This window comes from Bufo bufo, chromosome 4, assembly GCF_905171765.1.
Source record: "Bufo bufo chromosome 4, aBufBuf1.1, whole genome shotgun sequence".
NCBI lineage: Eukaryota > Metazoa > Chordata > Amphibia > Anura > Bufonidae > Bufo > Bufo bufo.
In genome coordinates, this window is record NC_053392.1 from 44,637,723 (window position 1) to 44,781,901 (window position 144,179).

The following is a 144,179-nucleotide window of genomic DNA, read 5'->3' on the forward strand; positions in this document are numbered from 1 at the left end:
TCTACTGTACATTTCTCCTCCCCACACCATAATCCCAGGAGTAGGATCGGTGTGACGTTCCCTTGTGAAGGCCTCTTCAGTACATTATTGACGCGGTCTCCACACCAATCTCCGGCTATCATTGTGACCGAGACAAAAGTAAGACTCATCGCAGAAGAAGTTAGACCCCCATTATCGCTGTGCAGCATCATGGCCTTTGAGAATGGTGGGGTCAGGTCAGTGGGACACATGTAGCTGAACTTCTAGCTCGTAGCCCAATGTCTTCTGATGGTTTGTGTAGACACTTTTTTGCCATCAGAGACTTAAGATACACCTACAGTAGAACAGACCCCTCTTGAACTCTTTTAGTAAGTTCAACAATAAATCTAAAATTGTCATCAAAATGTGTAAATCTATTGAAAACCCAGTTGTCAACAGAAAAAAAAAATTACAAAAATCTATAACTGAAAATGCTCAGGAAAAATTGCCATGAATTCAACCGTAAACCAATACTTTTTAAAATAAGGGCATTATTTTTTTATTATTGGTCATTAACCCCTAAAGGAGATGTCCAGGATTGTTTTGTAAAATGTTTCACCCCAGCGTGGAACACCTGTGGAGAAATTCACACTCACCTGTTCCTCGACGCTCTGTTCCAGCTCCCTGCCTCTCTTCGTTGGTCTTACAGTGCTCATCTGTCAACTTCCGTATGGACGGGGTCAGGTGCCTCACTTAAGAGGACATGACACCACTGAGGACATTGGCTCCAGCCGAAGAACAAAGTGTGGACTGGTTGGGTTTCACTTCAAGTTGATAGCTCACTGGCGCAAATTCATAAACCGAAGGATGTGGATGAAAATGTTTTTATTGCCAATATTCACAATGACAACGTGTTTCGGGGTACATAGGACCCCATTATCAAGTACATACAAGCGGATGGAGCATGAAATTCATGTACTAGTTATCTACATAGTTACGGATAAATATATATATATATATATATATATATATATAAATGACTGCATGAATTGGCGATAAATGCATAAATAAATACCAAATATCATATATATGAAAATAAATACGGGAATAAAAAGCATATTTCCATATCTGGTATAAATATCAGAGTAAAAGGGCATATTTCCATTTCTGGTGACAAATCAATACATACAACTGAGGAATGTGATGGAAACATTTTACCTAAATGGGAGCAGAACATACGTGACCAGATGGGACTATTGTAGAGTACAGAGGCAACTGGACAGTGGAAGGAGGTATTCCTCGGCTCCTTGAGCCCCCCTGGAGCTTTTCATTGACCATCTAGTAGAATTAATGCTACACCATTATCTACACATACTCCAGTCCAGCGATTCTGGACATTTTACGTTCCCAACAATTTATTTCCTCCCTTACTGTTTTACTTTATTGTGGCATTTTATCATTTTTTTAGACTTGATATAATAGGGTTTCCTGCACTCCAAAATGCGTTGTCATTGTGAATATTACCAATAAAAATATTTTCATTCACATCCTTCAGGTCGTGAATTTGCACCAGTGAGCTATCATCTTGAAGTGGAACCCAACCAGTCCACGCTTTGTTCTTCAGCTGCACTCCTTCACTCCCGTGGTGGGTTGGCATATACCCTGGAGTCCAAGATAGCATCAACCACCTGCCAGTTCACCACAAACACTTATTGGAGTTGTCCATATCTTGCACAACACAAATAGGTTAGCACGACTAACATACCCCTCAAAGGTCAAAGGGATACATCTGTACTTATTTACTCTATGAGCAACCTTTTGCCATGTCTCTTGCTATTGGCTCAAGCCGGCGCACGTGATCACCTTCATAACTAAGTTGTCAGACAAGGACTTGAAAACCATCAAAGAGAAGCAGGGAGCCAGATCGGAGAGGCAGGGAGCAAGTAAGTATGGATTACTCTACAGGTATTTCAGACTCTGGTGCAAATAAAAAAATATATACTGGACAATCCATTTAAGGAACAAGGTATTTTAACAAGAACCAACCAGTTTTTATTTTTTTGGCCATCCATATGCTTTATGAATCCTTTTTATAACAAATAGAGCTTTACTTTTATATGATTTTTACATAAATATTATAAAATCGCAAAGAACGTTTTTGGGGAAAAGAGACTCTTTTCCTGTTGCCGTATGACACAAATAATTGTGACAAGTAGTTTGTGTTGGAAAAGACATTTTGATGTTTCTGTTTATTTGCATAGGGTTAATTCAAGGGTTATACAGGGAGTGCAGAATTATTAGGCAAGTTGTATTTTTGAGGATTAATTTTATTATTGAACAACAACCATGTTCTCAATGAACCCAAAAAACTCATTAATATCAAAGCTGAATATTTTTGGAAGTAGTTTTTAGTTTGTTTTTAGTTTTAGCTATTTTAGGGGGATATCTGTGTGTGCAGGTGACTATTACTGTGCATAATTATTAGGCAACTTAACAAAAAACAAATATATACCCATTTCAATTATTTATTTTTACCAGTGAAACCAATATAACATCTCAACATTCACAAATATACATTTCTGACATTCAAAAACCAAACAAATACAAATCAGTGACCAATATAGCCACCTTTCTTTGCAAGGACACTCAAAAGCCTGCCATCCATGGATTCTGTCAGTGTTTTGATCTGTTCACCATCAACATTGCGTGCAGCAGCAACCACAGCCTCCCAGACACTGTTCAGAGAGGTGTACTGTTTTCCCTCCTTGTAAATCTCACATTTGATGATGGACCACAGGTTCTCAATGGGGTTCAGATCAGGTGAACAAGGAGGCCATGTCATTAGATTTTCTTCTTTTATACCCTTTCTTGCCAGCCACGCTGTGGAGTACTTGGACGCGTGTGATGGAGCATTGTCCTGCATGAAAATCATGTTTTTCTTGAAGGATGCAGACTTCTTCCTGTACCACTGCTTGAAGAAGGTGTCTTCCAGAAACTGGCAGTAGGACTGGGAGTTGAGCTTGACTCCATCCTCAACCCGAAAAGGCCCCACAAGCTCATCTTTGATGATACCAGCCCAAACCAGTACTCCACCTCCACCTTGCTGGCGTCTGAGTCGGACTGGAGCTCTCTGCCCTTTACCAATCCAGCCACGGGCCCATCCATCTGGCCCATCAAGACTCACTCTCATTTCATCAGTCCATAAAACCTTAGAAAAATCAGTCTTGAGATATTTCTTGGCCCAGTCTTGACGTTTCAGCTTGTGTGTCTTGTTCAGTGGTGGTCGTCTTTCAGCCTTTCTTACCTTGGCCATGTCTCTGAGTATTGCACACCTTGTGCTTTTGGGCACTCCAGTGATGTTGCAGCTCTGAAATATGGCCAAACTGGTGGCAAGTGGCATCTTGGCAGCTGCACGCTTGACTTTTCTCAGTCCATGGGCAGTTATTTTGCGCCTTGGTTTTTCCACACGCTTCTTGCGACCCTGTTGACTATTTTGAATGAAACGCTTGATTGTTCGATGATCACGCTTCAGAAGCTTTGCATCCCTCTGCAAGATATCTCACTATTTTTGACTTTTCTGAGCCTGTCAAGTCCTTCTTTTGACCCATTTTGCCAAAGGAAAGGAAGTTGCCTAATAATTATGCACACCTAATATAGGGTGTTGATGTCATTAGACCACACCCCTTCTCATTACAGAGATGCACATCACCTAATATGCTTAATTGGTAGTAGGCTTTCGAGCCTATACAGCTTGGAGTGTGGTCAAAATACTCATTTGCCTAATAATTCTGCACTCCCTGTATAGTAATAGGTTACCAGTAGGATATGAGTAAGGGTCTGACCTCTGGGGCCACCAAGAATCCTGAGAACTATGGGTTTCCCAACTTATAAAGAAATGGCTAATCAGTAGGATATACGTTAGTTACTTAGTACAGTTGAAAAAAGACCATTATGTTCAACCAAGAGATTGGTGGGGATAGGAATTAAGGGAAGGGGAGTGAGAAACCAGATAAACACCATTTCATAAGCATAAATATTATATAAATTTAAGAATTCATCTAAGCCCTTTTTTAAAATTGTCCACGGTTCTTGCTGTGACCACGTCTGGAGGAAGTCTATTCCACAGATTCACAGTTCTTACAGTAAAGAAGCTTTGACGCCTCCGGAGACTGAACTATTTCTTCACCAGTCGGAGGCAGTACCCCCTTGTCTTTTAAGTGCATTTTATGTGGAACAGTTTTTCACCATATTTTTTTGTGCAGCCCATTTATATATTTGTATAGGTTAATCATGTCCCACCTTAGACATCTCTTTTCAAGACTAAATAAATTCAATTATTTTAATCTTTCTTCATAACTAAGACCCTCCATGCCCCTTATCAGTTTAGTCGCTCTCCTCTGTACTTTTTCCAGCTGCAGTGCGTCCTATGGACTGGTGCCTAGAACTGGACTGCATATTCCAGATAAGGCCGCACCAACGCTTTCTAAAGTGGTAATATTACATCCCTGCCCCACGAGTCCATGCCTTGTTTAATGCTTGACAATATCCTGGTGGCCTTAGATGCAGCTGAGGGATATTGTATGCTGTTATTTAATCTACGATCTACAAGGACACCCAAATCCTTCTCTATAAGTGACTCTCCCAGTGTTACAAGCCCATATGAAGCACGGAGATTATTACTATCAAGATGCATAACTTTATATTTATCTACAGTACATTGAACCTCATTTTCCAAGTTGATGCCCAATCACTCAGAGTGTTCAAGTCAGCTTGTAGTTTATGGACATCTTCCATAGAATGCACAGTACCACATAACTTGGTGTTATTTTCAAAAATAGACACAGTACTACTACTTCCATCCTCTATATCAATAATAAGTAAATTAAGTAATAGAGAACCCAGCACTGAACCATTCAGAATAAGAATAATTGACCAAAACTCTCTGGACACAGTCCTTCGGATAGTTTTCAATCCAATTAGACCTTATTTTACCTAACACTACATTCACAGCTGCCCCTCTGTCCAGGCTTCTACTCACCTACTCATAAAAACAGATCAGGTTAGTCTGACAACTTCTGTCCTTGGTAAACCCATGCTGGCTATCACTTAGGATATTATTTACAGTCACATACGCCTTTATATAGTCTGTTAAGAGTCCTTCAAACATTTGAATATGGGCACCACATTTGCGTTGTGCCAGTCACTTAGCACTATACCAGTACCTAGAGAATCTCTAAATATTACAAACAGGGGCACAGCAATGACTGAACTGAACTCTTTAAGAACTCTTGGGTGTAATTGGACCCAGAGGTTTGTTTACATTTGTCTTATTTAACTTAGCTTGAACCATACAGTGCTGCCCATAATTATTCATAACCCTGGCAAATTTTGACTTAAAGTTACTTTTATTCAACCAGCAAGTAATTTTTTGACAGGAAATGACATAGGTGTCTCCCAAAAGATAATAGGACGATGTACAAGAGGCATTATTGGGGGGGGGGGGGAAATTCTCAGTCCAGTCCAAAATTATTCATACCCTTTACAAACTGTCACAGTCTGTGGGAAAATCAAAAGTTCTATACCATTCCAAATAGTCCAAGCTGTTCTGAAGCATCCTAATTAATACCCTGATTCATTGGGAACAGCTGTTTTAATCGACTCAACAGGTGAAAAACAGCAGCTCTCTGCAGTTGGTTTGTGGACAGTCATGGCTAAAACAAATGAGCTCAGTGAGGACCTGCGGCTGCGCATTGTGGCTGCTCACAAGTCAGGAAAGGGCTACAAGGCCATTCCTAAATGTTTTCAAGTTCCAGTGGCTACAGTGCAAAGTATTATTAAAAAATACAAGATGTTCCGCACTGTAGAAAATCTCAGAGGACGTGGTCGGAAGCCAAAAGTGACACCTGTGCTGGCCAGGAGGATAGTTAGAGAGGTGAAAAAGAATCCAAGGATCACCACCAAGGCTATTCTGGTTAATCTGGGCTCTGCTGGTGGCAATGTCTCAAGGTAGACAATCCAACGGACACTTTACACTGCTGGGTTACATGGATGCAGACCAAGGAGGACACCACTTCTCCAGATAAGGCACACAAAAGCTTGCTTGTCCTTTGCAAAAGCTCATCTGGACAAAGAAGAAGACTTCTGGTCTTCTGTGTTATGGTCAGATGAAACAAAAATTTTATTGTTTGGTCACAATGATGTTTCCTTCATTTGGCGTAAAAAAGGAGAAGCCTTCAACCCAATGAACACCATCCCCACTGTCAATTATTAGGGAACCTAATTCTTTGGGGGTGTTTTTCAGCCAATGGACCAGGGAACCTAATCACAGTAAACGGCACCATGAAAAAAGAGCAATACATGAGGATTCTCAACGACCACATCAGTCTGCAGAGAAACTTGGCCTTGGGCACCTGTGGACATTTCAGCATGACAATGACCCAAAACACACAGTAAAAGTGAAGAAGAAATCAGCAGAAGTTAGCAGACAACAACATTAACGTTTTGGAGTGGCCCAGCCAGAGTCCAGACTTGAATCCGATTGAGAATCTGTGGAGGGAGCTAAAGATCAGGGTGATGGCAAGAAGACCCTTCAACCTGAAAGATTTGGAGCTCATTGCTAAAGATGAATGGGCAAAAATACCTGTGGAGACATGCAAAAAGCTGGTCTGCAATTATAGGAAGTGTTTGATTGCTGTAATAGCCAATAAAGGCTTTTCTATTGATTATTGAGAAGGGTATGATAAATTTTGGACAGGACACTTTTTGCTCAAATGTAAATAAAAGCTGAGAAATGTTTTTTTTCCCCCCACAATAATGCCTCTTGTACATCGTCTTATTATGTTTTGGGAGACACCTATGTCATTTCCCGTCAAAAAATTACTTGCTGGTTGAATGAAAGTAACTTTAAGTCAAAATTTGCCAGGGGTATGAATAATTATGGGCAGTGAATGTAATAACAGCCTTGGCACCACTAATGTCACCTCCTTTCTCTTCTTTTGTACATACAGAGCTAAAAAAAAAAAACATTTAGTAGATCTGCCTTTTCCTGATATTCAGTGACCCCCCCTTTACCATTATTTAGGATTCCTACCTGCTCTGACCCCGGTGTTTTAGGATTTATATAAAGAATTTCTGGGGATTTGTTCTACTCTCTTTGTCCACCTGCCTTTCATTTTAGTATTTTTGCAGATTTTCATTATTTTTATTTTGTTTTGCAGATTTTATTAAGACCTTTGTAAATTTCAAAGGCTACATCTGACGCCTCAGATTTGTATTATTTTGATTTGTTATTGACCAACTGATCTAGCAAAGTAGAATTTTGCCTTTCTATGTAACTAAGAACACAGGAGGTCTTGGTCCTCACTTTGCAGTAACATTGACTTCCTTGTCGCCTATTATTTTGTCACCGTAGCTTAATGTCAACAATGTATTTTGTCATCTGATTTGCCAAAACTGAGATGTCCTCAGAGCCCAGTGACTCACAAAAACAGGAAACCATCACAATATGGTATTAACATTTTTTGGGGGGTGATCAAGGTCGTAGTTATAGGAAATACTTAACACTTCCAATTATGGTTATTGTTCTGTTCTGTGTATCTTCTATAGTCCTCTCTCTTACGGCTGTTACTACATTAAGGTCCAAGGGTTTGGACATTAGTACACTGGAAATACGGTAGATAAGCGTGTATGTTCAGCTTGCCACTCATTTTGTTTCAAGCAGCCCTGCTGGTTATGGGGCTCCTATTCTTAATATTGGTAGGAGTTCCAGCAACAGGACCACCACCAATCTAATTTTTATTCCCTATCTTGTGTATACCTGATATACCCATTAAAACATTGATGGCTTATCCTTAGGATATGCCATTGTTTAACTGTGAATTCTGAGATCCTGGAATAAAATAGGCTTCCTAAGGCTTAGGTGCATAAAAAGTTTAAGTAAAGGTCACCTAGGCTGTGAACAAATGGTATGGTATCTAGCCACTACATAGTTTGACTGAGCTTTCTTCTTCCAGTTCTGTCCACTGTAGCTGCTGAGAACAGGTGGTCATGGGGGCACCGGGTGTTGGATACCCACTGATCTGATATCGATGACCTATCCTAAGGATAGGTCATCAATATCTAGAACCTGGAAAACCCCTTTGAAGGTGTCATAGGATAAACTTGACCCATTTTCAACCTTGTTAAAAACTGTATCTATCAATGTCTATTGTTATTAATACAAATTAAATTAATCTTAATATTTTTATTATTTCCAGATACATCATAATCAGCGTTGCTTTTTACATGTTATACAGCAAGTACATGTCAAATTCTGTGTGATACATTAAAATGCTTCCAGCGCCTTCACTCTAACTGTACATTAGCTTACACTTCAGAGATCAGCATTTACATAACCCAAGTTACATCACAAAGCTGATTTTCCTTGTGCGTCTCCCTGGATAAATCCTGGTAAAGTGTTAAATCCGCTCATTCCTAGCACCAGCGATTGCAGACCAACAAGTTTGTTCTTTTTTCCAGTTTACATTTAAATCCATCCAGATCAGTGATAGATATGTCATGTAGGAAAACCAAGATTTACAGTAAAATTATTACCACAAACACAAAGGAATACAGTGACCCTTGGACAATGAGTAGATTTGTACCCCACTTCTTCCGGTTTATGTACAATCTAAAGTTTCATATTCAGTAAATGGTGCAAATGGTTAATACATGTAACAATAACTAATTTATTAAAAGCATGAATTCATTGTCAATCATTTCACCATAGATAAAGATATGACTGAGATATAGTATATACTGTAGACAGAAATGATTTAAGCTAATTGCATAGATAGATACATATGAGACTGCTAGATATGAGATTGATAGAAAAACATTTTTTCTACATAATTGATAGATGAGATGTGATAGACAGATAGCTGGATAGATAGATAGATAGAATAGACAGATCGATACAGTTGTCCTTAAAAGTTTGTAAACCCTGCATATTTCTGCATAAATTTGACCTAAAACTACATCAGATTTTCACACAAGTCCTAAATGTAGATAAAGAACATTTTAACTAGTAATTTATTTATTGAGAAAAATGATCAAATATCACATCGGTGAGCGGTAAAAGTACTGTATGTGAACCTTTTCTTTCAGAATCTGGCATGACCCCCTTGTGCAGCAATAACTACAACTGAACGTTTCCAGTAATTAGTCCTGAACATCGGCTTGTAGAAACTTTAGCCCATTCATCCATACAAAACAGTTTCACCTGTACTACTTTGGTGGTTTTCTCCCATGAACTGTTCACTTCAGGTCCTTCCACAATATTTCTACTGGATTAAGGTCAGGACTGGGACTCCAAAACTATGCCATTCCAAAACCATGACTCTATTCTTTTTTTTTTTTTATAATTGTATATTTATTATGGTGTAAAACAGAAATATAAATACACTTTCTAGGGAGTCAACCCGGTCCACCACATGTTTAATATCGGTGCGAACTGCCGCAATTTCAGCTCTGCAGGCGTCCGTGACTTCAGAAATAAGAACCCGAAAGTCCTCTTTTGTAGAAAAGCAGCTAAAATAGCTTGCCTAGGGCTGTGGAGGTTCAGGCAGGGGTGGGGGGTCCATAACGGCAAGTGATGGAGGGCTTGGGGATCTGGCCCAGATGTCAGAAGGGAGAGGAGAGCTGCTGTCCCCCTGGTCCAGCAATCAAGGGGCTGGGGGCTGCTTATTTCTCCAGGGCTCATGTGGGGGGGTCCCAGGAAGGCTGGATGCAGGGTCCCCTGGGATAATATCCTGTCCCCTAGTGGCCACAGTACGTTTAGTTGCAGTCGCCCCCTGAGAAGTGGGTCCAGGAGCCATTATGGCGGGATCCCTCCTTCCAGCAGCAGCAGGCCGAAAGTCCGGGGCGGCCGTTGAGAGCCCCAGGTCAGAGGATCCGTGTGCGGACACTGTGGACGGCGGCCCAGTTCCTGGAAGAAATCCAGCAGGGGTAAGTAGCGCTGTGACCTTCTCCCTGGTCAGGGCGCGGGAATCCGGCGGGGGGAGGGAGGAATGGCAGGAGGCCCTCTGTGCCTTGGTGCTGCGAGATGGAAGCGCCGGACCCGGAGTGCAATCCCAGCACTGCTCAAGGGTCCTAGTAGGTGAGGGGGATCGGGGAGGGTTAGGGGTCTTTTTCGGAGACACTTTCTTCCCCATAGGTTCCAAGAGAGATGTATCGCTGGCCAGAAAGTTGTGGTGCAGGCGGGAGCAGCCCCTTCAAGCAGCCATCACCGTCGGCGTCCGGACACGCCCCCGTGACTCTATTCTTTAACCATTCTTTGGTAGAACAACGTGTGCCCTTAGGATTTTTGTCTTGCTACACGTTCTCTTGAGACTCAGGTCATGGACAGATGTCCCAACATTTTCGTTTAGAATTTGCAGGTATAATTCATAATCCATGGTTTCATCAATGATGACAAGCAGTCCTGGCCCAGATGTAGCAAAATAGTCCCAGACTATGATACTACCCCCTCTATGTTTCACAGATGAGATGAGGTTTTTATGCTGCAATGCAGGGTTTTTCTTTCTCCAAACAAAAAATAAACAAAAAGTTTTATTTTGGTCTAATCCAGCAACAAAATATGGGGACGATTTATTAGATGTAGTGCAAAGAAAAACTGGCTTAGTTACCAATAGCAAACAATCAGATTAATCACTTAATTTTCCAAAAGAGCTCTGAAAAATTAAAGGTGGAATCTGGTTGCTATGGGCAACCAAACCAAATTTCCTTTGCAACCACTTTAATCAGTCTTCCCCGTTGTTCCAATAGCCTTCTGGCTCATCCAGGTGATCTTTGGCAAACTGCAGATGCCATATTCTTTTTGGAGAGCCGCGGCTTTCTCCTTGCAATTCTGCCATGAAGACCATTGTTGTTCTGTGTCCTCATAATGGAGGACTCCTAATGAAGGACTCATGAACATTAATATTAGTTAATGTAAGAAACACCTTTAGTTCCTTAGAGGTTACCTTGGGTTCCTTTGTGACCTCGAGGACTATTACACGCCTTGATCTTGGTGTAATCCTTGTACAGATGTAGCAGGGGTAACACACACACTCTTAACTCAACTTTCTTAACTCATCGCGTTATCTTGAAACAAAAGCCATTGAAAAGCAATTGCTTAATGCATTTAGTTGCATTTAGTTTAGATAACATGTCTCATAAAGCATGTGTGTTAACCCTGCTACATCCGTCGGTTGATCACACCTACCTAGGTAGGGTGATAATGGTCTTTAATTTCCTACATTTGTGCATCTATCTGATGGAATCCAAACTCTTTAGAGATGGATTTGTAACATTTTCCAGCCTTATGAGCATCAACAACTCTTCTTCTGAGGTCCTCAGAAATCTCCTTTGTTTGTGTCATGATACACTTCCACAAACATGCTTTGAAGATCAGACTTTGATAGATCTCTGTTCTTTACATAAAACAGGTCGCCCACTCACACCTAAATGTTATCCTATTGATTGAAAACACCTGACTTTAATTTCACCTTCACATTAGCTGCTAATCCTAAAGGTTTACATACTTTTTCACATAATGGATCATTTCCCTCAATAAATAAATCACCAAGTCTAGTATTTTTCACTCATTTGTTTGATTTGGTTATCTTTATCTACTTTCATGATGTGTGTGAAAATCTAAAGTAGTTTTTGATCAAATTTATGCAGAAGTATAGAGGATTCTGAAGGGTTCACAAACTTTCAAGCACCACTTTAGATAGGAGTTAAATAGATAAATAAATATATACTGTAAATATATATATATATATATATATATATATATATATACAGTCCTGATCAAAAGTTTAAGACCACTTGAAAAATAGCAAAAAATCATATTTAGCATGGCTGGATCTTAACAAGGTTCCAAGTAGAGCTTCAACATGCAACAAGAAGAAATGGGAGTGAGACAAAACATTTTTTGAGCATTTAAAACAACGAATAAACGGAAACAGGCTGTTTTTTAGCTGATCAAAAGTTTCGGACCACACCTTCAAAAAAAAACTAAACCCCCCCAAAACAGAAATCCAACTTCCAAAACATGAACTCAGTAGTGAATAGCTCTGCCGTTATTGTTTATCACTTCAAAAATTTGTTTCGGCATGCTTGATGCAAGCGTTTCCATGAGGTGAATGGGAACATTTCTCCAAGTGGTGAAGACGGCCGCACGAAGGCCATCTACTGTCTGGAACTGTTGTCCATTTTTGTAAACTTCCCTTGCCATCCATCCCCAAAGGTTCTCAATTGGATTTAGATCAGGGGAACACGCAGGATGGGCCAAAAGAGTGATGTTATTCTCCTGCGGGCATTGTGTACTGTAGCGTTGTCCTGTTGAAAAACCCAGTCGTTACCACACAGACGAGGGCTCTCAGTCATGAGGAATGCTCTCTGCAACATTTGGACATAGCCAGCGGCCGTTTGACGCCCCTGCACTTCCTGAAGCTCCTGTCACAACCAGACAGCTGAGAAGCTCTGACAGAAGCCTTTCAGAACCTCCTCCTTGAGTTTTCTTTGTTTTGGTTTTCAGTTCCTCATCTCGTTAGTCTCTCTCAGCTGTCATGTAGTTGGACTGATTGCATCCCTTTAAATTCCTCCCCATAATGCATTAGTGTGCGGCTTATACAACTTCCTGGAGTGTGTGTGCGCATGCTGTTCCTATTTCCCAGTCTTCTACAAGATAAGTGCTGTACATTCATTTGTGATTTTCTGTTTGCTGGATCCCAGATGACCCTGACTCCCTCCGTGTTTAGTGTAGGGAGCCGGTGGTCGTGTCCCCTCACTATTGTAGGGTGTTCAGGTATTATATAGTCGAGGTACGGGGATATGCGATCATCCACCTTTGGGGTGTTCGCATAGGCTGAGCAGTCAGGGAGAGTGCCAGGTCTCATGCAGGGGTCTCCCTTTTGTTCCTTAGTTTTGGATCCAGTGAGTCATAGATTCTTTTGCATTGTCTTGTTTCCTGTACACCTTCCGTGACAGCTCCATTGTTCCACTGAAGGAAAAAGCACCCCAGACCATTATGGCGCCCCCTCCACTGTGGGCCGTAGAAAACATCTCAGGTGGGATCTGCTTGTCATGCCAGTAACGTTGGAAACCATCAGGACCATCAAGGTAAAAAAAATTCTCATCAGAAAAGAAAACTTTCTTCCACCTTTGAATGTCCCATGTTTGGTGCTCTCTTGCAAAGTCCAAACGAGCAGTTCTGTGGCGTTCAAGGAGACGAGGTCTTTGAAGACGTTTTTTGTTTTTAAAGCCCTTCAGTCTCAGATGCCGTCTGATGGTTATGGGGCTGCAGTCAGCACCAGTAAGGGCCTTAATTTGGGTTGAGGATCGTCCAGTGTTTTCACGGACAGCCAATTGGATCCTCCAGGTCAGTGCTGATGAAATTTTTTTGGGTCTTCCACTTGACTTTTTTGTTCCATAACCCTCAGGATCATTTAAGAAATTCCAAATGACTGTCTTACTACGTCCCACCTCAGCAGCGATTGCGCGCTGTGAGAGACCCTGCTTATGCAGTTCAACAACCCGACCACGTTCAAAAAGGAGAGTTTTTTTGCCTTTGCCATCACAACGTGTGACCACCTGACAGAAAATGACAATGAATCCACATCTTTGCACAGATTTGGCCTTTTAAAAGCATGTGGTCCTAAAATTTGGATCAGCTGAAAAACAGCATGTTTCAGTTTAATCGTTATTTTCAATTAATTGAATGCTCAAAAAATGTTTTGTCTCACTCTCATTTCTTCTTGTTGTATGTTGAAGCTCTACTTGGAACCTTGTTAAGATCCAACAATGTAAAATATGATTTTTTGCCATTTTTCAAGTGGTCTTAAACTTTTGATCAGGACTGTATATATATATATATATATATATATATATATATATATATAGAGAGAGAGAGAGAGAGAGAGATGTTTTTCTATCAGAATGACAGACACAAAAAAAAAAAAAAACGGATCCTATTATAAATCAATGGTAGGTCTCCGGAGCAGCTGGTGTCCGGCACAGCGCTTCTGTTATAAACGGAAGCGACTATGCCTTATCTGTAATGCACTGCATTCTGGTAAGTTTGGTTAAGGGAGGTTTTCTTGGAGAAGATTTCTGCAGAGTACCTGTTGTAAAGTGTAAAGTTTGCAGGATGCAAACCAGGCTATGAATAGACTCTAAACAAGAAGGGAATTTAGGTTGTTTGAGCTCTTCAGTCTGCACAATTGTCAATAAAGCTCTGAATAAGAATAAGTTGTAATACGGGTTGTAACTCTGGTATAAGACAGGTGGTACAATGGATTTACAAAAAGTTACTCAACCTTTTTACATAGGTGATATCCTTAACTACACTTTAAAGCGTTGTTGGAGATGAAACCACTCTTTAGGATGAATATGCTACAATTCATGTCATTTTGCAGAGATTTTGTACTAAGTGTTTTCCACATCCAATAAAATGTAGAACCTTGCAGTGCAGATCCTATTTCCTGGCGCTTCAACATCAAAGTGGTTGTTCATTTAGGCAACTCATCTAACAGATATCAGAAGAATTGGATAATCTACATACAATTGTATAGTCTCATTTCAGTATGATGCAACTTCCATAATGTCCTGAGCTCTCATAGTATTTGATCTTTAATGTTTTGTTTTTTCCTAGAAGTCCAAGTCATCTTGATCTATGATATCTTCATCGATACCCTTTTTTGATTTATTGTCGCATTCTTCAAAGCTTTCTTTGTTGTTTGCATACACCTGACCAATGGTTTCATTTTTAGATACACTGACAGGACTACCCCGTAATGAGGTATCTTCATCTTCAGAGGAACTGTCGGGATACATTTGTGACTTTTTGCCAGATGAACTATCCGACTGTCTATTTGGTGATGTTTCTCCAACATTTTGGTCTTCTTTGCATTCTATTTTGGCATCTTCATCAGAACCATTTTGTGTTATGAGAGAGCACTGAACCAAACAAGAGTTGTTTAAATATGAGCCATTAGTCTGAAAAGCCTCAGTGTCTTCTCCTTGGATATCTTCCTCAGCGTTGATAGCAGCATTAGTTGTTTCATCATCAACAATGTGATCTTCATCTTCTGACAATTTATCTGTTGCTATATGAACTTCATCTGTTTTATTTATCTCACTTTCATTTTCTTCAGTCTCACTTTTTTCCTCTTGATTGTTTGTTAATTGTTGACTAGTGGGTAGGCCATCAGAACTGTGTTCATCATCGTTCTCATTGTTTTCACAAACTAATGTATGTGCATCAGGGCATTCCACACCCATGTCTTTCAATATGGCTGAATTTTTATCCGAATCATCCTCCAAATCGTCTACATGGTTGATTTCTTCAATAGGGACTTTACTTTCTAGTTGGACACTTTCTTTTTCCTGAAGTGGGCTACTAGACTGAAAATCACTTGAGTCACAGCCTTCACATTCATCCGTTACTGACTTGACTTCTTGACCATAAACTTCACCACGTTCACTTGAAATATCTGATTTTTCTTTATCGATTTCTTCTCCAGCATATACTTCATTGAGGCCTTCTTCATTCTCAGTTGAACAGTCATGTGCGATGCTTGGTTCAGGTTCTTCTCTTTCTTCTGTCAATAATGGATTAGCTACAACATCACTTGCATCATTTTTAGGGTCATTGTTCTCCCGTTTCAGTCTCAAAATCTGTTGAAGGTCAAATGCTTTAATGATCGGGGCATTGATAGCAACTGCTTGTGGTTTAGCAAATTTTAATGCTCTCTTTTGCATTATACATTTCTCACATGGGCAAAAGTCACCATTAGGCTGCCCACTGCCGTCATCTCCAAATGAAGCACTGAACGATAGGTCTTCTTCATCTGTTTCGCATGAGATATCATTTGTACCAACACCCCTGTTCTCTCCATTTGCATATTGGTGGATGGATACCCTTTGCATTGTTTGTAAACGTCTTCTTCGTTCTTCTGCTTGCATAGAAGAATTGCGTCTGGAGCCTTCAACTGGAGGTCTTGGCACCTTACTTCCTGCCTGAGTGTTTATGCTTTTGAGTTCATTCGAAATGCTCCTTTGGATTCTTTGACTTACTTCATTTTTCAGTTCTGCAATCATTTCATCAAGATTTTCATTGTCTTCCAAATTCCACCTGACTTTGAACTCATTCATGGCGTCTACATAATGAGTCATGAATTCTTTTTCAATTTTTTTGAGCAGTTTTAATACCCAAACTGGATCGACATCCTGTCCTTGTTTATCCTCCTTATTCCCATTAGAATCAGAAGTAGAAATGACCGTTGATGGACAATCACTTGAAGAATTGTTTGTTTCTGTTGAGTTGGGCTCACTGAATTTTGGTTCTCCAATATGGCTAAGGATATTCATGCTGTTATTAGTTGAAATCCTGTGTTCATCTACAGTTTCTATACACTCAACATGATTTACATTATTTACTGAGTTAAAAGATCCTTCTTCTTTTGTTTCTTCTTTTACTTCTACTTCAGGTGTACTATCACCGCTGTCTAACTTTTTCTCATTCATGTTTTCATCCATGGCACATGACTTACCCTCAGCAAAGCTAGCCACATCAACCTCATTTGTAGTTTCTTTCTCATTCTCTGCATCATTTTCTCCAGAAATGACTCTATTCTCTTGACAGCATTGCATACAGTCTACATCTTTAGTGCCTGTAGACAGCTTTCCTTCTTCTGGCCTTCCATTTGCCGCAATGTGCTCACCTCCACCAGTTAGGCTTCCATCACCAGATCCTTCAAAACCACTATTGATATCAACTCCTGAAGATGAAACAGGCGTTAGTTCGTCATCTCTAGAGTACTGTTTTCTAGATTTACTGTTTGTAATACTCTTGTTAGTTGGGACCTCTGCCCATAACGCCTGTAATATGTTTAACAATTTGAAGTACTTTGTTTTTTTAAAGTCATTTGTATTCTTTGTAATCTCTGTTTGACCTTCATCCAGAAGCTGTAGACTTGCTAGGCATGATATCAGGACTATGGCAGAATTACTGAGCTTACTTCTCATGGTCTGTGATACTTCCGGCAAACTATTTGAACGATCAAATTTTGATTCTTGTGAGGGGGATAGCAATGCTTTCATTATTTGCACAGAAGTTTGTATATTGTTTGGAAGTGACTTTTTGTCACAAGCAGTCTGGTGTAGAACTCCCTCATTTTTAACATTATTTGCTGCTACCTTACTTAATAACACAGACTCATCATTATATTTTCCATCAGGAGCATTTGAGTCCTGAACGTCATTTACATTATTAATGCAATTCTCATCTTGAGATATCTCTTTTTTAGCCTCATTGCTGTTGTGCTCCTTTGTTACAGACTCCCCATGCAAATCTTCTTCCTCCTGTACTTTATAAATGTCTGTTTTTGATGCTTCTTTTCCTACCTCTGTCTGTGTTTTTTTCTGGCATTCTTCCACTTCATAGTCAACAACCATGGCTTGTGAAGGAATCTTTCTTAGCCACTCATTTACTACTTCTTCTGGGGTCACATTTGGTAATGCAGATGGAATAAGTTCACTGTTTATATTGTTCTCTGCATCTAAAGGTTCTCCCTTAAGTTTTCTCTTGGAAGAGCTAGAACTATTTTTACGTTTTTTGGTACTGTGGATGTCTTCTCCACTGTTATGACTTGTTACAGTTTTTGTCTTCTTGCAGGTCTCTGTACTGGTTCTAGATGCCAGCATTTCCTTTGATCCTGGTGTTGAAGTTCTTGAGTTAACTGTCTGTTCCCCATTCATGGTCTTCATTTTTTCACTGCATATACTAGTGCTAGATAATTTTAACTGTGCTAACCTTAAATGTTTATGGGTTGGTTTTCCTTCGGGAGGTGATGGGCTATGTATACAGTTCATTTCAGGAGCTTCTGTTTGACTACTTGAGTCAACAACCACATTGTCATTGACTGGCTCCTCTTCTTGTGACATTGATCTGGCAGTATCAGGTGAAGAGTTCTGGTCACACTTTTCAGAGGAACTTTTAACTATGCTCTTCGTCTCAGATATTGAAGACACTCTTGAGCTAGCATTGAAAACGTGTTCATTTTCCTGACAGCTGGCACTATTGAATTTAGAGCTAAGAGATTTACTTGATGCCCGTGAAATGGAAGGACTACACTCACTATCTTTATTTTTAATACATGCTCTGTCGTCAGATTTTTCTGTGCAGCTTAATGATTTATCGCAACTTTCCTGATGGTTTAGAATTTGATGTTGATCTTGAACAAAATTTGGTTGTACTGATTCAGTTATCGATGACATCGACTGACCCGATCTTGTGGATTGAAAGCTCTGTTCCTGATGTTCTGTGAAGGATCTTCTCTTGGACTGAGACAGGGTAGCTTCGCTTTCACTAATGTTGTCACATATATCTAGACTTTCTTGTTTTATCACTATTTCATTGTTTTGTTTGGAAATGGAAGACAAGCAAGGAGAGTTATATAAAGTATCATCTCCATCATGTCCATTGACTTTCACACTTTTTTTAGAGGAAGATTTGGATTTTGTTGAAGATCTGGAAGATCGTCCTGTTGAATGCCTATCATAATCGGCAAGACTAGATTTCACAGGATCAGTAGATAATGCATTTTCAGTCATTTTTTCATGCATTTCATTATCATGTGAGCTCTTTGTATCTTCTGCAGGCTCACTTCCACAGGAATCTTGTGAGATTCCCATTTCTATTGATACACCTTGCATATTCTTCAATGACCCCTTACAATTACATTGGTGTGCTTCTTTGTCTTCCTCATTATAACTAAGGCTGGATGCAAAGCTTTTTGTGTTCATGCCATTTCTCTTCAGCATTCTACTCTGACTCTTTATAGAATGTAACGATGACTGCGAAACAACACTTACTCTTTGACTACAATTTTCACCGCCAGAACAGGGAGTGGCCGATGCTTCGAGACACTCTTCAAAACTACCATCATGACTTCTCTGGCTGTGTTGTTCTTCAGAAAGCTGAGACTGTTGCTTTTGCAAAGAACCTTGACTCTTTAAGCTTGATCTTGACTTGTTTCGACTCTTGCCTCTTTTTGTTGGTTCAGTATCTGAAGCAGCATCCACATTTGAGGCTACAGTTGACCGACCACTACGACTTGCACACTGGCTAACTGTTGAATATGTCACCACTGTATCTCCATTTTCTTTGGTTTCTGAATAATGTGAAGACCTGTGGACAACATGCTCTGTGTACTCCTCCGAGGACACAGAATGAAGACTATCGACAGATGTCTTTTCATTACACATCAATCTATGGCGTGAGGATGTACTTGAAGCAGATGACCGTGTTTGCCATGTAGCTCTTTTCACATAGTCCTCTTGTTGGTTGACATGCATTGGGTTTTTCCAGATATCATATTCTTGGCATTGCATGCCACAGTGACTGCAATATATGTCCTCTATACCCGTATAATTTATCTTAGAGCTACACGAGTCAGCATCACATGGATAGAATGACTCATCTGTCTCAGAAAAGTTCTCAGTGTTCATCTCCTCCATCTTATTATTTTCATTGAATAAACAAAGGTCTTCACACTTTGCTTTACCTATTGTACTGGACTTTTTTATTTGTGTGGACCATTGAAGGGTTTCTTCATTAAGCAGGCGAAACCGTACCTTCATCTCTACTGAAAGGCTGCCATCTTTGTTTACATGAACCTTTTTTTCAATGTCATCATTGAGTAAGGAATGTCCTCTGTCTTCTGATTTTTCATGAGGACACATATTGGGGTAAGAACCAAAGCCACTGTTCAGTGGTGACATATTCACGCCATTTGGATATGATCTTTCAGAAGACAGAGAGAGCCTTGTCTTGGTGCTTGATGATGGCCGTGGGTGAATCACACTCTTTTTGGCTTTTAGTCCAAAGTTTGCTGTGAAGACATAAACAGAAAATAATATGTCAATTCACTATATAACTAAAACAATAGTGTTGTGTTATGCAAAGTATATTTGATAGAATTTAAGATGCTTTAACATAATGATGATTAAATGTGTTATGCCATGATTGATGTAAAAAAGACAGCATATACACTGCTCAAAAAAATAAAGGGAACACAAAAATAACACATTCTAGATTCTTAATTAATTAAATATTCTTCTGAAATACTTTGTTCTTTACATAGTTGAATGTGCTGAAAACAAAATCACACAAAAATAAAAAAATGGAAATCAAATTTTTCAACCCATGGAGGTTTGGATTTGGAGTCACACTCAAAATTAAAGTGGAAAAACACACTACAGGCTGATCCAACTTTGATGTAATGTCGTTAAAACAAGTCAAAATGAGGGTCAGTAGTGTGTGTGGCCTCCACGTGCCTGTATGACCTCCCTACAACGCCTGTGCATGCTCCTGATGAGGTGGCGGACGGTCTCCTGAGGGATCTCCTCCCAGACCTGGACTAAAGCATCTGCCAACTCCTGGACAGTCTGTGGTGCAACGTGACGTTGGTGGATAGAGCGAGACATGATGTCCCAGATGTGCTCAATTGGATTCAGGTCTGGGGAACGGGCGGGCCAGTCCATAGCATCAATACCTTCGTCTTGCAGGAACTGCTGACACACTCCAGCCACATGAGGTCTAGCATTGTCTTGCATTAGGAGGAACCCAGGGCCAACCGCACCAGCATATGGTCTCACAAGGGGTCTGAGGATCTCATCTCGGTACCTAATGGCAGTCAGGCTACCTCTGGCGAGCACATGGAGGGCTGTGCGGCCCTCCAAAGAAATGCCACCCCACACCATTACTGACCCAATGCCAAACCGGTCATGCTGGAGGATGTTGCAGGCAGCAGAACATTCTCCACGGCGTCTCAAGACTCTGTCACGTCTGTCACATGTGCTCAGTGTGAACCTGCTTTCATCTGTGAAGAGCACAGGGCGCCAGTGGCGAATTTGCCAATCTTGGTGTTCTCTGGCAAATTCCAAACGTCCTGCATGGTGTTGGGCTGTAAGCACAACCCCCACCTGTGGACGTCGGGCCCTCATATCACCCTCATGGAGTCCGTTTCTAACCGTTTGAGCAGACACATGCACATTTGTGGCCTGCTGGAGGTCATTTTGCAGGGCTCTGGCAGTGCTCCTCCTGTTCCTCCTTGCACAAAGGCGGAGGTAGCGGTCCTGCTGCTGGGTTGTTGCCCTCCTACGGCCTCCTCCACGTCTCCTGATGTACTGGCCTGTCTCCTGGTAGCGCCTCCATGCTCTGGACACTACGCTGACAGACACAGCAAACCTTCTTGCCACAGGTCGCATTGATGTGCCATCCTGGATAAGCTGCACTACCTGAGCCACTTATGTGGGTTGTACACTCCGTCTCATGCTACCACTAGAGTGAAAGCACCGCCAGCATTCAAAAGTGACCAAAACATCAGCCAGGAAGCATAGGAACTGAGAAGTGGTCTGTGTTCACCACCTGCAGAACCACTCCTTTATTGGGGGTGTCTTGCTAATTGCCTATAATTTCCACCTGTTGTCTATCCCATTTGCACAACAGCATGTGAAATTGATTGTCACTCAGTGTTGCTTCCTAAGTGGACAGTTTGATTTCACAGAAGTGTGATTGACTTGGAGTTACATTGTGTTGTTTAAGTGTTCCCTTTATTTTTTTGAGCCGTGTAGTATAAAATAATCTCTAACAAGCTAGATGTTTCTAACTCTGCTAGATTTATCTCAGGCTGGCAGATCAGGAGGTTTGTTTTTTCTGCTGCAGCTCTCTCCCTACCACAGCTCAGGGGCATGTCCTTTCTCAAGGGCCAATCCTTTCTGCTGCAGCTGTTTCCCTGTAACTGCCACAGCTTTTAACAGTAGATATGGCTGGTGACAGTTGAATATTTAAACTGAGAGTGTGTGACCACCTAAGTGAGCTGGACAGAAAAATTATGAAAAGACTGAACACAGCAGGTGGCGCTATACAGATACATTTTATTGAACAGCTCAGTGCCTATGGTTGCATAGGCAAAATATCCAGGAGCTATCAGTAGGAGTAAAATCATGCAAGCTTTAGTTCTTCAATAATTCAAATCTAGAGGTGCATGTCATTTATTTTAGTGCCTTAATTATTTTTTTTAATATTGCATTTCACTGTATGTTCCCTTTACATGTTTTTTTTTCACAGGATTTTCTTAGGGTTGAGTGCCCTTATGGGATGTCCTGCCGGGAGGTCTAAGGGTGTGTGTGGCCATTAGGTTCTTCACCTCTCTTCTACCCTAGCTCCTGCTTCCGAAGGAGTAAAACATTTGACTATGGCGTCTGGTAGATGTTAAGATGACAGTTCAGGCAAAAGCTATGAACAAGATGGCTCTACCTAAGCTTCGGTGAAAGGAAGGCTTTCATCGTTGGTCTTTGCAGGGACTTCTGGTTTGCAGAGTCAGGGAAAGGTATACAAGGGCCCTTCTCGATTTGGAGAGTTGACCTTGTACACGTTTTTGTTTGCCTAAATAATATTTTTGTTGTGTCTTAATTGGTTTTACTGCAAGTTTCATTACAGTTATGTTTCTCAGGGGTGGAGGGTATAGTTTTTTTTTTTTTAAATACACGTGTCCATAAAGATGTTCTTCAGGGTTGCAGTCAAAGGTGGAATACAAGAAAGGAATTATCAAAACAACCTTTCATTCTTCATTATCAATGCGAAAAATATTTTCCATATCTTGAGATTTAATTGTTTTTGTTCAAAGGCCCGAAGCCTGAGGCTGCACTACTAAGAGATTCTGATGACAACATATTCACCTCACCTTCACATGAACATGGAAACTATAAAGTGGGAAGTTCTTCATGACAAAACCGCACCTGACAGAAATCAGAAGGGGATATGTTGGCATGAGAACCTCTCAGTAGTTCAGACTCCAGGCTTTGAGCTTGTGGCATCATAAGATCAAACCATTTTCACTTTTTTTTTTTGTTGTTTTCTGGTTAGTTGAAAATGCCATAGCTACATTTATCCAGGAAATGACCTTCTGTATCACAGGTTATCTGCTTCACCTTCTCACAAAGTCTTTACACCTTAAATGATTTCTTGCAAGATGCTCAGAAGTCACTGCGGCTTATGTGGATACATGTTAAAAGACTGAAAATCGTCATGTCCTTCTTCTCCTAGTTGAGTTCTCACGATGGTCTTCCTCTTTTCTGGCCACAGTAACTTTGAAGTGCATTTGTACAAGCTATTTCCTGCCTAGGATCAAATACTATTTCAGGGACCGTGGATTAACTGAAGATGGAGAAGCTCTAGTAATAGACAGTAAAAGATGGTGTTCTTGTGTAAACCTTCCTGGAAGTAAATCCCGACTTGAGCTTCTAGACTCAACATCTCAAGGTGTCAGTCTATGAAGTAGCATGTAGCTTTATTGTAAAGTCAAAATGCAAATTTATGATTGTCCAAAATGTAACAATAATTTTTCAGCTTTTTTGGTTTTCTGATCAACATATTTAGGCTTCGTTTGTGATATTTTTGTACATTTTATGGATCTTGACTGCAAACATTAGAAAATCTGGTGATGCGTTAACTAATAACAGGATTATGAAGCTCATGGCATCAAAGATAAACTGCCAGACTTGTAAAATCTTTAGTTTCATCATAAATGTTTCACGGTCTTCTTAATAAACCTTTATTGACTGCCGCATAGAGACAGGGGATACAGATATGTATCAGGTGCAAGCCTTTCTAAGATTCACAAAGCTTTGAGTTCACATTGCAGCAATCGATTGTACAAATGTCGACTGTAAAATCATGGGGGTACTGTTGCCACACCTTAACTTCAGTGTTTCTCTTTGGCCCAGAAAGTTGCAAATGGCCATTTGGTGAACAGGTTTCTTGCAGTGGTTGAAAAGTTGTTCTTGTCCAAGGAAAACGTGAGAGTCCCTATGGTTGCATAAGCAGAATATCCAGGAGCTATCAGTAGGAGTAAAATCATGCAAGCTTTAGTTCTTAAATAATTAAAATCTAGAGGTGCATGTAATTTAACTCTAACGCGTTTCAGACTATAGCCTAGACCAGTGGTGGCGAACCTATGGCACGGGTGCTAGAGGCGGCATTCAGAGCCCTCTCTGTGGGCACCCGCGGACTGGAAAAATTCTAAGTTGTACCAAAATGCCTTAGACTTTTCCTGGCATTCATCAGCGCAGGGGCGCACTATGAACAACACAGGCAGCGCATTGAGTGTAACCAGGGTAATATTGGACTGTATTATTCAGGGTAAATTGCTGTGTTGGCACTTTGCGCTAAATAAGTGGGTTGTAGGTTTGCAGTCTGGGCACTAGGTCTCTAAAAGGTTCACCATCACTGGCCTAGACCTTAGTCGTAACCTTAGGCCTTGGCAATTCTGTGTGCACAAACTCATACAGTAATGTGTGGTTTGCACAACTAATCTACAGTTTGGACTTGCATTGCACTTCATGTGGTGCCTTCACCATGAACAATGTGGAAGAAAAGGCTCTAAGAATCAGAAGAATGTCTGTATAGTACAGCACAAGCTGGAGAAGGCAATTTTTTTTCTCTTATGGATCTTCACTGAATCTCCCATATGGAGATATAGTACATATGTGTGCATAAGGCTAGTGTAGTCCCGACACCCCTGAGAAAGCTGCAAAACATGTCAAGGGGACTAAATTAATGTTAAATTTTGACCGCTGGCAGAGTAGCAGCGAACCTAGTGTGAGAAGTGGACTGCAGCCGCTCCAGATAGCACTGGTGCTATGATAGAGATACTGTGCACCGGGATCTATCTCCATTAAATATTAAGGCAGTCCAGGGACACATAGTTTCATTGAGCTAAACTATACTTTTTTTTTAGAGGAAGGGGGAATCTGTTGTGGTTTTTTGCACCATGAGGTACAGTATATACACAGTCCAGTCCCATTAGTCTGACCACTTCCCAGTTTTTGGAAGCACGTAGCTCATGAAGGAAGTCCCGTGTGCTGAGCTGGCTTGGTGGGTATATAAGATGTGTGATAGGCTGTCTACACACATATCCCTCACTGCTGTCATGGGTTTAAAGGGGAGATTTATTAGAGCTGTAAAAAGGGATAGTTATTGGCTTGTCAGATTTGTGAAACTGCGCAGTGTGAACTGTTCTCTGCTGCTGTGGTGAAAGTGTACGGTGAACGGACAAATGGCAGCATTGTGAATAAGAGACGTGGAAACTGCGGAGCACCACGTGCCACTGATGTGAGAGATGAAAATACGCCGGTCAAACCTCCCATTATCTCAGACCACAAGGCCACGACTACTATACAGGCACTCACCATTTTTCTTATTGTCCATCACCTCGGTATTGTTGCTTGGATGAGAGCGGAGGCCTGGAAGCTTGTCACGTTTATGCACATCTTCCATGTGGATGGACTTAAAAGGCTCCTTCCCTGCACAGATGAGGATGCCGGCAGACTGCAGAACGCCTTGTATGTTTTCAATCTGTTGGGCACAGAGCACAGGCACAATGCTTATCAATTTTAACGTATATGGACATTAAAAACATTAAATCCTTTTTTAAACAATATATAAAGTTAAACAAAAATGTACTATTTCCCCCCCTCACGGGTAGCTGTAAACCTGTTTCCAATGGTGTGAGACTAAACTCACATGTATAGGTGGTCTATATGTCATTGTGACTTTAAATTGGTAGCCATCTTCCTCTGGAAAGCTCTTTCTTACAGTAAATGTGCTTTATTGTTTCATAGAGCCTGGGTTATGTATGGTTTGTTATGTCCATTGCTATGCTGCCATCTAGTACCCAAACGGTGTTATGTTATTGCATTTGGTACATGCATTAGGACCTTTTGGTCGCATGACCCTCCTGTGAAGGTCCTTTATACAGAACAGGGCCTGTTTAAACCTACGTAGAGAATGCAAGTGTTTCAGCAGCAAGCCGCTGTTGTGTTAAACTCACCCTGTGGTCTGGACCTGCCTCCTTCTACCACCTTCCAGGCAGGCCCGCTCTGTCACTCCACGCAGGCTAAGGCCCGCTTGACGGCAAAGCCTCTCCACCTCTGCCTGTTGGGTGTGTGCATCCTAATCGTCACCAACCAATGGTTGACAGTCTTGGGGTACTTAAGGCATCTTCCCCTGTGGGTATGTGCCTGAGCAGTAAGGTTCCTTAGCTTGCTGTGTTTCCTGCGTAGGTTTGCTGTTCTGTTGCCTGCCCTGACCTGTGCCTGTTACCATATTAACCTGTCGCTCCTTCCCTGACCTCAGACTGTTGGTCTTTGCATTGACTCCTCCAGCCCTGACCTCGGGCATGTCTCTTACTACGTATTTCTGCTTGACCCCTCGGTGCTCTGCATTGATCTCTCTGCCCTGTATTGGTCAGCTGTTAACCACACAGAAAGTATTCCAAGAGGTAGCGGACTTGTGGTTCCTCTGCAGCAAAATCCAGGGGTTAAAGAATGAATACCAGGGTACTGCCAGGATAGTGTCTTTAGGATTAGCCCCAAGTCAAATCCATTGGTTAACATAACAGCATGTGGTGGAGTTACAACTATTTCCTGAAATATTCCAGGAGAACTACTAGAGAAATGTCTTACTGGGGAAGACGATCACACACTAGATTGGCTTCACAGAGGTGGAGCCAGGCACAGCTCAAAGAAACAAGCCTGTTTGCTGTATATTCTCCAGTAAAGATTCAGTGAAACCACTACGTCGCTGTCATTGCCGACCATTGTCCTGTGCATTTTACACGCTAATCCCATCCTGCCAAGATTACTGCAATATCCTTCTCTGTTGTTCTTTTCCTTTTAACATACTTGCACCCATTTAGTCCAACCTCAACTCCGCTGTCCAGCTTATCCACTTCTCCCCTTGTTCCTCCACTGCCTCTTGTCTCTGCCAGTCCCTTCTCTTGCTGTCCAGAGAATATCTTTTAAGATACTTACTTACAATGACAAACAAGGCAGTCCACAACCTGTCCCCTCCATCAGGCCCTGTTCCACATTTTATTTTGGAAGAGTACAAGACCTTTTTCTCTACTCTCTCTTTACCTCCTCCTCACTTCATCATCTCCAAGATTTCTCTCGTGCTTTCTCCATACTCTGGAATGCAATACCCCAATAAATCAGACTCTCCCACCCTTTAGACTTTTAAATGCAACCTGAAAAGTGCAGTCTTCAGAAAAGCTTCCACCTACAATAATCTGTCTCTGCTACACAACTGTATAAGCTATTTTAAGGGGTGTATATAGAAATGTAGGGGCCCCCACACAGGACAGAAAGATTTCTGCCTAAACCCTTTTCAATGACCCTTGCGCCATTTTTCCACTGCCTCATTTGCTAAAAGTTGTTCCTTTAGAGGGTCCTGACCACATTTTTACCTCCAGTAGAAGAGGAGATGATCCCAACTAAGACTGGGCCCCATAGCAGTCGCATGGTCTGACGCTATGGTAGTTACGCTCCTGGCTGTCTCCTCGTAGAATCTAAGACTCCAAGGTTAGGGCCCTCTCTTATTCTGTTCCTCAGCAAACTCATAAAGTTTATTGTACTTGTGGGTTTGACGTGTTATGTATACAACAAAACATGCAAATACTGTTATGCACTTTAAGTAGTGTTGATCGAGCCCGCTTAGCCGAACACCAGTTCGGCTAGAGCATCGCGATGCTCGGCACATCGCGGTGTTCAGCCGAATACCGCGTCTGCTCGAGCGCGATGCTCGAGTATACTCCCCGCACGTTTGCTGGCAGAGTTGGTGTTAGAGACCCAAAAGTCCTTTTAAGGACTATTGTTGTGTCTGGCAGCAATATATATTTTTAGCGCAACCTGCGCTAAATAGCTTTCAATTGTTTGTCCGCTGCAGACAGGACGTTTTCTGCGCTACATCTCCTGTGTAACGTGTGCACAGCCTAAAAATATCTGTGACATCCAGTGTACTTTTTCCGTAGACAATGCAGACAGCGACATTACCTGCGCTACATCTTCTGCATAACGTTAGCCACTGGTGGCAGCAGCGACATTACCTGCGATACATCTCCTGTATAACGTTTGGACATTAGGGTGCTTTATTTTTCCAAAGATGTGATTATCATATGACTTTGCTTACGTCTCAGTTATGTAATATATATATATATATGCCAAATTTCAAGAACATTGGATAATATTTAGAGGTTGCACACATTGATCACTTTTATCTCAAACTAGTGAAATTTCTAATATTGAAGTGCTTTGTACTAATGGGCTTCTCATGTATTTCTTTCATCTTTTGCAGGTAATTGAACTTTAAAATGGGAACCAAAATAGGAAATTGGCTGCTAGAAAAGGTGCCTAGTGGTGAATTTTTAGGAGCTCTGCTCTCTTCAAAGGAACAAGTACTGTTAGTTTTTATTTACCATCACAAGGAAATTAAAGAAACACTTTCGGATGCTGCTAAATCTACCAGTACTAAACTACAGGAAGTGTGGAGGAAAGCAAATACTGTATCCCTGTTAAGACGGAGGAGAATATCCGTGCTGGTATACAGAAGCTGTACAAAGAATACCAAAATCTGGGTAAAGAGAAATCGAGAAACACGAATAAAACAAATGTGAAACGGCAGATTTAGAAAGGTAATCTCGTCGAGTTATTTGACATTTCCCGGCAAAATGTCATGGACATGACTAGCGTATCACAAGAAGATAAAGAATTTCTTAGGTCGCAAAGAGAAGATCGTATGAGTTTGTCAATGAGTGGAGTAGACAAGGTTTTCACCTCGAAAATAAGAACTAAGTGTACAAAAGAAGAAAAAAATGATTCATATAAGAATAAACATTACAAAGCTATAGCTGAAATCAATAAGACAGTTATACTGGAAGACTCATCTCCATCATCATTAGCACCTAGTGAGGAAAAGGCCGAGTTTTCTCCTCCAGCAATGAAAAAATTACATTCTAGTCCTACATTAAAACCTCTTGATCAGACACTTACATCTACTTGGGATCGAGAACAGCTCTCTATTCGACAAGCAAGTACTTCATTTATAGCAACTGCAAAGAGCCTTGGCCACGATGTTTCAAAAATTTCCATATCTCCATCTACTGTTTACCGATCTCGGGCGATTAATAGAAGTAAAATGGCAAAGAAAATCGAAGAGTCACTCTTTGAAAATCCTCCTCATTTGGTCTTGCATTGGGATAGTAAACTGTTGCCCTCAGTTGCTCATGGGAGTGTCAAAACTTATGAAGATAGAGTTGCAGTTCTAGTGACTGGCAAAGATTTTGAACATTTGCTTGGCGTATCTGTTGCCCTGAAAGGCACTGGTGAGCAGATGGCTGAAGTAGTTATTCGGGAAGTGGACCGGTTTGGGCTATGTGACAATATCATAGGTATATCTTTTGAAACTAAGATTATGGCACACAGTCAATTACAATTTTGCATCCTGTTCGCAAGAGGCGCAAGGGATTTTGTATCCTGTTCGTATATAGTTCGCATAAGGCACAGAGGATTTTGAAACCTGTTCGTGATGCCAATTCTATGCAGCGAGCCGGACTGTAGGGGAAACACGTGAGGCTCACGGTGGGCCAATGGGAGTAACAGTTCATGTACTCACGGTTAGCAGAGCCTCCATGGGCCGGCAGTGCAGTGGATGGGAAGAAAGCACTGAATCCTCCAGGGCACTCTCGATTGCAGGGAACACCAGCCAGATGGAAGTTGAGATGCCCTTGATGGTGTAGGTGTTTAAGGTGCTTTGGTGGCTGGGCCCCTGTGTTCATGACGCCAGCACCCTAAGGTGCAAATGTTGAGTGTAGTAGTAGTAAATCAATTTCAACCTTTACTTGAATCAACAGTCTCAAGGCAGATGTTACAGTCCATCAATAAAGTGCATTCATATGGCATAAGTGATGACTTAGAAATAAGTTTAATTGTATTCCACTTATCAGGTTTAGGCAATTGTCAGTTGAGGAGTTTTCTCTTTAGGGTTGACACTTTACAGGCAAGACTTCTTATAATAGTTCTAAGCTTAATCTATAGCACTCTGGTACTAAATATGCTGGTTTCGGTTTACTTTGAGCTATCCTATAAGGACGTTCTCCCTCGTGGCAGGCATCAGTCTTCTGCTACATTATTTGCAGGATGCTTTCCTAAAAAGGTTTAAGTTTCCACTATATCCCGGAAGGCTTCTAGTGAATAAGGACAATTCTGTGCACTAATTATACATACGTGTCTCGGCACTTGGAAAGTTACTCTCAGGCACTTGTGCTGATGAGGTCCATAAGCAGGGCCGGTGCCACCCATAAGCAAAGTAGGCCCGTGCATAGAGCGCACTCTTGCTGGGGGCACCAGCGGTGGCCTACTTTGCTTATGGGTGGTGTTGGCGCCGGCCCTGCATGTAAATCCTCCTCTCCTCAGCAGTACACATGTATAGGCGTGCTCACTGCTTTCTGTTCTCTGGAGGCCCCGCCCCTTCCTTTGACGTCACACCTCCCAGAATCACATGACCAGTGAAGGAGTAAGTGACTGGAAATCCTGTCCTGTGTACTGGACCTGTGACTACAACCCCTATCATGCTTCAGGACCAGCCCCAGATGTCATTATAGGATTAAACAGAAGGGGAGAATAGAGGGAGAGCAGTGTGTGTGCAAGCAGCAGGGGGAGCAGTGTGTGTGTGCAGGCAGCAGGGGGAGCAGTGTGTCTGTGTGCAGGCAGCAGGGGGAGCAGTGTGTGTGTGTGTGTGCAGGCTGCGGTGAGAGCAGTGTGTGTGTGCAGGCAGCAGGGGGAGCAGTGTGTGTGTGTGTGTGTGTGTGCAGGCAACAGGGGGAGCAGTGTGTGTGTGCAGGCAGCAGGGGGAGCAGTGTGTGTGTGTGTGTGTGTGTGTGTGTGTGCAGGCAACAGGGGGAGCAGTGTGTGTGTGTGTGTGTGCAGGCAGCAGGGGGAGCAGTGTGTGTGTGCAGGCAGCAGGGGGAGCAGTGTGTGTGTGCAGACAGCAGGGGGAGCAGTGTGTGTGTGTGTGTGTGTGTGCAGGCAACAGGGGGAGCAGTGTGTGTGTATAACAGTAGGCGGCGATATAAATACTGGGGGCACTGTAGTACCATTATAACAGTAGGGGGCGATATAAATACTGGGACACTTCAGGGAGAGCATTGTAACAGTAGGGGGCATTATCAATACTGGGGGCATTGTAGGGGTATTATAAATCCAGGGGACATTATAGGCGTTCTTATTACTACTGGGGGCTATAGGAGGGACTTATAGATCTGCCTTATTTCTACTAAGAACACTATGGGGGGCCTTATTACTACTGAGGGGCTCTAGGTTGGGGAGTGATGATGTGAGGAAGCAAAAATGTCTGTGTGTCACACTCTGCAGAGATGAGGCGGCTAAAAGAAGTTGTACGGACCGAATGGAGAAGATGATGACAGAGAAGATCTACATCAGAGGAGATGTCACCTGGCAGGCCCTGAATGTGACAGGTATGTGCTGCTGTATAGAAAGTACAGCAAAATGCGGTGTGTGGGGGGAGGGTCGACTGAGAGAATTGGGCCATATTCATTGGGGCTTGTACCCCGGATCTTTTGAGACCCTAGCAACGCCCCTGCTTCTGACTGTTTCTAATAACCACCAGCTGAACTGGGAATGCAGCTCTGGACTAACACATAATGTAAACCTCAGAATCATTACAAGGCAAGAAATAAAATACATTTACAATGCCACTGAGAATGAAATAACAATGTGACAAGGGCTAATATTTCATTACACTGGACAAAAATCTCTGTATGTAGGAGCAAACCTATGGAGAGCAGGGTGCAAGACTGAGCAAAACACAGAGTCACGCAGGCTGCATGGAAAGAAATAATTCAGCCGCTTTAATGTAGATGTGACTAGGCCGAACCCAATGGAGCAAAGCCTGATTAACAGATACTTACTTCTAATCCGATAATGCAGCAGTCTTCCTTGTCACTTCTGAGCATCGTGATCAGTAGTCACACGACAGCAGTGAATTCTGGGGCATGCTGCCTTTACTTCTGGTAGCAGACCAATACCAGTGCCCAACTATCATATTTATCTATCTATATATCTATAAATTTGACCTAAAAAGTCCTAAAAGTAGATAAAGATAACCAAATCAAACAAATAAGTCAAAATATTAGACTTGGTCATTTATTTATTTAGGAAAATGATCCAATATATCATGTCTGTGAGTGGTAAAATTATGGGAATCCTTAGGATTAGCAGATAATTTGAAAGTGAAACGAGTCAGTTTTCAATCAATCGGATGACAATCAGGTGTGAGTGAGCGACTTGTTTTATGTAAAGAACAGTGATCTATCAAAGTCTGGTCTGTGTTTGTGGAAATGTCTCATGGCATGAACAAAGGAGATTTCTGAGGACCTCAGGAGAAGAGTTGTTGATGCTCATCAGCAGAAGAAGGTTGACAAGCGCTGTTGTAATAAACAGCGCAGCATTTACCATAGGCACAGTGTGTATGTAGCAAGCAGCCAGATGATCTGGACTGCCATCCAGCTGCTTGTCCTCTTGTGTAGCTGGCACAGTGCTGCGGAGCCGATCTTACTCAACTGCGGGCCCCACCTCCTGACCTCTGCTCTCACTACGTGCATCCATCCTCCAGCTGACACTGCATGCAGAGAAGGGAGCTCTGCTGCCACCCACCTATGTTCTAGAGGCTGAGTGGAACGCGGGAGTTCAGTGTGGGAGAATGCGATGACAGGGAGGGAGAAGAGAAGCAGGAGGCTCTTTTTCAAATAAAGCTACAAAAATGTGTCCGGCCAGGCCAGTCCCCAAGTCCCTAAACTAGGTAGGTATTAACTGAAAAAAAATGCTCATGTTTTTACTGTTCCCCTCTCTGAAAATTACAACTCCCAGCATGCCCTCTCAGATGCAGACCTTCAGGACCTGTTGAGAGTTGTAGTTTTCCTCACTGCAAAATGCCATACTCCTAGGCCTATTCACACCAAGTATACCATGATGGAAACTGCTGTGGCTTCTGCTGCTGTTGCATTGAATGGAGCTAAGCCATGAAAGGACACTGCATCAAAAGTGGACATGTCTGTTCTTGGGACAGTTGAGGGTTTAACCCCTTCAGGACAGGGCCATTTTTCATTTTTTCATTAGTTTTTTTTACTCCCAGCCCTCCCAGAGCCATAACTTTTATATTTTTCCATTCACATACCTATACGATAGCTTGTTTTTTGCGGGATAAGTTGTACTTTTTAAACGGCACCATTTACGGTTGCATACAATGTAGTGGGAAATGGGAATATTTTTTTAAATGGCGTAGAATTATTTAAAAAAAACAGTTCCGCTACAGTTTTACGAGTTTTGTTTTCATAGCATTTTTTATGCGGTAAAGCTAACTTGTTACTTTCATTCTCTGGGTCAGTATGATTACATCTATACCACATATGCTTAGATTTAATACTGGGGGGAAAAAACTTTGAAAAAACAATTTTCTTCTTTGCCTTGCCATGTTGGCACCAATAACCGTTTTGTTTTTATGTCTATGGAGCTGTGTTAGGGCTCATTTTTTGCCGGACAATCTAGTCTTTATTGATACCATGTTGGAGTGTGTACGACTGTTTGCTCACTTTTTATTCAATTTTCTTTAAACTTTTTATTTTTATTTTATTTTATTTTTTTACACTTTGTAATAATTCCCCTAGAGAACTTGAACAAGAAATTATTAGATTGCTTCTGACATAGACTCCAATTCATTAGCATTGGAGTCTATCAGAGTTTCAGGCAGGGTCTTCTTGGGAACATAGCTGCTAAATCCTCCGATCATTCAGAAGGACCGAGCACCATCTGGGTACCCCGATCCCCACTAGGTTTTTGAGCTCCCAGATATTGCGGTCACATTTGACCATGGCATCTGAGGAGTTAAAAGTGTGTGATTGACGTTATTGTCAATTGCATACATTCGGTGTCTGCAATTTAAAACAGCAAGCACTTAGCGGCTATAGCACCCGCTGCTCTTGCGAATGGGCTCCATCTTTAAATATCCAACTCACAATGTATATTTAAAGGGTTTTTCTGACATATTATAACTGATGACCTATCCTGTGGATAGGAAATCAGTATCTGATCGGTGGGGGTCTGACACCCGGGACCTCTGCCGATCGATCAGCTGTTTGAGAAGGCACCGGTGCTCCTGTGAGCGCTGTGCCCTTCTCTGTGCTTTTCCTAGGCCATGTGACGTCACGTTCATTGATCAAGTGGCCTAGGCGCAGCTCAGCCCCATAGAAGTGAATGGTGCTGAGCATGATACCAAGCACCGCCAATATACAATGTACGGCGCTGAGCTTGGTGAGCTGGGAGGAGGCCGTGGTGCTACTGCCATCACTTCAATAAACTTACCCTTTTCAATATTCCAGGAAACATTACCTACACTTTGGATATTGTATAGGCTGGGGGACTGAGTGGTTCATCTAGGACATGGAATGTCCACATGTGACCGCTGTCCAAACTACTGACTGTAAATAACAGACACGGTTATCAACTAAATGAGTTGCTTAATGAGAAACACTTTGATATAGTGCAGTGCACAATACTGTTCTGTTTAGCATACTGTATTGTACGCTAAAATGCATACATTCATGTGCGTGAGACTGAAAAATGAACAAGTAATATCTCCAGCTCTAGGGTGGGCCCCCAAAATCAATTCCACTGGTGGGCCCTAGGCACCCCAGTCCGACACTGGTCAGACAGATTGTGTGCAAATCAAGAACCTCACAAAGGAAATTAAGTTAACCGCTAAGCAAAAAAGGCCGTTCTATCAATATATCTCCTATCTATCTATCTATCTATCTATCTATCTATCTATCTATCTAAAAAACAAAAATACAACAGCAGCAAAAGTAAATAGGCTGCAAATCCTCAGGGAAGGTAGGCGACCATTCCACTGTACAATATTTCCAAAAAATGAGGCAGCACTCCAGATAAAAGTGAAAGGTGATGACCTAATTTATTCCCAGGAAACGTTTCAGCCCACTCAATGAGGCTTGACAAAGGCCTCATTGAGTGGGCTGAAACGTTGCCTGGGAATAAATTGGGTCATCACCTTTCACTTTTATCTGGAGTGCTGCCTCATTTTTTGGAAATATCTATCTATCTATCTATTATCTATCTATCTATCTATCTATCTATCTATCTATCTATTATCTATCTATCTATCTCATATCTGTCTACAACTTTCTCACTTAGACAGCAGATATTTTTATGTGATCTTGTACAGAGTATACAGGTTGTGGTTGGATTTGCTTTACTCAATAGGAGATGGCAACTATTACAAGGAGCTCACAGAGCACAATATCCTTAAACTTGAAGGTAACACATCTTTAATGTTCTTCAAGCTGGAAATGGCACCATTGGGTTGAGCAGTCTAAGACCGAGGATGAGTGCGTGAGATCAGTTGTCCCTGTAGATGAGAAAGATGTCCATGCCTCCACCCATCAACTTTTATACTCTTGGCTTCTGGCTGTATTTTGGGATTTGTCGCTTCTACAGGGTGGCCCACGAAAAAGTAGCCCGCCTTCAATATCTCCAAATCAAACTGCCTTAATCGTAAATATAGTAATGTAGACAGGCACTCTACATCCAGAGTCATGCAGAGATAATTGGATATAATTAACTATTTATTAGATGATAAAAGGATATATATATATATAAAAGTACATAAAAAATATAAAAATTTAAAAAACAAAATAGTAGCGTAAAAACAAAGGTATGATGGTGATATTACCACTGGGAGGTGGGTTCGCGCATAATCATACCTGGATATGCTGACAAATATATCCTAATACAATTTAAAAATAATTTAAATAAAGTCTGTCCTTCGATAACAAAGGGAATAAATATATTCAGCGTAACACCAATCAGGCGGAAAGACCTTTTCCTGAAGACAAACTGCACTGGTTACCGTTCCCTTCCAGATATGCACCAGTTTCTCCAAACCATAAATTACTTTACTGTAAAAACAAGTATATATATATATATATATATTGAAGAAAATCCAGCGGGAGCACCACCAAGAGTCGGGTGCAAAATCCCCAAGGGCAGCGGCAATACCCCAACAATACGACTTGAAAAAGATAGGACTGCACTCCAGATAAAGTGAAAAATCAGTGGAGCTTTATTCACCCATAACTTTGGCAACTTTACGACGTTTCGGCTCACAAGAGCCTTCTTCCTTCGCTGGAAGAAGGCTCTTGTGAGCCGAAACGTCGTAAAGTTGCCAAAGTTATGGGTGAATAAAGCTCCACAGATTTTTCACTTTATCTGGAGTGCAGTCCTATCTTTTTCAAGTTATATATATATATATATATATAGTCCCACTGTCTCCTATTGGGTGGAAGCGCAATTGAATTGAGTCCACGTTATTGTGGTGGTTCTGTGTTGTCGTGATCTAATAATGCTGCTGTCTAATTATACTGTTTTAATACATAATCAAACATCCAGTAGTTGAGTCCAATATTCTACACTGCGCAGCCAACGTGTTTGATCTTAACTTAGAACAATGTATCTAGTGTTCCAAGTGACAGGTTGTAGTTGTAATGGCTTGATACAATTTCAAGAATTCAGCAGTATCTAGATAGTTTATACTGCGCAGTTTGATATGAATCTGAATCTATGTGATTGTATAAAACACTAGATTTTGGTAGTTGTATTACCATGTTTCACATAAACGTCCCATTCTTAGAAGGTTATAGTAAATGTCATAGTGACCCAGAATTCTTCTGTGCCTTCGGTGGCGTCCCACTATGCACGTGTGTACTGGCCGATGTTACCTACCCCGGCGTCTTCACGGACTATTACCGCTGCTGAGTCACCGGCGCTCTGTGCGCGTGGTGCTGTAGACTCGGCGTCCCACGTGGCTCTGTACTTGAGATGCTCTGGTGCGTGCACAGGCTGGTATGGGCAGGTAATTTAGTTTATGGAAGCACTTCCAAACAGTGCATCAAACCAAGTTCATCTAGGGATGGGATATGCGGGTCCTGTAGTATTCTTTACCAAACGCGTTTCGAAGTCTAACTCTGACTTCTTCATCAGTGGCCCACTTCTATATATGTACAGTCAGGTCCATAAATATTGGGACATTGACGCAATTGTAAAGTTTTTGGCTCTATGCACCACCACAATGGATTTGAAATGAAACAGATGTGCTTTAACTGCAGACTGTCAGCTTTAATTTGAGGGTATTTACATCCAAATCAGGTGAACGGTGTAGGAATTACAACAGTTTGAATATGTGCCTCCCACTTGTTAGGGAACCAAAAGTAATGGGACAATTGGCTTCTCAGCTGTTCCATGGCCAGGTGTGTGTTATTCCCTCATGATCCCAATTACAGTGAGCAGATAAAAGGTCCAGAGTTTATTTCCAGTCTGCTATTTGCATTTGGAATCTGTTGCTGTCAACTCTCAAGATGAGATCCAAAGAGCTGTCACTATCAGTGAAGCAAGCCATCATTAGGCTGAAAAAAGACAACAAACCCATCAGAGAGATAGCAAAAACATTAAACATTAGGCATGGCCAAAACAACTGTTTGGAACATTCTTAAAAAGAAGTTCACAGTTCTGGAACAACATCCTATGGACAGATGAGACCAAGATCAACTTGTACCAGAGTGATAGGAAGAGAAGAATATGGAGAAGGAAAGGAATTGCTCATGATCCTAAGCATGCCATCTCATCAGTGAAGCATGGTGGTGGTAGTGTCATGTCGTGGGCATGTATGGCTGCCAATGGAACTGGTCCTCTTGTATTTATTGATGATGTGACTGCTGACAAAAGCAGCAGGATGAATTCTGAAGTGTTTCGGGCAATATTATCTGCTCATATTCAGCCAAATGCTTCAGAACTCATTGGACGGCGCTTCACAGTGCAGATGGACAATGACCCAAAGCATACTGCAAAAGCAACCAAAGAGTTTTTTAAGGGAAAGAAGTGGAATGTTATGCAGTGGCCAAGTCAATCACCGGACCTGAATCCGATTGAGCATGCATTTCACTTGCTGAAGACAAAACTGAAGGGAAAATGCCCTAAGAAGCAGGAACTGAAGACAGTTGCAGTAGAGGCCTGGCAGAGCATCACCAGGGATAAAACCCAGCGTCTGGTGATGTCTATGCGTTCCAGACTTCAGGCTTCAATTGACTGCAAAGGATTTGCAACCAAGTATTAAAAAGTGAAAGTTTGATTTATGATTATTATTATGTCCCATTACTTTTGATTCCTTAACAAGTGGGAGGCACATATGCAAACTGGTGTAATTCCTATACCGTTCACCTGATTTGGATGTAAATACCCTCAAATTAAAGCTGACAGTCTGCGGTTAAAGCACATCTAGTTTGTTTCATTTCAAATCCATTGTGGTGGTGTATAGAGCCAAAAATGTTAGAATTGTGTCGATGTCCCAATATTTATGTACCTGACTGTAAATATATCCTTTAATCATCTAATAAATAGTTAATTATATCCAATTATCTCTGCATGACTGTGGATGTAGAGTGCCTGTCTACATAGTAACATAGTAGTACAAACCGTATTCCAAAAAAGTTGGGACACTAAACGAATTGTGAATAAAAACTGAATGCAATGATGTGGAGATGGCAAATGTCAATATTTTATTTGTAATAGAACGTAGATGACAGATGAAACGTTTAATCCGAGTAAATGTATCATTTTAAAGGAAAAATACGTTGATTCAAAATTTCACGGTGTCAACAAATCCCCAAAAGGTTGGGACAAGTAGCAATAAGAGGCTGGAAAAAGTAAATTTGAGCATAACGAAGACCAATTAACACTAATTAGGTCAATTGGCAACATGATTGGGTATAAAAAGAGCTTCTCAGAGTGGCAGTGTCTCTCAGAAGCCAAGATGGGTAGAGGATCACCAATTCCCACAATGTTGCGCAGAAAGATAGTGGAGCAATATCAGAAAGGTGTTACCCAGCGAAAAATTGCAAAGACTTTGCATCTATCATCATCAACTGTGCATAACATCATCCGAAGATTCAGAGAATCTGGAACAATCTCTGTGCGTAAGGGTCAAGGCCGTAAAACCATACTGCACCACAAACAGGAATGCTACTGTAAAGGAAATCACAGAATGGGCTCAGGAATACTTCCAGAAACCATTGTCAGTGAACACAATCCACCGTGCCATCCGCCATTGCCAGCTGAAACTCTACAGTGCAAAGAAGAAGCCATTTCTAAGCAAGATCCACAAGCTCAGGCGTTTTCACTGGGCCAGGGATCATTTAAAATGGAGTGTGGCAAAATGGAAGACTGTTCTGTGGTCAGACGAGTCACGATTCGAAGTTCTTTTTGGAAATCTGGGAGTCCATGTCATCCGGACCAAAGAGGACAAGGACAACCCAAGTTGTTATCAACGCTTAGTTCAGAAGCCTGCATCTCTGATGGTATGGGGTTGCATGAGTTCGTGTGGCATGGGCAGCTTGCATGTCTGGAAAGGCACCATCAATGCAGAAAAATATATTCAGGTTCTAGAACAACATATGCTCCCATCCAGACGTCATCTCTTTCAGGGAAGACCCTGCATTTTTTAACAAGATAATGCCAGACCACATTCTGCATCAATCACAACATCATGGCTGCGTAGGAGAAGGATCCGGGTACTGAAATGGCCAGTCTGCAGTCCAGATCTTTCACCTATAGAGAACATTTGGCGCATCATAAAGAGGAAGGTGCAACAAAGAAGGCCCAAGACGATTGAACAGTTAGAGGCCTGTATTAGACAAGAATGGGAGAGCATTCCTATTTCTAAACTTGAGAAACTGGTCTCCTCGGTCCCCAGTCGTCTGTTGAGTTTTGTAAGAAGGAGGGGAGATGCCACACAGTGGTGAAAATGGCCTTGTCCCAACTTTTTGGGGATTTGTTGACACCATGAAATTCTGATTCAACATATTTTTCCCTTAAAATGGTGCATTTTCTCAGTTTAAACTCTTGTTCCGTGATTTATGTTCTATTCTGAATAAAATATTAGAAGTTGGCACCTCCACATCATTGCATTCAGTGTTTATTCACGATTTGTATAGTGTCCCAACTTTTTTGGAATCCGGTTTGTACATAAGGCCAAAAAAAGACATCTGTCCCTCCAGTTCGGCCTCTTATCCTGCAAGTTGATCCAGAGGAAGGCAAAAAAAAAAAAAACAGTGAGGTAGAAACCAATTTTCCCAAATTTTCCCCTATTTTTCAATTGTCCTCCACCCACTGGGTGAGTCAGATAGACGCAGCGCACCTAGTACATATTGACAGGTGAGCCACCACATTCTCTGTTATATACCCATAATCGTAAATCTGTCTTAATTGTCCATAGCAACCAATCAGAGCTCAGCGTAGGAACTGAAAGCTGAGATCTGATTGGTTGCTATGGACAACTGAGACTGATTTACGATTAGGCAGTTTGATTTGGAAATATTGGAGGCAGGCTACTTTTTCCTGGGCCATCCTGTATTATATCTATAGTTGCATTTGCACAGAGGTGAAAAACCTGCTATCCCACACAGTGGCACTCTCTACTAAGGGTACTTTCACATTAGCGGCAGGGGAGTCCGGCAGGCTGTTTCGGCGGGTGAACAGCCTGTCGGATCCGTCCTGCCGCTAGTTCACGTGTGCCCGCGGATTGCCGCTCCGTCCCCATTGACTATAGGCAGCTGGTCTAAAAGTAGACATGCAGTAAAGGGTAAAAAGAGACATCTGTAACACAACTCTTCATTGTTCAACACTTGATCTGAATTCAATCAGATACAAAGAGGCAATTTCTTATTATCCCAATTCCACTACCCTTATGGCAAAGGTGGCCTTACCGAGATAATGAATTCTTAAGAGCCTACCATTGGATGACTCTCTTGAAGAATAACATGTAAGGGGGTTTTGTAAATCTTCCCAGGAAATGCCTTGGCAAGGGAGCTAGAGTCTGAATTGTTGCCAATGCTGCAGACTGGCAGAAGATCTCCAGGGTCAGAAGGTATGAGATCTCTTCAGACTTATAGGTAGTGGCGTCGCTAGAGGGGGGCGAGGGGGGCAATCGCCTCCCCTATGTTGTTCTTTGGGGGCTAATGATGAGGGGCTAATGATGGGGGCTAATGATGAGGGGCTAATGATGAGAGGCATATGGGGGCTAATGATGAGAGGCATATGGGGGCTAATGATGAGAGGCATATGGGGGCTAATGATGAGAGGCATATGGGGGATAATGATGAGAGGCATAAGGGGGCTAATGATGAGAGGCATATGGGGGCTAATGATGAGAGGCATATGGGGGCTAATGATGAGAGGAGAGACATATGGGGGCTAATGATGAGAGACATATGGGGGCTAATGATGAGAGGCATATGGGGGCTAATGATGAGAGGCATATGGGGGCTAATGATGAGAGGCATATGGGGGCTAATGATGAGAGGCATATGGGGGCTAATGATGAGAGGCATATGGGGGCTAATGATGAGAGGCATATGGGGGCTAATGATGAGAGGCATAATAAGTGTCATCCACAGATGCCCCCATAACAGTGTGTCTTTAACAGATCCACCATAACAGTACGCCTGCGCACTGACGAGAGACAGAAATAAGGGGAAAGAATCCGTGGAAGCAAGCAGAGGACGGCACAGCAGACGACTGAATAGCTTCTTTTGTAAGTAAGTTGTTTTAGTATAAATGTATCCCTGCATACCGCAATTCTCTCGTATTTTGTAATCTTATTTATATATACTTATTTTGTTTTTGCCCCCCCCCCATTTTTGACAGTGGTAACTGTGTGCCCCCCCCCCCCTATATATTGTTCCTAGAGTCGCCACTGCTTATAGGTTAAGGCCACATGGTGATATCAAGTCTCAGAGAATTCGCGAATTTTCTGTGACAATTTTACAGTTGTTATTTGGCTGTAAAAAAAACAAAAAAAAAACTGGTTGCAAATAATTTGCAGCCTCACGCATTCGCATTATAAATTCCGTGATATGGTTCCGTTATAACAGAGTAATAACAGAATTTTAGGACGGAATGCAAAACGGTCTATGGGCACATATAACAGTTCCGTTTTGTTCCGTTATACAATACGGAAAAAAAGTCCTGTCGACAGGACATCATGTACCTACCAACTAACAAGTCTCAGAAGCACAGGTAGAAGGCATCAACAAGTAGTGAGACCCCTAGAGGCCAAACACAACATATGACATATTGCTACATCCTTTCTCTTTAAATACAAAGAAACAGTGAAATAGTACAAAACACAAAATGATGAACATGCACAGATAGGCCATACTTATGAGTTAGATATAGTCCTTGAGATGGGCTGGCTTTCTTATTATTCTGCCAGTTCATGTAACATAAGATGTTTCTCTGCACACATCTTGTTGCTCCTCCGATCCTGGCCATATGTTTTCTGTAATTGTCTGTCTTTGGCCAGAATCCTCAGTGAGGGACTGCCGTCTAGCCCTTGTATGAGTGTGTTTCTGTGATCTAGACACAAATTTTGTTTTTACCTGTTTAATAAAACATATTCAAGTTATAGTTATATAATGGACATAAAGTCCAGACTTTTAGCTTTCATTTGAGGGTGTCCACATTAAAATTGGATGAAGGGTTTAGGAGTTTCAGCTCCTTTACATGTGGCACCCTGTTTTTAAAGGGACCAAAAGTAATTGGACAATTGCCTCAAAGGCTGTTTCATGGGCAGGTGTGGGCAATTCCTTCATTATGCCATTCTCAATTAAGCACATAAAATGCCTGGAGTTGATTTGAGGTGTGGTGCTTGCATTTTAAAGATTTTGCTGAGAAGTAAACATGCGGTCAAAGGAGCTCTCCATGCAGGTGAAACAAGCCATCCTTCATCTGCGAAAACAGAAAAAAAAACATCCGAGAAATTGCTACACTATTAGGAGTGGCAAAATCTACAGTTTGGTACACCCTGAGCAAGAAAGAAAGCACTGGTGACCTCAACAATGCAAAAAGACCTGGACGCCCACAGAAGACAACAGTGGTGGATGATCGCAGAATAATTACCATGGTGAAGAGAAACCCCTTCACAACAGCCAACCAAGTGACCAACACTCTCCAGGATCTAGGCGTATCAATATCCAAATCTACCATAAAGAGAAGACTGCATGAAAGTAAATACAGAAGGTCCACTGCACGGTGCAAGCCACTCATCAGCCTCAAGAATAAGAAGGCTAGATTGGACTTTGCTAAAAAGAAAACATCTTAAAAACACTTCTGGAAGAACATTCTTTGGACAGATGAAACCAAGATCAACCTCTACCAGAATGATGGAAATAAAAAAGTATGGCGAAGGCATGGTACAGCTCATGATCCAGAGCATACCATACCTGTCGTGCATCAGGGTTTACGTTTGAAAACGGGTTCGCAAGGGGATACGCAATTGCACGTACGCGCTTCTTATGCGCTTCGCCGACCAGCGAAGGGAATAGCACCTGGCCGCAAGTTCAAAGTAGACTAGGGTGCCGGCAATGGTCTAATTGATTAATGACGAACCAAAGCCTTGTACACAGGTGCAGCGCAGGATCATGACCTATGGGGAATGGACACTTGGCGCCCTGGGATTTGTTAGCAGGCACATAAAAGGTGGCCTCCCAGGTCGGTCAGTGCCCACTGTTATTCTTCCTTATCCAGGTGCAGGTCAGTACTGCTAGCTACTGACTGAAGATTGCTGAGACTCCGTCCGTTCCAGTGGGACCCAGGACCCGGGACTTTCCGTGACGCATCCGTTTACCTGGCAAGTTGCACAGAGACTTATGCACGGATCGGGACTACTCCTGTCTTTCCTTCGTTTTTTGTTTGCCTGATATTTGCCCAGTGAAGTTTACCTGGACTTTGTTTATTTTGTTAATAAACCCATTTGACTTCATCCTCACTGGTCTGTTTCATTGGTGCCTTGCATTACTGTTAAAGACTAAACTTCAGACAGAAAGGCCACAAACAAACAGCAACTGAAAACCGCTGCAGTAAAGGCCTGGCCGAACATTAAAAAGGAGGAAACACAGCGTCTGGTAATGTCCATGAGTTCAGGACTTCAGGCAGTCATTGCCAACAAAGGGTTTTCAACCAAGTCTTAGAAATGAACATTTTATTTACCATTATTTAATTTGTCCAATTACTTTTGAGCCCCTAAAAGGAAGGGATGGAGTAAAAAAAAAAAAATGCTTTAGTTCCTCACATTTTTATGCAATCGTTTTGTTCAACCCACGGAATTAAAGCTGAAAGCCTGAACTTCAACTATATCTGAATTGTTTTGTTCAAAATCCATTGTGGTAATGTACAGAACAAAAATTAGAAAAATGTTGTGTATGTCCAAATATATATGGACCTAACTGTATCTGTCCCTGCCTGTTTTGCTTTCCTCTCGAGTCTTTTGGCTGTTTTTACTGCTGATTACTTTGGGGGTATTCTGGAGATTATGTCTGGTGCTCAAAGTCCCACATTTGGCTTAATTTTATAAAGTCTTCAGATATAAATTGAGCCGCATTGTCTGAGAAGACAATTAGAGATGAGCAAATTTCATGTTATGAAATTCGTTCACGCTTCGTTTGGTGGTAAAAGCAGAATTGCATTATGGATTCTGTTACCACGGACCATAACGCAATTCTATGACAGAATGCATAACGGAATGCCTTTAGAGGCATTTCGTTATTCATTCCGTCATAATAGAAGTCTATGGGCTGCAGAACGGATCCGTCCCGTTTCAGTTATGCAGGGGAGGACTCAGGATCAGGAGAGGACTCCCCTGCATAACGGAAACAGGACCGATCCGTTATGCAGGCCATAGACTTCTATTATGACGGAATGAATAACGGAATGCCTCTAATAGGCATTCCGTCATGCATTCCGTCATAGAATTGCGTTATTTTCTGTGGTAACGGAATCCATAACGCAATTCTGCTTTTACCACCAAACGAAGCGTGAACGAATTTCAAAATATGAAATTCCCTCATCTCTAAAGACAATATCAGGAATGCCATACTGTATCTGGCAAAATGGGCCCTAAGCTTTTCTTTATCATTGTCCTCACCCTTGTTTCCTGTAAACAGTTCACTTCCCAGAAGTTAAAAAAAATTGTCCACAGTGATCAGATATTCTTTGCCATTCCAAGTGAACAAGTCTGTTCCTATTTTTGACCATGGCCTGTGCGGAATTTCATGTGGTTGCATTGTTTCTTTTGGTTGCTTATCACTGCATGATGCACATATTTCACACTTGGTCACTCATTCCTGGCCAATAAACACAATCTCGTGCAAAGCATAGACAGTCTTCTATACCTAAGTGACTAGAGTGCACTTTTTCCATTATGTCTCTTCTGAGAGATTCTGGTATGACCGTCCTTTCTCCTTTAAAGATGATTCCATGCTGCACCGATAGTTCATCTCTTGTGTGGAAGAAGGGAGAAACTCCCAATGGAGCATGTTGCTTGTATTTTGGCCAGCCCTTCAAGGTGACAGTCTTTAGGATCTGGAGACTGACACTGCCAGGTATTCACACATATAGATGCTTCCTCATCTGTAATGGGCCGGTAAGCTCTGCTCAGAGTATCTCCAATCGGTAAGTCTTTCCCTGGACAATAGCAAATGTCAAAATCATATTTCTGAAGCCGTAAAAGCATGTGCTACAGTCTCTTTGGGGCATGTAATCCTCTCCAGAGGCTTGTGATCAGAGTGCACTATTACTTGTGGGCCATAAGCGTACTGGTGGAACTTCTCCATGCCAAATACTACAGCTAGTAATTCCTTCTCAATTTGAGCATATCCTTGCTCTGTCGCTGTTAGAGCTCTGCATTAGTGTGGCTCCAAAACCTGTTTCTGAGGTATCACATTGGACGATCACTACACCATCTGGATCAAACTATTTAAGTGTTGCTGTGTCTGCAATAGCCTTCTTCACTGACTGGAAAGCAGTTTCATGGGTTTCTGCCCATTCCCAGGGCTCATCTTTGTGAGTTAGCTGTCTCAGTGGCTCACACGTCTGAAAGATGCTTGCAGAATTTGGAAAGATAATTTACCGTGCCAAGAAATCGTCGTACTCCACATACATTCGTAGGCAGTGGTGTATCTATCACGAGGCAAACAAGGCATTTGCCTAGGGCGGCACTTGCCAATGGGGCGGCAAAATGCCTTGTTTGCCCCTTGTCCCATCCGTCTTATATGCCGGTATACTCAGAAGATCCGATGGTATATTCTAACCCGCAGGCGTTCCCATGGTGACAGGGAGTTAGAATATACAGGGCCACGCCGCTCACAGGAGTACATTTATAAGCTGTAATCAGTAACTTTAACTTTAATCATTGCTAATCTCTTTACTTGGATACCTTACTCTGTCTTAGCTCCAGTAACAGCAGGCAGTGCGGGGGTCGGCGCTCACTCACTGACGTCACGCGCCTGCTCCTCCCACTAGGCGACGCAGGCGCGTGACGTCAGTGAGTGAGCGCCGCCCGCACTGCCTGCTGTTACCGGAGCTAAGACAGAGTAAGGTATCCAAGTAAAGAGATTAGCAATGATTAAAGTTAAAGGTACTGATTACAGTTTATAGATGTTCTCCTGTGAGCGTCGGGGAGAGGGATCTGTGGATGGCACTGTTTAGGGGAGGGAGATCTGTGGATGGCACTGTTTAGGGGAGGTGGATCTGTGGATGGCACTGTTATGGGGAGAGGGATCTGTGGATGGCACTGTTTAGGGGAGGGGGATCTGTGGATGGCACTGTTTAGGGGAGGTGGATCTGTGGATGGCACTGTTATGGGAAGGGGGATCTGTGGATGGCACTGTTTAGGGGGGATATGTGGATGTCACTGTTTAGGGGGAGATCTGTGGATGGCACTGTTTAGGGGAGGGGGGTCTGTGGATGGCACTGTTTAGGGGAGGGGGATCTGTGGATGGCACTGTTTAGGGGAGGGGGATCTGTGGATGTCAGTGGCACTGTTTAGGGGGGTCTGTGGATGGCACTGTTTAGGGGAGGGGGATCTGTGGATGGCACTGTTTAGGGGAGGGGGATCTGTGGATGGCACTCTTTAGGGGAGGAGGATCTGTGGATGGCACTATTTAGGGGAGGGGGATCTGTGGATGGCACTGTTTAGGGGAGGGGGATCTGTGGATGGCACTGTTTAGGGGGATCTGTGGATGGCACTGTTTAGGGGGGATCTGTGGATGGCACTGTTTAGGGGGATCTGTGGATGGCACATAGGAAGGGGTGGGGTTTAGAGAGGAAGGGGTTTGGCCTTGACAGGAAGGGGTGGGTCAAATTTATATTAGGGGGGTGCCCGAGTTTAGTCTCGCCTAGGGCAGCACAAAACCAAGATACACCACTGTTCGTAGGGGCATGTCTTGTATTTCTCTCACCTTTTCAGGATCCACCTTCACACCATTTGAGGTTAAAAGATGTCCAATATAAGGAACCTCTGTCATTTTCAGTTTGAATTTTTCCAAGTTCAGCTTTATATGTTTCACTCGACATCTATCCAAAAATTGTATCATCTCCTAGTCATGGTCCTTCATTGCAAATTCCAGATCTTTACCTTCTCCCACAATTAGTGTATCATCTGCAATTGTTTTTACTCCAGAAAGTCCTCCTAGGGCAGTGATGGCGAACCTATGGCACGGGTGCCAGAGGTGACACTCAGAGCCCTCTCTGTGGGCACCCGCACCCAGGAAAAACTCTATGGCGTACCAATATGCTTTTGACTTTTCCTGCCATTCATCAGCACAGGACGCACTATGAACAGCACAGGCAGCGCACTGAATGTAGGCTATTAAGCTATTATAGCTATATGATAAAGTACATGAAAGATATACTATATTGGTATTCTTGGTATTCAGGTTAAATTGCCGTGTTGGCACTTTGCGATAAATAAGTGGGTATTTGGTTGCAGTTTGGGCACTTGGTCTCTAGAAGGTTCACCATCAGGGCCGTCTTTGCCGCAGGGCAAAAGGGGCAGCTGCCCCGGGCCCAGTTGCTCATGGGGGCCCTGGCGGCTGGCCCAACTCGCGACTCTGACTCAGTCTCTATCTATAATCTAATATGCAGAAGCGCTTCAGCGCAGCACAGACAGTCTACTCATCACCACAGATGTCTAGACAACTTGAACTTACAGCGCCGAAGGCGAAGCACTTCGGCCCCCCGCCCCCGTCACTCACGTGGTAAAAGGGGGTGTGAGTGTCTTGTGTGAGTCATCACCGCAGCCTGGTGAAGCGCCACGGCGGAGCAGGCACCAGCAGGGACTAAGTCCCCGCCTCCGGTCCAGAGGCTAAAGGGATTGGCTGGCGGTGGTGAGTGAGTCACACACAGCCTCACGTGATGTGAGTTGTGACCACTTACCAGACAAGAAGTCCAGACCAGTCTCACTGACCTGCTGACCTGACCTACCTAATAGTACAGACAGTCAGGCAGCCAGCCAGAGTCGACCTGCCACTGCCGCGCCAGGAGGGGAGGACAAGACTGAGGAGGAGGTAAGCAAAAAGCAGTGGCACGCTGCGCATAGGCATTATATATATATATATATATTGACTTTATTTTATATTTGAAGAAACCGGTCAGGACTCAGGTCACCAGATCCGACCATTCATAAATTTGTGGGGGGTTATTATAGAGAGCCCCAGGCGACAAGGGCAGGGGTTGGGTTCTTCTCTCTGTCTGACTCTGCTGCTGAACTGTGGCCTGGGGCCATAACTTGCCACATTTACTAATCTTTGCTCAGGGGGGCCCTCATGGTGTGGACTGGACTGGTCATTTTCACTAAGGAATAGTTTAACCATTTATGTGCAAAAGAGAAGATAAGAAGTCATATGCAGATATCTGATTGGAGCTGACTTAGTGACCTCTTTTTTTCTCTTTTGCACATAAACGGTTAAACTATATTCCTTAGAAAAAATGACCAGTCCAGACCATGAGGGCCCCCCTGAGAAAAGATTAGTAAATGTGGCAGGTGGTGGCCCCAGGCCACAGTTCAGCAGACAGAGAGAACTCCTTTGTCTCTCTTCTCTCTAATAATCCACCAGTAATTTAAAGCGAACCTTTCACCTTATTTTCACTTTATAAACTAGCAACAGTACCTTATAGATTATCTTGAGTGTGTTGTTATCCATGTTAGTGCCGCTTTCCTGCGCTTTTTATTCATAAAAAAATCGTCTTATAAAGTTCGCCTCTATGCTTTGTAATTGACAGCCGGCTCAGTCGCCGGGACGGCGCTTCTGAATCCTGCGCATGCGCCGTCCTCCTCATTCGCCGCACGATCCCGTCTTTCTGGCGGACACAAGCGCGACCATGTAACAGAATCGCGCATGCGCCGTACGCGATGCCTGCCTGTCTGCTCTCCCTCCCGTGCGCGCGCTCCACTATCTTCATAAAATACCTTCGGATTATTAGAACAATGCTCCGCTCATGATGATCACTGGCTTGCAATCTGCAGCAAGTCTACAGTGATCACGTGGGGCACTTGGAGCCTGAAGATAGTGGAGCGCGCGCACGGGAGGGAGAGCAGACAGGCAGGCATCGCGTACGGCGCATGCGCGATTCTGTTACATGGTCTCGCTTGTGTCCGCCAGAAAGACGGGATCGCGCGGCGAATGAGGAGGACGGCGCATGCGCAGGATTCAGAAGCGCCGTCCCGGCGACTGAGCCGGCTGTCAATTACAGAGCATAGAGGCGGGGTTAGGGCAGGGGCGGTACGGCCAGAGGAGAGGGAAGGGCTACCCCCTTGACTTGTTGCGTGACTGTTGGAGCAGAAATGAGAACTTTATAAGACGATTTTTTTTATGAATAAAAAGTGCAGGAAAGCGGCACTAACATGGATAACAACACACTCAAGATAATCTATAAGGTACTGTTGCTAGTTTATAAAGTGAAAATGAGGTGAAAGGTTCGCTTTAAATAACCCCATTAGTGGGGGATTATTATAGAGACGGGAGACAAAGGGTTTGGGTTCTCTCTGTCTGCTGAACTGTGGCCTGGCCTGGGGCCACCACTTGCCACATTTATTAATCTTTGCTCAGGGGGGCCCTCATGGTGTGGACTGGACTGGTATAATAATCCCCCACTAATGGGGTTATTTAAATTACTGGTGGATTATTAGAGAGAAGAGAGACAAAGGAGTTCTCTCTGTCTGCTGAACTGTGGCCTGGGGCCACCACCACCTGCCACATTTATTAATCTTTGCTCAGGGGGGCCCTCATGGTGTGGACTTGACTGGTCATTTTCACTAAGGAATAGTTTAACCATTTATGTGCAAAAGAGAAAATAAGAAGTCAGCTCCAATCAGATATCTGCACATAGACCAAGACTCTGGGTCTATGCAGATATCTGATTGGAGCTGACTTAGTGACCTCTTTTTTTCTCTTTTGCACATAAACGGTTAAACTATATTCCTTAGAAAAAATGACCAGTCCACACCATGTGGGTCTATATTTATGAGGGCCCCCTGAGCAAAGATTAGTAAATGTGGCTGGCCGGCCCCAGGCCACAGTTCAGCAGAAGAACCCAAACCCTTTGTCTCCCGTCTCTATAATAATCCCCCACGGTTTGGGTTCTCTCTGTCTGCTGAACTGTGGCCTGGCCTGGGGCCACCACTTGCCACATTTATTAATCTTTGCTCAGGGGGGCCCTCATGGTGTGGACTGGACTGGTCATTTTCACTAAGGAATAGTTTAACCATTTATGTGCAAAAGAGAAAATAAGAAGTCAGCTCCAATCAGATATCTGCACATAGACCAAGACTCTGGGTCTATGCAGATATCTGATTGGAGCTGACTTAGTGACCTCTTTTTTTCTCTTTTGAACATAAACGGTTAAACTATATTCCTTAGAAAAAAATGACAAGTCCACACCATGAGGGCCCCCCCTGGGCAAAGGGTGACACCAGCCATAGCAACGCCACTGCCTCTATCTGTAAGTCGCTGGAGTGCACGGCAGGCTCGCTTTTCTGAAGGAAGTGGAACTGTGAACTGTCTGAACTCTGAACGGCTGTACAGTCGGTAGTGGCATGTGACACATGTGGCAATAATAATGTGTCACCCGTGTCATGTCATGTGTGATGTGCATCCCAATTATGCCATACATACGTGTGCAGATACTGGTCCTGTACTCCTGTGAGACTGCAAGGCAGGGGTGTGGACCAATCATGAGACTGCATGTGGAGGGCGTGATTGCATGCTAGGGTGTGGGAAGGCGGGATCCAGGGGGCCCAAGGAAATCCTTGCCCAGGGTCCAATCAATATTAAAGACGGCCCTGTTCACCATAACTGTCCTAGGGCTTGCCTCAATTTCTGCTGGAATACCTCTGAAGCAGGACTTAATACCATAGCCATTCTCATCCATTTATAACATCAAAATGGAGAAGAAAATGCTGCCAATAAACTCCATTCTTCATCTAGCTCCACATGCCAGAATTCGTTTTTCAGATACAGAGAAGATTTTCGCCTTGATAGATCTGGTAGGATAATAGTTTATTTTCAGAACTCTGTTTTGGCTTTGGGTCAATGAAGATTCTCAACTTGCCTATTGGTTTCTTAACAATAACCAAGCTGCTTATCCAGTCTGTGCTCTCATGCACCGGCGCTATCATGCCTCTGCTGTGCAAATCTTGGAGTTCCTCTTTAAGTGGTTGTATTAAACGTACAAGCACTCTTCTTGTCGGCAACCTAGAAGGCTGTACTGAGTTATCTATTTCTAGTTTGTATTTGCCTTCCAGGCACACAACGGCTTAAAAAAATCAGCATACGCTGTTTTTATAGTCTGCAAATCCAGCTTGCGCTCTGTCTTTCCTTTAGAATTGTCCGTGCTCTGGGAAACTTCAAGAGCCATAATGTTATGAGACTACTTTTATTAAGTCCATAGTCTGAACTGCTTTTACTCCCAGTAAAGGTCTATGATCACCCCCTGTAGTACAGTAAATTCCAAGCTGTAATTCTTCTTCTTACATGGGTTCCGTACAGGGGCGGACTGAGAACCCTCAGGGCCCCCGGGCAAAATAGATTAAGGGCCCCCTTCCAGGCCCCACCCATGTTCCTCCTCCAGCCACGCCCATGTTCCACCTCCAGCCACACCCATATCCCGCCTACACCCCCCCGGTCGCGGTCGCACCGCAATCGTTACACCCCTGATCCCATCACTACAGAAATACAGCGCCCCATACCTCTTACATCCAGTGACGTCTCCTTTGATGTAGATGTTCTCTGTCCTTGTCTTCTCCTTTCAGACTAGACCACTATTCTGTCGCCATTTTCCGTCTCTGCAGTTTGACAACAACAAAAAAATCTTAGTTTACTACTTTTCCATCATCCTCCCATCTTCTGAACAAATCATCCTACTACCTCAATACTGTGCCGCTGTGCTCCCCAATACTATACTGCAGAAACATAATACCCGTGATAATACTAGTACCACACAGAGCCCCCCATATAAAAATACCCCTTCTTTGTAGCCCCAATAGAAGCCCCCATAGTGCCCCATAACAATGTGCCAGTAAGAAGTGCCTCTCCATGCTCCCCCCATGTGCCAGTAACAAGTGCCTCCCCCCCATATGCCAGTAACAAGAGCCTCTCCCCCCCCCCATATGTCAGTAACAAGTGCCTTTCTTCCCCCCCATGTGCCAGTAACAAGTGCTTCTCTTCCCCCCATGTGCCAGTAACAAGTGCCTCTTCCCCCCATGTGCCAGTAACAAGTGCCTTTCTTCCCCCCCATGTGCCAGTAACAACTGGTTCTCTTCCCCCTATGTGCCAGTAACAAGTGCTTCTCTTTCCCCCCCATGTGCCAGTAACAAGTGCCTCTCCCCCCATATGCCAGTGTCAAGTGCCTCCCCCCCATATGCCAATAACAAGTGCCGCTCCCCCCCATGTGCCAGTAACAAGTGCCTCTCTCCCCCTCATATGCCAGTAACAAGTGCCTCTCCCCCTCCCATGTGCCAGTAACAAGTGCCTTTTTTCCCCCCCATGTGCCAGTGACAAGTGCCTCTCTTTCCCCCATGTGCCAGTAACAAGTGCCCCCCCCCCCCATATGCCAGTAACAAGTGCCTCTCTTTTCCCCCATATGCCAGTAACAAGTGCCTCCCCCCATATGCCAGTAACAAGTGCCTTTCTTCCCCCCATGTGCCAGTGACAAGTGCCTCTCTTCCCCCCCATGTGCCAGTAACAAGTGCCTCTCCCCCATATGCCAGTAACAAGTGCCTCCCCCTCCATATGCCAGTAACAAGTGCCTCTCCCCCCCATGTGCCAGTAATAAGTGCCTCTCTTCCCCCCCATATGCCAGTAACAAGTGCCTCTCCCCCTCCCATGTGCCAGTAACAAGTGCCTCTCTCCCCCCCCATGTGCGAGTAACAAGTGCCTCTTTTCCCCTCCATGTGCCAGTAACAAGTGCCTCTCTCCCCCCTATATGCCAGTAACAAGTGCCTCTCCCCCATGTGCCAGTAACAAGTGCCTCTCCCCCCCATGTGCTAGTAACAAGTGCCTCTCTTCCCCCCCATGTGCCAGTAACAAGTGCCTCTCCCCCTCCCATGTGCAAGTAACAAGTGCCTCTCTCCCCCCCATGTGCTAGTAACAAGTGCCTCTCTTCCCCCCCATGTGCCAGTAACAAGTGCCTCTCTTCCTCCCATGTGCCCGTAACAAGTGCCTCCCCCCCCCCATGTGCCAGTAACAAGTGCCTGTCTCCCCCCCATATGCCAGTAACAAGTGCCTCTCCCCCATGTGCCAGTAACAATTGCCTCCCCCCCCCCCCATATGCCAGTAACAAGTGCCTCTTCCCCCATGTGCCAGTAACAAGTGCCTCTCTTCCCCCCCCCCCCCCCCATGTGCTGGTAACAAGTGCCTGGCCCCCCCATATGCCAGTAACAAGTGCCTTTCTTCCCCCATATGCCAGTAACAAGTGCCTTTCTTCCCCCCATGTGCCAGTGACAAGTGCCTCTCTTCCCCCCCATGTGCCAGTAACAAGTGCCTCTCCTCCATATGCCACTAACAAGTGCCTCCCCCTCCATATGCCAGTAACAAGTGCCTCTCCCCCCCATTTGCCAGTAATAAGTGCCTCTCTTCCCCCCCCATATGCCAGTAACAAGTGCCTCTCCCTCTCCCATGTGCCAGTAACAAGTGCCTCTCTCCCCCACCATGTGCTAGTAATAAGTGCCTCTCTTCCCCTCCATGTGCCAGTAACAAGTGCCTCTCTCCCCCCCTATATGCCAGTAACAAGTGCCGCTCCCCCCATGTGCCAGTAACAAGTGCCCCCCCCCCCCATGTGCTAGTAACAAGTGCCTCTCTTCCCCCCATGTGCCAGTAACAAGTGCCTCTCTTCCCCCCCATGTGCCAGTAACAAGTGCCTTTCTTCCCCCCATGTGCCAGTAACAAGTGCCTCTCCCCCTCCCATGTGCCAGTAACAAGTGCCTCTCTCCCCCCCATGTGCTAGTAACAAGTGCCTCTCCCCTCCCATTTGCCAGTAATAAGTGCCTCTCTTCCCCCCCCCCCATATGCCAGTAACAAGTGCCTCTCCCTCTCCCATGTGCCAGTAACAAGTGCCTCTCTCCCCCACCATGTGCTAGTAATAAGTGCCTCTCTTCCCCTCCATGTGCCAGTAACAAGTGCCTCTCTCCCCCCCTATATGCCAGTAACAAGTGCCTCTCCCCCCATGTGCCAGTAACAAGTGCCTCTCCCCCCCATGTGCTAGTAACAAGTGCCTCTCTTCCCCCCATGTGCCAGTAACAAGTGCCTCTCTTCCCCCCCATGTGCCAGTAACAAGTGCCTTTCTTCCCCCCATGTGCCAGTAACAAGTGCCTCTCCCCCTCCCATGTGCCAGTAACAAGTGCCTCTCTCCCCCCCATGTGCTAGTAACAAGTGCCTCTCTTCCCCCCCATGTGCCAGTAACAAGTGCCTCTCTTCCCCCCATGTGCCGTACAGTGCCTCCCCCCCCCCATTTGCCAGTAACAAGTGCCTCTCCCCCCCCCCATATGCCAGTAACAAGTGCCTCTCCCCCGGGTGCCAGTAACAAGTGCCTCTCCCCCCCCATATGCCAGTAACAAGTGCCTCTTCCCCCATGTGCCAGTAACAAGTGCCTCTCTCCCCCCCCCCCCCATGTGCTGGTAACAAGTGCCTGTCCCCCCCATATGCCAGTAACAAGTGCCTCTCCCCATATGCCAGTAACAAGTGCCTTTCTTTCCCCATGTGCCAGTAACAAGTGCCTCTCTTCCCCCCCATGTGCTAGTAACAAGTGCCTCTCTCCCCCCATGTGCCAGTAACAAGTGCCTCTCTCCCCCCCATGTGCTAGTAACAAGTGCCTCTCCCCCTCCCATGTGCCAGTAACAAGTGCCTCTCTCACCCCCATGTGCTAGTAACAAGTGCCTCTCTTCCCCCCATGTGCCAGTAACAAGTGCCTCTCTTCCCCCCCATGTGCCAGTAACAAGTGCCTTTCTTCCCCCCATGTGCCAGTAACAAGTGCCTCTCCCCCTCCCATGTGCCAGTAACAAGTGCCTCTCCCCCTCCCATGTGCCAGTAACAAGTGCCTCTCTCCCCCCCATGTGCTAGTAACAAGTGCCTCTCTTCCCCCCCATGTGCCAGTAACAAGTGCCTCTCTTCCCCCCCGTGTGCCGGTAACAAGTGCCTCCCCCCCCATGTGCCAGTAACAAGTGCCTCTCTCCCCCCCCATATGCCAGTAACAAGTGCCTCTCCCCCGTGTGCCAGTAACAAGTGCATCTCCCCCCCCCCATATGCCAGTAACAAGTGCCTTTCTTCCCCCATGTGCCAGTAACAAGTGCCTCTCTTCCCCCCCATGTGCTAGTAACAAGTGCCTCTCTCCCCCCATGTGCCAGTAACAAGTGCCTCTCTCCCCCCCCATGTGCTAGTAACAAGTGCCTCTCCCCCTCCCATGTGCCAGTAACAAGTGCCTCTCTCCCCCCCATGTGCTAGTAACAAGTGCCTCTCTCCCCCCCATGTGCTAGTAACAAGTGCCTCTCTTCCCCCCCATGTGCCAGTAACAAGTGACTCTCTTCCCCCCCATGTGCCAGTAACAAGTTCCTCTCTTCCCCCCCATGTGCCAGTAACAAGTGCCTCTCCCCCCCCTATATGCCAGTAACAAGTGGCTCTCCCCCCCCCCCCCCATGTGCCAGTATCAAGTGCCTCCCCCCCATGTGCCAGTATCAAGTGCCTCTCCCATCAAACCCACCCCCCCCCCCCCCCCCCCCCGCGCCTGAGTCCGGTATATAAAAAATAAAAAATAAATACTTTTACTTACCTCCGCTGCGATGCAGGCCTCTTCCGGCCTGTGTCCCGCACTGTACGGCTCAGGCGGCGCAATGACGTCATTTCACCGCCTGCACCAGCCTCTGATAGGCTGCAGGCCTTGTGCCGGCATCCTATCAGAGGAACAGGGAAGGGAGACGCCTCTCCCTCCCCTGCCCCACCGCAGCATCCATCTGTATCGCTGTCCTGAGGACGGCGATACAGAGGACTATGGAGATGAACGCTTCCACAATGGAAGCGTTCATCTCCTTGTGACCTGCCGCTGCCGCATCGGGCCCCCTACCCGGCCGGGCCCTCGGACCACGTCCGAAGTGCTTGACCGCTCAATCCACCCCTGGTTCCGTAATTTAAGTTTGCAAGTCCCCATAGGCTTTAGAACACTTTTGTTGTACATTACCAGTATCTTGTCAGGGGGATCAATAGTGACCTTTTTGGTAAGCAGAGTAACTGGAATTACATTGCAGTTTGCTCCACAATCTAGCTGAAATTTAATCGGCTGCTCATCCAACAAAAAGGTTGCTAAAGGTTGCTTTACCTCATTAGCTACCTGCTGTTTGAATACATTGACAGTCACTGATGGATGATGGTTGTAGCTGCAGCCATGTGGTGTGCTCTGCACTGTCATTGTCTGTGTCCTGTTTCACAGTGTGGACTTGTCTGGACTGTTTGCCTGGTTTGCATCTGCATAGAGCTGAGAAATGATCATGCAAATGGCAGCAAAATGTGGTTAGGAGCATGGCAAGTGCTCTGCAAACAAATGTGGATAGGGAAATGACTTAAAATAACATAAAATACGTAAAAATAAAAAATAATAATCTTTATCTAGGAGGAGGAGGTCCATATGGAGTAGGAGGTTGAGGAGGCGGTGGATGTGGCGGTGTAGGTGGAAGCGGCAGTGGAGGATGAGGAGGTAGCCAACACTGGTTTTTGGTTTTAATTTTTATTTATTTATTTATTTTTGTTTAAATTTGGGTAGACCCCAAAACATTGGAAAATATAAAAAATGAAACAAAGAGAAAGTGCGCTGGAGTATAACAATGGCTGGGTGAAGCCGGTATACATGTCTATTCTGCACAAGGTACGAACAAGTCCTGTGGGATCCCTGCCTGGTTCATTTTAATGAACGTGAGCTTGTCCACATTGGCTGTGGACAGGCGGCTGCGCTTCTCTTTGATAACCCCTCCTGCCGTGTGAAACAAACGTTCAGACAATACAATGGCTGCAGGGCAGACCAGCACCTCCAAGGCATAAAGGGCAAGCTCAGGCCATGTGCCCAATTTGGAGCCCCAGAAGTTTAAGGGGGCAGACCCTTCATTCAGTACGTGTAGGCGTGTGCACACATACTGCTCCACCATGTCGCACGCCCCCGTGATGTCCACGATCCAATTGGATATCTTCTCTATCAACTTTCGATGTTCTTTTATGCGCCTACCATGGTAATCACGGGTAACAGGGAATCAGGGTCCCAGGCCAGAAAAGGGAGCCTGAGAAAGGGATACCACATTCAAGGGAGGTCAATGGAGGAAATGTGATCGAGTGGAAATGTGGGAGAAATTATCAAAGCGTAAGGATCGAATGAAAGGAGGGAGCGCAGGGCAATTACCCACTCCCGACTCGGGGAGGTAGTGACGATAAATAACAATACAGGACTCTTAAGATGCCCTGTTATTGGAATGATTAATAAAAAATTACAAGGAATGTCACTGGGGTATTTTGGATTTGGAAACGTTAGACAGGAGAGGTCCTGCTGCCGCTTTGTTGACTCTAGATAACTTCTGCCTGATTGCACGTCCCCGTGACGTCCACCATCCAATTGGATATCTTCTCTATCAACTTTCGATGTTCTTTTCTGCGCCTACCATGTTGATCACGGTTAGCGGAGAATCAGCCGCAGCAGTTGGCACCTATGTTTTGTCATCATCAGAGACGTGCTGCGGTGGTCTTCCAATGTCCTCATCCTGAAACATAAGTGGTTGGGCATCGGTGCACTCAATCTCTTCCACTTCTGTGGCAGGGCTAGGTGGATGGCCCACGGAAACCCTGCCAGCAGAGACATCAAAAAGCATAACAGACTGCTGCATGACTTGGGTCTCAGACTGCTTGCCTGATTTGCAATTGGGTGAGTTGAAAGACAGATGGCCATGGGCTGCAGGTGCCAACTCTGATCTTTCAGCATGAGACTGGGTGGGAGACAATGCGAAGGAACTGGATCCACTGTCAGCAACCCAATCTACTATCGCCTGTACTTGTTCAGGCCTCACCATTCGTAGAGCCGCATTAGGCCCGACCAAATACCGCTGCAGGTTCTGTCGCCTACTCGCACCTGAGGAAGGGGTTTCACTTGTGCGTGTAGCTGGCACAGATCGACCACGTCCTCTCCCTGCAACAGGAGCTCCACCAGCAGCACCACGACCGGGGCCACGTCCCTTATTTGACACTCTCCTCATTCTTTGCGTTCATCCACCAAACTAACAGATGGTTTAGGTTCACTATAAGTTCACTGATAGTAAGGCAGTGCCGGTGTCATAAAGAGGAAAAATTTCTTGAGGTCACACAACAGTGTGACAGGCGAATTTTATACAATTACTTCACGGTCACAAAAAATTTGAATTTGTCAACCAACAATGTAACAGCAGTATTGACTGGTTGTATTTGACTGTGACAAATGCAGCAAAGGCCCCAGATGTAGGATATTGAAAAAAAATTGTGTTTTTTTAAACCCAGAATATAACAGCAGTATCTAACGCTAGTATTTAACTGTGACAAATGCAGCAAAGGCCCCAAAATTTATTATTTTGCAATAAATTGGTGTTTTTTTAAACCCTGAATATAACTGCAGTATTTAAAGTTTGTATTTGACTGTCATAAATTCAGCAAAGGACCCAAAATGTATTATTTAGCAAAAAATTTGTGTTTTTTTAAACCCTGAATATAACTGCAGTATTTAAACCTTGTATTTGACTGTCACAAATTCACATATGCTTTGCTGGTGCACTGAACTTGCACAAAATGGCCGCTGACGCCCACCTAACTAACAGAATAAAAAGTTATTTTTCTGTGTCACTGGGCTCAGGGCAGGTTAAAAAAAAATTGCACTGCACCAACAAAACAAAATCGCTGTAGATCGCAGAGTTAACAAGCACTTCTAATAACAGATTCTTTCCTATTCTCTCCCTCACAGCAGCTGCATCCTATCCCTACACTAGTAAGAGCAGAGTGACCTGCAGCGCTACGTGACTCCAGCTTATATAGAGGCTGGGTCACATGCTGCACTGGCCAATCACAGCCATGCCATTAGTAGGCATAACTGTGATGGCTTCTAAGGGCACAAGAGTTAAACACTTGTTGATTGACTGCTCTGCAGCCTTTCAAAAAGCGCCATTAAATCGCCGAAAACCGAACTCGAACTTATACTGAAAAGTTCGGGTTCGGGTCCAGGGTCTAAAAATCCTAAAGTTCGGTACGAACCTGAACTTTACAGTTCGGGTTCGCTCAACCCTATTCCTCTTGCCATAAGTCTCCCCATATGCTGGACATTTCTCTTTGTCTCTCTCATGTCTTTTCCCACAATACTTACAGTGCATGGAGCCTGGGTCTTGCTTTCCCTTGAGCAGATACTGCAGTTACTGGGACATCACCGGTGCCCTCCATCATCTTCAGGCTGTCTTTCGTCACCTCAGCAGCCCTGCAGATTTAAATGCATTTCTCTAAGGCCAGCTGTTCCTCTCTCAGTAATCTCTGACATCCAGCCTGTGAGGGGGCTGTAGTGCACTCTCCATAGTATAGTACTGACAGGCACTCTGTACTTACAGTTGCCTTGAAGGCTATGTACACCTTTGGGGGCAATTGTTTTTTTTTTTTTTTATTGATTTGTACTCATTTTGAGCTAAAAATAATTTTTTAAACTGGTATTTATTTAAAAAAAATATGGAGCCCTTTTTCTGTACAGAGCTGACATGCTCTAGTAGCGCTCTTTGGATTTTCTGTCTTTTCCATCAGACCAGGAGCTGACGGGCTCCTTATCTCTGACCTCCTAAACACTCATTATAGCTAATTTCTTATGTTACTGATAAGAATTTAACTTAAATAAGTGTTTATGACCTCTCAGTAGTTTAGAGATAAGGTGTATTAGATGACCAGCACAAAGTGAAAGTACCAGTCACATATAGGGTGGCCACTGGCTTCACCCCAGAAAGCTGGACCTCACCAACCATGCCCCCAAACCAATAAACCACTCCCCCGGCTATGTGAAGCCACGCCCTGATCGCCGGCCGGGAAAAAAACGGGGGGAGGAGAGGGAAGAACTTTCTGAGGGGAAGGTGAGCTGTGGGCAGCCACAGGGAGCTATGTCTGCAGCTCTAGTGACTGACTGGGGGTGAGAGAAGCCTCAGTCAGTTGCTTCAGCTCAGGCTCAGTACTGCTGTCTGAGCCTGAGCTACTAAAAAGGTGGACATTCCTGCGTCCGTCCAGGCCCTGCGCCGGACAGAGAACAGGGAGCTCGAAAACCGGACTGTCCGACCTAAAACTGGACGTCTGGCCACCGTAGTCACACAGCTAAAAAAAACTTTGTGACAGAACAGCTCAATATTTTTAATAAAGACCCACTAAAAATGATTTTTAGCCAAAAATGAGCAAGATGCAATCATTAAAAAAAATTGTACGTAGCCTTTAAATCTCTGTATAGGCTCAGCCTCCCACAATCTGTCAGTGCTTGCAGGCAGCAGACTTGTTATTGAAAGGTTCTGTGTCCAGCTGCCACCATGTTTTGTTAGTTGGTTCTTCCACACTCAGTCTTTGGTACCAGACAGCTTTATTACAGGAAGATATCAACCACCATTACACATGTGTCTGCTCTACCAACCAACAAGTCTCAGAACAGCAGGAAGAAGGCATCAAGAAGTAGTGAGACCCCTAGAGGCCAAACACAGCATATAACATATTGCTACAGGACCAACATAAGTAGACGGGTCCAGCAATACTGTAGTGCATCACAAAATAATGACCCGACAGAACCAAATACCACAGTGCAGCATAAAATACTGCCACCCCCGCTGTGGACAGCAATACAGTTGAATGCAAGAGGCCACTTTCCATCGCCGGCCAGGTGAATAAGTACCTGATGCGCCTAGCATTAATTAATGCTGAAAGCAGGCGATTGCTATGTACTTGGAGGAGGGCTTGGGTGGCTCCCTGGGCATTGGTCTACCAGGAAATTTCCCTGTAGGGTCTATGGCCAGTCCACCCCTGGTGACCAGCGCTAGCCTAATTGTCCCCTGTGACCTCATGCTGAGCTTCACCCTGCTTTGTGCTGACTCCACACAATGTTTGCCAGTCTCTCAGGCAGTGCACTTTAGGGTACAGGGACATAGGGTGACATTTTCTGCAGCAAAATCCGCAATAAATCCTTGGCGAAATCCTCATATGTAAAGATGTTTTAGCATGCTGAACATTGAGGCACAGAAGCCACATCAAATTTCCATGCATTTTCAACTTTGTTTTTTATGCGGTTTTCTGGTGTGTTTGCAATCAACGGGCGCACTACCTGGAGGTTTCTTAAAGTACATATTTTGTTGTGACGCCAGTTGCAGTGAAGCAACAAGGGCACGGGGCCCCTTGTAGTGATATGGATGGTACCCAGATGTAGGAATGCCAGAGTGGTGTAGGGTAGCCTAATGTCCCTTAATGGTGTTGCACGTGTCACGGTGCTCCTACCTGGAGACGCTGGAACCCCAGGCGTTGCCTTCCGAAAGCAGAAAAAAGGGTAGTTGAATGGTGAGATAGAGAATAAATTGAGTCCAGACCTTGTGGTGAAGTTGATAACAGCGTTACTCGAATAAACGCTTCTCCAAACAATTTACAGGCTTTGCCCTGGTTTCCAGCAGGCTTTGGCATTAACTTTGGCAGGAAAACAAACTAAACTCTGCTACATCAGTTACTCTCTTTGGCTCTGCTGTGCTAACAGGATAACAGTAGAATATAGCTGTAGTTGTAGGCTGTACTTTGCTTGGTAATCTGGTCTCTAACTTTATCCAGGGAACTTTCTCCTCCTGGCTTCTGAGGCTTCAGGCTTTGGCCTCTGTGTCCAGCAGAGCTGAAGGTGCTCTAGCTGGCCTAGGCAGGGCTCGTTCAGGAACAAAGGCCTTCTGCTGCACACCCCCTCTTGGCAGGGGGTAAGCTAGACTGACTTCTAACTAACTAAACCCCTCCCTCTCTTAAAGAGAGCTAGAATGGAAAGAGGGGTTCCATCCTAGGTAAAATAACTCTGCCAATGTTGCTGCCATCTGCTGGTGAACCAGGCACATTACACTTGAACAGTTATAAAATAGGAAATATGAATACACATTTTGCAAGACCTGGAAATTAATACATAGGATGACACGTGTTTAACCGTAGGAGACAGTAGCAAGGTGCAAAGGTGGTAATGCCACTCTGGGGAGTTAAATGTTCACATGGCGGATTTTGTCTGCAGATTTCAGTTTGGATTCCACTTCAAAAACCACGTGGTATTTGCTCTGAAAATGACTCCCGTTGTTTTCAATGGGGATATGGACCAATATTCATGCGGCCTCGAATTATTTATGTGTGGTTTTCCAGACCGCTCCAAAAGGTCTTTTTTGGGTGCTATTTTTGCACAGACACCATTGGAAATCACGGCAGGAGTATGCTCGCAGATTAGCTCCATTGAACGGGGTTAAAATTGCAGACTGCATTCAAATTAAAATACTACGGAAGAAACCCTCCATGGTGAATTTGGATTCCAGTCAATGGCAGTTTTTGGTGTGGATTTTGAGGTGGTTTTAGGCATCCCATTGATTTCAATGGCAATTTCCACGTGGAGTCTGCACTAAGAATGAACATGTTGAGGTTTTTTTCGATGGCACAGTGTGGATTTTCGAACCATGCATGGAAAAAAATGATCTACAGAGCAGATTTCAATTTGAAAACAATAGGGGCCGGGGATTCAGAGTGAATTCCATATGGATTTTGGTATGAAAGTGCACCAAAATCCATGTGGAAAATGTGTGAACATTGCCTTATAGGCAGATTTGTATTGCATTATGCTGTGGATTTGGGGTAGATTTCCCCCTAGGCACTGCAAAGGGTGAAATCCGTGGCGTAAATCCACAGCATAAATTAACATGCTCTTCCAAAAAATTTGTTGTAGGAAGGCACAAGGGATCATCGTTGATGATAGATACGTGTCACCGAGGTTTCTGGCCTCGGTCAAGTAGGAGCCAGTAGTTCAGGTGTGTCAGCGGCAGCAGGTGGTTGACATTTCGTTAATTTAGTATAGCTGTGAATAGCTGATCCGGGAAAGCTATTACTGGGAGTAGTCACAGTGCTGGGTGGGTGACTACTCCTCACGTTCCAGGCCAGGTCTTGACTGGCCTACAAAAAACAGCCAGCAGTGTCAGGTGGGGGTGATTACCAGTGATGGCCAGTTCGCAGTGTTCGCCGCCGAACACATGCGATCTGCCATCTTCACTCCCAAGTCCTGTGCTGCAGAGGTAAGTCCTTAGCTGTGCCTGCGCCGCGAGCCGCTCTGAAACACATGCGGTCACTGGGAGCAGGCAATTCCGAGAACAGCCCGATGAAGGCTGTTCTCGGAACTGCCTGCTCCCGGTGACCGCATGTGTTCCAGAGCGGCTCGCGGCGCAGGCACAGGTAAGGACTTACCTCTGCAGCGCAGGACTTGGGAGTGAAGATGGCAGATTGCATGTGTTCGTCGGCGAACACTGCGAACTGGCCATCACTGGTGATTACCTCTCTAACTGTGGAGCTCTGTGGAGGGCTGTGTTGGATCAGAAGCTAAGCTGGAGTTACTGTGCCTGAAAGACTGAGGACAAAGCGAGGTCCACATACACCCCATGGGGTTAAGGTACTGTGCAAAATCATACCTGTGTGATTCTATAGATACGGGACTTTATTGTTTCTTTAACGCCGGCTGGAGCAAGCCGGTCACTGCTATTTACTGCCTTATTGTTTTGTCAAGAATAGAAGACAACAGTTGCTTTGCATTCGCCACTAAAAGGCTGCTGCTGTGTTCTTATCTGAAGGCTACCATTGGGGCAGATCCCTACAATTGGTGGAGGATGCAGTCAGTGCAATTGTTGCGATGAGCAATAGCAAGTTACTGTAAAGGGCCGGAAGCCGAATTGTTTGTGTTGGATATTTAACCTCCCTGGCGGTATGATTATGTCAGGAATTTTGTACCAAAAGTGGTACAATTTTTTGCATGGAAATTTGGAGTTAAATAAATATTGGGACATGGACACAATTGTTACATTTTTGGCTCTATACACCACCACAATGGATTTGAAATGAAACGAACAAGATGTGCTTTATCTGCAGACTATCAGCTTTAATTTGAGGGTATTTACATCCAAATCAGGTGAACGGTGTAGGAATTACAACAGTTTGCATATGTGCCTCCCACTTGTTAAGGGACCAAAAGTAATGGGACAATTGGCTTCTCAGCTGTTCCATGGCCAGGTGTGTGTTATTCCCTCATTATCCCAATTACAATGAGCAGATAAAAGGTCCAGAGTTCATTTCAAGTGTGCTATTTGCATTTGGAATCTGTTGCTGTCAACTATCAAGATGAGATCCTAAGAGCTGTCACTATCAGTGAAGCAAGCCATCATTAGGCTGAAAAGGCAAAACAAACCCATCAGAGAGATAGCAAAAACATTAGCCGTGGCCAAAACAACTGTTTGGAACATTCTTAAAAAGAAGGAACGCACCGGTGAGCTCAGCAACACCAAAAGACCCGGAAGACCACGGAAAACAACTGTGGTGGATGACCGAAGAATTCTTTCCCTGGTAAAGAAAACACCCTTCACAACAGTTGGCCAGATCAAGAACACTCTCCAGGAGGTAGGTGTATGTGTGTCAAAGTCAACAATCAAGAGAAGACTTCACCAGAGTGAATACAGAGGGTTCACCACAAGATGTAAACCATTGGTGAGCCTCAAAAACAGAAAGGCCAGATTAGAGTTTGTCAAACGACATCTAAAAAAGCCTTCACAGTTCTGGATCAACATCCTATGGACAGATGAGACCAAGATCAACTTGTACCAGAGTGATGTGAAGAGAAGAGTATGGAGAACAAAAGGAACTTCTCATGATCCTAAGCATACCACCTCATCAGTGAAGCATGGTGGTGGTAGTGTCATGGCGGGGGCATGTATGGCTGCCAATGGAACTGGTTCTCTTGTATTTATTGATGATGTAACTGCTGACAAAAGCAGCAGGATGAATTCTGAAGTGTTTCAGGCAATATTATCTGCTCATATTCAGCCAAATGCTTCAGAACGCATTGGACAGCGCTTCACAGTGCAGATGGACAATGACCCAAAGCATACTGCAAAAGCAACCAAAGAGTTTTTTAGGGGAAAGAAGTGGAATGTTATGCAGTGGCCAAGTCAATCACCTGACCTGAATCTGATTGAGCATGCATTTCACTTGCTGAAGACAAAACTGAAGGGAAAAATCCCCAAGAACAAGCAGGAACTGAAGACAGTTGCAGTAGAGGCCTGGCAGAGCATCAGGCAGAGTTCCAGACTTCAGGCTGTAATTGACTGCAAAAGATTTGCAACCAAGTATTAAAAAGTGAAAGTTTGATTTATGATTATTATTTTTGGTCCCTTAACAAGTGGGAGGCACATATGCAAACTGTTGTAATTCCTACACCGTTCACCTGATTTGGATGTAAATACCCTCAAATTAGAGCTGACAGTCTGCAGGTAAAGCACATCTTGTTTGTTTCATTTCAAATCCATTGTGGTGGTGTATAGAGCCAAAAATTTTAGAATTGTGTCCATGTCCCAATATTTATGTACCTGACTGTATGTATTGTAGGCTTGCAATTCTTAGTAATTACTTACTTAAACCTGACCAAACAAGACTCTAGTAGACATCCCAGATATAATAAAGTTTAAATCACAAAATCATGAATTATCTAATAAATAATACAAACCGGATTCCAAAAAAGTTGGGACACTATGAATAAAAACTGAATGCAATGATGTGGAGGTGCCAACTTCTAATATTTTATTCAGAATAGAACATAAATCACAGAACAAAAGTTTAAACTGAGAAAATGTACCATTTTAAGGGAAAAATATGTTGAATCAGAATTTCATGGTGTCAACAAATCCCTCAAAAAGTTGGGACAAGGCCATTTTCACCACTGTGTGGCATCTCCCCTTCTTCTTACAACACTCAACAGACGTCTGGGGACCGAGGAGACCAGTTTCTCAAGTTTAGAAATAGGAATGCTCTCCCATTCTTGTCTAATACAGGCCTCTAACTGTTCAATCGTCTTGGGCCTTCTTTGTTGCACCTTCCTCTTTATGATGCGCCAAATATTCTCTATAGGTGAAAGATCTGGACTGCAGACTGGCCATTTCAGTACCCGGATCCTTCTCCTACACAGCCATGATGTTGTGATTGATGCAGAATGGGGTCTGGCATTATTTTGTTGAAAAATGCAGGGTCTTCCCTGAAAGAGATGACGTCTGGATGGGAGCATATGTTGTTCTAGAACCTGAATATATTTTTCTGCATTGATGGTGCCTTTCCAGACATGCAAGCTGCCCATGCCACACGCACTCATGCAACCCCATACCATCAGAGATGCAGGCTTCTGAACTGAGCGTTGATAACAACTTAGGTTGTCCTTGTCCTCTTTGGTCCGGATGACATGGCGTCCCAGATTTCCAAAAAGAACTTAGAATCGTGACTCGTCTGACCACAGAACAGTCTTCCATTTTGCCACACTCCATTTTAAATGATCCCTGGCCCAGTGAAAACGCCTGAGCTTGTGGATCTTGCTTAGAAATGGCTTCTTCTTTGCACTGTAGAGTTTCAGCTGGCAACGGCGGATGGCACAGTGGATAGTCGTTTAAGGGCCCGGAGATCATGGGCATCCAGTATGGTTTTACGGTCTTGACCCTTACGCACAGAGATTGTTCCAGATTCTCTGAATCTTCGGATGATGTTATGCACAGTTGATGATGATAGATGCAAAGTCTTTGCAATTTTTCGCTGGGTAACACCTTTCTGATATTGCTCCACTATCTTTCTGTGCAGCATTGTGGGAATTGGTGATCCTCTACCCATCTTGGCTTCTGAGAGGCACTGCCACTCTGAGAAGCTCTTTTTATACCCAATCATGTTGCCAATTGACCTAATTAGTGTTAATTGGTCTTCCAGCTCTTCGTTATGCTCAAATTTACTTTTTCCAGCCTCTTATTGCTACTTGTCCCAACTTTTTGGGAATTTGTTGACACCGTGAAAATTGGAATCAACGTATTTTTCCCTTAAAATGATACATTTACTCGGATTAAACGTTTGATCTGTCATCTACGTTCTATTACAAATAAAATATTGACATTTGCCATCTCCACATCATTGCATTCAGTTTTTATTCACAATTTGTTTAGTGTCCCAACTTTTTTGGAATCCGGTTTGTATAATTTTATTCAATAATGTAATAAAAAATAATGAAATTGTCAAAGAAAATTCAATAAACATCCTGAGTGTGATAAATTTTGAAACATGGGACTGCACAAAGTCCAACGTCACAACCAGGACAATGGAACCTGGTTTCTTTTCGGATTTTCTTTCCATTGCCATCTCTCTTTGAGCAGCAAACCATGCACATCCTGGTAGGTGCTGCCTTTTTTGCGGTTGGCGGGATGTAGTCCACAACGTTAACAGCACGACGTCCAGGTCTGTTCACAGCTACTGATGGCGTCTGGTGGTTGACAAAAATCCGCTCAACCACCTTCCATATAAACTCAGAATGAACAAGAGGCTTGTCACTCTTTGCTCTGTGCAGGATATATGCATTGCAAAGGCTAACACGACTTGCGGCTTCAGCACATCTTTCCCACCTTTTGTGTGGACCATGGCAGTAGAGGTATTGTGCACAGTACTCATGAGACACACATCCTTCTTGTCTTGCCATCGCATTGCCATCATCTTACCCTTCTGCCAGGCAACCATTTCTCCGGTTTTGAGTTTTTTCTTGGCAAACATAGATGGCAAGTCACGTCGGTTAGGCCTAACGGTACCATATGCATCAGTCTTGTTTTCTAGCAAAAGCTCATACAGTTCCGGAGACGTGTAGAAATTGTCCGTGATCACACAATATCCCTGGTTCAGCAATGTAAATGACCAAATTCCAGATGTACCCAGTGGATGACTCGCAGAGCATGTAGGATTTGATGCCAAAACGCGCTCTTTTGGATGCATTATACTGTATCCAGCTTAGGCGTCCCTTGTAGGCCATCAAACTTTCATCTACAATGACGTCCCTTTCTGGCAGGTAGGTCCGCTGGAAATTGGTCACAATAATTTGGCATACCTCCCAGTTTTTTTTTAGTTTGGGCGCAGAATGCGTGGCCTCATCAAATTCTTCATTGTTCGTGAAGTGGAAATACTTCATGATGAGGGAAAAACTGTATTCTGACATCATGGTGCCAAAAAATGGAGTGGCCAGTAACTTATTGGTGGTCCAGTACCATTTCTGGAGCGGTTTCCCCATCACCCCCTGAAGAATGTTGAGTCCCAGAAACTGCCACATGTCTTCTTTGGTCACCGGTACCCACTTTCTGCTTCTGGAAAACGTGGCATGCAGCGTAGCGGATTGCTGCTCTTGGTAGCAATTTGCCTCCGTGACAACTTCAAATAGAATATGGGGATGCCGCGCACCTCTAATTTACCTACTATGTGTTATAATATGGGGATACTGTTTAGGGGTCAAGCCTAATGGGCTGTTTTACCTTATTTTCTTTGCAGATCCTCCTCGCGATGATTGCTAAGTCCGCTGAGGGTTTGGTTCAGGTTTTGTTGATTTTCTTATTTCTCTTATTCAAGGGGCTCCAACGGTCTCCACTGAAGGCAGTAAAAGTTCTTTTAATAGTCTTATTCAAAAGCTCGCCCCGGCCGGTGGCGTAGCCTTTACTTTTTGAATCTCGCTCGTGCTCACAGTGTGGAGCAGGTGACGTCACCAGAGCTACGGTTCCTCTCAGACACCAAGAAGGGGAGTTCATTCAACGCGTTTCTAGCACTGCGGTGCTCTTCGTCACTGCGGTGCTCCGGCCGGTGACGAATAGAGCACCGCAGTGCTAGAAACGCATTGGATGAACTCCCCTTCTTGGTGTCTGAGAGGAACCGTAGCTCTGGTGACGTCACCTGCTCCAAACTGTGAGCACGAGCGAGATTCAAAAAGTAAAGGCTACGCCACCGGCCGGGGCAAGCTTTTGAATAAGACTATTAAAAGAACTTTGTCTGCCTTCAGTGGAGACCGTTGGAGCCCCTTGAATAAGAGAAATAAGAAAATCAACAAAACCTGAACCAAACCCTCAGCGGACTTAGCAATCATCTCGAGGAGGATCTGCAAAGAAAATAAGGTAAAACAGCACATTAGGCTTGACCCCTAAACAGTACCCCCGTATTATAACACATAGTAGGTAAATTAGAGGTGCGCGGCATCCCCATATTCTATTTGAAGTTGTTTCCTGTATGTAACTACAGCGGAGGTACGGCGCTGTCTGGGACACTGCTGCACTATTGTTATTAAGTAGCGCCGATGGTCTGTGGCATTGCCACTTTGTAAATAGCATTGCCTCCGTGACAATTTTTTCAATTACCTCCTCAGTGAGGAATAATTGCAGGTATGCCAGAGGGTTGTCACGCTCAACATCTACCTTCATCCCAGGTGATTCAGTGAACGGGAATCTTGGGGGGCGCTACCTGGTCCGTATCGCAGTCGATAGGGCACCAAGTGCGCACATGGCTGAGGTCAGGAGCAGGATCATCACCGTTGTCACTTGCCAGATCAGTGTCAGTGTCAGACGACAAATCTCCCCACGACTCACTATCGCTCAGTTCTGCGAGCACCTCCGTGTCACTGTCGCTGTCACTCAACTGGTCCAAAAGCGCTTTTGTAGTAAAGTGGTGCTTTTTTGATGCCATGTTATAAATATTTTATGGGCACAAATGACAGTAAAATGGCAGGCAAGGGGCACTGTACAGTGATCAAGTGTCAGATCTGAGGTGATACAGTGTAATCCTCTCAGATTACAATGTATAACCTCTTTTATGTAAGTGTGTCACTTTTATGTTTACATTTTTGAATTTCCCACCCAGTTTTGCTCCCATGCGCCGCTGCTGCTCGCAGGGAACGGGACCAGGAAGTCAGATGCTGGCCGGCCCTCTCGCCGGCGATCACAGCGGAGGACATCGCTGGATCGCCAGGAGAAAGTAAGGGGACTCCGCTGACAGCTCTGCAATGTTACCCCGAGCGTGACTCAGGGTTACCGCTCCTGGCAGCGAAAATTAACCCCAAGTCACACTCGGGAATACCGCCAGGAAGGTTAAAGGGCCGGTAGCCTAAGTTACTGAACTGACCTTTTGAAAGAAAATTTTTGTCACTGGATGTCCTGGGTTAAGGCTGCTATTAGAATAAAAGACCAGGCGGATAAAATGGAGGATCTTGTGAAGCAACTCGTGCAGGCCAGCACCCAACAGCAGCAAGCACAACAGGAGACCAACCAGCTCCTCATAAAGCAAATGGCCATATAGGTAGAAGCCACAGTAATGAGGAATGCCAGCGAGCACGGCGGACATTATGAGAAGCCATGCAAAAAATGACCACAGAGGATGACTTAGAAGCCTTCCTCACAGTCTTTCAGCGGGTCGCTGAGAGTGAGAGACTACCAGCTGAGCAATGGTGTGAGGGCTTGGCCCCATTTCTCTCAGGCGAACCCCAGAAGGCTTATTATGACTTGTTACTGCAGGATGGATGGGAATATCCAAAACTAAAAGCGGAGATCTCGGCACGTCTGGGGGTAACCGTCACAGTCCGGGCTCAGAGGGTGCATCAATGGGGGTTTAGGAGAGGCAAGCCCCCAAAGTCCCAAATGTTTGACCAACTGCACCTCATCCATAAATGGCTACAGCTGGATGTCTGTTCCCCAGTCAAAATGGTGAAGCGGATCGTAATGGACCGCTTCATGCACGCTCTCTCCAAGCCGGTGCAGTGCTGGCTTGCACAAGGAAACCCGCAGATTGCAAATTACTTGGTAGGCTTGGTAGAGAGATATTATGCAGTGGAGAACACCATAGCTGACTCGGGGTCCCTGACCTCTCCATACTGGAATGCGCGGAGTGACTCTGAAGGTCAGAGGAAGGGACTAAAAACTCCTCGGGAAGGACGTTCTAAGGCCAAGAGCATTCTAGAGCCAAGACCTTCCCTAAGAGAGATCATCTGCTGGAGATGCCATGCCCCGGGACATATGACAGCCCAGTGCCCCCTCAGCTCGGACCAAATGGACTGTTCCGTGGGGAGACGGAGCTCCATGTTTGCATGTAGTGCTGTTCCAAACTCTGGGGAGGGACTGCCATTCTGTTTAATTAGCATTAATGACACCCCCACAACTGGACTTCTGGACTCGGAGAGCCTGGTCACACTCCTAATGGCCTGTATCCCTCATAGGTTGGTCCCTGGGAAAACCTTGGGAGTCACCTGTATTCATGGCGATACCGAGGTTTACCCAGTTGCACGGGTCACCTTAAAAACAGAGGAGGGTACGGTGTCTCACCAGGTAGGGGTGGTGCAGGGGCTGATGTACAAGATGATCATTGGCCGGGATTGTACTTTGTTCTGGGATCTTTGGGCCAGGGCAGTACCGCAACAACGCCCTGCTTGCAATGACAGCCCTGTGCTCATTGACCCTGAGGTGGTTCCTGAATTTCCGTTCTCTGCCATGGTAGGTGATAATGAGGAGGAGTCTGCCCTTGAGGAGATGGTCCCTGACTTAGAAGTATCTCGGGGAAACTTTGGGACCGCCCAACTTTGAGATGAGACTTTAAAAGGGGCCTTAAATAATGTAGGGGTAGTCAATGGGGCACCTCAAGAACGCGGGGCAGACGAAAGGTACCCTCACTTTGCCATGAATGGAAACTTGTTGTACAGGGTGACTAAAACCCGTGAAGAGTTAGTGGAGCAGCTCGTGGTTCCCAAGCCATATAGACGCATGGAAATGGACCTGGCACATCGCCATGTCTTAGGGGGACACCTGGGGGCAGATAAGACCCTTGAAAGGGTTTTACAAAGGTTTTATTGGCCAGGGTGTTACAGAGGAATGAGGGATTATTGTCAGTCCTGCCCTATGTGTCAAGTAACCTCCCCAGTCGCAAATTTTCGCAGCCCTCTAATACCATTGCCTATTATGAGGTCCCATTTGAGAGAATAGCGATAGATTTTGTAGGGCCTTTGGTGAAGTCCTCTAGGGGGCACCAATATACAGTACAGACCAAAAGTTTGGACACACCTTCTCATTCAAAGAGTTTTCTTTATTTTCATGACTAGGCATCAAAACTATGAATTAACACATGTGGAATTATATACATAACAAACAAGTGTGAAACAACTGAAAATATGTCATATTCTAGGTTCTTCAAAGTAGCCACCTTTTGCTTTGATTACTGCTTTGCACACTCTTGGCATTCTCTTGATGAGCTTCAAGAGGTAGTCCCCTGAAATGGTCTTCCAACAGTCTTGAAGGAGTTCCCAGAGATGCTTAGCACTTGTTGGCCCTTTTGCCTTCACTCTGCGGTCCAGCTCACTCCAAACCATCTCGATTGGGTTCAGGTCCGGTGACTGTGGAGGCCAGGTCATCTGGCGCAGCACCCCATCACTCTCCTTCATGGTCAAATAGCCCTTACTTTTAAAGTTTTCCCAATTTTTCGGCTGACTGACTGACCTTCATTTCTTAAAGTAATGATGGCCACTCGTTTTTCTTTACTTAGCTGCTTTTTTCTTGCCATAATACAAATTCTAACAGTCTATTCAGTAGGATTATCAACTGAGTATCCACCTGACTTCTCCTCAACGCAACTGATGGTCCCAAACCCATTTATAAGGCAAAAAATCCCACTTATTAAACCTGACAGGGCACCCCTATGAAGTGAAAACCATTTCAGGGGACTACCTCTTGAAGCTCATCAAGACAATGCCAAGAGTGTGCAAAGCAGTAATCAAAGCTACTTTGAAGAACCTAGAATATAACATATTTTCAGTTGTTTCACACTTGTTTGTTATGTATATAATTCCACATGTGTTAATTCATAGTTTTGATGCCTTCATAGTCATGAAAATAAAGAAAACTCTTTGAATGAGAAGGTGTGTCCAAACTTTTGGTCTGTACTGTATATTAGTTGTAATGGAATATGCCACCCGGTATCCTGAGGTAGTGCTCTTTAGAAAGGCTTCCTCCAAGGTTATCGCCAGAGAGCTGTTTCAGATTTTTTTCCAGAACAGGGCTGCCCAAGGAGATCCTGACCGACCAGGGGACCCTGTTTATGTCAAGGGTAATGCAGGATCTCTGCAAAGTACTGAAAGTTACCCAGTTACACACCTCAGTTTACTATCCACAGACAGATGGCTTGGTAGAACGTTTTAACAAAACCGTGAAGGCCATGTTGAAGAAAGTAGTTTAAAAGGATGGCCGAGATTGGGATTACCTGTTGCCTTACCTGCTGTTCTCAATCAGAGAGGTGCCTCAAGTGTCAACAGGGTTCTCGCCTTTTCAGTTGTTGTTTGGCAGGCATCCTCGAGGGCTGTTAGATATACGTAGCTGAGGAGACCTGGGAGAGTGAGGTCACGCCTTACAAAAGCGTGATTGAACATGTCACTACACTGAAAGAGCGAATAGCTCAGGTAATGGCCATTGTGAAGGTGCATTTGCTCCAGGCCCAAGAGTCCCCGAGCTAAAATATATAACAGGTCGGCCCATCTTAGACAGTTTAGTCCAGGGGACCGGGTTCTAGTCCTAGTGCCCACAGTAGAGAGCAATTCCTGGCAAAATGGCAAGGACCCTATGAGACAGTTGAGAGGGTGGGCGAGGTTAACTATCGGGTACATCAGCCAGCTAGGAGAAAGCCCTATCAGATTTACCATATCAACTTGCTTACGCTATGGAAAAAAAGGGACCGTCCTGAGGCCCCGTGTCTGATGACCCAACCAGACGCCACCATAGAGAATGAGAAGATTGCAGAAGCCCTGTCCCCCTCCCAAAAATACCAATGCAAGCTCCTGTTGCAGCAGAATTGGGCACTTGTTTACAGAAACACCAGGGTTAACCAATGTCGTGGAACATGAGATTATCACGGAGCCTCGTGCCTGAGTAAATTTAAAACCGAATAGGATTCCTAAGGCCCGTAGGGAGGTAGTTTCCAAGAAGTTCCAGAGAATGTTAAAGCTGGGGGTGATTGAGGAATCTAAAAGTGGGTGGTCCAGTCCCAAAGCCCAATGGAGAGTAGCGATTCTGTAACGACTACCGCAAGTTAAACAAGGTATCCAAGGTAGATCCCCTGGGTAGATGAGCTTATTGAGAGACTAGGGCCAGCTCGCTATATAACTACCATAGATCTTGCTAAAGGGTACAAGTACTTGGGATACATCGTGGGAAGAGGGGTGATAAAACCCCAAGTAAATAAGGTGGAAGCTATCCAAGAATGCATTTCTCGGTATTGTGGGATATTATAGGAGATTTTTCCCCAAGTTCGCGGAAATAGCAGTACCCTTGACCGACCTTACAAAGGGTGGAAAGTCGGTCATGATCAAGTGGTCTGCCGAAGCTGAAGAGGCCTTCCAGAAGCTTAGGTCGGCCCTCTGTAGACAGCCAGTCTTGGTAGCTCTGGACTTCTCCCGAGAGTTTATCATTCAGACAGATGCATCAGAGGTAGGGCTAGGGGCAGTGATGTCTCAGGTCACAAATGGGGAGGAACATCCCGTGTGTTATCTCAGCAGAAAGCTGTCCCCAGCAGGGAGGAATTATTCGATAATTGAGAGAGAATGCTTGGCAATTAAGTGGGCGCTTTATTACCTCTGATACTACCTCCTGGGGAGGAAATTTAAGCTGGTATCATATCATGCCCCTCTGAAATGGCTAAGGGAGAAAAAGGGTAACAATGCCCGTGTCACCCGCTGGTTTCTGGCTTTACAGGATTTTAGGTTTTCTGTGGAGCATAGGCCGGGCAAGCTGCAAGGGAATGCAGATGCCCTGTCTAGAATACACTGCATGCTCACTGAAGTTGCCCAGACCCCCGGCTTTGGGCAGGGAGGGTATGTAGGAAGGCACAAGGGACCATTGTTGATGGTAGATACGTGTCACCGAGGTTCCTGACCTCGGTGAAGTAGGAGCCAGTAGTTCAGGTGTGTCAGCAGCGGTAGGTGGTTGACATTTCGTTTATTTAGTATAGCTGTGAATAGCTGATCCGGGACAGCTCTTACTGGGAGTAGTCATAGTGCTGGGTGGGTGATTATTCCCCACGTTCCAGGCCGGGTCTTGACTGGCCTACAAAAAACAGCCAGCAGTGTCAGGTGGGGGTGATTACCTCTCTGACTGCGGAGCTCTGTGGAGGGCTGTGTGGGATCAGAGTCTGAGCTCGAGGTGCTGTGCCTGAAAGACTGAGGACAAAGCGAGGTCCACATACACCCTGTGGGGTTATGGCACTGTGCAAAACCATACCTGTGTGATTCTATAGATACGGGACATAGTTGTTTCTTTAATGTCGGCTGTAGCAAGCTGGTCACTGCCGATTACTGCCGTTTTCTGCCTTATTGTCTTGTCAAGAATAAAAGACAACCGCTGCTTTGCTTTCACCGCTAAAAGGCTGCTGCTGTGTTCTTATCTGAAGGCTCAGTGAAAGAAATAGAAGAAAGATCAGAACCTCTGTATCGTCGCTGTCAGCAGGGATGCAGAACCCGGTAAGTATTGGTAAAAGCAGATAGTAGTTTATTTGCGGTCAACGCGTTTGAAGGGCGAACAGCCCCCTTCCTCATAAAAAACGCCTACACCATAAGCACCCAGTGTACACAGGAGAATTGTTTAAAAGTCACAAAAAAATAAATAATACAAACAGAAACCAGTATAAATTTCATCACCCAATATAACACATCAAATAAAATTATACTTGCAACATTGGCTAAACCTTGGCATATTCTACTACAGGATCCCTATTTGGCTAAATATTTTCCCTCTACACCCAAAATGATCTATAGAAGGGCCCCAGCCATCAGAAATATTTTGGCCCCTAGTAAACAGCATACCAAGATCTACCAAAATGGTATATGCAGACAGCCTCAAAAGACAGGGAGCTATAAATGTGGATCCAAGCGGTGCCTATGTTCAGTGGCGTTCCCAGGGGAGGGCAGGGGGGAGGGCGGTCCGCCCCAGGTGCCGGCTCTCACGGGGGTTCCAGGCCCAGAAGCAATGAGCGCTTCCATCAATACAGATGGAAGCACTCATTGCTGGAGCGCTGACACCCACATACTGTGGCGGGGCACGGGAGCGCATAGTTCTCTGCCTGCCCTGCCGCCGGTCACCGCCATAGGCTTCAGGACTAGTAGGGCTGAGGCCTATGCGGTCGTGAAATGCGCGATGACGTCGAAATATTATGGTGGGATACTGTGTGGGGGCAAATTATTATGGGAGGGATTACTATGTGGGGGAAATAATTATGGGAGGGATTACTATGTGGGTGGCATATTACTATATGGGACAGTGTGGGGGAAACTACTGTGTGGGGCAAATTACTATATGGGTGTAGTGGGGGGCAGTGTGGGGGAAACTACTGTGTGGGGGACACTATTGTATGGGGGCAGTGTGGGGGAAATTACTGTATGGGGGCAGTGTGGGGGAAATTACTGTGTGGGCCTGGGGGCAGTGTGGGGGAAATTACTATATGGGGGCAGTGTGGGGGAAATTACTATATGGGGGCAGTGTGGGGGAAGTTAATGTATGGGGCAGTGTGGGGAAAATTACTGTATGGGGGCAGTGTGGGGGAAATTACTGTATGGGGGCAGTGTGGGGGAAATTACTGTATGGGGGCAGTGTGGGGGAAATTACTATATGGGGCAGTGTGGGGCAAATTACTATATGGGGTAGTGTGGGGAAATTACTATATGGGGGCAGTGTGAGGCAAATTACTATATGGGGTAGTGTGGGGAAAATTACTATATGGGGCAGTGTGGGGGAAATTACTATATGGGGCAGTGTGGGGAAATTACTATATGGGGCAGTGTGAGGCAAATTACTATATGGGGTAGTGTGGGGAAAATTACTATATGGGGCAGTGTGGGGGAAATTACTATATGGGGGCAGTGTGGGGGGAATTTCTGTGTGGGGGCAGTGTGGGGGAAATTACTGTGTGGGCCTGGGGGCAGTGTGGGGGAAATTACTATATGGGGCAGTGTGGGGGAAATTACTATATGGGAGCAGTGTGGGGAAAATTACTATATGGGGCAGTGTGGGGGAAATTACTATATGGAGGCAGTGTGTGGGAAATTACTATATGGGGCAGTGTGGGGGAAATTACTATATGGGGCAGTGTGGGGCAAATTACTATATGGGGTCAGTGTGGGGGAAATTACTATATGGGGTCAGTGTGGGGGGAATTACTGTATGGGGGCAGTATTGCTATTGGGGAGGCACTGTAGGAGCAATTCTATTATTTCTGGGGACACTATATAGGGATTATTGCCTGAAGTACAATATAGGGGACATTTGGGGTAATTTATCAAACTGGTGTAAAGTAGAACTGGCTTAGTTGCCCATAGCAACCAATCAGATTCCACCTTTCATTTTTGACAGCTCTTTTGGAAATCCAGTTCTACTTTACACCAGTTTGATAAATGACCCCAATTATGTCTACTGGGGTCACTATTTTTTCAGCAGTATAGTACCTGGGGCATTGGGGGGAACAACGGGCACAGTATTGGGAGTGGCAGCAGGGTGACACTGTGGGGACACCAGGATGGGGTTTGATGGAAAAATGTAGAAATCTAACATGTCTGTGTTACAAACTCTGTAGAGACGAGATGCGGGTGAAAGAATTTGTCATGGCGGTCTAACGGAGGAGAAGAGGAAAGAGAAGGTCTACATGACAGGAGATGTCCCTGGATGTAAGAGGTATGTGGTCAAGTATTGGGGGGGCCAGAGAAAGGACCCGCCCCGGGTGCCAAACACCCTGGGCACGCCACTGCCTATGTTGCAGAGTAATCACACATAATCAGACCACCTTCTCTTCCAACAAAAACTGGAACACTTTTACTATAAAACACCATATGACGTGTCAGTCTAGCTATGTAATTTATCTTATTGAATGCGGTTGTGGCCTTCAATATGTTGGTCGCACGACACAAGCACTACATTGTCGTGTGAACCAACACAGGTACAACATCCAGAGACAATATAAAAAACATAGTGTCTCTAGACACTGAGCGTCCATGCCCGACAAAGAGAAACATTAGCTAAAAAATTACTCCAATTAATTACATACCCGAAAACCTGCTCAATAGATTCAGTAGCCTCCAAAAACGAGAAGTATACTGGATCTACCAATTGGATACCCTTTACGCCACATGGGCTGAATGAAACCAGTGAAACTATCTTTTAATGTATTTTTTTACATAATCCAATAATTTATATTATTATACTATTTGATATACTATTATTACATTTTACCTATACTACAACTATACCTAAGATAGACCAGAAATAGATAAATTATAATAGACCAATATACACAGCCTTTGATTATGTTTCCTTTTTGGACTAATTTATCTCTATCTACATGTTCTATCTACTGTAACAATTATAATTTTTTATATTAATATTGAACCTGAGACATTCTAGAAACAAATATGATACATTGTTGCCCCTGCATGGATCGATGGACACTTGAAACCCACCGCAGGCCACAATGAAGGATTTTTCACTAAGCTATTCACATAAAAACGGCACATCCGTTTCTCCTCCCCCAACCACGGCCTGCGTGCCAAAAAACGTGCTTTTAAAAATGTAGCATGTATGTTTTAATGTAATAGTCCTGAGGAAGGGGACTGTTCGCCCTTGAAACGCGTTGACCGCAAATAAACTACTATCTGCTTTTACCAATACTTACCGGGTACTGCATCCCTGCTGACAGCGCCGATACAGAGGTTCCAATCTTTCTTCTATTTCTTTCACTGACCGCTTCATCCCGACGTCCGCATCCCCGGCACCGGTAGGAACCCAGGCAGCAGCGCAGGTACTTCGTAGGCTGGTTGGATAATTACCAGCGAAGCGTAATATAACTGTGGTGACTGGTCACAACAACAAAGGGTAAGCGCAACTATTTTTGATGTTACTATTCTACTACCAAACAGCACCGCACCTGAGGCGCAGCCTCCTGTCTTTCTTTCCTCTTACTTAATGTATCTGAAGGCTACCATTGGGGCAGATCCCTACAGTGTCTAGTGCACAATGGTTGAACTTGGTCAAGCAAATTTGTAAGTTTGAGAACACTCCCTAAAACAATTCTAATTGTGGTCTAGATAATATATAATATATGTGCAACGGGTCAGATGTACTATGACAAAATTGTGAAAGAAAAAAAACTGTCATCCATGCCATGGACTAGATTTGTTATCGTTTTAGAAATTTTTTGCGCCTTACTAGACACAAAACAAAAGTTTCTAGAAATGGGGAGGTGACTAAGTGGAGTCCTAAAATTTACTATATGCGCCCGTGTTGAACATGTCAAACAAGATGCATCAAATCTATCACACTGCATGCACCACTTAATAAATTTGGCGGTCTTCTGCCTGTGTTGGCTAGGTTTATGCTCCCTTAAGAAGTGTGCCAGTACAAAAAATGCTCCCTTAAGACGTGTGCCAGTACAAAAAAAAAAACTTTTAGTGCCATAGTGCCCCCAGTAATAATAATTACCCCAATAATGTGTGCCTGTATAAAAAATATCCCGTTATAATGTTTGCCAGTACAAAAAATACCCCTTATAATGTGTGCCAGTACAGAAAATGACCCCTTATAATGTGTGCCAGTCCAAAAAATGACCCCTTATAATGTTTGCCAGTAAAATTATTCCCCCTTGCAATGTGTGCCAATACAAAAAATGCTCCCTTAAGATGTGTTCCAGTACAAAAAAAATACTTTTAGTGCCCCCCAGTATGTTTTTTTTTTTCTTTTTAAAGTCCCTTTTACATGGGCTGCGAATCAATGCAGTCATCGAGAACGAGCCCTTTTAGGAATACTCGTTGACAATAACTGCCCCCATGTAAATGTACCACTGATTATTCAATGAACGAGCACACTTTCGTTGTGTGATTGCCTCTTTAATGCAGCACCATAAATCAGACCATCCTGCTGCTCATAAACAATGAATCTGTATGGGGAATGAATGATCGCAGTAGATCATTCATTCCCATACAGAGGAGAAGACTGCAGCATGCAAATGATCTCCTGATCAGGCAATTATCAGGAGCGAACGATTCGTTCCCGATAGTTGCCTGTGAACTGGAGATGTAAAAGGGCCTTTATTCTTTATCTTTCACATGACAGTAGTAATACTAATCACTGACTACAAAACAGAACTGCTGCTGATTGCCGCAATACCCCAGCATGGAGCCTGTACGGTTCCCTGGTATGGGGCCACATGGCCTCTGTCAGATGACGTATGTACAGAGCTATTCTACCCAAGAAGCAGTGCATGTTGTTTTGCCTAGAAAATTACTGATAAATTCTCTGTATGAAATTGGAGTAAAGCGAAACATGAACAGCAGGTAAATGTCAACTGTCTAAACCCAACGATTTCTTCGGAAATCGTTGTGCCACACGAAAATGTATTTTGTACTTGACATAACTTTTTATGAAATCCCTTACACTCCTAGGATTAAAGGGGTTTTCTGAACTGTAACACTCTGGGAATTTTTTTTTGCCACCAGTTGGACATAACGTTGTCATCCTGCAATAACAAAAAGCCATAGCATAGAATTTACATGACATATAGTACAATATTTTATTTGTAGCAATAGAGTCTTCTTGTCCATATTGACGTTGTTCAATCACACCCTACAAGCACTATGGACACAGCAAACGATTAATGTGGTCAAGAGATGAGGATCCCGATCCTGAAGTCGCACCCCAGAGGCTTGGCCTAGCATGGCATTTGTGCTGGGGGGGCATCAAGAAGTCATAGTGTCTTGTTCAGGGTATTTAGACACAGGTTTAGGGCAGCCAACAGAATCTTTGGCCCAGGTGAAGGAAAGTCTAGCAATGGCTCTGGCCAACACTACTCACCCTATGCAATAAGTGGTCAGTAGGATTGTTATACAATAAGCGGTGGATTGGCCATAGACCATACTGGGAAAATTTCTGATGAACCAATGCCCAGGAGACCACCCAAACCCTCCTCATGGCTGCTGGCCAGGCAAATAACAGCCAGACAACCACAGTATAAGTTAACACTGGGAGCATCAGGCAAGCGGCAGCAGGTGGCCTCCTGATTTTAACTGTATCTCCTGACACTATAGGGGGCATTTTTATTGCTGGAGGCACTATAGGGGGAATTATTAATACTAGAATACTGGGGCAAATATAGGGGGCATTATTACTATTGGGGGTCACTATAGGAGGCATTATTACTATTGGGTTCACTATGGGGAGCTTTATTTCTAATGGGCGTACTATGAGGGGCCTTATTTCTAATGAAGCTACTCTGGGGAAGCATATTTCCACTATAGGGAAGCACTATTACTACTTGATGCACTAGTATTTGGGGGCATTGGGGAACACAACAGACACAGTATTGGGGGTGGCAGCAGGACGACACTATTGGGGCACCAGGATTGGGAGTTTGGGTTTAAAAAGTGGGGAAGACGATGGAAAAGTGAGGAATCTGTGTGCCACACTCTGCAGAGACAGGACAAGGCTGCAAGAATTCATCATGGCGCTCTTGGCCGAATGGAGAGAATGATTAAATAGGTATGAGGTATTGTGAAAATGGAAAGATCGGCACTCACAATTATATGGGTCACGCAGGATATTAGTGATTAGATTAAAATTTATTCACAATGATATAAAAAAACTAAAAACATAATAAAATGTAAGTATTGGCCAATACTAAAAATTGCTGAGGATAATTGGTTCGGGAAAGATAGGTTGTCCCAGATAGATGGAGGCTGGAACAATTTCCCAAATCAATAAGACTCACATAAGAAAAACACCAATTAATATCAATAACGTGAATATACGGTAATCCTTTGTCCAAGGTTGTCACAATGGGTCAATTAATCAAATATTAACTGTGTGTAACAGTTGCTGTTTCACTTTAAATACCCAGATGCAAGATAGCTGGATGGTTTCTCATTTCTAGTGATTAATCTAATCACTAATATCCTGCGTGACCCATATAATTGTGAGTGCCGATCTTTCCATTTTCACAATTTCTATTTGGTAAACGGGGGCTTACAATTGATCGTGCACCCGGCCAGAATTCCCTACACTGAGTAGAGCCACCCATATTTGAATCGAATCAGGTATGAGGTATGTAGTGCTGTATTTTCCTGTATGTTTGGTAGTGCTGAAAGACCAGGCAGGATGTTGAAGGCAGGGTTAGCTCAGTGTTCTGGCCAGTGTCTCACCTCCTCAGGAGGACAGAACATGGCAGCTAGCTCTGGCCACTACTATGCTGCACTATGATATTGCTGACCCTGTGTTGACACTGCCTACTTGTGTTGGCCTCACTTGCTTGTGTTGTCCCTGCCTCCTGACAGTTTGGACCTGCCTACAACACATGGCCACTGTTAGTCTTTTACAGGGCTACTTTAAGTTTCTAGTCCACCCCTGTATACAGTAGATAATAAAATTGAAGAATGACCCTCCAACACTACTACCACCACTACCAAGTTGACAATAAACTAAACTGTAGTAAGGCAAATAGCAAAATACCCACTTTTACTTGAAGAGCAATCAAGGGTCTCATAGTAGCTTCACATAGCGATCAAAGAACCCGCAACTCGAAAGACCATACTTTGACCATATTTTGTATATTGTATTATGTTATACCATATGTAGCCATCTTAAGAAATTTCAGAGCTAAGAACCATTTATTAATTGATTTATAGAACCAACTGACTACTTACTCTTCTTCCATCTACAGTATATAACCTCTTCACAGTGTATTGCAAGAGATCTGAGGCATCCTCGAGAAAGGTCCTGAAGTTCCGAGCATTCCTCCGATTGAGGATGATAGACCGTCTAATGGTCGGATCCCCATTCTTTACTAGAACAAGTTTCTTCCGTACTTTCGGTACCTGTTGAAAATGAGTTGTAGAGTATTCCTCGTCTGGGTCCTCATGCTGACCTTGCCTTCGGGCACTGACTGGACGACTGGCTCTTTGATTTCCCACTTTGCGTCCAGCCATGGGTTGCGCATATTTTTTGTCAGAGCATATATAACTTCCTCCATCTTGAAGCTGCTCTAGTCTGCTTATATTATGAGTACCCCGAGGAGTAGTAATCGTCCGAACCCCAAACGGCAATGGAACTTTGTTTGAAAGGTCGTCCATGAGGGCACTAAAACTTTTGAAACTGCGACGATTAATGGCCATCCTTACTCCGCTGAACTGAGGATCTCCGCTCTTGAAGAAGGTTATTTTCTTCGCTGGGGTCACTTCAGAGACTGCATGAGATCGAACCACTGGTGGAAAAGGCTGATCTGAACTGGTTGGAGGGGCTGAGTAACCTTCTGCTGTAGATGGATTCATTCTGGTGGTTAATCTGGAATTGGGATTTACAAAAAATTGTGATTACTGTCATATCAGTTACAAAAATTTATATCCAGATGTCACAATGAAATGTCAAGATAAATTATTGAGATACACCTCTCCAGCCCCCGTGAAGAATGATTATCTTCACATCCACAGCATTCTACTGCCCGCCACACTGATGGAATTATAATCAAAATATAAATCACAAGAACTTCTCTCTTTTAGGCCTGGATGTTTAACATGGTGAGTATGAAGTTATTATTTTGGGCAGAATTTTTTCCCTTTTTTAGTTATCAAAATTATTTTATGATTCTTTTTAACCCTTCATGAAGAGGTCATTTTTGGCCTCCAGAACAAACAAACCTTTGATTTTTCATTAGTTTTGTCATTCCAAAACTAATAACATGTTCTCCGCATTCATAGGAGGAATTTATCATGATGAGAATATTTACATAGTAACATAGTAACATAGTATATAAGGCCTGTTATCCTGCAAATTGATCCAGAGGAAGGCAAAAAAAAAAACTGTGAGGTAGAAGCCAATTTTCCCCACTTAAGGGGAAAAAAATTCCTTCCCGACTCCAATCAGGCAATCAGAATAACTCCCTGGATCAACGACCCCTCTCTAGTAGCTATAGCCTGTAATATTATTGCACTCCAGAAATACATCCAGGCTCCTCTTGAACTCTTTTAGTGAACTCACATCACCACCTCCTCAGGTAGAGTTCCATAGTCTCACTGCTCTTACCGTAAAGAATCCTCTTCTATGTTTGTGTACAAACCTTCTTTCCTCCAGACGCAGAGGATGTCCCCTTGTCACAATTACAGTCCTGGGGAAAAATAGATGATGGGAGAGATCTCTGTACTGACCCCTGATATATTTATACATAGTTATTAGATCTCCCCTCAGTCGTCTTTTTTCTAAAGTGAATAACCCTAATGCTGATAATCTTTCAGGGTACTGTAGTCCTCCCATTCCAGTTATTATTTTAGTTGCCCTCCTCTGGACCCTCTCCCGCTCTGCTATGTCTGCCTTGTTTACAGGAGCCCAGAACTGGACACAATACTCCATGTGTGGTCTGAATAGTGATTTGTAAAGTAGTAGGACTATGTTCTTATCACGGGCATCTATGCCCCTTTTGATGCAACCCATTATCTTATATGCCTTGGCAGCAGCTGCCTGACACTGTTTTTTACAGCTTAGTTTGCAGTTCACTAAAATTCCTAGGTCCTTTTCCATGTCAGTGTTTTACCATTTAGTATGTACGGGTGACTTGCATTATTCCTTCCCATGTGCATAACCTTACATTTGTCAGTGTTAAACCTCATCTGCCAGTTATCTGCCCAAGCCTCTAATCTATCCAGATCCATCTGTACTCTTGTTGTTGCCTTGATCCATTCTCGTCTTGACTACTGCAACGCATTACTAATCGGTCTCCCTCTCACTAAACTCTCCCCCCTTCAGTCTGTTCTAAATGCTGCAGCCAGGCTCACCTATCCATACAACTGATGCTACTTGTCTGTGCCAGTCACTTCACTGGTTGCCTATCCACCACAGAATACAGTTCAAACTTCTCACCCTCACCCACAAAGCTCTCCACAGTGCTGTACCTCCATATATCTCCTCTCCCATCTCCATCTACCACCCTATTCGTGCTCTCCGTTCTGTTAGTGACCTAAGATTAATAACCTCCAGAATTCGTACCTCTCACTCCCGTCTTCAAGACTTTTCTCGAGCTGCACCTACTCTCTGGAATACTCTTCCCCGGAATACTAGGTCAATTCACAACTTCTCCACCTTCAAACGTGCCTTAAAAACACATCTTTACAGGCAGGCTTATCAAGCTACCTAAAATGACTTTTCCCAGACTAAACTTTTCCCCCACCAACTCCTCTTTCCTAAACTCGATCCTCTAGTAGTCCCAAACCCGAAGCAGATCTGCCGGCACCACTCCTGTCAGTTCAATAATGTCTCAAATCCTACTTATCACAATCAACTACCTTATGTGTCACCTCCAATTCCTCATAGATTGTAAGCTCTTGTGAGCAGGGCCCTGACTCCTAGTGTTTCAGTTGCATAGTAGCCAGTTACTTTTGTTTTGTCATTATCTGTAGCAGTATACTGTCCTCTTCCTTGTCAATTACTTTACACAGTTTAGTGTCATCTGCAAAAATGTATATTTTACTGTGCAAGCCTTCTACAAGATCATTAATAAATATATTAAAGAGAATAGGGCCCAATACTGACCCCTGAGGTACCCCACTAGTGACAGTGACCCAATCTGAGTCTGTACCGTTAATAACCACCCTCTGTTTTCTATCACTCAGCCAGTTACTTACCCACTTACAGACGTTTTCTCCCAGTCCGAGCATTCTCATTTTATATACTAACCTTTTATGCAGTACAGTGTCAAATGCTTTGGAGAAGTCCAGATATACGACATCCATTGATTCACCGCTGTCAAGTCTAGAACTTACCTCCTCATAGAAACTGATTAAATTAGTTTGACATGACCGATCCCTCATGAAGCCATGCTGATATGGCGTTATTTGCCTATTTTTATTGAGGTTCTCCAAGATAGCATCTCTTAGAAAACCTTCAAACAGTTTACCCACGACAGATGTTAAACTTACCGGCCTATTTTTGAATATTGGCACTACATTTTCTATGCGCCAATCCGGTGGAACACTCCCTGTCAGTATAGAGTCCTTAACCCTTTAAGGACCGGGCCATTTTTCACCTTAAGGACCAGACAGATTTTTGCAAATCTGACATGTGTCACTTTATGTGGTGATAACTTTAAAACAATTTTACTTATCCAGGCCATTCTGAGACTGTTTTCTCATCACATATTGTACTTCATGACAGTGGTAAATTTGAATCAAAATATTTCATTTTTATTTATAAAAAAAAATACCAAATTTAACCAAAACTTGGAAAAATTTGCAATTTTTCAAATTTCCATTTCTCTGCTTTTAAAACAGATAGTGATACCTCATATAATAGTTATTACTTTACATTACCCATACACTGCGTGCAGAATTATTAGGCAAATGAGTATTTTGACCACATCATCCTCTTTATGCATGTTGTCTTACTCCAAGCTGTATAGGCTCGAAAGCCTACTACCAATTAAGCATATTAGGTGATGTGCATCTCTGTAATGAGAAGGGGTGTGGTCTAATGACATCAACACCCTATATTAGGTGTGCATAATTATTAGGCAACTTCCTTTCCTTTGGCAAAATGGGTCAAAAGAAGGACTTGACAGGCTCAGAAAAGTCTAAAATAGTGAGATATCTTGCAGAGGGATGCAGCACTCTTAAAATTGCAAAGCTTCTGAAGCGTGATCACCGAACAATCAAGCGTTTCATTAAAAATAGTCAACAGGGTCGCAAGAAGCGTGTGGAAAAACCAAGGCGCAAAATAACTGCCCATGAACTGAGAAAAGTCAAGCGTGCAGCTGCCAAGATGCCACTTGCCACCAGTTTGGCCATATTTCAGAGCTGCAACATCACTGGAGTGCCCAAAAGCACAAGGTGTGCAATACTTAGAGACATGGCCAAGGTAAGAAAGGCTGAAAGACGACCACCACTGAACAAGACACACAAGCTGAAACGTCAAGACTGGGCCAAGAAATATCTCAAGACTGATTTTTCTAAGGTTTTATGGACTGATGAAATGAGAGTGAGTCTTGATGGGCCAGATGGATGGGCCCGTGGCTGGTTTGGTAAAGGGCAGAGAGCTCCAGTCCTACTCAGACGCCAGCAAGGTGGAGGTGGAGTACTGGTTTGGGCTGGTATCATCAAAGATGAGCTTGTGGGGCCTTTTCGGGTTGAGGATGGAGTCAAGCTCAACTCCCAGTCCTACTGCCAGTTTCTGGAAGACACCTTCTTCAAGCAGTGGTACAGGAAGAAGTCTGCATCCTTCAAGAAAAACATGATTTTCATGCAGGACAATGCTCCATCACACGCGTCCAAGTACTCCACAGCGTGGCTGACAAGAAAGGGTATAAAAGAAGAAAATCTAATGACATGGCCTCCTTGTTCACCTGATCTGAACCCCATTGAGAACCTGTGGTCCATCATCAAATGTGAGATTTACAAGGAGGGAAAACAGTACACCTCTCTGAACAGTGTCTGGGAGGCTGTGGTTGCTGCTGCACGCAATGTTGATGGTGAACAGATCAAAACACTGACAGAATCCATGGATGGCAGGCTTTTGAGTGTCCTTGCAAAGAAAGGTGGCTATATTGGTCACTGATTTGTTTTTGTTTTGTTTTTGAATGTCAGAAATGTATATTTGTGAATGTTGAGATGTTATATTGGTTTCACTGGTAAAAATAAATAATTGAAATAGGTATATATTTGTTTTTTGTTAAGTTGCCTAATAATTATGCACAGTAATAGTCACCTGCACACACAGATATCCCCCTAAAATAGCCAAAACTAAAAACAAACTAAAAACTACTTCCAAAAATATTCAGCTTTGATATTAATGAGTTTTTTGGGTTCATTGAGAACATGGTTGTTGTACAATAATAAAATTAATCCTCAAAAATACAACTTGCCTAATAATTCTGCACTCCCTGTATGTCTACTTCATGTTTGGATCATTTTGTGAATGCCATTTTATTTTTTGGGGACATTAGAAGGCTTAGTAGTTTAGAAGCAAATCTTGAAATTTTTCAGAAAATTTCCAAAACCCACTTTTTAAGGACCAGTTCAGGTCTGAAGTCACTTTGTGAGGCTTACATAATAGAAACCACCCCATTTTAGAAACTACACCCCTCAAGGTATTCAAAGCTGATTTTACAAACTTTGTTAACCCTTAAGTGTTCCACAAGAATTAATAGAAAATGGAGATGAAATTTCAGAATTTCCCTTTTTTGACAGATTTTCCATTTTAATCCACTTTTTCCAGTAACAACACAAACAAAGCTCAATATTTATTGCCCTGATTCTGTAGTTTACAGAAACACCCCATATGTGGTCATAAACTGCTGTACAGGCACACGGCAGGGCACAGAAAGAAAGGAACGCCATATGGTTTTTCGAAGGCAGATTTTGATGTCCCATTTGAAGACGCCCTGATGCACCCTTAGAGTAGAAACTCCAAAAAAGTGACCCCATTTTAGAAACTAAACCCCTTAAGGTATTCAAAACAATTTTACAAACTTTGTTAACCCTTTAGGTGTTCCACAAGAATTAATGGAAAATGGAGATGAAATTTCAGGATTTCACTTTTTTTGGCAGATTTTCCATTTTAATAATTTTCTCCGCTAACAAAGCAAGTATTAACAACCAAACAAAACTCAATATTTATTTCCCTGATTCTGTAGTGCACAGAAACACCCCATATGTGGTCGTAAACTGCTGTACGGACACACGGTAGTGCGCAGAAGGAAAGTAACGCCATATGGTTTCTGGAGGGCAGATTTCACTGGAATAAGTTTACCTTGCCATGTCACATTTGAAGACCCCCGATGCACCCCTAGAGTAGAAACTCCAAAAAAGTTACCCCATTTTGGAAACTACGGGATATGATTTTTGGTTGCTCTATATTACACTTTTTGTGAGGCAATGTAACAAGAAAATAGCTGTTTTTTGTTATTTACAATGTTCATCTGACAGGTTAGATCATGTGCTATTTTTATGAATCAGGTTGTTATGGATGCGACAATACCAAATATGACCATTTTTTGGGGTTGTTTGTTTCAGTTTTACATAATAAATTATTTAAGGACTTTTTTTTTGGTATGAGATGACGGTTTGATTGGTACTAATTTAGGGTGCATATGACTTTTTGATCGCTTGGTATTACACTTTTTGTGATGTAAGGTGACAATAAAATAGCTTTTTTGACACCGTTTTACACGTATATTATTTTTTTACGGTGTTCACCTGAGGGGTTGGGTCATGTGATATTTTTATAGAGCAGGTCGTTACAGACATGGCAGTACCTAATATGTATACTTTTTTTTAATTTAAGTTTTACACAATAATATCTTTTTTGAAACAAACAAAAAAAAATCATGTTTTAGTGTCTTTATAGTCTGAGAGACATAGTTTTTTTTTTTTGTCTTTTTTTGAGCGATTGTCTTAGGTAGGGTATCGATTTTGTGGGATGAGATGACAGTTTGATTGTGATGTAAGGTGACCAAATGGCTTTTTGACACAGTTTCTTTTTTTTTTACGGTGTTCATCTGAGGGGTTAAGTCATGTGATTTTTTTTTTATAGAGAAGGTTGTTACGGACGCGGCGATACCTAATATATATATTTTTTGTATTTATTAAAGATTTATACACTAATATCATTTTTGAAACAATAAAAAAAATCATGTTTTAGTGTCTCCATAGGTGAGAGCCATAGTTTTTTAATTTTTTCGGCGATTGTCTTAGATAGGGTATCATTTTTGTGGGATGAGATGACGGTTTGATTGGTACAATTTTGGTGTGCGTATGACTTTTTGATCGCTTGCTATTACACTTTTTGTGATGTAAGGTGACAAAAAATGTTTTTTTTTACATCACTTTTTTTTTCGGTGTTCACATGAGGGGTTTTATATTTTTTTTACATTTTACACAATAAAAGTATTTTTTTTTAAAAAAAATCATGTTTTAGTGTTTCCATAGTCTGAGAGCCATATTATTATTTTATTTGGGGCGATTGTCCTATGTAGGGGCTAATTTTTTGCGGGATGAGGTGACGGTTAGATTGGTACTATTTTGATCGATTGGTGTTGCACTTTTAGCAATGTAAGGTGACAAAAATGGCTTTTTTTAACACATTTTTTTTTTTATGGTGTCTATCAGATGGGGTGGATCATGTGATATATTTATCGAGTCGGTCGTTACGGACGCGGCGATGCCTATTATGTGTTTTTCTTTTTTTTTCTATTTTTTATTATAAAATCAGGGGAAAGGAGCGTTTTTTTCTTTTTTTAACTTGAAACACTTTTTTACCTTTTTTTTTTCAACTTTATTTCTGTCCCACTCTGGGACTTCATTTTTTGAAAGTCTGACCCCCTCTGCAATGCATTACAATACATCTGTATTGTAATGCATTGCCTGTTAGTGGATTACACAGAGTAATACACTAACAGGTTGCCTAGGAGACCCAGCCTGATGCCGGATCTCATGGCACCCGTAGAACGCAAGTCCCGATGCGGTGGGCAAGGCATTGGGCAGCCTCTGCACGTCATCGGGTTGCCTTGTCACACATCGGTTCCCCGCCACAGCAGGGGTCATCGATGACCGCGGCATAGAAGGGGTTAATCCGCTGGCAACGCTGTAAACAGCGATGACGGTGAATACAGCAGGGGCCCGGCTACCAGGGACTGCCGGGCCCCTGCAGTGATCGGGCGGGTGCAGCTCCTGCACCTGATCGATCAGCCCGCCGTGCATGTACGGCGGAATGCGTTCTGGCACAGCATCCCCCGCTGTACATGCACGGCATTTTGTGTTAAGGAGTTAAATATCAGAAATAAGGGTCTGGCTATGACATTACTTAATTCTCTTAGGATACGGGGGTGTATGCCATCTGGTCCTGGCGATTTGTCTATTTTAATCTTTTTAAGTCGCTGTTGTACTTCTTCTGGGTCAGAGAGGGCACTTTTAATGGGGAATCAACTTTTACATTCTGCATTTCATCTGACAGTTTATTTTCCTACAGTGGAGAAAAAAAATATTTTATAGCTTTGCTTTCTCCTCATCGCTCTCTGCAATTGCCCCCTCATTACTCTGTAGAGGGCCGACACCTTCAGATTTATACTTTTTACCATTTATATAATTGAAAAACATTTTAGGGTTAGTTTTACTATCTTTGGCAATTAATCTCTGTGTCTCTAGTTTGGCTGCTTTTATTTGTTTTTTACATATTCAATTTTTTTCCTTGCAGTTTTTCAGTGCTTCCTCACTATCCTCCTGTTTTAGTGATTTAAATGCTTTCTTTTTGTCATTTATTGCTTTCTTTACGGTTCTATTTATCCACATAGTTTTTTTCTTGTTCCTTAACCTTTTATTCCCATACGGTATGTACCTCTCACAATTAGATTTTAGGATGCTTTTAAAAATATCCCATTTTGTGGCTGCATTTTTATTTTTGAGGACTTTGTCCCAGTTAGTTAGGCCTATGGCCCCTCTTAGATGGCTAAATTTAGCTTTTTTGAAGTTTGGTATTTTTGTTCCTCCCGGTAGAAACGCTCTTTGAGAGATAATTGGAAGGTTATTACTTTATGGTAACTATTTCCCAGGTGTCCCCTGGCCTGCACATCTGTTGTTCTGTCAGGTCTATTGGTTAATACTAAGTCCAGTATGGCCGTCCCTCTAGTCGGGTCCTAAACCAGTTGGGAAAGGTAATTGTCTTTGGTTATTGCCAAGAACCTGTTTCCTTTATGAGATAAACAAGTTTCAGTAGTTGAACCCTTTTTTTTTTTTTCCTTTTTTTTCCCAGTTTTGCTGTCTGTGTTAAAATACTTTATGCCACATTCAGTGTCGGACTGGGGTACTTAGGGCCCACCAGTGTAACTGATTCTGGGGGCCCACCTTAGGGCTCCTGCACACAAACTTATTTTTTTCCATATCTGTACTGTTCACTTCACTTCAATGGGGCCGCAAAAAAAAAAAAAAAGACTCTGTGTGCATTCCGTGTCTGTATGTCCGCATGGCCGTTCTGCAAAATGATAGAACATGTCCTATTATTGTCGGCATTACAGACAAGGATAGGACTGTTCTATTAGAGCCCTGCTGTTCTGTTCCACATAATGTGGAATGCACACACCCGGTATCCCTGTTTTGCGGATCCGCAAATTGCAGACTGCTAAACATCCAACGGTCGTGTTCATGAGCCCTTACAGTAATAACAGAAATATTAAAGAGGAAGTATGATGGCAGACATTCACAGCAACATGCACAAACATACATGTGGCAGAATTCAAACATATATGGATATCCTGCACTTAAGTCATTCAGAAGCAAGACACATGCAGCGCACACCACGTATCCATGGTTTTGACCACTCTAAAATCCAGCAGCGGTGGCCGTGCTTGCACCCTATAGGTAAAGGTGTTGGCTTATGAGCACTTCCAGCCTTTCCCAATAATGTGTAAGCAGGGCAGCCGCCTAGGGCGCAATTTAGCAGGGGGCACGGGCCCCATGCGGTTTTTAAAAAAAAAGCGTTGCCGCAAGTTTTTTTTTTAAAGTACGGTGGGCGGCGGGCCCTCCCCCGCACCGGGCGGCTGCCGCACTGCCCAGAGAGAGGGACTGACAGGAGGGAAGCGCCTCTAATGTAGCGTGGCCGAGCTCTGTTCGGTCCGCGGTACAGGAGCATTTGTTTTCTGTACCCGGCCGGACTGACAGGAAATGCTCACTTAGTGTGCACTTCCTTTCAGTCCGGCCAAGTACAGGAAACAAATGCTCCTGTACTGCGGACCGAACAGAGCTCGGCCACGCTACAATAGAGGTGGGGGGGGGGGGGAAATGGAATGAGAGTGACAAGGGAGTGGGGGGTGGAATGATGAGAGTGACAAGGGGGGGGAAATGATGAGAGTGACAAGGGAGGGGGGATGAGAGTGACAAGGGAGGGGGGAAATGAGAGTGACAAGGGAGGGGGGGATGAGAGTGACAAGGGAGGGGGGGATGAGAGTGACAAGGGAAGGGGGGGAATGAGAGTGACAAGGGAGGGGGGGAAATGAGAGTGACAAGGGAGGGGAGGAAATGAGAGTGACAAGGGAGGGGGGGAATGAGAGTGACAAGGGAGGGGGGGAAGAGAGTGATAAGGGAGGGGGAGAGTGACAAGGGAGGGGGAGAATGAGAGTGACAAGGGAGGGGGGAATGAGAGTGACAAGAGACGGAGGGGGGGAGTAGAGAGTGACAAGGGAGTCCCCAGAGCCAGACCAAGAGCCAGAGACCAGATCATCTTATTGTCCTGGTGGTCAGTAGACAATGCAATATGTTTATTATGTAATTGTTTAGTTATTAATACTACATTGGAAACTAATTTACCTCACATTAAGGCTCCATTCACACGTCCGCAACGTGTTTTGCGCATTCACAGAGCCGCGGAGCCGCAAAACACAGAAAGCGGCAATGTGCGTTCCGCATTTTGCGGACCGCACATTGCCGGCACTAATAGAATATGCCTGTTCTTGTCCGCAATTGCGGAAAAGAATAGGACATGTTCTATTTTTTTGCGGAACGGAAGTGCGGACCCGGAAGTGCGGACCCGGAAGTGCGGATCCGCAATTCCGTGTCTGGGCAGCACATCATGCTGCTCCATGCAGAACAAAATTGCGAACGTGTGAATGGAGCCTAAAAGGACACTATAGTCCCAGAACCAGTACAGTTTAATGTAGTGGTACTGGTGTCTATAGCCTGTTCCTGCAGAGAACAGACACTGTGCAGTACTGGTGGTAAAGGAGCACTATAGTGCCAGGAAAATAAACTCATTTTCCTGGCACTATATAGTTGTTAGGAGTGGGGCACCCTCGTGTCCCCCTCCCACTGGGCTGAAGGGGTTAAAACCCCTTCAGCCACTTACCTTTCTCCAGCGCCGCCACTGGGAACTCTTCTCCCCGATCCTCCAATTTTTATCTTGCCTAGGGCAGCAAAAATCCTTGCACCGGCCCTGTGTGTAAGCACGGCAACCGCTGCTGGATTACACGGTGGTAATAACCACGGATAAGTGCTGTGTATAATGTGATGGAAAGGAGGCAATATGGACAATCACAATACATTAGTAAGTGCCTTGTATTAACTGCATGATAAATGCCATTTACGGAAGTGAGAAAAAACCATTAACCCCTTTAACCACCTCAGCCCCCAGTGCTTAAACACCCTGAAAGACCAGGCCACTTTTTACACTTCTGACCTACACTACTTTCACCGTTTATTGCTCGGTCATGCAACTTACCACCCAAATGAATTTGACCTCCTTTTCTTCTCACTAATAGAGCTTTCATTTGGTGGTATTTCATTGCTGCTGACATTTTTACTTTTTTTGTTATTAATCGAAATTTAACGATTTTTTTGCAAAAAAATGACATTTTTCACTTTCAGTTGTCAAATTTTGCAAAAAAAACGAGATCCATATAGAAATTTTGCTCTAAATTTATAGTTCTACATGTCTTTGATAAAAAAAAAATGTTTGGGTAAAAAAAAAATGGTTTGGGTAAAAGTTATAGCGTTTACAAACTATGGTACAAAAATGTGAATTTCCGCTTTTTGAAGCAGCTCTGACTTTCTGAGCACCTGTCATGTTTCCTGAGGTTCTACAATGCCCAGACAGTACAAACACCCCACAAATGACCCCATTTCGGAAAGTACACACCCTAAGGTATTCGCTGATGGGCATAGTGAGTTCATAGAACTTTTTATTTTTTGTCACAAGTTAGCGGAAAATGATGATTTTTTTTTTTTTTTTTCTTACAAAGTCTCATATTCCACTAACTTGTGACAAAAAATAAAAACTTCTATGAACTCACTATGCCCATCACGAAATACCTTGGGGTCTCTTCTTTCCAAAATGGGGTCACTTGTGGGGTAGTTATACTGCCCTGGCATTCTAGGGGCCCAAATGTGTGGTAAGGAGTTTGAAATCAAATTCAGAAAAAAATGACCTGTGAAATCCGAAAGGTGCTCTTTGGAATATGGGCCCCTTTGCCCACCTAGGCTGCAAAAAAGTGTCACACATCTGGTATCTCCGTACTCAGGAGAAGTTGAGGAATGTGTTTTGGGGTGTCTTTTTACATATACCCATGCTGGGTGAGATAAATATCTTGGTCAAATGCCAACTTTGTATAAAAAAATGGGAAAAGTTGTCTTTTGCCAAGATATTTCTCTCACCCAGCATGGGTATATGTAAAAAGACACCCCAAAACACATTCCTCAACTTCTCCTGAGTACGGAGATACCAGATGTGTGACACTTTTTTGCAGCCTAGGTGGGCAAAGGGGCCCATATTCCAAAGAGCACCTTTCGGATTTCACAGGTCATTTTTTTCAGAATTTGATTTCAAACTCCTTACCACACATTTGGGCCCCTAGAATGCCAGGGCAGTATAACTACCCCACAAGTGACCCCATTTTGGAAAGAAGACACCCCAAGGTATTCCGTGAGGGGCATGGAGAGTTCCTAGAATTTTTTATTTTTTGTCACAAGTTAGTGGAAAATGATGATTTTTTTTTTATTTTTTTTTCATACAAAGTCTCATATTCCACTAACTTGTGACAAAAAATAAAAACTTCTATGAACTCACTATGCCCATCACGAAATACCTTGGGGTCTCTTCTTTCCAAAATGGGGTCACTTGTGGGGTAGTTATACTGCCCTGGCATTCTAGGGGCCCAAATGTGTGGTAAGGAGTTTGAAATCAAATTCTGAAAAAAATGACCTGTGAAATCCGAAAGGTGCTCTTTGGAATATGGGCCCCTTTGCCCACCTAGGCTGCAAAAAAGTGTCACACATCTGGTATCTCCGTACTCAGGAGAAGGTGGGGAATGTGTTTTGGAGTGTTATTTTATATATACCCATGCTGGGTGAGAGAAATATCTTGGCAAAAGACAACTTTTCCCATTTTTTTATACAAAGTTGGCATTTGACCAAGATATTTATCTCACCCAGCATGGGTATATGTAAAAAGACACCCCAAAACACATTCCTCAACTTCTCCTGAGTACGGAGATACCACATGTGTGACACTTTTTTTCAGCCTAGGTGGGCAAAGGGGCCCATATTCCAAAGAGCACCTTTCGGATTTCACAGGTCATTTTTTTCTGAATTTGATTTCAAACTCCTTACCACACATTTGGGCCCCTAGAATGCCAGGGCAGTATAACTACCCCACAAGTGACCCCATTTTGGAAAGAAGACACCCCAAGATATTCCCTGAGGGGCATGGAGAGTTCCTAGAATTTTTTATTTTTTGTCACAAGTTAGTGGAAAATGATGATTTTTTTTTTTTTTTCATACAAAGTCTCATATTCCACTAACTTGTGACAAAAAATAAAAACTTCCATGAACTCACTATGCCCATCAGCGAATACCTTGGGGTCTCTTCTTTCCAAAATGGGGTCACTTGTGGGGTAGTTATACTGCCCTGGCATTCTAGGGGCCCAAATGTGTGGTAAGGAGTTTGAAATCAAATTCAGTAAAAAATGACCTGTGAAATCCGAAAGGTGCTCTTTGGAATGTGGGCCTCTTTGCCCACCTAGGCTGCAAAAAAGTGTCACACATCTGGTATCCCCGTACTCAGGAGAAGTTGAGGAATGTGTTTTGGGGTGTCTTTTTACATATACCCATGCTGGGTGAGATAAATATCTTGGTCAAATGCCAACTTTGTATAAAATAATGGGAAAAGTTGTCTTTTGCCAAGATATTTCTCTCACCCAGCATGGGTATATACAGGGAGTGCAGAATTATTAGGCAAGTTGTATTTTTGAGGATTAATTTTATTATTGAACAACAACCATGTTCTCAATGAACCCAAAAAACTCATTAATATCAAAGCTGAATATTTTTGGAAGTAGTTTTTAGTTTGTTTTTAGTTTTAGCTATTTTAGGGGGATATCTGTGTGTGCAGGTGACTATTACTGTGCATAATTATTAGGCAACTTAACAAAAAACAAATATATACCCATTTCAATTATTTATTTTTACCAGTGAAACCAATATAACATCTCAACATTCACAAATATACATTTCTGACATTCAAAAACAAAACAAAAACAAATCAGTGACCAATATAGCCACCTTTCTTTGCAAGGACACTCAAAAGCCTGCCATCCATGGATTCTGTCAGTGTTTTGATCTGTTCACCATCAACATTGCGTGCAGCAGCAACCATAGCCTCCCAGACACTGTTCAGAGAGGTGTACTGTTTTCCCTCCTTGTAAATCTTACATTTGATGATGGACCACAGGTTCTCAATGGGGTTCAGATCAGGTGAACAAGGAGGCCATGTCATTAGATTTTCTTCTTTTATACCCTTTCTTGCCAGCCACGCTGTGGAGTACTTGGACGCGTGTGATGGAGCATTGTCCTGCATTAAAATAATGTTTTTCTTGAAGGATGCAGACTTCTTCCTGTACCACTGCTTGAAGAAGGTGTCTTCCAGAAACTGGCAGTAGGACTGGGAGTTGAGCTTGACTCCATCCTCAACCCGAAAAGGCCCCACAAGCTCATCTTTGATGATACCAGCCCAAACCAGTACTCCACCTCCACCTTGCTGGCGTCTGAGTCGGACTGGAGCTCTCTACCCTTTACCAATCCAGCCACGGGCCCATCCATCTGGCCCATCAAGACTCACTCTCATTTCATCAGTCCATAAAACCTTAGAAAAATCAGTCTTGAGATATTTCTTGGCCCAGTCTTGACGTTTCAGCTTGTGTGTCTTGTTCAGTGGTGGTCGTCTTTCAGCCTTTCTTACCTTGGCCATGTCTCTGAGTATTGCACACCTTGTGCTTTTGGGCACTCCAGTGATGTTGCAGCTCTGAAATATGGCCAAACTGGTGGCAAGTAGCATCTTGGCAGCTGCACGCTTGACTTTTCTCAGTTCATGGGCAGTTATTTTGCGCCTTGGTTTTTCCACACGCTTCTTGCGACCCTGTTGACTATTTTGAATGAAACGCTTGATTGTTCGATGATCACGCTTCAGAAGCTTTGCAATTTTAAGAGTGCTGCATCCCTCTGCAAGATATCTCACTATTTTTGACTTTTCTGAGCCTGTCAAGTCCTTCTTTTGACCCATTTTGCCAAAGGAAAGGAAGTTGCCTAATAATTATGCACACCTAATATAGGGTGTTGATGTCATTAGACCACACCCCTTCTCATTACAGAGATGCACATCACCTAATATGCTTAATTGGTAGTAGGCTTTCGAGCCTATACAGCTTGGAGTAAGACAACATGCATAAAGAGGATGATGTGGTCAAAATACTCATTTGCCTAATAATTCTGCACGCAGTGTATAAAATGACACCCCAAAACACATTCCCCACCTTCTCCTGAGTACGGAGATACCAGATGTGTGACACTTTTTTGCAGCCTAGGTGGGCAAAGGGGCCCATATTCCAAAGAGCACCTTTCGGATTTCACAGGTCATTTTTTTCAGAATTTGATTTCAAACTCCTTACCACACATTTGGGCCCCTAGAATGCCAGGGCAGTATAACTACCCCACAAGTGACCCCATTTTGGAAAGAAGAGACCCCAAGGTATTCGCTGATGGGCATAGTGAGTTCATGGAAATTTTTATTTTTTGTCACAAGTTAGTGGAATATGAGACTTTGTATGAAAAAAAAAAAAAAAAAAAAAATCATCATTTTCCACTAACTTGTGACAAAAAATAAAAAATTCTAGGAACTTGCCATGCCCCTCACGGAATACCTTGGGGTGTCTTCTTTCCAAAATGGGGTCACTTGTGGGGAAGTTATACTGCCCTGGCATTTTCCAGGGGCCCTAATGTCTGGTAAGTAGGTAAATGACCTGTGAAATCCGAAAGGTGCTCTTTGGAATGTGGGCCCCTTTGCCCACCTAGGCTGCAAAAAAGTGTCACACATCTGGTATCTCCGTACTCAGGAGAAGGTGGGGAATGTGTTTTGGGGTGTCATTTTACATATACCCATGCTGGGTGAGAGAAATATCTTGGCAAAAGACAACTTTTCCCATTTTTTTTATACAAAGTTGGCATTTGACCAAGATATTTATCTCACCCAGCATGGGTATATGTAAAAAGACACCCCAAAACACATTCCTCAACTTCTCCTGAATACAGAGATACCAGATGTGTGACACTTTTTTGCAGCCTAGGTGGGCAAAGGGGCCCAAATTCCTTTTAGGAGGGCATTTTTAGACATTTGGATACCAGACTTCTTCTCACGCTTTGGGGTTCTAAAATGCCAGGGCAGTATAAATACCCCACATGTGACCCCATTTTGGAAAGAAGACACCCCAAGGTATTCAATGAGGGGCATGGCGAGTTCATTGAAAAAAAAAATTTTTGGCACAAGTTAGCGGAAATTGATTTTTTTGATTTTGTTCTCACAAAGTCTCCCTTTCCGCTAACTTGGGACAAAAATTTCAATCTTTCATGGACTCAATATGCCCCTCAGCGAATACCTTGGGGTGTCTTCTTTCCAAAATGGTGTTATTTGTGGGGTGTTTGTACTGCCCTGGCATTTGAGGGTCTCCGCAATCATTACATGTATGCCCAGCATTAGGAGTTTCTGCTATTCTCCTTATATTGAGCATACGGGTAATGAGATTTTTTTTTTCCGTTCAGCCTCTGGGCTGAAAGAAAAAAATGAACGGCACAGATTTCTTCATTCGCATCGATCAATGTGGATAAAAAAATCTCTGCCAAAAAAAGAAAAAGGAGGGGAAAGGCGTCTGCCAGGACATAGGAGCTCCGCCCAACATCCATACCCACTTCAGCTCGTATGCCATGTGGATGAATAAATCATTGCCGGGATTTTTTTTTTTATATATACAAAGTGTTTGCCAAAGTATATGAACACCGCCACCTCCTCAGCTCATATGCCTCGGCAAACATATCTTTTACTGCAGAGGAGAAATCTCGTCTTGCAGCGCCGCATACACCGACTTGCGTGTAATCTGACAGCAGCGCAATGCTTCTGTCCGAATGCACATCAGTGCTGCAGCTGGTCGATCGGTTGGTCCACCTGGAAGGTAAAAAAAACAAAACAAAAAAGAAAAAACCAGGCCGCAAAGCAATAACTTTATTAACTGTTGAACAGAACATAGAAACTTTTTTTAAACTTTTTTAACTGAACGTTTAACTTTTTTACTTACCGGTATTTTTTTTTTTGTTTAGTTTTTTTTACCTTTATAGAGCAAACCTCTCCTTCCCCATGGGACAATGTGCAAAGCGCAAATCGCCCAAAGATGTGGCGAAGTACGTTATGCACTTTATCCCAGGTGAAAGGAGAGGTTTGCAGCAGCTGTGAGAGAAAGGGCCCTAATAGCCCTGTGTGCCTGTCCTGGTGAGATGTGATCCCTATGCTAGGTGTACCTGTGTGTGGTACTTCCGGAAACACTCACCATAGCATAGGGCAGGGTGGTCCGGACAGTCAGGACAGAAATAGCGGGTGTCACGCCTTATTCCACTCCTGCTACAGACACGACATTTTTTTCGGGGTGGCGGTTGGGTTGAGGTACCAGCAACGACACTGGGGAAATGTCGCTCGTGTAGACGGCTAACTACACTGGTGGATGGGGCCACGGAACCTCCCGGATAAATGAGGTTCTCGATGATCTCTTCCTGGAATTTGAGGAAGGATCCTGTTCTCCCAGCCTTACTGTAGAGAACAAAACTATTATAGGCAGCCAATTGAATTAAATATACAGACACCTTCTTATACCAGCGTCTGGTTCTGCGGGAAACTAAATAGGGAGCCAACATCTGGTCATTGAAGTCCACCCCTCCCATGAGCGCATTATAGTCGTGGACTGAGAGGGGCTTTTCAATGACACGGGTTGCCCTTTCAATTTGGATTGTCGTGTCTGCGTGAATGGAGGAGAGCATGTAAACGTCACGCTTGTCTCTCCATTTCACCGCGAGCAGTTCTTCGTTACACAAGGCAGCCCTCTCCCCCCTTGCAAGACGGGTGGTTACAAGCCGTTGGGGGAAGCCCACGCGACTAGTTCGCGCGGTGCCACAGGCACAAATCCGTTCTAGAAACAAATGCCTAAAGAGGGCCACACTTGTGTAAAAATTGTCCACATAAAGATGGTACCCCTTGCCGAATAAGGGTGACACCAAGTCCCAGACTGTCTTCCCACTGCTCCCCAGGTAGTCAGGGCAACCGACCGGCTCCAGGGTCTGATCTTTTCCCTCATAGATCCGAAATTTGTGGGTATAGCCTGTGGCCCTTTCACAGAGCTTATACAATTTGACCCCATACCGGGCACGCTTGCTTGGGATGTATTGTTTGAAGCCAAGGCGCCCGGTAAAATGTATTAGGGACTCGTCTACGCAGATGTTTTGCTCGGGGGTATACAAATCTGCAAATTTCTGGTTGAAATGGTCTATGAGGGGCCGAATTTTGTGGAGCCGGTCAAAAGCTGGGTGGCCTCTGGGACGGGAGGTGGTGTTGTCGCTAAAGTGCAGGAAACGCAGGATGGTCTCAAATCGTGTCCTGGACATAGCAGCAGAGAACATGGGCATGTGATGAATCGGGTTCGTGGACCAATATGACCGCAATTCATGCTTTTTAGTTAGACCCATGTTGAGGAGAAGGCCCAGAAAAATTTTAAGTTCGGAAACTTGGACTGGTTTCCACCGGAAAGACTGGGCATAAGAGCTTCCCGGGTTGGCGGATATAAATTGTGTGGCATACCGGTTTGTCTCTGCCACGACTAAGTCCAAGAGCTCCGCAGTCAAGAACAGCTCAAAAAATCCCAGGGCCGAACCGATTTGAGCCGTCTCAACCCGAACTCCAGACTGGGCGGTGAAAGGGGGAACTACAGGTGCGGCTGAAGTTGGTGACTGCCAATCAGGGTTTGCCAGCACCTCAGGGATTCTAGGGGCTCTACGGGCCTGTCTGCGCGGTGGCTGCGACGGGGTAACTAGTGCACGTGCCACCGTACCAGCTTCAACTGCCCTTCTGGTGCTCGCCACGTCACCATGTTGTACGGCAGTGCTGGTACTAGGTCCAGGAAGGGCTGCGCTGCTGGTGTATGCCTCACCACGTGATCCGGCAGCGACAGCCCCACTCTGCTGCTCTTGAAGCGGATCCTGCATAACCTGTGGTCTAGCGACACAGGGCCGGGTACGCCTGGTGCTGCCAGGGACCTCCACCTCCTCGTCCGAACTTTGGGTCAGAGAGCCACTGCTTTCCACAGGTTCATATTCTGACCCGCTAGATTCGTCAGATGAGGGTTCCCACTCCTCATCCGACTGGGTCAGAATCCTGTAGGCCTCTTCAGAAGAATACCCCCTGTTTGACATTTTGGACTACTAAATTTAGGGGTATTCCCTGAGACTACCCAAGAAAAAAAGCAAGCCTGTCTTACAAAGGGGAGGCTAGCGAAGTACCGGAGGCCGCTGCGGTTGATAAAAAATATCAAAACTGATTTTTTTATTGCCGCAGTGCGTGTAAAGTGAATGTGCAGTGATCAAAAAACAAATTTTTTTTTGTCACTGCGGTGGGGCGGGCGTGGGTGAACGCACGTGTGGGCGACCGATCAGGCCTGATCGGGCAAACACTGCGTTTTGAGTGGAGGGCGAGCTAAGGTGACACTAATACTATTATAGATCTGACCGTGATCAGTTTTGATCACTTACAGATACTATAAAAGTACAAATGCTGATTAGCGATACGCTAAACAGCGAATAAAAGTGACTGCGGTGCGGTGGGCTGGGCGCTAACTGACGCTAACTACCTAACCAAGGGGCCTAAACTATCCCTAAAACCTAACAGCCAATACTAGTGAAAAAAAAAAGTGACAGTTTACACTGATCACTTTTTGTCTTTCACTAAGTGATTGACAGGGGGCGATCAAGGGGTTAATTAGGATGATGGGGGTGATGGAAGGTGATCAGGGGCTAAGGTGTAGTGTTGGTGGGTACTCACAGTGAAGTCTGCTCCTCTGCTGGATCCAACCGACGAAAAGGACCAGCAGAGGAGCAGAGAAGCCATATAACAGATCATATTTACTAATATGATCTGTTATCTGGCTTCTGATTTGATTTTTTGAAAATCGCCAGCCTGCCAGCCAATGATCGTTGCTGGCAGGCTGGTGACGAAATACTTCTTTAACTTTTGCCGGCCCGCGATGTGCATGCGCGGGCCGGTAATGCACGAAATCTCGCGTCTCGCGAGAGGACGCACCGGCGCGTCCACCCAGAACAACAGGACCGCCGCAAAGACGCAATCCTGCGTACGGCGGTCCTGAGGAGGTTAAGCATGAAATTTACCAAATCTTAACCTCCTCATATTGCACGTGATCTACACACACCTAAAGAATTATTAGGAACACCATACTAATACGGTGTTGGACCCCCTTTTGCCTTCAGAACTGCCTTAATTCTACGTGGCATTGATTCCACAAGGTGCTGAAAGCATTCTTTAGAAATATTGGCCCATATTGATAGGATAGCATCTTGCAGGTGATGGAGATTTGAGGGATGCACATCCAGGGCACGAAGCTCCCGTTCCACCACATCCCAAAGATGCTCTATTGGGTTGAGATCTGGTGACTGTGGGGCCATTTTAGTACAGTGAACTCATTGTCATGTTCAAGAAACCAATTTGAAATGATTCGAGCTTTGTGACATGGTGCATTATCCTGCTGGAAGTAGCCATCAGAGGATGGATACATGTTCTCATTCTGTTTACGCCAAATTCGGACTCTACCATTTGAATGTCTCAACAGAAATCGAGACTCATCAGACCAGGCAACATTTTTCCAGTCTTCAACAGTCCAATTTTGGTGAGCTCGTGCAAATTGTAGCCTCTTTTTCCTATTTGCAGTGGAGATGAGTGGTACCCGGTGGGGTCTTCTGCTGTTGTAACCCATCCGCCTCAAGGTTGTGCGTGTTGTGGCTTCACAAATGCTTTGCTGCATACCTCGGTTGTAACGAGTGGTTATTTCAGTCAACGTTGCTCTTCTATCAGCTTGAATAAGTCGGCCCATTCTCCTCTGACCTCTAGCATCCACAAGGCATTTTTGCCCACAGGACTGCCGCATACTGGATGTTTTTCCCTTTTCACACCATTCTTTGTAAACCCTAGAAATGGTTGTGCGTGAAAATCCCAGTAACTGAGCAGATTGTGAAATACTCAGACCGGCCCGTCTGGCAGCAACAACCATGCCACGCTCAAAATTGCTTAAATCACCTTTCTTTCCCATTCTGACATTCAGTTTGGAGTTCAGGAGATTGTCCTGACCAGGACCACCCCCCTAAATGCATTGAAGCAACTGCCATGTGATTGGTTGACTAGATAATTGCATTAATGAGAAATAGAACAGGTGTTCCTAATAATTCTTTAGGTGAGTGTACATTATAATTAGAAGTGTTGTCCTACCATAATGACCTATTGCCTATCTACAGGATAGATGATAAATATCGGATTGCTGGGGTCTGACTGCTGGAACACCCACTGGTCATGAAAACAGGGGTCCTGACACATTCAATTACATTACCGCCAGTCTATGTACACAAGGGTCTGAAGACCACGTTCCCTTGATCATGGGGGTCCCAGCAGTCAGACCCCCATCAATCAGACCCTTATCACCTGTCGTCTCATAGCTGTTGGACCTTTTCACATTCCCTATCCTTAAAGGTTTTCTTTGGGTGTAAAAAATAAATAAATAAACAAAATAAATAAATTAAAATCTGGCCCAAAATATGTTGGCCCTGTTTCCATTTTTTTTGTTATCCTCTATCTACAGGATCGGGGATAACTAAGTGATCCGTGGGGGTCTGAACGCTGGAGCCCCCACTGATCCCCCTTCTTGACTGAGTGGCAGGTCGAGCATATGCCCTGCCTCTCCATCCATTCTCTATGGGGTCGCTGGAGATGGCGGAATACAGCGCTGGCTCTTTCCAGTGGTCCCAAAGAGAATACATGGAGCAGCAGGGCGTATGTGTGGCCTGCCACACCATCAAAAAGGGGGAACATGACCCGTTCTTGGGATCAGTGGGGGGTCACAGAATCGGACCCCACTAATCATATAGTTATGCCCTATGGTGTGGAGAAGATAACTTGAAAACCTGGACAACCCCTTTAAAGGGAGTCTTTAACCTATACTGACCGTTATAGAACACTAACACCATTATCAGCATTATAGTCCCCATATGTGAATGCTACTTACTGTTTGGCTGTCTGTCGCTTATTTTCTTCAAAAAACACTTTTTATTTAATATGCAAATTAGGTCTGAAGGTGCCCAGGGGCGGCGTTCAAGCAGCCGGTGCCGAGGCCCCTCGACGCTATTCATCTGAAACCCCTCCCCTTTCACCACTCTGGCCCGCCCTAGGTTCTTCTGATGACCTTCTCCCTTCAGTGTAAAATCCCGTGCCTGCGCTGTGCATCCGAATCACCGCGCCTGCGCACAGCATTACCCATTATGGGCATCGGCATTCGAGCGTTTATTGCGCATGCATCGGCCCCAACATCCAGATCTGTTGGGGCCGGCGCATGCGCAATAATTGCTCGGATGCCAATGCCCATAATGGGTAATGCTGTGCGCAGGCGCGGTAATTCGGATGCACAGCGCAGGCGCGGGATTTCAGACACGCGACATTGGTGTGAAAAAAATGATGTCGTGTAGACCTAGCCTTATGGTTAAAACCCTTTAACCCCCAGGGGCCTAGACTTCACAAATATCTCCTGGAAGCCATCAACTGATTGAAGTCCTACAAGAAGTCAATTTACCCTCATTAGAAGCCAATATGCTGACACAACTGGTGAAAGTACTGCCGTGGGTGAGCAGTTCAGATTTATTTATTTTTTAACAAGTTTGTGGTAGAGTAACTAAGTAATAACAGGTAGAGAAAAATCAGGGGCATGAGGGCGTACAACAGTGCCACATAGAACCTACGGGTACCATAATGCAGTCGTGTGCACAAGGCCACATGGAAGTCTATGGGAACCGTCATATTCTCTCAAAGCCTTAGAAAGACAGACTAGGATAATCAATCGTGCACCTGACTGACCAGGACTCACAAAACAACCTTTCCTGGTCCATCACGTCTACTGATTCTGGGGCTAGACTTCCAGTTTAATGGAGTCATCCAGTAGAAAGAGACACACAGGACAGCTCCCTTATGGGTTACACCCTGCATGTTCTGCGTCTTCACATGCCACTGATGTAATAATGCCCCTGCTATTCCTACAGGACAGGACACAGAAATACCAAGCTTACAGGGATTATCATGAGAGGTTGGTATTAGTATGCAGAGGAAGGTGACAGCCATACATTTCCCTGTACCAACTATAGGCACAGGTTTATCGGATGTAGCATCAAGTGACCACTGGGCCCCATATTTAGTACTATAGTAAATATTATTTTTATATATATATATATATATAGAGAGAGAGAGAGATGGATATAGATAGATAGAAAGATAGATAGATAGATAGATAGATAGATAGATAGATAGATAGATAATAGATAAATAGATAGATAGATATATAGATAGATAGATAATAGATAATAGATAGAGTAGATAGATAGATAGATAGATAGATAGATAGATAGATAGATAGATAGATAGATAGATAATAGATAGATATGAGATAGATAGATAGATAGATAGATAGATAGATAGATAGATAGATAGATAGATAGATAGATAATAGATAGATATGAGATAGATAATAGATAGATAATAGATAATAGATAGATAATAGAAAATAGATAGATAGATAGATAGATAATAGATAAATAGATAGATAATAGATAGATAGATAGATAATAGATAGATAGATAATAGATAGATAATAGATAGATAGATAATAGATAATAGATAGATAATAGATAGATAATAGATAGATAGATAGATAGATAGATAGATAGATAGATAGATAGATAGATAGATAGATAATAGATAAATAGATAGATAATAGATAGATAATAGATAGATAGATAGATAATAGATAGATAATAGATAGATAATAGATAGATAGATAATAGATAGATGATACATGCACATATAGTAAGTGTTATGCAGATCTTCAGCCACATTTCTTTCATTGACCTTAGCTTCTATTCACTATTAAAAAAGGATGAGGTAGAGACGGAAGAAGAAGCTTTTGTAAATATGCATATATCCTATGGGCCATGCCTAAGGAGTCTCAATAACGAGATGCTTATATACTCATAGTGACAGCACTATATGCTGCCCATATAGGCATAATAGTCACAGCACCCCCATCACACCTACATTGCCCCCATCACAGCCACAGTACTCCCATCACAACCAGAACACTTTCACCAAAACCAGGACACCCCCATCACAGCCAGAGTACCTCTATCACAGCCAGGACACCCTCGTCAAAGCCACAGTGCCCCCATCACAACCAGGACACCCCCATCATAACCAGGACACCCTCACTAAAACCAGTACACCCAGGGTCAGTGCTACCATAAGGCAGACCAAGCGGCTGCCTTAGGGCGCACCCTGGGGGAGGGCGGAAAAATGCGACATGGAGGGGGAGAAATGTGACATGGAGGGCTGATGAGACATAGGGGGTGATTTGACATGGAGGGGGAGAAATGTGACATGGGGAAATGATGGCTGACATGGGGGCATGATGGCTTACGTGAGGGCATGATGGATGGGGGCTGATGGCTGATATGGGGGGCTAATGGCTGACATGGCTGCATAATGGCTGACATGGGGGGCTGATGGATGGGGGCTGATTTCTGACATGGGGGTCTCATCTGAGGTCTGATTAACATTGGGGGTCTGATTGCTGGTCTGACCTGAGGTGTAATAAAAAATATTTTTTTTCTTATTATCCTCCTCTAAAACCTAGGTGCGTCTTAGAGGGCGAAAAATACGGTCCTCAAACCAGCGATTGTCTAAAGCAGAGAGAAGATACCAGGACCACACAGAGGAGAAGCCAGCTGCTGCAGACAGGACCAGGGCCAGGTGAGCTGTGAGGGGGGGGGGGGGATGTAGCTTCGCTTGTGTTGGCAAAAATCCTTGCACCGGCCCTGAGTACACCCCATCACAGCCAGGGCACCCTCATAAAAGCCACAATGCCCCCATCACAACCAGGATATTCCCATCACAACCAGGACACCCCCATCATAACCAGGACACCCCCATCATAACCAGGACACCCTGAATAAAAACCAGGACACCCTCATCAAAGCCACAGTGCCACCATCACAACCAGTATAGTCCCATCAAAACTAGGCCACCTCCATCATAACCAGGACACCTTCACTAAAACCAGGACACCCCCATCACAGCCAGAACACCCTCATCAAAGCTACAGTGCCCCCATCACAACCAGGATATTCACATCACAGCCAGGACACCCCCATCACAGCCAGGACACCCTCATCAATCCACAGTGTCCCCATCACAACCAACCAGGATATTCCCATCACAACCAGGACACCCCCATCATAACCAGGACATCCTCATCACAGCATGGGTGCCTCAATCACAGTCACAACACTCCCATCACAGCCAGGCACCCCCATTCCATCCACAGTGCCCCAATCGTAGTCACGACTTCCCTAGCACAGCCAGGCACCACCATCACAGCCACATTGCCCCAATCACAACCAGAACGTCCTCATCACAGCAACAGTGTCAGGATAATGACTACCGTCACACTCAAACAGGGATAGTGCAGCCCTAAACTGCCCGGACCCACTATCCCTACCTACTTGCATGATCACCCTATGCAGTGACCCACAACTGGACGACAGTCCCTATACTGCAATACGTGAATGGCAACACACAAACAGGAAAACCAACATGATGAGAGTAGTCGTACGGAGAAAGGGTCGAAAGCCAGTCGGTCAATACAGTAAAAGTACACCAGAGGCAAGCAAGAAAGCCAAAACACGCCAAAGAGTCAGAAACAGGAGATCAAGTGTGATACCAAAATGCCAGAAGCCAAAACCGTAGTCACATGCTCAAATTCAGAAATCCAAAGCCAGGGGAGTCTTCAATTACGCAAGAAACCAGTAGGGGGAGCTAGAGGACAAGAAATTCACCGGCAACTGTACAGTGCAGGTGTCGCTCTTTTATGCCGGGGAAGAGGCAGCTCACGCCGGTGTGCTTGTACGCCAGCGCTACGCTAACCTACACACACTGTGTAGTGGCCATTCTCAGGTACTGCAGCTGATGGTCCTATTCAAGTGAATTAAAGCTGGAGGGATCTGGCAGCCAGGACACTTAAGAAATATCTGTGGCTATGTCCCATACATCCTTTGACCTGTACTTATACTTTATATCACACTAGGCCTGCCATAAATCTTATCAAAAACACACAAGTGAGAGGCAGAAACTTAACTTGAAGCTCCTGGGCCCCAATGCAAAATCTCAAAAATGGTCCCAACCTACCATGTAATGTTTTTTCTTATGTGGCACAGTTGCCTTTGGCCCCCTGAGGCAACGGGACCCATGGGTGACTACTTCTGCACCCCCTATAGCTAAGTCCTTGATTAAAAAATTATTCTGCCTTATATTAGAGGATTTGATAGAGAGGATAAATTTAATTAAGTGTGGGGAAAGATTAGATGCAGTTGGATATGATATTGGCAAGATTTGAAGGAATATGGGGAATGTGGGACATATTTCTGATTAAAGCCTCATTCTCACGTCAGTGTTTTGGTCAGTGATTTCCATCAGTGATTGTGAGCTAAGACCAGGACTACAGCCTCCACAGAGATATGGTATATGGGAAAGATCTGCACCCGTTCTGTGTTTAGAGCCGCACCTGGTTTTGGCTCAAAATAACTGATGGAAATCACTGACCGAACACTGACGTGTGAATGAGGTATAATAGACAGGTTTAGGTTCCGATGTAATTGATGGAAGGAGTGAAAGGTTAGTGGAATTTTTTTGTAATTTTTTTTTGAGGGGGTGGATGATGCCATTTGGAGTATTTTCTGTTTATTTGTATTTATGTTTGTCTTTTTGAAAATGTATAAATTAAATGGAACAAAAAAATATTCTTCTGACCACCCAGTGTGCACAAAACAGCTCTAAATGACTACAGATAATTATAAACTGTAATATACAGTGCCTTGCAAAAGTATTCACCCCCCTTGACTTTTTTCATATTTTGGTGCCTCACAACCTGGAATTAACATGGATTCTTTGAGGATTTGCATCATTTAATTTACAGAACATGCCCAAAATTTTTGAAGAAAAAATAGGACAAAACAACAAATAGGACAAAATAACAGAAAAAGTCAATGTGCATAACTATTCACCCCCCTAAAGTCAATACTTTGTAGAGCCACCTTTTGCGGCAATCACAGCCTGAAGTCGCTTTGGATAAGGCCTCATGCATACGACAGTATTTTTTCACGGTACGCAAAACGGGGTTTCGTTGGTCCGTGATCCGTTACCGTTTTTTAGTCCGTGGGTCTTCCTTGATTTTTGGAGGATCCACGGACATGAAAAAAAAGTCGTTTTGGTGTCTGCCTGGCCGTGCGGAGCCAAACGGATCCGTCCTGACTTACAATGCAAGTCAATGTGGACGGATTCGTTTGAAGTTGACACAATATGGTGCAATTGCAAACGGATCCGTCCCCCATTGACTTTCAATGTAAAGTCAGGAGTTAATATACCATCGGATCGAAGTTTTCTCCAATCCGATGGTATATTTTGACTTGAAGCGTCCCCATCACCATGGGAACGCCTCTATGTTAGAATATACCATCGGATTTGAGTTAGATCGTGAAACTCATATCCGACAGTATATTCTAACACAGAGGCGTTCCCATAGTGATGGGGATGCTTCAAGTTAGAATATCCTACGAACTGTGTACATGACTGCCCCCTGCTGCCTGGCAGCACCCGATCTCTTACAGGGGGCTGTGATCCGCACAATTAACCCCTAAGGTGCCGCACCTAAAGGGTTAATTGTGCGTATCATAGCCCCCTGTAAGAGATCAGGTGCTGCCAGGCAGGAGGGGGGAGACCCCCTCCCTCCCCAATATTATATTAATTGGTGGCCAATGCGGCCTCCCCTCTACCCCCCCCCCCCCCCCCCGTTAAAATCACGTTTCGAATCCCCCATCATTGGTGGCCAGTGCGGCCTCACATCTCCCCCCCTTGTTAAAATCACGTTCCGAATCCCCCATCATTGGTGGCCAGTGCGACCTCACATCCCCCCCCCCTTGTTAAAATCACGTTCCGAATCCCCCATCATTGGTGGCCAGTGCGGCCTCACCTCTCCCCCCCCTTGTTAAAATCACGTTCCGAATCCCCCATCATTGGTGGCCAGTGCGACCTCACATCTCCCCCCCCCCTTGTTAAAATCACGTTCCGAATCCCCCATCATTGGTGGCCAGTGCGGCCTCACATCTCCCCTCCCCCCCAGTTAAAATCACGTTCCCCCATCATTGGTGGCAGTGGAGAGTTCCGATCGGAGTCCCAGTTTAATTGCTGGGGCTCCGATCGGTAACCATGGCAACCAGGACGCTACTGCAGTCCTGGTTGCCATGGTTACTTAGCAATTTTTAGAAGCATTATACTTACCTGCGAGCTGCGATGTCTGTGACCGGCCGGGCACTCCTCCTACTGGTAAGTGACAGGTCTGTGCTATAAGCAATGCGCCGCACAGACCTTTCACTTACCAGTAGGAGGAGCGCTCGGCCGGTCACAGACATCGCAGCTCGCAGGTAAGTATAATGCGTCTAAAAATTGCTAAGTAACCATGGCAACCAGGACTGCAGTAGCAGTCTCCACTGAACTCTCCACTGCCACCAATGATGGGGGAACGTGATTTTAACGAGGGGGGGGGGGGAATGTGAGGCCGCACTGGCCACCAATGATGGGGGATTCGGAACGTGATTTTAACTAGGGGGGGGGGAAGAGGGGAGGCCGCACTGGCCACCAATGAATATAATATTGGGGAGGGAGGGGGTCTGCCCCCTCCTGCCTGGCAGCACCTGATCTCTTACAGGGGGCTATGATACGCACAATTAACCCTTTAGGTGCGGCACCTGAGGGGTTAATTGTGCGGATAACAGCCCCCTGTAAAAGATCGGGGCTGCCAGGCAGCAGGGGGCAGTCATGTACACAGTTCTCAGTATATTCTAACTTGAAGCGTCCCCATCACTATGGGAACGCCTCTGTGTTAGAATATACTGTCGGATATGAGTTTTCACGAAGTGAAAACTCATATCTGAAAAAGCTTTTATGCAGACGGATCTGCGATCCGTCTATGTGAAAGTTGCCAACGGCCACGGATCACGGACGCGGATGCCAATCTTGTGTGCATCCGTGTTTTTTCACTGACCCATTGACTTGAATGGGTCCGTGAACCGTTGTCCGTCAAAAAAATAGGACAGGTCAAATTTTTTTGACGGACAGGAAACACGGATCACGGCCGCGGATGAACAACGGTGCATTTTCATTTTGAAAGTCAATGGGTCCACAGAAAATCACGGAAAACGGAACGGCCACGGATGCACACAACGGTCGTGTGCATGAGGCCTAAGTCTCTATGAGCTTGCCACATCTTACCACTGGGATTTTTGCCCATTCCTCCTTGCAAAATGGCTCCAGTTCCTTCAAGTTGGATGGTTTGCGCTTGTGAACAGCAATCTTTAAGTCTGACCACAGATTTTCTATTGGATTGAGATCTGGGCTTTGACTCGGCCATTCCAACACATTTACTTGTTTCCCCTTAAACCACTTACGTGTTGCTTTAGCCGTGTGTTTGGGGTCATTGTCCTGCTGGAAGGTGAACCTCCGTCCTAGCCTCAGATCACGCACAGACAGGGTTTTCTCAAGAATATCCCTGTATTTAGCACCATCCATCTTTCCCTGGACGCTGACCAGTTTCCCAGTCCCCCCAACATGATGCTGCCACCACCATGTTTCACTTTGGGGATGGTGTTCTTTGGGTGATGTGATGTGACTGTTGGGTTTGCACCAGACATAGCGTTTTCTTTGATGGCCAAAAAGTCCAATTTTTGTCTCAGACCAGAGCACCTTCCTCCATATATTTTGGGAGTCTCCCACATGCCTCTTCGTAAACTCACAACGTGCCTTTTTGTTTTTAGCTGAAAGTAATGGCTTTCTTATGGCCACTCTGCCATAAAGCCCAACTCTATAGAGCGTACGTCTTATTGTCGTCCTATGTACAGTAGGTGTTTCTGACATTGTGTTTTTAGCACGACAGCGTCGCGCTGATACTCGGCGACATGGTGCCGAGATCTCGCACTCACTGGGATAGTGACAGCACATCCCAGCAAGCGCGTCATAGAAGCGACGGGAGATCCGACTTGGATTCCCGCCAATTCTACACGTGTGCGGCGTTTGTTATGAATCCTGAGGGGGAAGTCCCCGCCGGATTTTAAATAAAAATCCGGCCTGGGTCCCGCCCTCAGGAGCATACCGGGCCCTTAGGTCTGTTATGGGTTGTAAGGAGAGCCCCCCCCTATGCCGAAAAAAACGGCGTAGGGGGTCCCCCTACAATCCATACCAGACCCGTATCCAAAGCACGCTACCCGGCCAGCCAGGAAGGGAGTGGGGACGAGCGAGCGCCCCCCCCCCCTCCTGAGCCGTACCAGGCTGCATGCCCTCAACATGGGGGGTTGATTGCTCTGGGGCAGGGGGCGCACTGCGGCCCCCCACCTCAGAGCACCCTGTCCCCATGTTGATGAGGACAGGGCCCCTTCCCGACAACCCTGGCCGTTGGTTGTCGGGGTATGCGGGCGGGAGGCTTATCGGAATCTGGGAGCCCCCTTTAATAAGGGGGCCCCCAGATACCGGCCCCCCACCCTAAGTGAATGAGTATGGGGTACATCGTACCCCTACCCATTCACCTGCAAGAAAAGTGGTAAAAACACAAATAAACCACACAGTGTATTAAAATATTTTATTTTTCTGCTCCGGAGGCCGCCCCCTGTCTTCTTTATTAGCTCTTTTACCGGGGGGGGCTCTTCTTCTTCCATATCCCGACGGGTCTTCTCCGCTATCCGGGGGGTCTTCTCAACTCTCCGGGGTTCTCCTTCTGTCTTCTCCTTCTGTCTTGTTGTCTCCTTCTGTCTTCTGTCTCCGGGGTTCTCCTTCTGTCTTCTCCGCTATCCGGGGGGGTCTTCTCAACTCTCCGGGGTTCTCCTTCTGTCTTCTCCTTCTGTCTTGTTGTCTCCTTCTGTCTTCTCCTTCTGTCTTGTTGTCTCCTTCTGTCTTCTGTCTCCGGGGTTCTCCTTCTGTTTTCGCCTCTCTCTGTTGTTGACTCGGCGCACCCCGGTTCTTCGTCTCGCGAGACTCGGCGCACCCCGATTCTTCGTCTCGCGAGACGTCTCGCGAGACGAAGAATCGGGGTGCGCCGAGTCTCGCGAGACGAAGAACCGGGGTGCGCCGAGTCAACAACAGAGAGAGGCGAAAAACAGAAGGAGAACCCCGGAGACAGAAGACAGAAGGAGACAACAAGACAGAAGGAGAAGACAGAAGGAGAACCCCGGAGAGTTGAGAAGACCCCCCGGATAGCGGAGAAGACCCGTCGGGATATCGGAAGAAGAAGAGCCCCCCCCTGGTAAAAGAGCTAATAAAGAAGACAGGGGGCGGACTCCGGAGCAGAAAAATAAAATATTTTAATACACTGTGTGGTTTATTTGTGTTTTTACCACTTTTCTTGCAGGTGAATGGGTAGGGGTACGATGTACCCCATACTCATTCACTTAGGGTGGGGGGCCGGTATCTGGGGGCCCCCTTATTAAAGGGGGCTCCCAGATTCCGATAAGCCTCCCGCCCGCATACCCCGACAACCAACGGCCAGGGTTGTCGGGAAGGGGCCCTGTCCTCATCAACATGGGGACAGGGTGCTCTGAGGTGGGGGGGCCGCAGTGCGCCCCCTGCCCCAGAGCACCCAACCCCCCATGTTGAGGGCATGCAGCCTGGTACGGCTGAGGGGGGGGGGGGGGGGCGCTCGCTCGTCCCCACTCCCTTCCTGGCTGGCCGGGTAGCGTGCTTTGGATACGGGTCTGGTATGGATTGTAGGGGGACCCCCTACGCCGTTTTTTTCGGCGTAGGGGGGGCTCTCCTTACAACCCATAACAGACCTAAGGGCCCGGTATGCTCCTGAGGGCGGGACCCAGGCCGGATTTTTATTTAAAATCCGGCGGGGACTTCCCCCTCAGGATTCATAACAAACGCCGCACACGTGTAGAATTGGCGGGAATCCAAGTCGGATCTCCCGTCGCTTCTATGACGGCTCTGTCTCCATCGCGGCAAGCCAGCTCGGCGCTGGCTCCCACGATGGGGCTCGTATGTGCTCAATCTCGCCGAGAAATACAGCGAGATTGACACAAAATCGGGTTCACCTACTGTAGATACTCCAGTCTCTGCTGTGAAACTCTGCAGCTCCTCCAGGGTTACCTTAGGTCTCTGTGCTGCCTCTTTGATTAATGCCCTCCTTGCCTGGTCCGTGAGTTTTGGTGGGCGTCTGTCTCTTGGCAGGTTTGCTGTTGTGCCATGTTCTTTCCATTTGGTTACGATAGATTTGATGGTGCTCCTGAGGATCATCAAAGATTTGGATTTTTTTATAACCTAACCCTGACTTATACTTCTCAACAACATTGTCCCTTACTTGTTTGGAGAGTTCCTTGGTCTTCATGGCAGTGTTTGGTTAGTGATGCCTCTTGCTTAGGTGTTGCAGCCTCTGAGGACTTTCAAAAAAGGTGTGTATATGTAATGACAGATCATGCGACACTTAGATTGCATACAGGTGACATCATTTCACTAATTATGTGACTTCTGAAGGTAATTGGTTGCACCAGGGCTTCCTAACAAAGGGGGTGAATACATACGCACATGCCAATTTTCTGTTTTCTATTTCTAAACAATAGTTTTATTTATATGTTTTTCTTATTTCACTTCACCGACTTATAATATTGTGTTCTGATCCATCACATAAAATTAATATTAACAAAACATTGAACTTTAGGCTGTAATGTAACAAAATACGAAAAAAGTCAAGGAAGGGAGAATACTTTTGCAAGGCACTGTAGTTACCATCTTAAATGCCCAGCCTTCCTGCACTTCCTACCAGGGACTGCGGCTTCCCTGTAGACATAATCACGCTTGGCACTGAAATCACGCGGCTGCGCTTTCGACTCATTCGCAGTACACAGGGTTGAAGATTGCCGGGCAGATGAAATCCAGACATGTACTGCGTACCGTGAGGTTTCTGGGGCCAGGTGTGATGACATCTACACTGCCTGGTCCTGTCACTCTGAGCGGGCAAGCACAGCCGGTACAAAAAGTAAGCATTGCTCCGGGTTCAACGAGGTGCAACGGCAACAACCTTGTTGCACCTAAGGGCTAATTTGCATGAACTAAAAAGGCTTATTTTTCTTGATTTGGGACACCTGTCAAGATGGAACAAAGTGTACTGCAATCAGCGGACAAGCAAACATCTACCAAGGCAGTACGTTTCATCTGCAGGTGTGTGGAGACAGATTCGATTTAAATTTATTTAAATTTACAGAATAAAAAATACCACCAAAAATCCATTGAAAACACTTTTTTTTGCAAGCATTTAACCACTTAACACTCGGCAGCACACTAGTACATTGCTGCAGGCAGGTAATATTATGATGGCACAGGCTGTATTACATAGATGGCACTACCTCTAATTGCGGCGGTTTACTCCCTCAGATGCCAAAGTCATTAGCGACCGAGGCATCTGAGTGGTTAGACAGTAGGAGTGAGCTCCCTCTGTCCTCTGATAGGCACCCTACGAAAGCAAGCATGCGGTACTGACCACAAGACATGGCAGCTTGGGGCCAGGAGTGCCATTTTATTGCTTCTATTATATCTTGCCTGTGGCAGGATGTAAGTCTCTAAGGGAACTAAAAAAATAAATAAATAAAAACTGCTGAATATCTCTTATATTATAAAAATGAGTTTCTGTCTGTCTGTCCTGACGTCTGTCTGTGTGTCTGTCTATGCGCGACCAAACGACTGTAGCGATCTTCACCAAATTTGGCACACAGGTACATCCGGTGTCCCGGAAGGTTTTAGTCCAGGTCACAGCCCTCTAGGATGTACCGTTCCTGATATATTCCCAAAATATGACCTGCATTAGCCAATACAACCCTGCAAGTCTTTCTCTTCATATCCCAACTGCCATACACATGTCCCTTATCACATGTCCCTTATCAGCCAATAGAACCTCGCAGGCCCTTAGTCTCCACATACACACAGTTTTACTCCAGGTTTCCATAACAACCCAGCAATTTTTCTTCACTGCTTTACGTCAGCTTTAGGCTAGGGCTACACGACGACATGTGCCGCACAACACATAGGGCACAACTACACTGCTACATGCATCCATCTTGGATGTATTTTTTGCGACTCAGGTGTCGCAGTCGCAGCCTGTCGCATGTCGCAGTGTGACACCATAGCCTATCATTATAAAAATTGTTGACATTGGTACGACAAAATGTCGCGCGACACATGTCGTCATGTAGCCCTGTCCTTAAAGGGGCAGGGCGCTGTGGAGGTCACTGTTAAGGGGGCAGGGGCCACTATTAAAGGGGCAGCTGCTGTGGAGGTCACTGTTAAGTCAGCAGGGTACTGTGAAGTCACTGTTAAGGGAGCAGGGTACTTTGGAGGTCACTGTCAAGGGAACGGGGTACTGTGGCAGTCAGTGTTAATGGGGCGGGTGCTGTGGAGGTCTTTGTTAAGGGGGCAGGGAACAGTGGAGGTCACAGATAAGGGGACGGTCCCCTATGGAGGTCAGTGTTAAGAAGCAGGGTGCTGTATAGTTCACTGCTAAGGGGGCGGACCCCTGAAGAGGTCAATGTCACGGGAGTGGGGTGCTGTGAAACTCACTGTTAAAGGGGCGGGCTGATGTGAAGGTCAAAGTTAAAGGGATGGCTGCTATGGAGGTCCCATTTTAAAGAGGCGGGCACTGTGGGGGGGGGTCAGTGTTATAGGGTGAGGGGCTGTGGAGTTCACTGTTAAGGGGGCGGGGTACTGTAGAGGTCACTGTTATTGGGGATACTGTCGATATCTTTTAACGACACACACAAACATTAAATGAAATAGATGAAATATACCCATGTGTTTATATAGATATAAAAAAATGCAACATTTAAAAAAATATATATATAACTTTCCCAGAAAAAGAAAAACAGCTAAACATATTTTATATTATTGCAGCTGAAAAAGTCCCAAATGTTAAAATATCATGTAAAAAAAAACACCAATACCAGAATTGTCATTTTTCTTGTCATATTACAGGCTATAGCTACTAGAGAGGGGTCGTTGATCCAGGGAGTTATTCTGATTGCCTGATTGGAGTCGGGAAGGAATTTTTTATTCCCCTAAAGTGAGGAAAATTGGCTTCTACCTCACAGGGTTTTTTTGCCTTCCTCTGGATCAACTTGTAGGATGACAGGCCGAACTGGATGGACAAATGTCTTTTTTCAGCCTTATGTACTATGTTACTATGTCACCTCACAAAAATGTTATTAAAAAAAATTAAAAAGTTACATGTATCCCAAAATGGTATCAATAAAAACTATAGCTCAGCAAAAAGTGAGCCTTCACACAGCTTCATCAGCAGAAAGATTAAAAAAAAAGTTATGGGTGTCAGAATATGGTGACGCCAAGCAATTTTTTTTAATAAAAAAAAGAAATTGTTTTGTTTTTTAAAAACACGGTTCACCCAGTGAAAAAACAAAAACCTAAAAGCCAACAGTGGAATTGCAGTGTGTGTAAAAGAGAGGCCATTAAATGTGTTGTTCAGTACTTTGTAAAATGATCTGGTAAGCAGCCAGGCTCATTAGCTAGGTCCCTCTGTTCCAGCTCTGCATGTCCAGGCCCAGGTCTTCCAGTCCTCATTCGACCGGAAGTGAAAACATCATGTCCATCATTTAAGTGACTGCTCAACGGATCACTGGCCCAAGCCCTGGGGACCAGACCTGCAGCACTGGAACAAAGGGACCTTTAGCAGGTGGGTAAATTTTTTTTTTCTTTATCTGTCTGGATACAGTAATTTTAAAAAGTGTTACGCAAGCCCTTCAACCCCATAGCAACATATGATGCACATGTACATCACATGCATGGGGAACTGATCACACACCATATACAGTGGATGACCAGGGGCAGACTGGCCATAGACCCTACAGGAAAATATCCCAGTGGGCCAATTCTTAAAGAGCCACCTAAGCTGTCCTCGTTGGTAAAAGCCAGGTACATAAAGATCTGATGCTCTCAGTATTAATTAATTTAGGCAGTAATTTGTGCTGCACGGTGGTATCGGGGGCCACTTATTTTTTTTTTCCAGGGACACTTTAAGTTCCCATGACTGTCTGTGTTATACAGCTGACAGCCATGTGCAACATCTACTTTTGGCAATAACTCCAGTCCAGGTCATGTAAGCATCTGACTGATTAGACAAAAGGGAGGTTGGTTCCATCTATGCCACCATTGTCACATTAATGATTTTGCAAGGTGAAAAAGTCTAAGAAAAATCCCAATGTTAGACTATTTTTGTCATCTCGCCTCAAAAAAAAAAAAATGCGATAAAAGTGGTCAAAAACTACAGTTCACCAAACCAAAAAGAAGCATGCAGCTCTGTCGATAGTGAAAATAGAAGCTTTCTGAACATGGCAACGCAAAGCAAATTTTTTTTTTAACGTTTTTAATTTATTTGAAAGTACATAAAAAAGTACATAATAAAGCTATATAAAAATGATTTCTACGTAATTGTACTGACTTGTGGAATAAGGTAAATCAGTCATCCCGACTGCACAAAGAACACTATGAAAATGAAACTCAAAATAAATTATAGAATTATTTTTCCATTCCACCGAACAAGTTTATATTTTTTTAATTTCTCAGTATATAATATTGAACCTTAAAGGGCTTATCCAATGACTAATGTAAAAAATGAAAATCAGACATCATATAGTACATGACAATGTTTTTCTAAGAAGGCTAGGACCAGCCCAGTACCTCACATGGATCCAGAGATCTCCCCATTGATTGCTCTGCTAGATTTATATCAAGCTGACAGCTCAGGGGGCGTGTCTATTCTGCTGCAGCTAAGGGGGCGTGTCCATGCTCTGCCTATCACAACTCAGGAAGCAGTTGAAGGATGAAACCGAGCATGTGCGGCCTTCTCAGTGAGAAGGTCTAGGAAATAAGAAAAAACAAACTGCAGGTGGCACTATACAGATATATTTTATTGAATAACTCAGTGGCTATGCTAAATGTTTAATTGTATGCAATTACAAAAGAATTCAGATCCAACTGCTGGCTTGACAACTGTAGAATATTTTTCGTGGGACAACCCCTTTAAACGGTGCCAATAAAAATAAAATACTATGGCTCTTGACAGCCAGAGATTAAAAAATGCAAAAGGAAAAAAATAAACTCCAGCTAGGTGGTAATCACTGCGAGAAGTGTAGTCTAAGAAATGAGCATACAGTATGTTGATACCTAAATTTGTACCCTAGAACTGTGATGGCTAGCCTCCGTCACTCCAGCTGTGAAAAAACTACGACTCCCTTGCTTGGCTGTTCTCAGAACTCCATAGGAATAAGTGGGGCATGCTGGGAGTCATAGTTTTGCTACAGCTGGAGTGCCGGAGGTTAGCCATCACTGCCCTAGAGTGATTGGCCTTTACATGTTCTCAACAAACCTACATCCATATGGGTGACATATAACCAGGGCTTTTTTTCTCAGAGAAAAGGTGGTGGAACTCCCCCCCCCCCCTCCCCTGACCATGCCCCTACCCACCCCTAGGACCGCCCCCCCTACCCACCCCCTAGGACCGCCCCCCCTACCCACCCCCTAGGACCGCCCCCTAAAACCGCCCCTTTAGAGAACAGGGATGTAAGTAAAATTTGGGTGGGCTATAAAAGTCCAGCCCAGCAAAGAAACCCCCCAAATGGGGATGGCACTGTTAATGGGGGATCTGGGGATGGCACTGTTAATGGGGGATCTGGGGATGGCATCCACAGATCCCCCATCCTATAACAGTGCCATCCACAGACCCCCCCCCCCCATCCTATAACAGTGCCATCCACAGACCCCCCTCCACCCCATAACAGTGCCATCCACAGACCCCCCCATCCTATAACAGTGCCATCCACAGACCCCCCCACCCCATAACAGTGCCATCCACAGACCCCCCTCCACCCCATAACAGTGCCATCCACAGACCCCCCCATCCTATAACAGTGCCATCCACAGACCCCCCCCACCCCATAACAGTGCCATCCACAGACCCCCCCACCCCATAACAGTGCCATCCACAGACCCCCCCACCGCATAACAGTGCCATCCACAGACCCCCCCACCCCATAACAGTGTCATCCACAGACCCCACCCCATAACAGTGTCATCCACAGACCCCCCATTGCCGCTCCAGTACAGTTATAAAATGTGTAATTAAATTAATAATGATTCATGCTGCCCCCTCTGTAGTATAACTTTCAATATATTGTACTCACAGGGCTACTGTTATCGTAATGCAGGCCGGCCGGGCAGACGAGCGGCAGCGTCACTGACTGACGTCACGTGCCTGCGCCGCCTACTTTATGAATGAAGTCAGTGACGCTGCCGCTCGTCTGCCCGGCCGGCCTGCATTACGATAACAGTAGCCCTGTAAGTACAATATATTGAAAGTTATACTACAGAGGTGGCAGCATGAATCATTATTAATTTAATTACACATTTTATAAGTCTCTACTGGATCTGCGGGGCCGGAGCACAGTGAACGTACCGGCCCCCAGCTCCTCCTCCCAGTCCCTCCCCACTAATACATCGCAGGCTGCGATGTCAAAAGGTGGCGGAACGCCGTTCCGGTGCGTTCCGCCAGAAAAAAAGCCCTGCATATAACATATCCTGTAGCTGGGACCATGGAAAATGAAATATAGGGACAAGCTAAGAGACGCATGTTTGGGTGAAAATACATCATTTTTATATTTTATAGGCTGATCTGTCTCTTGGAACACCTGGAGAGGTCAAACCCTTGGTATGAACTTGTAGAAGGCGTCAAATGGGAACATTCTGTCATCTGTCACCAGTTTTACTCAGTGACGGAGCTCGCTGACTTGTATAGAAAGCCTCCATATCCACAGCAGTGGATGTTTAATAAGGGATTATTAACGTGAAGAGCGGAGTCAATTATTATGATGAATCTGTATACTTTTAACCCTGGGGTCTGTTCTACACTTCTTATAAGATTTAGTGGAGACAAACCTATAATCTTTAAATCAATGGAGAAACTCTCCAGCTCAAGATTTAAGCAGGAAAACGATCTACTGTGTACATTATATGTAGACATTTTAGAAGATTATCAAAACTGAAGAAATTGCCTTCCCAACATGAAAATTTAGACGAGACAGACATGTACTGCGCCCAGTGGCGTAACTACCGGGGAAGCAGGGGAAGCAGCTGCTTCGGGGCCCGGCGCCCCGGCAGCGTGTGTGACAGTTTATTTTCAAGTTAGTTAAATATCGATCCTTGTCTTACTGTTCAGGGCCCCTTCACAGCAGCAGCGGCTGACCAGGCTCCCTCGCTAATGTGATCTAATCTTACTGTCTCCTAAAGTCTCCTGATGTGTCTGGGATTCAAACCCACAACCTCCATTGTATCAGAGGCAAAGCATTTACCCACACAGCCATAAAGGCTGCATTAAAACTGATTGAAAAAATATGAGACTTCTACTGTTATAGCTGGCTAAGTGTACATCTATAATCATGACAGCTGCCCCAACACACCCAGCACTGCTATATCCCTATATGACAGCTGTCCCAGCACACTCAGCTCTGCTATATCTCTATATATGAGCAGCTGTCATGTGTATAGATGTACACTTAGCCAGCTATAACAGTAGAAGTCTCATATTTTTTCAGTCAGCAGCAAGGCAGCTCTTATGGTCTTGTGGTTAGGTGCTTTGCCTCTGATACAGAAGGTCGTGGGTTTGAATCCCAGAAACTTTTCTAAAATACAAGCACTGACTCCATATATGGACATACAGGACGGGACACAGGAAGAGGCTGCATCGCATCGCTGACATGGAGGTAAGTAGAAGTGTTTATTATTTTTTTTTAATACCCGACTGTTACTGCCATGGGGGGAGCGGGAGGCACTTGATACTGGCACATTGGGGGAGGGGGGTTGGCACCTGATACTGGCACCTGGGGGGGGTTGGCACCTGATACTGGCACCTGGGGGGAGGGGGGGTTGGCACCTGATACTGGCACATGGGGGGGGGAGAGAGGCACCTGATACTGGCACATGGGGGGGAGGGAGAGAGACACTTGATATTGGCACTTTTTTTGTGGGGGGGAGATGGCACTATGATACTGGGACATGGGGGGAGGAGAGAGGCACTTGATACTGACACCTGGGGGGGAGGGGGGGGTTGGCACCTGATACTGGCACATGGGGGGGAGAGAGGCACCTGATACTGGCACCTGGGGGGGGGGTTGGCACCTGATACTGGCACATGGGGGGAGAGAGGCACCTGATACTGGCACATAGGGGGGGGAGAGGGGTTGGCACCTGATACTGGCACATGGGGGGGAGGGAGAGAGGCACTTGATACTGGCACTTTTTTTGTGGGGGGGAGATGGCACTATGATACTGGGACATGGGGGGGAGAAGAGAGGCACTTGATACTGGCATGTGGGGGGGGGGTTGGCACTTGATACTGGCACATGGGTGGGTTTGGCACTATGATACTGGCACATGGGGGGGAGGCACTTGATACTGGCACTTTTTTGGGGAGGGGGGTTGGCACCTGATACTGGCACCTGGGGGGGGGGTTGGCACCTGATACTGGCACCTGGGGGGGAGGGGGGGTTGGCACCTGATACTGGCACATGGGGGGGGGGGGAGAGGCACCTGATACTGGCACATGGGGGGGGGGGGAGAGACACTTGATATTGGCACTTTTTTTGTGGGGGGGGAGATGGCACTATGATACTGGGACATGGGGGGAGGAGAGAGGCACTTGATACTGACACCTGGGGGGGAGGGGGGGTTGGCACCTGATACTGGCACATGGGGGGAGAGAGGCACCTGATACTGGCACCTGGGGGGGGGGTTGGCACCTGATACTGGCACATGGGGGGAGAGAGGCACCTGATACTGGCACATAGGGGGGGGAGAGGGGTTGGCACCTGATACTGGCACATGGGGGGGAGGGAGAGAGGCACTTGATACTGGCACTTTTTTTGTGGGGGGGGGGGAGATGGCACTATGATACTGGGACATGGGGGGGAGGAGAGAGGCACTTGATACTGGCATGTGGGGGGGGGGGTTTGGCACTTGATACTGGCACATGGGTGGGTTTGGCACTATGATACTGGCACATGGGGGGAGGCACTTGATACTGGCACTTTTTTTTGGGGGGGGAGATGGCACTATGATACTGGGACATGGGGGGAGGAGAGAGGCACTTGATACTGGCATGTGGGGAGGGGTTTGGCACTTGATACTGGCACATGGGTGGGTTTGACACTATGATACTGGCACATGGGGGGGAGAGGCACTTGATACTGCCACTTTTTATGGGGGGGGGGGGAGATGGCACTATGATACTGGGACATGGGGGGAAGAGAGAGGCACTTGATACTGGCACATGGGTGGGTTTGGCACTATGATACTGGCACATAGGGGGTGGGAAGGAGAGAGGCACTTGATACTGGCACATTGGGGGGGGAGATGGCACTATGTTACTGGGACATGGGGGGGAAGCGAGAGGCACTTAATACTGGCACATGGGGGGGGGTTGGCACTATGATACTGGCACATAGGGGGTGGGAAGGAGAGAGGCACTTGATACTGGCACATTGGGGGGGAGATGGCACTATGATACTGGGACATGTGGGGGGGAGGAGAGAGGCACTTGATACTGGCACATGATGGGGGGGCATCTATGGGGACACATACTGGCACATTATTGGGGGGCATTATGGGGGACACTAGGCCGGCAGCCTATCAGAGGCCGGACACTGAGGGGCATCTACTGGGGCACTATATATGGGGCATTTTATACTGGTACATTATGGGGGGCACTAGCAGGAAGGGGGGAGAGGAACACTATGGGGGAATTTACTGGGGGCACTATATAGGGGTATTTTATACTGGGACATTATGGGGGCAATATGGGGGCACTATGGGGACATTAGTTCAACTGGGGGCATTACAAGGGGGTATTTTTGCACTGTCACGTTATAAGGAGAATTATTACTACTGGCGGGGGGCATTATAGTGGGCTTTATTACTCCCCCATGGTATGACCCCCTAGTAGCAGCACCAGCCTCTCCCTGCTCTGCTATTCCTCTGCCCCTTCTCCAAATCCTTATTATGAAATCTTTCTCATTAGGATAAGGCACAACATCAGCTCCGCCGAGCCCCCGGCCAAGCGTTGAAGTGGTGTCCGAGATCCCCAAGGGTCAAGTAACTGTAAGTTTTCATATGAAATATGTTTATGTTATACACATATAGCATCCACTGTGCCACACAATATACAGTATACCGCTACACTGTGCCAAAGGAGTGGGGTTTACACAGGAGGAGGGAGGTGCGAAGCGCGCTGGAGGGGCCCTTACAAATATTTGCTGTGGGGCCCAGTCACTTCTAGTTACGCCCCTGACTGCGCCTAAATCATCACAGTGGCCCACAAAGTGTTATAAATTGAGCACATGTTGCTAGATGTGTTATGTTATCCTCTGTGCAGAGAATAGGGGATAACTATTAGACCGGTGGGGATCCAATAGCTGGGACCTCCACAGATCATGAGGCGGACTGGGAACTTAAAGTGGCCCTGGAAAAAAAAAAACTAAATGTGGCCTATGTTGTAGGCGAGTCCAAATTTAATGAAGGCAGGGCAACAGTAATAGGAAGGGCTAAAAATACCACAGTGCAGCACAAAATGCTGCCTAAATTAATTAATGCCGAGAGCATCAGATCTTTATGTACCTGGATGGCAGGCAAGAGGAGGGCTTATGTCACTCTCTGGGCATCAGCCCACTGGGAAATTTCCCTGTAGGATCTATGGCCAGTCCACCCATGCCCCTAAATGAATGGAGCAGCAGGTCGAGTATGCAACGTGATGCTTTATTTCTTCTTTAAGGGACTGCCAGAGAAAGTCGAGAACATCACTTATACATTTCAACCTATAGATAAAGGGCTGAAAAGTTACATTATTTTTACCTGATTTTTTTTGAGTGCTGCTGATTTTTTTACATAGATATGATCTCAGTACAGTGGGACCCCATACCACTTTACCACCACCCCATGCCCCCTCCTTCCAATGGGTGCTCCAACCCTAAAGGAACCCAACACCTCAATGTTAGAGGGGCAGCAAGATGCTTCTGGGTCAAGTCAGGATCATGTACAGATGCCATTGCTAAATGTTGGGCATCTGAAGGCACCAGTGCAGAGGGACTGGTGGGTGCATTGGGCAGGGGAGAAGGAAAAGGATCCTAAGAGCACATTACTCCACATAAAGAGGAGACCCTACACTGCTGGAGCCACAAGACCATGATTAAACCAAGAACCCACCTACATCCTGGTTATGAGCAGTGTCTGTGCTGGTTGCTGTTTAGTGGGGGGGGGGGGAGTTGTGGTAAATTCAGAAGTTTGGTATGGTACCTCACACTTTATAGCTAAGCCTCTGTAAGATAGATAGATAGATAGATATGGTAATAGATAGACATACAGATCCTCAAAAACAGAGCGACTATGCAGGAAGGGTTTTCGTGAATGATGCTACCAACTGATAACTTAACAATAGTTAGTCAAAGGGAAAACCACTATCAGCTACAATGTAATGGAAGAAGGTTTAAGGCGTGATCAGACCAAGACTGAGCCTTTTGACTTGAAAAAGAACACTACTACTCACTACCCAAGGGGATAAGTGTTTGCACAGCTATAAAAGGCTTGCAAAAGTAGAGAGATAGAGGATTTATTTTCCTGCTTTTCCAATAAGGAACTCAGTTACTAAGGGAAGGGAAGAAGGAAGAAGGCCAAAGAAAGAAGGGAAGAAAAGTGGAGGAAGAAAAGGAGAAACTGGAGGGAAGGAGATGGAAGGAAAATATGCTGTAAGATTCATTTTAGATAGTGGTTCTTTCCCTTTAATTATTACTTGTTAATGTAGTTAGCTAGTTAACAGGTACAAAGCCATACTGTTCTGTGTCCAAGTACACGGTTGCATTCCTAAGTGTTTAAATTAGAACATGTGTACTGCACACTGGACATTGTGAGGGGGGGGGGGGGCACTGGACTAGGTATAAAGGATAGCTACATATAACAAGATTTTAAGCTCCAAAAGAAGACGTCTATGTGAGAAGACATATACAGGAAAGACAGAGAAGGCAAGAAGGGGGGAGGGGTGGCCCTGTATGTGAAAGATAACATAAAATCTAATTTGATACAAGTTAGCGAGAACAATTTAGAGTCAGTTTGGGTTACCGTGCAGCTTGATAATCATAAGGTAACTCGTGTAGGTGTGATATATAGACCACCTAGCCAAGTCAAAGAATTAGATGATCTACTAGTTGAGGAAATAGCTAAAATGACATTGAAGGGGGAAGTTATCATTATGGGAGACTTCAATCTTCCAGATTTAAACTGGAAAACCAAAATAGCTAGTTCTGCCAGGAGTACAGATATTCTAAATTCCCTACTGGGATTATCTCTACAGCAAGTAGTGGAGGAGCCAACCCGGAAGGAGGCCATTTTAGATTTAGTATTCACAAATGGGAATTTGGTATCTGATATTACTGTAGGGGAAAGCTTGGGATCTAGTGATCACCAGTCAGTGTGGTTTACTATAAGTACAGTGACTGAGTCACACCACACAAAAACAAAAGTTTTAGATTTTAGAAAAACAGACTTTTCTAAAATTAGATTAGTGGCATACAAGTCCCTATCAGACTGGAACAGTTCCATTGGAGTCCAGGAGAAATGGGACTACTTAAAAGTGGCACTATTGAAGGCAACAGAAAATTGCATTAGGCTTGTCAGTAAAAGCAAAAAAAGGAAGAGACCACTGTGGTACTCAGCAGAAGTGGCCAAAATCATTAAAAACAAAAAGATAGCATTTAGGAATTATAAAAAAAAAAAAAACGAGGATGACAGACAAATTTATAAGATTAGGCAGAGAGAGGCCAAACAAGTTCTAAGAGCTTCCAAAGCACAGGCAGAAGAGAAATTAGCTCAGTCAGGGAAAAAAGGCCAGAAGGCATTCTTCAGATACATAAATGAAAAAAGGAAACTAAAACAAGGAATTACCAAATAAAAAACAAAAGAAGGAAGGTATATAGAAGAAGATAAAGAACTAGCTGACTGCCTCAATGAATATTTCTGTTCAGTTTTTACAAAGGAAAATGAAGGAGAAGGACCTCAGTTAGGAAAGAAGACTAATGAATCTTTTGATGCATGTGTCTTTACAGAGGAAGAGGTTCTAAGTCAGCTGTCTAAAATTAATACAAATAAGTCACAGGGGCCTGATGGGATACACCCAAAGCTATTAAAAGAGCTCAGCGTTGAACTAGCAAAACCATTAACAGATTTATTTAACCAATCGCTGGCAACAGGAGTCGTCCCAGAAGATTGGAAATTAGCAAATGTTGTGCCCATTCACAAGAAAGGTAGTAGGGAGGAATCGGGCAACTATAGGCCAGTAAGCCTGACATCAATAGTGGGGAAATTAATGGAAACCATACTTAAGGAGAGGATTGTGGAACATCTAAAATCCCATGGATTGAAGGATGAAAAACAGCATGGGTTTACTTCAGGGAGATCATGTCAAACTAATCTTATTGATTTTTTCGATTGGGTGACTAAAATAATAGATGGAGGAGGTGCAGTAGACATCGCTTATCTAGACTTTAGTAAGGCTTTTGATACTGTCCCACATAGAAATCTTATCAATAAAGTGCAGTCTTTGGGCTTGGACTCCCATATTGTTGAATGGATTAGGCAGTGGCTGAGGGACAGGCAACAGAGGGTTGTAGTCAATGGAGTATATTCAGACCAAGGTCTTGTTACCAGTGGGGTACCTCAGGGATCTGTTCTGGGACCCATATTGTTTAATATCTTTATCAGCGAAATTGCAGAAGGCCTCGATGGTAAGGTGTGTCTTTTTGCTGATGACACAAAGATTTGTAACAGGGTTGATGTTCCTGGAGGGATACACCAAATGGAAAAGGACTTAGGAAAACTAGAGGAATGGTCAAAAATATGGCAACTAAAATTTAATGTTGATAAGTGCAAGATAATGCACCTGGGACGTAAAAACCCAAGAGCAGAATATAAAATCAGTGATACAGTCCTAACCTCAGTATCTGAGGAAAGGGATTTAGGGGTCATTATTTCAGAAGACTTAAAGGTAGGCAGACAATGTCATAGAGCAGCAGGAAATGCTAGCAGAATGCTGGGGTGTATAGGGAGAGGAATTACCAGTAGAAAGAGGGAGGTGCTCATGCCGCTCTACAGAGCACTAGTGAGACCTCATTTGGAGTATTGTGCGCAGTACTGGAGACCATATCTCCAGAAGGATATTGATACTTTGGAGAGAGTTCAGAGAAGAGCTACTAAACTGGTACATGGATTGCAGGATAAAACTTACCAGGAAAGATTAAAGGACCTTAACATGTATAGCTTGGAAGAAAGACGAGACAGAGGGGATATGATAGAAACTTTTAAATACATAAAGGGAATCAACAAGGTAAAAGAGGAGAGAATATTTAAAAGAAGAAAAACTGCTACAAGAGGTCATAGTTTTAAATTAGAGGGGCAAAGGTTTAAAAGTAATATCAGGAAGTATTACTTTACTGAAAGAGTAGTGGATGCATGGAATAGCCTTCCTGCAGAAGTGGTAGCTGCAAATACAGTGGAGGAGTTTAAGCATGCATGGGATAGGCATAAGGCCATCCTTCATATAAGATAGGGCCAGGGGCTATCCATAGTATTTAGTATATTGGGCAGACTGGATGGGCCAAATGGTTCTTATCTGCCGACACATTCTATGTTTCTATGTTTCTAAGACTACTTATAGTTGTTGGTTAAGTCTATTCATTCCTGTACCTCAGAACTCACTCTAAAACAGAAGGGAAGGAAGGGAAGAAGTAAACTTCTTGTTCACTTAGCTATTGGTTAAGCCTATTTATTCCCGTACCTTAGAATCCACTGTAAAACAGAAGGGAAGGGAAAAATGAATGAAAGAAAGAAAGAAAGAAAGAAAGAAAGGTGAAAAGGGGAGAGGTAGAAGGTAAAAGAAAGGAAAGAAGAAATGGGAGAAAGAGAAAAGAAAGAAAAAAGAAGGGATGGAAGATAAAAGAAAAGATAGAAGGAAGGGGAAATAAGAAAGGTAGAAATAAGGAAATGAGTGAGGGAAGAAAAGAAAGAAAGAAGAAAGGTAGAGAAATAAAAAGTGAAGGGAGGAAAGGCGAAAGAAGAAAGTAATAAAGGAAAGAAGGAAGGAAGAGAAATGAAATAATGAAGAGAAGGAGTAAAAGAAATTGAAGAATGAAAGGAAATAAGCTACTTAAATGAAAGAATGAAGAGAAGGTAAAAGAAAGGAAAAGAGCAAGGGAATGAAAGTGAGAAAGGTAAGAAATGTAAGAGAAATGAAAGGAAGAGAGGTAAGGAATGTAAGAGAAATGAAAGGAAGGAAGGGAAAATAAAGGAGTAAGTAAAGAAGTAAGGTAAAAGAACGGAAAGGACAGGAAGAATTAATGGAAGTAAGGTAAAAGAAAGAAAATGAAGAAGGGAAGGATGGTAAACAAAAAAGAGAGAGATGGAAGACAGGTAGAGAAAGGAAAGAATGAAGGGATGAAGAGGGAAGGATGCAGGCACGGGAGAAAGGAAGATTGTTATGTTCAAACTGTTCAAACTGCTCCCAGGTTTATTACCAGACAGAATATTACAAAATCACCATTTATCTTTTATTTGTTTACAGAAAAATATGAGATAGCCTAGCAGCCAGTAGCACATATAGTACTTGTATCATTCAGACCATCATTATATTATTCTATCCGCTCATAGGACATCTGGAAAAGGTCTTGTTAATGAGATCACAGTGGCTATGCATTATTAGAACCAGCGCTCTATAAAAAGAACATGAGCTGATCCGGCGGTTTACATTGAGGCATCTTGGAGAGGCCATCCAATGCTTTTGACCTTCGGAAGCACGTGTATGTTTCCCATCCTAGCATATCTGGCTTTAGGAAAGCAGTCCTGAAAGAACATTAAATCTAATTTGGAGTCTGGGGTATTGAGGGGATACAGTATTTTGAAAGTAAGCAGGCATGCATTTCCTAAGAATGACAGGGTGCCATATACAAAATCTCTATGTCCCATGTCACTTTACAGAAATTGCAGGTGACCTATTGTTTAAACCACATTTCTGTGTTAGGGTACTTTCACACTAGCGTTTTTCTTTTCCGGTATTGAGTTCCGTCCTAGGGGCTCAATACCGGAAAAAAACTGATCCGTTTTATCCTAATGCATTCTGAATGGAATCCATTCAGTATGCATCAGGATGTCTTCAGTTCAGTCACTGTACGGTTTTTGGACGGAGAAAATACCGCAGCATGCTGTGGTATTTTCTCCGTCCAAAATTCCGGAACACTTGCTGGAATGACATTGAAATGCATTAATGCCGGATCCGGCCCTAAGTGTTCCGGAAAAATGGTTTGATCTATCCACCATGTTCAGTTCATCTGGTATTCCCCGTGATACATGTTTAAAGTGAAATACCATCCGGTTCATCCAGTATATATTTGTATCGTTTTTGATTTTTCACTTGGAATATAGAAATCTTTTTTATGTCCTCATTGGGGGGGCCAGGACTTAACTACAAAACCACTTTTCACCTTAAATCCCAGGCCGATTTTTGCAAATCTGACATGCGTCACTTTATGTGGTAATAACTTTGGTACACTTTTACTTATCCAAGCCATTCTGAGATTGTTTTCTCGTGACACATTGTACTTTATGACAGTGGTAAATTTGAGTTGATATATTTCAACTTTATTTATAAAAAAAATCCAAAATTTACCAAAAATTAGAATTTCTGTACTTTTAAGGGCTCTTTCAAACTTGCGTTGTTCTTTTCCGGCATAGAGTTCCGTCGTCGGGGCTCTATGCCGGAAAAATCCTGATCAGGATTATCCCAATGCATTCTGAATGGAGAGAAATCCGTTCAGGATGCATCAGGATGTCTTCAGTTCAGGACCGGAACGTTTTTTGGCCGGAGAAAATACCGCAGCATGCTGCGCTTTTTGCTCCGGCCAAAAATCCTGAACACTTGCTGCAAGGCCGGATCCGGAATTAATGCCCATTGAAAGGCATTAATCTGGATCCGGCCTTAAGCTAAACGTCGTTTCGGCACATTAGCGGATCCGACGTTTAGCTTTTTCTGAATGGTTACCATGGCTGCCAGGACGCTAAAGTCCTGTCTGCCATGGTAAAGTGTATTGGGGAGCGGGGGAGCAGTATACTTACCGTCCGTGCGGCTCCCGGGGCGCTTCAGAGGGACGTCAGGGCGCCCCACGCGCATGGATGACGTGATCGCATGGATCACGTCATCCATGCGCATGGGGTGCTCTGACGTCATTCTGGAGCGCCCTGGGAGCCGCACGGACGGTAAGTATACTGCTCCCCCGCTCCCCACTACTACTATGGCAACCAGGACTTTAATAGTGTCCTGGCTGCCATAGTAACACTGAACGCAAATGATCAGTCTTCAAATTATTTCAGTTCACTTGCAGTGTTACGGATCCGGCGGGCACTTCCGGCAAATGGAGTACACGACGGATCCGGAAAACGCAAGTGTGAAAGAGCCCTAAGACAGATAGTAATAACTCATAAAATGGTTATCAATCAACATTCCTCATATGTCTGCTTTATGTTGGCATAATTTTGTAAATTTTATTTTTTTAGGACGTTAGAAGGCTTAGAAGTTTAGAAGTTATTTTTCACATTTTCAACAAAATTTCCAAAACCATTTTTATAAGCACCAATTCAGTTATATAGTGATTTTGAGGGGCTTACGTAATGGAAACCACCCATAAATGACCCCAATTTAGAAACTAAACCCCTAAAATTATTCAAAACGGATATTACAAACTTTTTTAACCTTGGAGGTGTTCCACGAGAATTAAAGGAAAATGGAGGTGAAATTTCAAAATTTCCCTTTATAGGTAGATTTTTTATGTTAATCAATTTTTTCTTGCAACACAGCAAGGGTTAACAGCAAAATAAACCTCAATATATATGACTCTAATTCAGCAGTTTACAGAAGTACCCCATATGTGGCGGAAAGCTCTATAGGCACGTGGCAGTGGTCAGAAGGAAAGGAGCGCCATATGGATTTTGGAGGCAGATTTCATTAGAATGGTTTTTAGGCACCATTTTGTATTTGAAGAGACCGTGATGTACCCCTACAGTGGAAACCCTCAAAAAGTGTCCCCATTTTGGAAACTACACCCCTTAGAGAATATATTTAGGGGGGTACTGAGCACTTTGACCCCCTAAGTGTTTTAAAGAATTTGGAAACACTTGGCTTTAAAAATAAAAAAAGTTTTGTTTCTTCCAATAAAATCTTGCTTTAGCCCCAAATTTTTCATTTTCACAAGGGGTAACAGGAGAAAAAGTACCCCGTAATTTGTTACCCATTTTCTCCTGAATACGGCAACACCCCCATATGTGGTGGTAAACTAGAACGGAAGAAGCGCCATATGGCTTTTGCAGTGCAGATTTTGATGGATAGGTTTATGGGTGCCATTGGTTTATATTTTTTAAGTGATTGTCTTAAGTGGGGGCTCATTGTTTGCGGGATAAGGTGACGGTTTGATCGGTACCATTTGAGGGTACATAAGACTTTTTGATCACTTGGTATTAAACTTTTTGTGAGGTAAGATGAAAAAAAAATGGCTGTTTTGGCATAGTTTAAATAAAAAAAATTTAAATAAGTTTTACACAGTGAAATAATTATTTTTTATTTTTTTATTTAAATCTTTATTAATTTTAATAGATACAAGTATTTCAAGAATAATAAACTTTCCCACTTATTCTTATTCATTAACAATATAAGTAATAAACAACCATATATGAATATAAGTGATGAACGACCATATATAATTACATAACCCCTTGTACCTTCCTGTTGCTTTGTCTTGTACTGGTGGGGGGCAAAAAAAAAAAAAAAGGGGGAAGGAGGAAGATGTTATTCCTCCCTTTTTTCTTTCTCTTCCTCTCACGCGTCCCCGCCTCACCCGCCCCCCCTGCACCCGCCACAACCCCCCAACCCCACCTCCCACCAACCTACTTTCTCAACCATTTCAGCATTTTTGGGCAAATATATGTTTTTTCTTAATTGATACCAGGTGAAATTCCTCTCTAGCCAGCGAGAGTCTAGTCAGATTCTCCCATTCATTAACTGTTGGTATTGTCCTAGCTCCCCAGTGTGCTACAATGGTTTTCTTGCAAAAAATAAGAGTCTAGCTGCTACTTCTCGGTCTTAAACAACATCTAATTTATCCATCACTCCCAAGACACAAACCTCAAAACAATTCGGGATTTTAAACGCATGGTACCTCTCTATTTTTTCATTCACCACCCTCCAGAATTGCTTGGTTTTTATACATGTCCAAAGTATATGGACATCGTCTACTCTCTCTTCTCCACATTTTTTACAGTAAAATTGTTTCGTTTTGTAGCATTTCATTAATATCTTAGGGGAGTAATATAAGCGATATAGTATGTTAAATTGCATGATTCTATAAGAGAAGTTACTTGAGACGCTATTTTTGGACCGTATAGCCTTTTCCCCAAATTCTTCCTGTTGCAGGTTAAGTATTTTCTTGCCATCTATGCTTTAGAGAAATAACGGCTCTTCTGGTGAAGTAGGCATCCATATATCCTAGAGATCAATTTCTTCCCTGCAACTAACTTTGTGATGTTTGCTAAGGGTATTGGGAGGGGGACAATTTGCGTTCCTTTTCCTATCTCTGCTCGTACCGCTTGTTTTAATTGATAGTAGAAAAAGCTCAAGTCTTTATTCCCAAATAAATATTCCTTTTTAAGATCTTGATAGGAAATTATATCTCCCTCTTTCCATATCTGGCCCAGTTTAAAAATTACATTTTTCCACCAGACTTTTTGTTCTATTGACTTAAATTCCCTTAGGTGAATATTATACCATAGCAGCGTATCTGAATGTAGGCCCTTCTGGGACCACAATTCCTTTGCCCTATTCCAGGATCTACTCCACAACTCAAACAAGGGTAGTTTATTTACTTGTTGCTGTGAAAAGAAACCTGCCTCTAGGAGTTGAAAAATACTGCAACTTTCCAAGTTTTTATTAACCCCCGCTATCATACTCTTATAGCTATGTGACTTGCTCCACATTATCATATTTTTAATCTGACCGGCAAAAAAATAGAGGTCCAAATCGGGAACCAATAATCCACCCTCTTTCTCATTGATATTCAATATCTGTGTTCTTATTCTTGTTTTTTTTCCTCTCCATATCAGATCAGTTATTAAGGTGACTATTGTTTTAAAAATTCTCTTCGGGATTATTATCGGGGTATTCCAAAATATATAGTTCAAGGAGGGTAACACACACATTTTCACAAGCGAGATACGACCCGCCATCGAAATGTGTATTTTTTTCCAAACCTGTATCCTTTTACGCATCTCGTATATTTTTGTGAGTACATTCAACTGTACATATTCCCCAGGATTAGATGTTATCTGGATGCCTAGGTACTTAACCGATTCCTGCCTTCCTTTAATTTCGAGTGGACCCGGTAGAAAACCATTCAAGGGATCAATCGGGATACAAGCTGATTTCGACCAATTTATTTTCAGTCCCGCATAATTGCTATAATTTTTAAATACTTGAAAGATCCTCCCAAGTGAGCCATGTGATCCCACAAACAGCATGATGTCGTCTGCATATAAGGAAATTTTTTCTTCATGGGCCCCAAACCTAAAACCAACAATTCCTTTATCTTGTCTAATTAGATCGGCTAAGGGTTCCATAGCTATAGCGAAAAGCAAAGGGGACAGGGGACAACCCTGCCTGACCCCTCTGCCGGTACTCATTGACAGTGAAATAATTTTTGAACAGAATAAAATCTTGTTTTTGTGTTGCCATTTTGTGAGAGCCTTTTTTTTTGGGCGATTGTCTTAGGTAGGGGCTAATTTTTTGCAGGATGAAATGACTTTGATTGGTACTATTTTAAGACACAAGACTTTTTAATCACTTGGTATTACACTTTTTGTGAGGCAAGGTGACAAAAAATAGCTTTTTTGACATTTTTTATTTTATTTTACGGCAGTCACTTGACGGGGTGGATCATATGATATTTTTATAGAGCCGGTCGATACGGACGCGGAGATACCTAATATGTCTACTTTTCTTTTTTTCCCTATATTTTACAATTTTTTTTACTTTATTTTGTGAAAAGGATCCTTTTTTTTTCTTGAAACTTTATTTTTTCAACTTTATTTTTTTAGCTTGTTTGTCACTTTTCTTTTGTCCCACTCTGGGACTTCAACTTTTTGGGTCTGATCCCCTTTACAATGCATTACAATACTTCTGTATTGTAATGCATTGGCTGTAAGTGTATTACACACTGTAATACACTTACAGCTTCCTGCCTGTGAGATCCAGGGGGCTGGATCTCACAGGCTCACATGGAAGGCAGCCCCAATGCCTAAGGAAGGCATCGGGCTGCCTTCCCTGCCATCGGTCCCCGTCACAGCAGCATGGGAACCCGATGGACACCCCGCACCCGGCAGGATACCGCACATGCCGCGGTCAGCGCTGACCAAGTGCAAGAGTTAATGTGCCGGCGCATACAGCAGGGGTCAGGCTATCAGTGACTGCCGGACCCCTGCAGCTGATCAGGTGGGCGCAGCTCCTGCACCAGCCCGATCAGAGCACCGTAGCTATACGGCGCTGGGATTTCTGTCCCAGTTTCCAGCGCCGTACATGTATGGCGCTGGTATCCTACAGGTTAATGATGACATCCTCATCTTTTGAAGGCTTTACTTCTTCCAAATCATCATTCAAAGTCTCTGTATCTTAAAAAAATGCAGAGATGAGAAGCTGGATGTTCCTGATGAAATATCATCGGTATTAGATGATGTGGAAAAGGAGGAAAAGCAGATGGCAGAAGACGGGTTCTTTCACCGGAAATGCCCCATGACCGTTTTTCTCTCCACTTGTAACAGTTCGTTGGATTTACCTACCGGTCACCTACTGCACTATGAAGTACTCGTCATATGGAGTTTCAGGATGCAAGGGTTAAAGGTAAGTATACTGTAACTTCAATTATTAGGTAAAATGTATATAGTGGTCAACACATGCGACACCAGAAATGCATCAAGACATTAGGGAGGTAAACAGGTGACTCAAGAACTGGTATAGGAAGGAGGGGTTTGGGTTCCTGGAAAATTGGATTGATTTATCTGTCGGCTACAGGCTCTATGGGCTGTACTTCAATGGGGAAGGTACACCTGTTTTGGGGACAAAATGGCTAGAAGGTTGGAGGAGTGTTTAAACTAGGGACTGGGGGAGGGTAATTACATTATAGGAGGGGAAGATAGTGCAGATATAGGAAATTTGGGGAGGAGTGGAAGGGGGGACTCGAAAGGTGTAGGGGTCAGCAACCTTCGACATTCCAGCTGCTGTGAAACTACAATTCCCAATATTCTCCATTGATATCTATGGGAGTTCAGAGAAGAGCAGAGTAAGTATGCATGCTGGGAGTTGTAGTTTCACAGCTGGCGTGCCGAAGCTTGCCTACCCCTGGTGTAGGGTAAAAAATATACAAAGACCTCTTAATTGTATGTTCTGTGAAACTTGTATTGGTAAATGCGGCTGCGCAAATCAAATGTGACGAATGTGTGTTCTAAGATGATTTTTTTCTACAATCTACAGCAACAAGGGACCGCGATGGGATCCAATGTGGCGCCTCCCTGTGCAAATTGATTTATGGCAGACTTTGAAGACACTTTTGTCTATCCAGATACACGTATCAACACGCAGGTGTTAGTGTGGAAACGCTATATAAACAATATTTTTTGTATAAGGGAGGATCCATTGGATTTCCTATTAGAATTTCACACATTCCTCAATTCCATCTACCCTGAGCTACAGTTCACCATTCATTATGACTCTAATTCTATTAACTTTCTGGACACCATGGTAATAAAAGAACCAACAGGTACCCTCACCACAGATCTTTACAGAAAACCGACTGACCGTAATAAACTACTACATTATTTTAGCTTCCACTCACGAAATACCAAAAAACCCCTTCCATTGTCTCAATTCGAACGAATACGACGTATAGTCAAAACAGACCCCCTATGTCGACAGAGAATTTCTGAAATGGGACACCGATTCCTAGAAAGATGATATCCACAGCGTCTCCTTCAGACTCCAAGGACACCCAAAACTCCTAAACCTACTCAAGAAACCGTACGTATCCCTTTCGTACACACTTTTCATCCAAGTGCTAACAAGATACTTAACAGTATCAGAAACCATTGTCCCATCCTACAAAAAGCCTACCCTCAGGTAGTTGAATTTAAGTATCCAGTATTGACCTGCACACGACGCCCGAGAAACTTACGGGATTTACTGGTTAAAGCTGATATCGGATCTCCCACAAGCGTCCCCAGACAAACATTTCTTGGCACACAGAGGACAGGCACATATCCATATATACATTGTTTTCAACGTTCTAACGTCCAAAAAGGTTCACATTTCTATAACCCACAATCAGGAAAAAGCTTTCCCATTAAAGGTTTCTTTACCTGCGATTCCACCTTTGTGGTATATTTACTCAAATGTCCCTGTGGCAAAGTATATGTCGGTGAGACAACGCAAAAAGTCAGTGACCGTATGTGCCAGCACAAATCCAGCATCAGGCGGAAGAACCTGTTATTACCTGTTCCCTTACACTTTGATTCAGCAGGTCATAATCTCTCACAATTAAAATACCAAGTTATTGAACATGTAATGCCGTGCAGAAGAGAGGGTGATCGGATCAAACTATTGAAAAGGAGGGAAGCATACTGGATACATAAACTAGACAGTTTGGAACCTAAGGGATTAAATAGAGAGTATGAGATACAAGGTCTAATCTAGTCTCTAAAATTGGCTTATATTAATGGTACCCTTTATTACTGATTATATTGCATAATTAGCCTCTTCTCCTTCCCCTTTTTTTCAGATCAATTAATCTGAAATCCTGGTGCCTCCTGGAGTATCCTTCTTATTACCTTTATTCTCCTCCTATTTGTTTTATTTGATTCTATACTTTTAGTTTCTATCTATTTTCTCCTGCCATTCCTTCTGCTATGTATCTTTAGTGTCTATCCCCATGTACGTCTTCTCCTTTAACTTAGGAGCCTCGGTTCATCCCAGAACGAGGCTTGACACTCTCCCCTCCCATAAGTGCGTGCGCTCACGGCCGACGCGCTTCCTTAAAATGGCCGACTGTCACACATGCAGTAACCGCACACCTTACTGTGCTACTGCTACGGCACATTACCCTGTGCGCTCGCTCTTCTACCTCTCCTTCTCCAGCGGAACCAGGTAACTTAGTCTTAGGGAGCATTCACACGACCGTGTTGGTTTTGCGGTCCGCAAATCACGGATCCATGTGTTCCGTATGTCTTCAGTTATCTTTCCGTTCCATAAGTCCGTATAATACGGACGTGGTGCTTCCGTGTGTCATCCGTTTTTCACGGTCCGCAAAAAACTGAAATGGGACTAAAATGAGGTTTCCTAAAATGTTTTCAGTCCAGGGGTCCGCAAAAAACGGATGACATACGGATGTATTTCCGTGTGCTATCCGTTTTTTACGGACCCAATGACTTTCTATGGGGCCATGGACCGCAATTTGCGGCCAAGTATAGGACATGTTCTAAAATAAAAGGAACGGACACACGGAACGGACAGCACACGGATGACAATGAAAGGCATTACGCAATTTTTGCGGACCCATAGAAATGAATGGGTCCGTGCATTGTCCGCAAAAATTGCGGAACGGACACGGAAGAAAAACACGGTCGTGTGAATGCTCCCTTACAGGATACCGGCTCATTATTGTACCTTATGATTAATTATGTCATGTGATGGTTCACTACTTTACCAGAGGAGACATTATATAGGAAGGGGAATTTTTCTACCCCTTATGTATACTTATGTACCGTCACCCATGCTGCTATATGACAAGCAATACTTCCTGAAGCGCTACACATATACAATAATGTTGATCATATATAATGTATATTAGATTGCATTTGATTGTGCACAGTTGATCCATTGTTGTCTTCCTTATCACCGTTATATGATTCCATCATGGATTCCACTCTTGGACCCGACTTTACCTGAATCCGGGGACCAATAGTGCTTGTAACCATCTATTATGATGAATTTTGCCACCTATTATGTATGTATACTACCACTGTCCTGGTATATTCTTTTTGATTTATTCTTTATTTTATTTTTTCTGCTGTAGTTTGAAAAAGGCCGTAAGTGGACGAAACGTCACAATTAATTTGTACAGCCGCATTTACCAATAAAATTCAACAATTCTGCAACCATATTGCGGGAGTTTTTAAATTTTACGGTGAACGGGGTGGGAACCTGACTCTCAGCAACAACCATAGCAGAGTGCCACGAAGTTTTGCTTTAATATTAATTGTATGTACACTAATGCCAGAGGCCTGACTAATAAAACTGGGGAACTGGACATACTGTAACTGAGACATGGCTGGATGATAGCTATGACTGGGTGGCTAACGTAAAGGGTTAAAGGGAATCTGTCACTAGCATATTAGCAAAAAAATTTTTTAATGAATCCATGTGTAATAAAGTACCTTTTTTCCATATATCTTGTTCTTTTTATTCTGTGTCTTGTCATTTCTTCAAAAAAACGCTTTTTCTGATATTCAAATTAAGCTGTAAGGAGCCCAGAGGGGCGTTATTCTTTGTCCACGGTGCCCAGGAACGCCCCTCTGAAGTGCCGTGCCCGCCTAAATTTGAAAACTAATAACTCCTCCAAGATCGCCTAAATCGCCTCCCAGAGGCGAGGCTAAGTGCTCCCCCCCCCCCCCCCCAGCGCCGTGCTCTGCGGCAAACACCCCCGATCCTCCTCTCGCCTGCATCCGAAATCCCACGCAGGCGCAGTGACGGCGATTGCCTGCGCGATGATAAGACGACTGAGGGCAACAGCTTCAACAGCGTCACTGGGCATGCGCCGATCCCAGCTGGCTGAGGAAACAGCGAACACATCACTGGGATCGGCGCATGCCCAGTGACGCTGTTGAAGCTGTTGCCCTCAGTCGCCGGCACTGCACCTGCGCGGGATTTCGGATGAAGGCGAGAGGAGGATCGGGGGTGTTTGCCGCAGAGCGCGGCGCTGGGGGGGGGGAGCACTTCAGAGGGGCGTTCCTGGGCACCGTGGACAAAGAATAAGCCCCTCTGGGCTCCTTACAGCTTCATTTGAATATCATAAAAAGCGTTTTTTTGAAGAAATGACAAGACACAGAATAAAAAGAACAAGACATATGGAAAAAAGGTACTTTATTACACATGGATTCATAAATTTTTTTTTTGCTAATATGCTAGTGACAGATTCCCTTTAAAGTCTGTTTAGAAAGGATCGCAAAAATCGGAGAGGGGGAGGGGTCTGCCTTTATGTAAAGTCCTGTCTAAAGCCCACACACCGGGAAGATATAAGTGAGGGACATGAACATGTGGAGTAACTGTTGGTAAAAATACATGGAGGCAAAAACATATAATATTGATAGGAGTTTATTATAAGCCACCTAAAATACCAGAGCCCACAGAAAATCTACTACAAAAGGAGATAGATGAGGTCGTTATTATGGGGGACTTCAACTACCCAGATATAGACTGGGAAACTAAAACTTGTAGATCTCATAAAGGAAACACAATTCTTGGAAATAACCAAAGACCTTTTCCAACTGGTTTAGAACTAGAGGGACGGCGATAATGGACTTAGTATTAACCAATAGACCTGACAGAACAACAGATGTGCAGGTTGGGGGACACCTGGGAAATAGTGACTAATCCTAAACTCTAATTGTGAGAAGTACATACCTTATGGGAATAAAAGGTTAAAGGGGTTCTGCACTTTGTTTTAACTGATGATCTATCCTCTGGATAGATCATCAGCATCTGATCGGCGGGGGTCCGACACCCGGGACCCCCTGCCGATCAGCTGTTTGAGAAGGCAGCGGCGCTCCAGCAGCGCCGCGGCCTTCTCACTGTTTACCGCCGGCCCAGTGACGTCACGACTAGTATCAACTAGCGTGGACGGGGCTAAGCTCCATTCAAGTGAACAGAGCTTAGCCCCGCCCACGCTAGTTGATACTAGTCGTGACATCACTGGGCCGGCGGCAAACAGTGAGAAGGCCGCGGCACTCCTGGAGCGCCGCTGCCTTCTCAAACAGCTGATCGGCAGGGGGTCCGGGGTCTCGGACCCCCGCCGATCAGATGCTGATGATCTATCCAGAGGATAGATCATCAGTTAAAACAAAGTGCAGAACCCCTTTAAGGAACAAGAAAAGAACAATGTGGATAAATGTAAAGGAAGCGATAAAGGACAAAAAGAAAGCATTTAAATCACTAAAACAGGAGGGTTGCGAGGATGCATAGGAAAAAAATAGAATATGTAAAAGACAAATAAAAGCAGCCAAACTAGAGACACAGAGATTCATTACCAAAGAGAGTAAAACTAACCCTAAAATGGTCTTCAAGTATATAAATGGAAAAAAGTATAAATCTAAAGGTGTCGGCCCTTTACTGAATGATGAGGGGGAATATTTAAAGGACTCTATACTGACAGGGAGTGTTCCACCGGATTGGTGCATAGCAAATGTGGTGCCAATATTCATAAAGGGTCCAAAAACAGAGCCTGGAAACTACAGGCCGGTAAGTTTAACATCTGTCATGGGTAAATGGTTTGAAGGTTTTCTAAGAGATGCTATCTTGGAGCACCTCAATGAAAAAAAGCAAGTAACACTGTATTAGCATGGCTTCATGAGGGATCGGTCATGTCAAACTAATTTAATCAGTTTCTATGAGGAGGTAAGTTCTAGACTTGAGTGTGGCGAGTCAATGGATGTTGTATATCTTGACTTCTCTAAAGCAGGTGATATTGTGCCACATAAAAGGTTAGTTTATAAAATGAGAATGCTTGGACTGGGAGAAAATGTCTTCATGTGGCTCAGCGATAGAAAACAGAACTCCCGCAAAAAATTATATTTTCAGACCTGTCAGAATGCCACATGATGTATTCTGTAGTGAATGTAATTTTCTTACCAGTGTCTTTATTTGTGAACTATCTCCTCCATTCTGATCCTCAGCTGTGTCACGTGACCACCAATTAGACTTTCCAAATAACACAGCATCTTATGTGTGGACAGTAAGTCAGTTGCTCTATGTATTCCTATGGGAATGTCAGTCTCATAGTAATGAATAGAGAAGTCACTGACTTCCTGTCCTGTGTCAGTTAGAGATAAGAGGGCTGGTCACATGACACAGCTAAAAATTAGAAGGAAGGGTATAACTCACAAATACAGTCACTGGTGCAAAGATGGTGTGAACATTTACTACAGATTACAGCATGTACCTTTTCAGCAGGTCAGAGAATAACATTTTTTGCAGGATTTCTTCGTTAACGGTACACACTCAGATTGGGTCACC

The 144,179-nt window shown here is 44.1% G+C and overlaps 1 protein-coding gene across 1 annotated transcript; it reads right to left on the minus strand.

Moving 5' to 3' along the window:
• Positions 1-14,631: 14,631 nt before the first annotated feature.
• RP1L1 (RP1 like 1) lies at positions 14,632-84,194 on the minus strand. The gene is made up of 4 exons (XM_040429826.1): positions 84,121-84,194; positions 83,131-83,767; positions 25,240-25,405; positions 14,632-19,877 (listed from the first exon to the last, which is right to left on the minus strand). Exons 1-4 carry the CDS (start codon positions 84,192-84,194, stop codon positions 14,632-14,634), a joined length of 6,123 nt encoding a protein of 2,040 aa, XP_040285760.1.
• Positions 84,195-144,179: the final 59,985 nt, after the last annotated feature.

Coding starts and splice junctions, on each gene's coding strand:
- RP1L1 (XM_040429826.1), bottom strand. CDS start 84,194: ATGATAAATTCCTCCTATGAATGCGGAGAACATGTTATTAGTTTTGGA. Junction 83,768..84,120: donor AAACTAATGAAAAATCAAAG/GTTTGTTTGTTC, acceptor TCCCAATTCCAG/ATTAACCACCAGAATGAATC. Junction 25,406..83,130: donor ATACTGTAGATGGAAGAAGA/GTAAGTAGTCAG, acceptor TGTGCCCAACAG/ATTGAAAACATACAAGGCGT.